Raw genomic sequence first — 141224 nt, forward strand, 5'->3', positions numbered from 1 at the left:
ACATCCTTGTCCGCAATAATCTTTGATAAGGGGGTCAGTTTCTAAAGAAACCGTGGTGCTGAGTCGGTGGGAGAGTGGAAAAATATTTGGTTTTATCAAACCCAAATATTGGCCTTTGCTGCCCATACCGGCGTCATTGATTTACTTAAAGAACCCTTGTCGGCCTCCGCCATTTTCGATGCCATCGAAAGTTATTGATATTGCATGGTGAAGCGAAATCTTATTGCTTAACTGTAACTTGTGTTCCTGAAAGTATGTTTCATTATGTTTAGTAGTTTCACAGTGATTTCTTTCATTTCGACATGCTCCGAATAAAACGTAAAAGCCAAACTCTCGCATATAAACAAAAACAAAGGTGTGGCTGACTAGGGCCCTTTAAACACCCGTTGGAAATACTATAACACGTAACTTAAAAGAACATTTCCAGGCCTAAATCGGCAAAAAATCAGTTATTATTCACTCCTGTCGAAGCATTGGTTTCAAACTTATAGGTTCTTGCTGGAAAGGAGTACATTATGCATTGGAAGTAACTTAGCGTGGATAAAATTCTTAATTGTGACCATTTACATGAAAGGTTTTAACAGGGTTCGTGCTACTCCTTGAAGTCCTTGAAAAGCTCTGGAATTTAATTTAAGATTTCAAGGGCGCTTAAAAAGCTCTTGAAAAGAAGAATTTTTGCTGAAAGTGCTTGAAAATAATGAAAACTCCTTGAGTTTTTGTTCGGATGGGAAATAATGTAGGATTGTATCAAAGTTATTCAGGGATTAAGCGCAGATTTCAAAATCGGGGACAGATTATATCCGGGGGTGCTGTTTTAAAGTTGCTATTGACCAAAGAAAACATTTCGAAACTTGCCTTGAATATTCCTTGAAAACTCAGTTTTTAGTGCTTGCCTACTCCTTGAATTTTTTGTCCAAAAACCAGCCCAACTATGTTTTAAAGGGGCACTGTCACGGATATTTTTCTGTATGTTGACCAAACTGCTCAAATATTTGACAAAGAACCAGGTATTACGTGAAATTGCTCTTTGATCACCAGGAGGAAAATATGAAATGATTTCTCCAATAAAGAATAAACTATAAGTGTCGCTTTTTATCGATTTCTCAAAATTCACAGGAGGAACTTGACAAAATTGGCCAATCTTTTCCAGTTGGAGTCCAATCCACAAACAAAACTGATTGATTCTAGTTTCTGCGTCCTAGTAGTGTTATTTAAAAAAAAATCGAACCATTATTTTAACGTTTCCATCAAAACAAATATGTTTTCCTCGCTATTAAACTAAAGTGACACTTAAATAGGTAACACCGCGCCTTAAAGCAATGTTTTCATTTGCTGTTGGTTTATATTGTGCACTATTTTGCAAAATGTTTTCCTTTATTAAAAAAAAAAAACAAACTTCGGAGTCTGGCTGAAGATGTCCTTCAGTGAGTTGAGTCAGAAAAGTCGAAAGCAATGACGCGTGTGATCACTCATTTAAAAAAAAATACTTTTGTTGCGGCTCGATTATCAGGCGCCGTGAGGAATACCGGCGGAACTGATTTTCCGTTAGATTCCCTTGATAGCTCCTAGGTAGAAAACAGCTTGTTTACATTTTCTGACCACAAACATGCAATAGTAAAGCTTGACCACTTGGTTATTGGCAGCGCCGGGTTCAACGAGCGAGATAGAAAGTGTTTAGTTTGCCGCAGAACTTGTTTTGTAGCGGTAAAACTCGTGTTGCAAGTCACGATTAGATTTGGTTTTGTCTTGACTGTCTTTGCCTCGCATTGGTTGACAAAGTACCGCGCGTAAAGCAAGCCAAAGCAGAAGCAATGCACGTTCGCTTTGCTTTTCTGCGCTCTGTGATTGCCTAGTTGGTTAGCAAAATTCGTGTCACTCTCAACCAATGAGAAGAAAAACCAAACCAATCCTGAGTTGCTTGCGCGCGTTTTCCCGCGCTTGGCGCCGGTGACATATATTTGCTTCGAATTAGGATCGGCTTATGGGCATCTGTTTTTGTGATTTTCTCAAGAAAAATTTGTTTTTGTTTGTTTAACGGAAGCGCAGTTAAAGAAGCCCCTTAAAACAAGAAAACAAATTAGTACTATTGGATACCGGAACACCAAACTGAACTGAGCCTTGGAGGTACAACGCGCGAAGTAAACAAGAGCTCGCAATCCCGATCGTAAAGAATAGAGCTCTACAAACTCTTTCAAACGCTTGCACTGTCAAATAACAACATATAATTTCTTTTTACACCAGGAGAAACGAATACCTCCCGCGCCTCCACCCCCTCCCCACTCCCACACTCACCAAACAAACCACCAAAATACATGAAGAAAACAATTCCCGAGCAAATTTTTGGCTAGAGAGTAAATTCCCTACAATCCTGGCACAAACTTAGACTTTCTCAAAGTCGCTCGCTCGCTTCTCATTGAATGGAGCTCTTGCTCGCTCGCTCGAGCTCTAACAATCGCGCTTCGCGCTCTCTCCCGACCGTTAAGCAAGTCTAGCACAAACTGTGTGATCCCGAAAACTAAACAAAATCTTATCAAAATAGTTCTTCGGATTTTTCGTGAAAATCTCACCCTGGGCGGCAAGCTGCACAACACAACAGTAATTTCACTACAGCGGAAGAAATATCTTTAAGAGATGACAAACAACATTTGTTTTGGCGACAGGAAGTCCGTTATATAACAGCTGCCTTTTGGCATGACTCAGTAATTGAAATTTTAATCTGGTCAAAACAAAACAAAAATTGAAAAAGATTTCATATCAGGAACTTCGCTAACTGATCAAATGTGGAAATGTTCTGCTTCAAATTGTATTAAAAATGCGCCATATCTTTGTCCTCTAAAGGATTTCAAAAGCATTAGTGACAGGCAAGTTTTGTGTATTGTCGTTGTGTTGAACCTTTCATAGTAAACGCAGGCCAATACCAACAGAACTAGAAATATTACTCTTGGGAAAATTGCGGGTGGCTAAGTGAGTTATTTTCTTATTGCTACATCATTGCAATATTCTCAACAGCTTTGACGCCCTCGGTACTTGTTAATACTTGTTGGAGATGTCATTACCAAACTTATAAGATGAACAAACACGTTGAAGCAAAAGTTCAGTTGAATGGGGATAGGAGCCGAATGCAATGTGTTCTTGAGATGACTTTGAAGCGTCAGTTGTTGTCGTTGAGGTATGATATTGCAGCATTTCTTGATTTCTTTTGAAATTTTTGGCTAGCTTTGGCAGTGTTCTTTCGTTTTCAGCGTCTCTTGGCATGCTGAATTAGGTCGTCTTCATTTTTGAAAGTGAGTGCAATCCTTTGGTGAAGTTAGAGATCGCGGATCGAGGCAAACGACATTATCCATACAAAGAGTTGTTGATGCAAATTTAATTAGCATCTTTTGGGAAGTAAATCAAATGAAATTTGTAGAAGCAAATAACAAAGCAAACCCGGTGATCAAATTAAAATAGGGTTGACTCAGTTCCCCGTTTTGTCGTTAGTTTATCTAAGTATTTCAGATTACCCGATCGAGACAAACTAACGGCTTCACAGAAAAGGAAGCACGCCATTTTAAAGTAGAAGGGACAAGAATTGAATTATTCTTGTTTTTAGTTCTCTTATCCATTTTTTCCGTTCCTGTCCTATTGTTTTAATGGCTTAATTCCGCAGAGATAGCAGAACAAGCTAGTTTGCATTCGGTAGTCAGATAAAATCTATAAGATTTGCTTCTCCCTTATAGATGTTAATTATTTAAAATTGTCGTTTACTGGCAGGTTTTTTCCGCATTGTGACAAGATTTTGTGTTATAACTCGAAATAACACTCACTCGAAGAAACAGCTCACATCCAGCAGAAGGCAATGGTAAATACAACAGCGAACAACAGCGAGGTCATCCTCGGTAATCAACCAGCAGGGAGAAAGAAACCTCTTAACTCAGAGCCAGTTCCTGATTGGATAGAAGCACAAGCTGTGTTCAAATGGGGCTGGGAGGTGCACTGGATCTCATTCGTGGTGCTGTTTTTGGGACTTGCAGCCTACTCTACCTTATGTCTCATTGCGGCTTCCAGAAAGCGACGGTTGCGGGAAAAGGTGTCCCGCAATGTATCGTACGCTGTTCACTCATTGATTATAGTCCTCGGGATTACCCGCGCGCTGGCGCTGGTACTCTTCCCATACGAGATGACAACCCATATCAACAATGCAGACATAGTTATCCCGCTTTACGTTCATCGAATTGTTTTTGGTCTCGGCTTCCCTTGTTTCATGGCTGCGTTTGCTCTGATTCAAATTACGTTCACGGCGAGCGTAAAACCCACGCCTTTGACATACTCCAAGCTACGCAAAGTCCGGTTCTTGGTGCTGGTAATCGTAGGACACTTTAGTGTCGTCATCATAGCGGACGTGGTGACAGCAGTGGTGGAGAATACCTCGGCTCTGTACATGGTGTGTACCGCATATCTGCTAGCCATGACCCTGTTCACAGCCATTCGGATCACAAGGACCGGTTGTAAAGTGGTTCGCGAAAACACGGAGCATAGGGCAGTAATTGGAAGATTGGACTCAAGTAACGTGCAAGCACCGTCTTGCATCCCACGCCGAATCAAGCGCTCGTCGTTCAGCTCCAAAGCCGTACGCAAAGTGTTCATTATTACCTCACTGACAATATTCTTCTGCATCGCGCTTTTCGCGTTGAAAATCTACGATCTAGTTGAAGTGATACAATTTACTTTTGTGTGGGAAAAAAATACGACACTGGCGCCTTGGCCTTGGTTCATTCATGAAACTTTATTTCGGTTAACGGAATTCGCGTTGGCTTGCACTGTACTGTACGCCGTTTCACCTTTAAAACCACTAGAAAAGAGCTTCTTCAGTTGTTGTCGCTGTTGTACAGGCAAAAATGAAGTAAGTGACCTCGCACCACCGCGGCCAAGAACGGGTACAAATGAAATGGTGCTCTCCACTCCCCCTCCTCTAAACCCTGCCGACAATACCCGTTTGTAAAATATACGTACACTCAAGGCTTCAGTGTCACCATTACTGTGACGTCTTATAAAGGGGAGCGGTGAAGATCAGTAAAGATAAAACAATTATAATACGTTACTCTGGGCTAGTTTTCTAGAAAAGTAATTGACGAAACAGCAGATTGTCATTCCAACATCGGTATGGCAGGGAGCATGCCAATATATCAAGAAGGTACTTCTTGTCTCCGGAAATGACTAAGAGAAGTACATGCAAATAACAATCAGCATAATTAAAAGATATAATAGAGATATTAGAATTACGTTTACGAGAAACGGAGAAAAGACCACTTGATCATGTTTATCTTACATTTGCCTCTCGCTGCTTTCAGTTTCTCAGTAAAATTGAGAAGTTTTGTGTTTGTGTCAAAAGCCATAATTATTTTACATTCATTTCTGTGCTCATTTTTTCAAGAAAACACAAACGTGAATCTCACGTTTGCCGTTTGCCGTAAACGCTATTCTAAATATCTCTATTAATTTGTTATTTCTTGAAACTTAAGCTAGCTTCTGCTCGATTCAGTTTTGAGTTCCGTCGAGGAAACTTTTCTTACACGTTTTAGTCTTGTAGTAAAAACCGCTTTTGATATTTACATGAACAATATTAATATCATCGTTATTTGTCAGCAATATCGCAATTGAGACTATCTTATTTATTTAGCATTCTTCACACATAATCTTGGGAGTTCGAATTGTTGGTACTTTTAGAAAAAAGTACATTTTTTATTGAGTGATGTACTAGTCAACCATCGGCGTTGGACTTGTGGTATGAGAACAACACCAGCTCCGATTTGCTGAAAGGCAAGAATTGCATTCAAATTAAACAATAAAATACTATGCCATTAAATTCCTGACACTAAATATTTCTTCAAGAGGCGCAAAAATAGTACAAGCAAAAGCATATTCTAATTAAGGTGGCTGAACACAGTTAGTAGAACCTACGTCTCATTTGATTTGACTTCCAAATCGAACATGCCAAAGTGTAACCTCAAACTAAGGGAATTGTTATTTTGTTAGTTCAGCTGAGCTTGATGTTGTATCCATGGTACATGACAATTTATGAACCAACATTAAAAATTGAGTATTGTTTATTTGCCGAAAATTCAGTGTCATTAAATCTCCTTCGTCATTTGTCTGTAACAAACTATACAATGGTCCAGTCATTAGAATTTCTCGAGAAAATGGCGCATTTCAGTTGAAAGTCACAAACACACTTTGTCACAGTCTTTTGGTCAACTGTGCGAGTGCGCATGTGCTGGTATCAACTCATTCTCGGCCCCAGACCCTTTGGCTTCACTGCACAAGTCCTAAAGGAAAAAAACATATTCTCCCCGCCTTCAGTCATGCGCAAAACGGAAGAGCTCTGGGGTCAAGAATATGTATCAACTGAATTTTAACAACATACATTAAAGCTGGATTTCTTTCGAAGTGAGACTGCAGACTGGCGAGTGATTTTAGTGAGAAAATAGTACTATTTATCCAAATGAAACGAAAAAAATATTCCTTTATCGAACCCACAACCTCCAGATTTGATCGTCCGTTGCTCTATCGACTGAGCTACGAGTAGCACAGTCTTGTAACACCATCTTCTGTCCAGCTTTCTCTAACATATTCCTCTTTTGTTAACTCACGGCTTATGCTACAAAAAAAGCCAGTCCTAATTAAATATCTCAAGAGTGTTTAGTAAAATCAGAATTCCTTGGCTTGTATCGTTTTGCCCTCCTCATCGTATATGGGTGGAAGAGGTTTTGCAAATATTTCGGACGTAGATGGTCGTTGGTTTTATCAAGAGAATTCTATATCTTGTAAACGTCTGTCGTAAAAAAAATGGAGATGAGGCCTGCTGCAGTAGATTCATATAGAGTACGATCTGTTAGTGTAGAAAAACATTTTTATTATCAGCTTGCATCACAGAATTTAAAATTACAATCAGATCGAGGCAAAAGCCAGGGGCTTATATGGTATGAAGCTGGTCAGAGGTACGAGAAATTACAAATCAAGATCTGCTAATCAAAAAGGTCAACCGAATAATGCCTGAATATTGTTTTGAAATACTATACTGCCATTTAACTGGTTTTTGAGAAATCTAAGGCCGCTTTCCATTTGTCAAATCTGGCTGGCCAGACTCGTGGTCAGTTCGGAATGTATCGATTTGAGGGATAAGTTTAATCCAAGTCCTTCGAATTTCATCAAAAGAGCGCGTACCATTTTCGGAGTGATTATCTTTCAAGATTTTGCAGCACCATCTCTTCAAAATGTCTCATTCAATTTACAGACTGGGAGGTCTGGAAAACGGAAAGTGCTCTAAGCTTAACCTAACTCGCTTCAAGAGTCAACACAACTGAGCATTCCGGCCATAGTGAGGTTTGTGCGCATGCTTACCATTGTCTGCCAACTTCGATTCGACCCAACGACAATTCGATTCGACGACAACACGCTCGATTAATTGCGGGATGCTTACTGTCACCTTACTGATTTAATTCCATTAACGCCTAATTACAACTAAAACACCCTTTTTTGAGCTAAATCACGAATTACCCAAACTCAAGTTTTCGTTTTGAAGAATTATTTTTTTTTTGGAACTGATAAACAAAAATATGGTCATTCAAGGGCCGTTTACACGACCGAAAAAATTGGAACGGCTCGGATAAAAAGACGAACGGCTCCGACAAAATTTGACGTGTAAACGGTACTTGACCTGTTCCAGTCTTATCCGTTCCGTTCCTAAAAAGGTCCATAGGCGGCTACGGACCCCTTTCGGAACGGAACCGATAAAAAACGGTTCCGTACCCACATTTTTGTTTTCTTTACAACATGTAAACGCTCGCCCTTTTTTCGGTACCGTTCTGTTACATTTTTTCTGAGCCCGTAGTACTCCACGTCAGTTGTTTAGCATACCATTGATCGTCAGAGTAAGTGCGGTAAGTGCTAAGATCAAACCAAGCGCTTGTTCTTGGAATTTGCCACAAGCTCCGTTCGACTGTGAAGTGCGATACAAGGGCTGTTAATAGGAGAACCGTAAGCCTTGTTTTTCTCCTAATTCGGTACATTTTTCTCAGAGGCATTTCTCTGAAGAATCACTCGCGCTGTCAAACGTGAATTTCGTGTTCTCTTCTTCAGAAGAAACCAGAAAAGTGCTTGTAAATCTATGATAGTCGGAGATACGCACAGTGTACTGTACGTGCAAGCGCATATGAACAACTAATCGAAGCAGTTTTGTTTAATTATTGCGGGCTCTATCGTTACCGGTCTCGAAGAAAACAACGTGTAAACGGTCTAGTACCCGTTCCAAGGGGCTCTCAAGTACCGTGCCTTTTTCTGTTAGGTACATTACAGAATTTCTACGTGTAAACGGGAGATTTCGTCTGGTACCGGTACTTGTTTCTAACCGAGCCGTTCCTTCTCTTTTAACGTGTAAACGGGCCTTCAGTTTAAAAGTTTTCCTTCTGTTGTACTTAATTATCCGTATTTAATTTCCATACAAATTAATTTAATCAAAACAACAAATAAAGCTATTTGTTATAATCAGGAAAATTAAGTTGATTTCACCCTCAACAGTTTCAGGCTTCTAGTAAAAAGCATTTAATGCGAGTCTTGATTTTTCCATTTAATTTTGTGCTTATTTTTTATGATAAGCCGGAGCCAAACCTTTAGGCAAATGACTCGCGAACAAATTGCTCTTCTATGCTGAACATGCCACAGATAATTGAAATTTTAATAAGAAGCACGTTCTCCAAGCATAGCTTTGTGCTAGTGCTTAGAAAGCAAAGGATATTCATCATTCATCGTTGCAATGCGTGGTTTTGCACAAAGACGGCAAAGGAAGGATGTGCAAGGAAGCGATACTGTGGGGTACGTATAAATATCGAAAGACATGACCTTCGCGCAATTCGCTGTGGTTAAGATAAATCGCTCGTTGATCAATAAATATGGATATTTGAGGACTTAAGAGATCAAGAGTTCCATTTCTGTAACCTATTTATTGGCCAATAGATTATACAACAAGAGCCTTAGAGCCGCATACATCTACTAAACAAAAGATTCACTGGTGTGAGACGAACAACGCCTTGGCGCGCTGAGTTCTGCATTCCGCTTGAAGCGAAAACAAAGCCTGCAACCGCCGTCGATAATTCCGAGCGGGAGATATTGTTAAACCTAATTAACAAGTCAAATTTATGGGCTGTGATTTCGTGCAGATATAATATATCAGTCTAATACGAGCGCGCTGTGTTTATTTGCTGACGATACGTCCTAACCTCTGTACGTGTCTGCTTGTGACAGTCTGATACTTTGGCCAGAGTTAGGTGCGAATTCTTATTGAAGGATTCGGAGCTTTTTAAGTCGCTTGCTAAGGAAATAAGGAGAGTGATAGAAACATTCCTTTGCAAGTTTACAACTGAACTTTTCGCTTGAGTGAAACAACAAACAGCATGTCTGAGAAAGAGAAGAAAAAATCTGTCTCAATCTTTTCGCTGTTTCATTGCTGCGTCAACGGCGGATCAAAGCCAAAAGTACAGAGGAAAAGTGGCGCGTACGGTGATACTAAGGATGCACCACCTGAAGAAGGCAAAGAAGCTTTAGAAAATGGTAATGCTGGCGACAAATCCGGCGACTTGGAATTAGAATACAAGCCCGCCCCAGCAGATCCTGTGGTCTCTCCGAGCGATGATTACAAACCGAACTACGAGGAAGCTAGCACCGCGTCTGTCGCACCATCCAGCGTAGGAAGCGAGGAGGATTCCAGTTTTAATGCGCCTGGTAGCATACAAGTCGTACAAGAGAATGGCACAGCTTCGGGACACCCGCGGGAAATTGGGACTGGCGGGCGGCTCAATTTGCAGTTCGTCTACGATTCTGAAACCTCGAAGCTGACGCTAACTATCCTAGGCGTGGAATTCCCGCCTTTCCAAAACTGGAAGATGGATGATTTGGAGATTAGCTGCATGCTGTTGCCCATTCGACAACACAGTTTTCGCGCTCGCCCCAAGAAGTTTAAAGAACCATTCAGCATGATCCTTACGCCAAAGGACAGAATAAACCAGATGTCACTGCGATTCCGCTTGTACGACCACCGCGCCATGTCCAAGCACATGATTGGCCAAGGAGTGGTGAGTCTCAACGATATCAAGTTGGGTCCGCAAGCAGTCACCATCGCACTGGATCTCAACATTCCCGAAACCTACGCCATCGATTCCCGCTACATTGCGACCATCACGGGTGAGAGCGGGCAAACACCCGCAGAGGATAGCAAGCCCGAGCTATTGTTGTCTCTGGAGTACCGCTCTCTGACGCGAAAACTCCTCGTTGAAGTTATCAAAACCCGCAATCTCGGCCTTCTAAACAACTCCAAGCCGCAGGATATTGCTGTTGAGATGAAGCTGATGGGCGAAAGCAACCAAATGCTGCGGGTCTGCCGCACCACGCTCAAGCGTCACGTTATCGACGCCGAATTCAACGAGATGTTCATGTTCCGCGTGACGTACGAGAAGCTGGCGAATGTGAGCGTGATTTTCACGCTGTTTCGCATTGGCGACAGGCGAGGAAAGAGAGAGAACATCGGGGAGGTGTGCTTTGGTAAGCAATCCAGCAGCCATTTGCAACAGGACCACTGGAATGAAGTGGTAAAGGGAAACGAAAGGGTCGTCACAAAATGGCATCCTTTGTTTAAATAAGGTTAGTTCTGATGGCTTGTTTCTGTAAACAATGCATCGTGCATGATGTTAAGTATAATAAACTCCTGCCAAACTCCTGCCAAAAAAAAAGGTTTGTGCTTGAATGCAACAAAAACACTTGGGAAAAGTGTTGGCCGCTAAATTATGGTCGAAAGTAACTGATCTTAATTCTTGCCAAATGTTTGTTTTGTACATTTTTGTATTTGCAAGCTCGTCTTGGCGAGAAATGGAACTGGGCGAGTTGTTCTCGTCAACTTTTTAAACAACTTTGCAGTATACCGAAACTAGCAGTTTAAGTAAGAGAGTCCATCGAAACGTGTTTCGTATACTTTTACACCCGAGCAAGAATAGAGCGTACACAAAATTGCCATTTAACCGGGACTGACGCAATAAATTGGCTGTTTAGGCAAGTTCGTCGTTGAAAAGTCAAATTTGACACAAATTTGTCTACTTAGTTTGCCATGTCTGTCTGTTGTGTTGTTGGTTTATCTTATCTTGTCATTCTTTGGAAGTTTTCTCAAGTTTGTAAGCACTTGGAACTGAATTTTCATGTTGTCTGAAATACTTTTGTTTCTTTATTCACCGTCTCGCTTTCAAGAAAGCTCAATTTTGAAATAATAAAAAAAACGTCCTAAATCTCATTTTTTGTCAAGTCAGTTACAAGCAAAGAGCACCATATTAAATATTTTTCAATAGCTTTCATTTGAATGTTAACACTTTAGGTTCCTCTACACACAAGTTAAAACCACGTCGTATAGCATAATAAACAGTACAGCACGAAAATACTGCTCGTGTAGCTTTCATTTACATGTAAATGGTCACACTTAATTAATACGATTTCACCCACAGACTTAAAAGTTAGAAACACTTTCTGACTAATTTGTACAACATAATAAACAGAATCAAAGGAAAATACTGCTTAGTAGCGTTCTTTTTCTTGGTCACAGTTCAAACGTTTTCATAACTTTGTTCTAATGCTGATGCGTTGTAAACAAATTACTAGACTCTTGTTTTCCTAATTTGTTTATCTTTATTCAACGCTTTCAGTTTCTGGCAATTTTTTTGTTTGTGTAACTCAAATCAACAGAAAAACTTGTTGCCCGAAGCCGGTTGGTCGGATTTGTCTCGGTTTGCGCTCTGCAGAGCGGTAAAAATCTTTAAAAAAAAAAAAAATGGCGACAGGGTCAATAACTCCCGTACGCAGTATTTAATAATGACGGATCGCTCAGAGCGAACGAGGATCGGTGGGGCAAGAGCTTGAAAACATCTTTCTTATTCTTGCTGTTATTGTAAGCCCGTCAAATTAGAATTAGAATATACGAGAGAAATACAAATTGCTCCGCAAAAAACAGCTCTCATGTGAACCTTCAACAGCGAACGGGAAATTGATCCACTGTGACAGAGGAAGGATCTTGGCGTTCCTTTGGAACAGGAGGGAAATTGGTCTTCCTTGTCACACAGGAAAAATTATTGGACTTCCTCTGACGTAAGAAGGCCAATTGAACTTCCTGCGGCAAGGGAAGGAAATTGAAATTCACTCTTACAACAGGAAGGAAACTGGTTGCATCACGAAAGTTAGGCACGAAGATGACAGGGAACAGTCTATTGACGTGTTCTTGTGCTAGCAAAAGTGAGTGAAAACTCTCCTCGAGCTCCTGAGAGCACATGAGAGTCAATAAGAACCCGTGAACCATTTATTCTGCAAGGGTCACACAACACACCTCCGTGGTATGACCAGTAATTTGGGCATGACAATTAGCACTTAAACTCGAGGGTGAATTCAGTTTGCAATCTCGTAAACTCTCCATTTTTCCCAACTTAAACGATGGGTGATGTGTTATGAAGACTGTACATGAAAATTATTTGCTTTTTCATCACAGATATTCTGTATTTTTCTTTTTCCAGTTTAATCCGCAAACGAGGAGACAGAATCTCCAATCAACTAAAGCAGCACAGCAGGAGTTTGGATTGAACAGCGGTAGAATTATGGTCTTGCTTTTACAAAATTTTGCGTATGGTTCAACTCAACTATAAAGGCTATATCAGTGAACTTGAGTTGAATAATTCTTCAAACTGAAGGGATTTTTACAGTTTTTGATAGGGTATTTATTACAGTAGTTCTTTATGTAGGACCTAGGCCCAGTTGTTCAAAGCCCGATTAAGCTACTCCAGTGTTAACATGAGCTTTGATTCAAGTTTAATGACTAATCAACAAAGATTTTTCCAAAAGATTTTTATCCTTTAATTTGACTTAGGCTTTCCTTTATAATTAGCTTAAAATTAGCTTTTGAAAACATTTTTAATGAGGGAGACGAAAACCTCGGTTAATGTTTGATCGAGGATTAGCGTTAATTATCTTTCGAACAACTGGGCCCCTGGAGTTTTCTGAAAGTTTGTCACTGATCTTCATTCAAGACTGGTCTTCGATTGCGAATCGTAGCACCAAGGAAATCACTCTTTCCACCAATCAAAACTGGAAGGCAAATGCATGTAACTAGCTGGCGATTGGCCAACCTCGTTACCAGGTTTCTTCGAAAAGAGGACCCTTAGAACAAGGTTGGTGACTTGCTTGGAGTTTTACCTAATTAGTTAATGTAAGCAAATTGTGGAAATTAGTCAAACTTATCATAAAGCTTTCGGTTGCTAAACATAATCGCTAAGTAACCGAGGTCAACTGCCTTAGACACTCAATTGAATGCAATCATTCCCAGAGGATCTATCATGAAAAACATTTCTAAATGATAGTTGAAAATCAGTTCTTATAATATGAGTACTGCTATACCCACTGATACTGGCAACGGGCCAGTTAAACTTTTGCAACTTTAAAATTTTTGAAGAAAACCTGGCACAATACCGAAAGTGATTTCAGAAAAATCAAAGGTCAGTTTATTTTTATAATAGTAAAACAATTGATAAGGGTTTGAGACTGATTACTTACAATATTTAACAATTTCACTTGGGGAATGTTTAATGAAAAAATGCGTTTTCAGCTGAATTTGAACAGCTGAATTATAATTAGAAATTTCTTTGCGAAATGATAGGGTAGAAAATGGAGTTGATTGATTAAGCTTCCTTGTGCACATCATTTACATTGTACATAACACCGCGGAAGAAATAGAACTAGCTTGTTATTGCCAACTTTTTTAAGTACGTGTTGTTGTTGTTGTTGTTGTTGTTGTTGTTGTTGTCGTTGTTGTTAGCAAGCTCGTATTTGACTTGTAAACGTGAAATTTTCAAAATGGGTTGTTCACTTAGGTTAGGAAAGGAGTTGTCATCAGACGTAGTGATTTTTTTGTTTGTTTGGATTTTTGTGGTGTGAAAAAGCGCATTTGCTTTTTGTTTTAAATTTGCCAATACTCCGCCGCATGTGAATGCCCGTTGAGGTGATAGTCGATTTTGCTTCAGGTACGAAAATGTTTAGAGTCGGTGTTCTCGTCAATTTTCAAAATTAGCCACTACTTGAAAAGGGTTGTTAAAAAAATAGCAACAAGCCGTAAAATGATTAAAGTGAAATATATGAAATTCATATATTTGGTCTTTCATTTATTAATTTGCTGTAAACCGTCGACCGACTACACATAATTGTCTACTTTTATTTCTAATATGTTTAGACGTTTTACCGATTTAGATACGTTTTCCAATAAAGTACTTTACTAACTGGTCAGAAAGAATCGTTTATCTGTGGAATCGTTTTACTGGGTGTATTTTTGTAGGGTATGTGCTAAAAAAAATAAACCACTTTATTTGAGTGTCAATGTATTTAGCGCAGAGCACTGATTGGGGACACTTTCCAGATCGAATTGGAATTTAGAAATGTTGGTATTGAGGAGAGGGGAAAACCAGAGTACGCAGAGAAAAACCTCTCGGAGCAAGGACGAGAACCAACAACAAACTCAACCCACATATGACGCCGAGTCCGGGAATCCAACCCCGACTACTTTGAAGGGAGGCGAGTGCTGTCACCACTGCACCATCCCTGCTCCCTTGTGTTTTCAACGAGATAGCGTATTCATTGAAAATGGAGCACAATTGCAAGCCCAGAGAACTGTTTCCATTTCGTCTCATAAACTACCCACTTGAAAAAGATATAAACACGATACAAGCTGTTTGAATTCTTTGAGACATTGAGACTACCTCCTTGCGGAGAACTTAACGCTCACGTGATCACGTGACACGCGCGCGATCTTTCAAATTTTTATAGCTCGCACGACTTGTTGACGCGTACAAGGTTTTTATTTTTTGCAAGAGTTTGCAGTTTTCTTTTCACACTTTGTTGTTTACCATTTTCCCGTGTATTTATTGGGATTAAATTTGGAATTTGAGCCTACCATTCAAGGAGAATGTTTTCTTAACACAAGCCTACAACATTTACATTGCGCATGCCTTGAACTAATCAAGTGGCCAATCAGTTTTCAAAATTTGAGTTCCTCCCTATTGCGCATGCGTCTTATACGAGAATGGTTTTCGTCATGCCCATGATTGGGTTTTCAAAAGATCCCGCGTTCCTCCCCTTCTTCAGGGAGACACTGACGCTAATAGTGAACCTCATTATGAAAGCGAGGCTAAGTGCAGAGTTTTTATTATGAAAATTAGTTTTCATTCATAAGCAAACAAAACTAATTTTCAAATGAAAAGCTTTTGCACTTAGCCTCGCTTTCATAATGAGGTTCACAGCAACTCGGAAATGGCCTATTGTTTTATCGTTCACCAATGCATTTTTTTTTTCGAACGAAAATCACTGAAACTGACATTTCAGCTCGTCATCAACCAGTTAAATAAATGGAAGAATAGAATACCGGTTATACGATACAATAAGAGCAAACTATTCATTGATTAATTAGAAATTGTATGCGAGGTTTTCTGCGCACCAGTTCTATCCATCCAGGTAGTTTTGGTCGGATGGACTCTCGATTGCCGGATAGTACCTCCTCGCGGTACACTCTATTACCTCACGTGATAAATTTAAACCAATGAGACTCTAAGAAAATTTATCGGTGAAGTATAATTGAAGGGTTGACAGCGTAACTGTCTTATGTCGAATTTTAGGCCGATTTTTCGTCTTGCTTAAAAGTGCCGGAATGTTTGCATAGAAAATTCAGTTTAATCAACAACATCGCTCTGTTTTATTTCTTTCTTATTGTTAATTCTTGTCAATTGCTCATACAAAACTGGAATTAGTAGTGTAACTGCAAAACAAAGAATTCTGAGTGAGTAAAAATAGTTGTAAAACGAAGAGAAACGTTTAATTCGTTGTCTGTCAGCCAATAGACAGAGAAATGAAGCTAAAATCAAATTGTCGCACATGTCTCCGCGGTGTGAATAGACTAAAAACCCGCTAAATTCAACTCTTACGTACTACAGCTGCATTGGAAAGACCCTCAACCTTCGATCCGTTTTAGACAGTGATTATAATAATTCCACAAAAGCACTGACCATATACCATATTTCAGGACCTGGCAATAATAATTAGTGGATTTTTTTCTAAACAACCTGCTCCTTCGTGTGCATTGAAGCAATTCCTTTGAATTCGTTACACGTCGCAAGGTTCTCGCGCCTTTTTCGTTTAGTCATGTGATTGACACCTGTTCGCTGTATCTTCAACGCGTTACCTTTCATCTTTGTCCGATTCTTATCTTTTCTACTTCAACTGGAGAATGCTACTTGTAGATCTTCTGTACCTTCAACCCGTTGGGGTAGGTACCGTACATTGCACATTTTTGCTGTATTGATGGTTTTACTGCAAGAATTGTTCTACTTGGAGTCTGGCTTGCATATATCAGATGCCGGCGATTAATTCGAACCTTCGGGAATACCTCGGCCACTGATGAAGCCGCTAGGCTAGAAACGTGTGAAATTTTTTCGAATATGTTGTCACTGTTCTTTCTATCACTGAATTAACCTTTGCTACCTGTTAAATGGACTGCGTTGAAGAACTCAGGACCGTTACTGGTCTCAGTTAGTTTCACCAAAGCCCTGGTTTCTTGTTGTTGTTGTTGTTGTTGTTGTTCTTGTTGTATTTTAAATCATACTTGTACATAAAAGTGAATAAGCACCATTGGGCGCAAGCTTACACTCTTGAATCACTATTTTCACTACCATTCTGAAAAGGATGTGCAAATAGTCGAGAAATGCCGACAAAGAGAATAGAATAGAATTCAAAATTGAGACCCTCTTAAATGACGCACTCGACTTCGTACAGTAGAAACCGCTGTGTAAAAAATAAGGGCTCGCGTGGAAATTTGACGAGTGTTTCTTAGCAGGAAGCACTGAGATTTGCATGTTCTTTGTTAGTTTGGTTTGTGAACATCCCCGGTGGGTTAATTAATTTTGGAATTATTTACTCCAGCGCCAGATGGCGTTATTTCACGGTGCTGCATTCGAAATGAATGCGGCTACACCTACTCGGCTAATGCCTTACAAGTTAAAACATGAAACAATTGGTTTTGTTTTTCGCAGTTTACAAAAACCTATCGCAAAGGAATAATCATGACTGAATGATATCAACAAAAATTTTTGGGGGGAGATTTGTAAAACCACAACGCCAAAAATTAGAAAAAGCAATTCTCATTTCAAGTTGTGACTTTTCAAGCTTTTATTTGCTAACTGTGATTACGAAATACTCAAAACTCGCCCACAACAGAATAAGCGAGGCCGTTTGCGCCGGACACTGGATGTTGGGTGAAAAGAAGCCATTTTATGACACGGCCGACGCTGAAAATTGCTACTGTTCCAATTTGGCTGTGATGCGTGTTTTGATTAATGATTTTGACCCGCTTTGGGCGCGAGATCAAAAAACATCGAATTTAAATCGTGTGTCAGAGCCATACGACGTGAAGAGTTTATGGCTAAAATATTTTATGTAAATATACAAATTGAAAAGCAGGTGCCTCAAAAACAGTATATAATTAATTGATTTTCTCGAAGCTTGTTGGCTAGTATTTTGGGTTGCCGTAATTTGTTGCCTTCGATAAGACCTCTGATTTCTTGGTTTCAAACAGAGCGAGCTGAGAATTTACCAAATTGTGTTTTCGAGCCGAACCGGCGACGCGTTCAAGGTATTATTTGGTCATTTCAGGTCAGAGCTGCATAATTTTGACTCCATTCACATTTTGCATTTAAATAATTCAATTACGTTCAACAGAGATCATCTGCGAAAAAGTATGAAAATTTCGCCTGTGTGGGCATTGTAACAATTCCAGGAGGTGTGGAGTAATATCGGCGTCTCGTGTTGGTAAAAAACCAATAATGAAAGGCAGAGGAAGAGAGGAATAACACAGTCTAAAGCTAAAAGAATTTAAGCTTTACTGTCTCAAGCCGTGAGTATAGTCAAAAGTTTGTGTTTAAAGCGGAAAAAGTTCTTAGTTTCGTTATGGAAAAACTTATTTTATTTGTACGTCGTGTTAGAAGAAGCAGTTTTTTCCGTTCTCGGCGAATTGCAATTTTGTTAATTTCTTTCGAGTTTTCAACCGACCAATCGAATCTTGTTTATGCTCGCGAAAAGTGAAAAGCCCGCTTGCTAATTGATCTTCTTTCTTATATTTTCAGCAGTTTCAGAAAAGACTCTTCATTTTCGATTTCGCTAGAACAGATGGACTACTAGCGTTGCAAAGACGCACGACTGTCAAAGCTTTCGACGCTTCATCAATGGATTTTACTGCCAAAATCGGCGGCTTCTTTCGAAGCATTATTAACCCAGAGGGTGAAACTCAAAACACCGACAAATCAACACAGGAAAATAGGTAGGAAATCCTAAATCTAGGGCATGAAATTATATCTTTATTGTCAGCTTATTTTTGTATTCAATTGCGTTCTTTATATCGACTGAAAAAGTTAGTGGGGTGGGGTTAGAAATTCCGCAGCAAACACTCTATTCATTTCGGTTTCACCTAGAGACAAAATGGATCCACGCCGAAAATCAAGAATAAGATGGCCAGAAAATCTAAATTAAATAATTACGATGCGAATAAAATTCTAGTGTCTTGCTTGTTTTGGTTTGATCGCGCGCGATCTCGAACTGGCTTCAAAGCACAGACCCTGCACCTGTTGTCGTAATTGTAAAGTCAAATTCACTGCTTAGAGTATTTTGGCTTTCGGTGAATAGAAAGCCACTATATGATAGAGTTCGACAATGGGAAGAAGTTAATACGCTTGAATGGAGCATTCTCAATTGAAAAAAAGGAGAAACAGTAAACGTGATTTACTAGAAAGTAAAACCTCATTCGTAATTCACGCGCGCGTGCAATGGCTTATCCGAAACATCATAACATGAGCGAATACAAGGAAGGGAAAACATACATAATTGAGCGAACAAATGTTTTAATTTTGAAGGTACATGAAAGCATCTTAAATGAGCCGAGAGCCAATGAGGGGAGCGAAATGGTGCTTGCGAATAAATAGCACAGAAGCATTAAAAGTTTAGCCGAGACAAAGATATAGCAACATATGTATTTATGTGGATTTATCGTCGTGGGGTCTGTTTTGTTAATGTCGCCTAATTGAGGCTTCGAACATGAATATAGGCTCCGTTAAATTTTTTATATCTTCTCAGTTGTCATTGTTTCGCTGTTGTCTGCATTTTAGGCCTGTAAGCAGTGACACCAGGCCTGGCGACGAGGAAGGTGAATATGATGAAAGAGATGTGGAATTTATAGACGACGAAGATGATGAAAACACAACCGGCTTCCTGCAAAGAAACAGCTCTCTACCCCTTCCCGGTAAATCCAAACAAGATACAAACACAGGCGCCTTGGCTTTGCAAGTCCCTAACACAGGAATACAATTCAAGAGGAGATACACCCTCGCTGGCGCAGCCCCAAGTTATGGACTAAGCGCGTTAACTAATGGGCGATCGGTGCCCAGCGTTGCTCGCAAGCACAACGTAGAAACTAGCAGCATTGTTTCCGACGACGAGACCGTCCGTGGGAGCGCGGCGCGAAGAGAATTCGGGGGCTTTCCGACGCGAAGTCGGAGCGAAACGCCGCGAGCGTTTGGTGGTACGTCTTCGAAGAGAGTTTCCAGCTCGAGTACTGTGTCGGACTGGACAATGGATTCAAGCGTTCGTGGAGTTGGTAGACTTCATATTGTACTGGACTTCACAATGCATACAGCTAAACTATCGGTAACTGTTACAAAAATAGAATTTCCACCTTATCATCAAAGAGACACTTCTTTGTTAGAAGTGAGTGTCATGCTGTTGCCAGGAAAACGGCAGAGCTTTCGAACGAGACCCCGGGACTTCAACGAACCCATGGCAATGTACCTTTTTCCTAAGGACAAAATCAAAGATATGTCATTGAGATTTCGCTTGTACGAGCAAGGAGCTATGGGATCTAAGCACTTGTTGGGCGAAGGGAATCTTCGGCTGAGGTCAGTGGATTTAGACTCGGAAATGATACCTGCATCAGTTGATTTGCAACCGCCAGGATCGTATGTTCCCGAGGCAGCCTCGGGAGCGATAATGTACGAGGGCGAACTGGCGATTTCCGAAGAGGACCGACCAGAGATCTTACTTTCTTTGGAGTATCGCCCTCTGACGGGAAAGCTCCTTCTTGAGGTGATCAAGACGAGAAATTTGGGAATGTTGACGGATTCGAAAGCACGTGAAACATACGTTGCTGTGAGAGTTATAAGAGACAACGGAGAGCTTATTAGCAAAAGTAAGACCACACCAAGACGGCATATGATAGACCCCGAGTACAACGAGATGTTTTTATTTCATGTTCCTGAACACGAGCTAAACGCTGTTACCGTTCTACTAACTGTTACAAGTATTTCTTCGAGAACTCTTGCATTGAGAAAACAAAGGGTTGGAAGAGTGTCTTTGGGACAGAACTACAGCAGTGAGGAAGAGCTGCGACACTGGTATGAAATGACTCGGCGGAAAGAGAAGGCAACTGTGGCTTGGCACAAAATAAACCAAGTGTAAACAATCGTAGAACAAAACCAAAACGTTTTATCGAACCGTTTTACAAGAAATAGATTTCCAAAAACATTACACTGTAATGTAAACTGAGATTAATGCCAGCAAGTTTCGCTTCTAGTGTTTAAAACTTTGTTCGTATTTTCCAAAGTGTGTATCAGTGATTCGTTTTAAAATGGAGTGCCCGCTTCCAGAAGCAGTATTAGTAGTTAACTATGGCTGAGTATTAGGCACAAGAAAAAATTTGATAATTATTTTTTAACCCTAAATGGGAATGTAGGATGTCCAATGTGTTAATAACTTGGCGAGTTACTGATTGTGTATGTTTTACAACTGATAAATTAAACTAGACACGAGTTAATTGACTTCTGTTTTTACACATAGATAATGATCTAATTTGTAGAAACATTTCTTCGTTTTTTAGAAATTTTTCAGTGAAACGATCACACGATTTTCGTTTATCGAACCCAGAATAGTAAACCACACCTAGATTTCACTGTTATATGTGAAAAACTTAAACTGTATGATTTACTTCAAGAAATTGAATAAGCACATTCGTATACTCGTTAGAAGGAGAAAAAGATATCTACAAAGTATTTATGACATCAAAAACATTTTGAAACGATCAACTTGAAATGTTTCTTTTGGAAGGAGTAAGATGGAGATCTCGAAGAATTGTGATAAAAGGCTAAAACGGAACGCTATTTAAATTTTAAAAACAAAATGTTTGACTTGTTAAACAATAGGTAAATTTGATGGGGTCTTAAAATATGCATGTCAGTTTTTCAACTTGTGTTAAAAAATATATGGTTACACAATATCATTTCTTTTACAGTGATACGAGTAAATGGAAACAAAGCCGAATTTAGAAATGTTATCTTGATAGAATATTACATTCTCGGACTAAACACTAAACGAGAATTGATTAATTTGACCGATTTATACAGCAAGCCATTTTAGGTCATTCTAGGCTTTTAAATATTCATTTTTGTAAAGAAATACAAACAAGTTGAAAGTTCAGGAATAATTTACAATTCAGATGTACGAGAAATGAAATTATTTTATACTTTTGTTAGCTTATGGGAAAATTTATCGCGCCACACTCAACAAATAAACCAAACTTTAGTCTTCCGTTTGCGATTAATTTTTGCAGGGGTTTTGGTCATCATTCACCTGTAGTGTAGACATCTACTCTTTACCAAATCTGCCCATTTTGCGATGAAATTCATAACGAGAAGTCTTTTGTAATTATATTATTTTACTTCATGCCTACAAGGTTAGCAAACCCAATCAGAGGCTCAAGAAAGCGGTATTTATGCGATGGTATCTCTCGAATGGTTACCACTGTGTTTTCCCGCCAAATTCTGTTGGGTGCGTCACGGCTGCGAATTATTTTCCGATTGGTAAAACACAGCATTAGAAAACATTACTATAACGTTGAATACTTTGGTACAAAAAACCTCGGACTTTACATTGTCGGAGACTTATTCGGCACATTTTGGACACGTTCTAGCGAACAATTTTGGACCATTGTGTTCTGAACTGATGAACTCCAATGAATCAAATTTGGCAAAAAAAGGTAGGTGGAAAATTATAAACACACTTTGTCCAACAATACTACAAACACAAGCAGCGCATAATCAAAGCTACTGTAGTGTTATTTAGCTTCTCCGAGTCAAAACTCTTACAGTTGAAGTGATAGCACGAAAGATGTAGGGCAATTGATGGCATTTATTGTGAGTTGTTGTAAGTGAGATCTTAATGCCACACCTCAAGACAGGGTCTTCCCTTGCTCTGCCTGGAAAGTCGTTTGAAAATTTTAACCTTGGGATGTTGCTTTTTATCAATGTTCCAACTGTTTGAGCATGAAATGTGCACGCCCAAATGTTTTCGACGTTAAAGTAGTGTAGATTGCCTACGGAAGTGCTAGCAGAAAAGTTGCCCAAGTATATTGTACAACAACAACAACTTTATTGAATAAATAATAAAATTGCCTGACAAAGACTTGAGAACCTGCAGGTAGCTATCAAGCTATTCAAGGCTGGATCAAGGAAAGGAAGAAAAAAAAAGAATAAATACAAAAGCATTGATCCTAAGACTCCAAGACACACTCTATAGTGTTTAGCATAGCCACAAATCTATATTTACATTTAAATGGAATACGGCGTAGTGGTGATATCTAGTTAATATTTTAACTTCAGAATGCATTGTTTAATTTGGGAGACTTTAATTTAATCATCTTTATGTTCTGTGTTCGTTGATTTTTTGCCTTAGAATATGAAGTAGGAAAGATCAAATAACGTACCATTTAATGCCATCAAACCAAACTTTGTTGTCATTTTTGTATTTTTTGTAACAGCCGCCTCGTTTATCGAAATATTTCCTCTTCATTTAACGTGGCGAAACGGAAAACCGTTTGTTTCTCTTCCGCTGCTCGGAGGTGAACAGTACTTGGCTAATCACCTCCGAGCTAGCTAATCAGCGCCCGCATAAAGCACTTTTCACTTGTGTGGTAGATACTAAAATATAATAATCATACAAGATCATTTACAACGAAACCTCTCATTGCTGCTCAATGGTTTTCATAGAAGTTCTCAAACGAGAGAGCACATAGAGCTACTGTATACTGGGCTGTCTGATACCGAATACAGGTGTGATGATTAAAAAGTTTGAGCGTTTTCTGCATTGTATTTGGAATTAACTCACTTTTTATATTTTTAATTTTAATTTCCTTTGGGGGATTTGGCCTTGCATTATCGATCGACCGGGCGAGTAGTGAGGTGATCCTGATTGTAGAAAATGTATTAAAATGTCTCCTCGGGGGTTACCAATACAAGGCCTATAACCAGCCATGTTGCCAGCGCCTTTGGTTCAATGACCGAGTGGTTAAGGCATCTGACACAGGTTAAAATCCTCGCTGAATCTCAGCTGAAGCACATTTTCACTCGTTTCCTTCGTTGTGTTGTGTTTATTACTGTTCCCAAATTGCTTGTTATATTTCTATGTTTTTAATTGATGTACCAATTCAGTTGCCAAGCACCCATTTTTTTTTCCCGTTTTCATGCTAGAGATTGCGGGAAAATCTTGAACAGATCAGTTAATCTTCGATGTTAGACATAACATTCTTAGGTATATAAATATGACTTTGAATCTGTTATTGTTTGATGAATCAAAATATTTAAGGCAGTTCACTTAAGTAAATTAGAAACTACTTTTTTACTACAGTGACGGTCAGATTTTACTAACAAAAACCTTTAAGGCTTTCCATAAAATTTCCCCAAGGAGTTTTTCGTTTGTTGAGTGCTAGTCTTTACTGTGCGACAATTTTTACTCAAAGCTCACTGTTGATCAGTTTCTCCTTAAAAATTTGACTGCTAAACTGCTACAGTGGTAAAGTTTCTTTCCTTCCCATGAAAACACTACACTGTTTCTACTCCAAACAATATCGTTTTGTCAGTAGACTGCAAAAGAGTGTATTTTTTGCATTGGTTCGATCGTACTAAGAGCGCGAGCTCTTCGAAAGGAAATGGCCGTGATGCACCACAAGGCTCGAGCGCGAGAATCCACGCCTCGCCCCACGCGAGTTCCCGCTTCCCCCTTCGTAAATTTCAAGAGAAAAAAGGTGGTTTTGCAGTTATTTTTCAGCGCAATAATTGTTCGCGTGCATATTATCCTGCTAAGTTAAATTAAGTTAGGATTGACAGATGGTATTCTCAAAAAGCTTAGACACTAAGACATAACAATTGTCAATCAGACAATCTTGCACTGATAAAACGTGATGTTTCTGCATGTGCCTTAAGGAAATTAAAACAACACAACCAGCTCCCCCCATTTTCATTGGATCGAAATTAATCAGGAAAAGCAGTAATTGCTTCTTGTTTTCGGTGAAGCCTCGATAAATTGAACCAAGTGCTGTAGCATGAACACATGAAGCTAAACCGAGACATAATTTTGGAGGCACCATGCGGTTCATTTCGATAAATACTTGACCGGAAGGCTTCAATCGCCTCCGGCCTCAAAATGGATGAAAAATGTCGCTAAGAGAGTGAACTAAGAACAGCTAGATTTTCTGAAAACCAACAGCAGCTGGTAAATTTGGCGGATGGGGTTCCGTTCCCTAAATTTTTTGCAATTTAAATATATTCAGGTAAAGAATCGAAACAGATCAGACCACATTAGCATACACAATTGCCCCCCTTTTAAAGGGAAGTATCACGCAAATTTGCTCTCATCTCAAAACCCAAAAATGTTTGTCTGTCAGCAGAAACAACGAAATAATTGTCAAGTTTGTTATAAGTTATCACCCCAGTGCAATAAAACTCTCAATTTGAGTAGGTCGGTATGGATTGAAACTTGAAAAATGTTAGGCTAATGTTTTTTCAAGTTCTCGTATTTTTGTTTCCAAAATACGCTAGAACAGATCACGAGTTGTTCCTTTCAAGAATTGAGTTGATTTCTTTAATTTCCTCTCGTCATTCTAGAATTATTAGGCAGCTGACTGAAGGTCTTATTTCATCATTTTTAACAAAAAATACAAAAAACCCCATGATACTCCCCCTTTAAGTCCCGGAAAAGATCTTCGGCAGAGAGTAGAAAAGCAGAAAACGACATTTTAAGAAGTATTTTACTTAAAAAGCCTTGTTGGGTGATTTATAAATGCGTAAAATACAGTCAAACATTTATTAACCCGACACTTTTCTGTGACTCACGCGACACGCTGTCATACAACGTTAACCTCGCTCTACGGACACTGGTTATCTGCGCACCGTATTAATTGTCAATATTCAGTCCGTCTGGCTGAAATAAATTGAAAATGTCAGTTGAGGGCAAAGTCACGGACTACATGTATTTTGAATGATTACAATGCAAGTTGCGTCTGAAGCACGGAGAGAAGATTAATTTTAAATAGTGCGCGATTTTAAATGAGTTTTTCGGTCAGTTTGAACTCATGCTACATTTAAGACATTATTTTTTCTTTGCATTGCTAAAACAAGTGTCCGTGACGTTTATTGTGAGAACCCTCTCAACTCGCAGACACCCGGATAATACATAAAGTTTTGCGAGTCCTTTTTTGGTGTCCATATCAATTCAGCTGCAGTTAGATATTGAGTCTGCACTCTGTTGGACCAGCTCAAAGTAAACTGTACTTCTTGTTGTTTTGTGGGTTATTGAGATGATTTGAGCGGGTGCTTGCCCCTTTTTTTCGGCGGTTTGACTTACATTCGTTGCCACTGAAGTCTGAACTATTTACATATAAACTGAGCATCGGCTTTTTTTACTTTCATCTTTCACAGCAGGCCCAACAGTGTAGGGGAAAATGTTCTAAAAAGAGGGGAAGCCCAGCTAAAACCAACGATTTTCAAGGTATTCGTACAAAGGACACGGCAAATGCGGATCTCGTGACGCTTTGGGTTCGCGCGAAGTGAGTTAGCTTTTAAAGTCTGGATAGCAGCGACAGCACACTTAATTGAACTGCGGAAAAGGAACCACCACGTTTCATGTTTATGACAACATATTCACATAATCCCTTTTAAGTGAGAAATGAATGTGTTGCGCAAAGACGTATTGGTTTTCAGTGTGTAATTTTTAAAGAATGTTTTAATATTTCGTATTCCTGTTAATTTGTGTCTATATTTATAAGTGAGAGGAAGAAAGGAAATGTCTCTTTCGTTTCCTAGCTTTTCTCCACCTGCTTCGTATATAAATAATCATTCTAAGTTTCATAGAACTTTTCGCTTTTTCTTAAAAATGATAGCCAAGGAGTATACTTGTTGAATAGAATTGTGATTGTCTGTTGAAGTCCAACATTGCCCGGCTTGAGTCTCGTTCGACCTTATTCGTGTCAACAGAACTCCAAGCTGTTATTAACGAATATTCTAGCTTTCCAGATTGCAGGCGGTCGACGTTTTGAAAGGAAAAAAAACTCAACCCATTTGCAGAGAAGATTAATGAAAGCCCACTTTATGAAGCTTTACCGCTCTCAAGCTGAATATCTTGTTTACTTTCATTCTGTGTCACGCAATTGTTTTCATTTTAAGAGTCTACTTTTAAAGAATTGCCAACCGGCACCGAGAGCACTATTTTTATTTATTATTTATTTATTTATTTTTTTATAATTTGTTTTCAATTTCTTCAGGGAATGGGAAACATTATGGATTTTTCTTGAGCCTGAGAAACAATATCAGAGTTATCGTGAAGTATTAATTTTGTTCCTACAGCGAAATTATCAAGCAGGTGCAAGTAAAACGGTTATACATCAATTTATGAAGTTCCCTTTAAAGACAAATGTATTCATAAAATACACCCAAGTAGATAATTTGTTATCAAAACCCGACTGTGCGTCTGATAACGCTATGAACAAGAAAGAATTTTCATAGCACTAAATTGACTGTGGCGTGTCTTTAAATCAAACGAGACTGTTTTGTCTGCATTCTGAATATATATTAAGTAGAATTGATAGACAAGCACTGCTCTAATTTCAAGGACGAAACAAGATTTTCTGTTTACCTGGAATAGCTCGTTTTGAATTTAGGCTTGCTTGGCTCAACATCCGGCAGAAAAAAAAACTTTATGGTTGTTTGGTAATTTTCAAGCAATGAAATGCGAAACCAAATCACGTTTTTCCCGAGGTTGAAAAGAGCGAGAAGCATTGAAGCTACCGGGTGCTATAAAAAGTAAACTTGCAACTTTCAAAAGCTCTATTTTTACTGGATCATAATAACCTGCAGCTCCATTATTTTTTCAGGGCTGGGAACATTGTTGTGTTGTTCGTTCTTATTGTTCTCTCCTCCAACTATGTAAGGCGTTGCAAACGGTGCAGGTCTCCCAGCTATGACAAAGGTTAATTACAAATTATATTTCCTACGTTGTTGAGTTTAGCCGACAAATTTCGACTCTAATTTTTCAGGGAATAACTAAATAATGTGTGGGGGATCGATGACTTGTTAAACATCGGAATCAAAGAAATCCGCTGTACAGTCCTAACAAGGGCTCTAGTAAATCAGAAGTAAAAAGGTTTGAAAGAACAGATATTACTGTGTGTTTACAGTGTGTTTCAGGTATGTAAAGAAATTATTCTTGAGCGGGTTTTCTCAGTCGCAGTTTATTTATCCTCCATGAATATCCAGGATATTACGAACTCAACGTACTGCACCAGCATCACAGAGGGCATGGGTTCGAATCCCGTTCAAGGCTGATTTTTTTTTTTTTTTTCAGGCTTTCTTTTCCTATAATACCTTGAGTCAACCCTTTCCCAATCTTGTCAGATTGCTCGTCTTTGATTGGGTATCTGAACTGTGGGCATTCCCTAGGGCCCCTGAACCTCGTTCTAAAAATAAATCTACTCGCTAAACGGTTGACTACGAGAGACAGAGGCTAGGGGTCAATGGGCTCCTTATACGCGTGAGGGATTGTGGGATCATTTGGGCGAGCACGGTACTGTTATAAATCTCAGCGGTATTCTGTTGTCAAGGAAAACTTGCTTTAGCTGAAACAGTTTTAACAAGAGCTCCACTATCGGCCGTGAACACACCGAAAAATGTAATGTGCGCCATCATGGCGTCCTTCCGCTTACCCAAACGATCTCATAATCTCACTCGAGTCAGTTCTTCTGGATTTCTGGAGTAGGGAATATATGGGAGCTTTCCATTTGTCAGGACTGGTCGGCCAGTTCAATCATTTCACTCACGGAATGTACTAATTTGAATGACAGTTTACACCATCATTCAACTTCAAAATGGCACGTACTGCTCCCAGAATGTGCCATTTCGAAGAATTCTAAGAATCAGTCCTTCAAATTGGTACACTCCATTTATGCACCAACCAGTCTGTCTACCGGGCCAGCCTGTTTCTCGAAAGTCCCGGTAACTTTTCGGACCCGAAATGAAATATTCAAATCAAAATCTAAAGAATAAAAGCGCGGGTCCTAGCTAACAAACCAAACCATTTTGTTTTGTTAAATGATAGTTTTATCATATTATCTGCAAAACTATTGAAGCCTCGATCTTGAATGTAAACAACAACAACTTTCCAGGGGCCCGTTTCTCGAAAGTCCCGGTAACTTATCGGGCCCGGTAAGTGGCCCGTTAAGTCCCCGATAAGTTTACGGGTGTTTCTTGAAACTCCCGTTATTTACGATCCCGGTAAATTTCCCGGTAACTTGCCCGGTAATTTACGGGAGGTCATGACCTCCCGTAAACTTACCGGGAAATCGCAAATGTTGCGACACTAAACAAAATGGCGGCCGGAGGCGGACTTTTTTGTTTAGTTAGGAGACCTCGGTCTTGTCAAAGACGACTAATTCTGGCCGACATGGCTGACTGTGAAGTCATAGAAAGATTCAGGCTTTTGCGAGCGAGAATCGAGTGGCTCGTGAATGAACTTGGAGACGAATTGCGGAGAAATAAAGCGAGAGGCTGCCCGCTGGCTCCGGAAGCAAACGTGAATACAGGCGTAGTACTTGTTGTTGTTGCTGTAAGTGTTGTTTTAAATGTTTGAAAAGCGCTTAGGGTGTTTGCATATGGGCGCTATATAAATTTGAAATTATTACTATTTTATTGTTATAAATTATCAACCAACGGCGGAAGAAAAAATAAATATTTTGTCATGTAAACACGGCTCACTCGCCGCACATTATTACTTCGAAATGGCTTCCTTTTTAGCATAAAATGGGTTCCTGTCATGCAAAACTAATCCTACCGTAAGCGATATTGTTTGCTTTCTTGTAATGTGCAGAATTTTCATAAGAAAGAGGAAGTTAGAAATCTGACATGCTGCACTGAGATAAATGTAAACATAACCATTGATATACTTATGAACAGAGCGATCGCGATGAGAGTCGAATTGTGCGCCGTCCTCGAAATACACAAATGCAGTGTTTGTTGCATTAGCTAGAGGGATAAAGAATAAGAAGCTTACACACGATAGATAAACGAGAATAAAGAACTTAAAAATCGTTCCACTTTTCGCAAAATAGTTTCAGTCGCATTTAAATTGATCGAGCCTTGTGGTAGTATACAAAAGCCGATTTCGGATCGGTAAAAATAGTAGTGCTTGATGTCTGCCGGAGAAGACGATCAAATCACGCCAGTTGAACTATAGCTATTCAATTTTAAAACTTGTATAAGGTCCTTCCTTATTCCCAATATTCTCTATACTGAGGCTGCTAAAAGTAAATTTGTATCAGTACGAACTGTTGAAATAGGCGTTGAAATAGGACATCACGCAGACACTGTTCCCCGGCGATCGCCATAGCTTGCTTAGCTTCATCTCTTCTACAACTTTGAAGGAATTACATACTGATCCTGACTATTAGTTTGATGCTCACAATAAGAATTTATGTTGATAACATTCATAATCCTTTTCGGGTTCTATCTCGCATCAGGGAGTTTCCTGAAAGTAATTGCCGATACCATGCATGATGCAAAATAGTGATCTCTCTTGGTTGCTCCCCTTTGATAAAACGAAGAAGTTAAACTTAGAACGTATTGTATTGTCCTTCAAAAAGCATGCAGACAATCCTGTCTCATCCATAACCGTGCTTTTCTCAAATGAATCGAATGGATTGGTGTAGTCCTAAGTCGTTCTCCTTCTCTTGCGAACGAGCGTGAAGCGCGCAAGAGCCTGGCAATGGCTTCTATTTTACCGGGCCCGGAAATTACCGGGAAAGTTTACGGGTGCTTCGAGAAACGCATTATCGGGCCCGGTAAAGTTTCCCGATAACGGGCCCGGAAGTTACCGGGACTTTCGAGAAACGGGCACCCCATTGGCCCGATAAGTGTCTTTGGTGAAAAATGTTACTCAACAGAAGTCAATTTTTGTTAGCTTTGAACACTAAATTTCAAAATCTGTAATCACAGCGTAATCGGCGAAAAACACATTTAAACATATACTTATCAGGGCCGGTAAGCTACGGGACTATAAAGAAACGGGCCCCAGTTCTGACAAATGGAACTGCCCTATGATATTTCATATAATTATTCAAACGTATACATTTACTTACACAAAGATGTCACCTTACAAAATAAGTCGACAATAAAGGCGTTCTTGCTTAATCTCAGCACCTTGCATGTTTAACATCTTAATAAAATTTTGACCTTTCTCAAGCTTAACGTTCTCATAAAAAAGCTTGTAATAGCAAAGCAACAAATCAATGAAAAGGCTCTTACAATTCTGCTCTCATTTTTAAATAGTTAGCAAACACAGAAAAAACTTTCGGTTTTTAGGATCAACTTTATTATCCTGTGTTGACAAGAAATGAAATGGACAGCTGAACCGGTTGCGTTCTGAACAATTTCGAAATGCGGACCGTCAGAAAATGAAGCATTCTGTCTAGAATATATTTGACACATATGTGTTTCTTGTAGCAAGTGGTAGGGAAAAGTGTGAAAGACCGGTATCAAGAGGTAAATATTTCACTTGTTATAAATATTCCTGCCTTTGAACAAGTGCCAACTGGTTTGTTTAGTAAACGACAATGTGAAATTCGATAATTGCTTAAAGTTAACTCGAAGAAAAATTAATCTGCCATATTTGTTGTTGTTATTTATTGAATTTCATTCCTTGTGTTTGCCTCTTGTGACAACTTTTTATGCTTAACAGCCGTAAACAATGAGAATGTCTTAATATATGACTTGTGACAGCTCGAGACCCGCAAACTGCCATGGTACCAGAAAAAACAAAGAAATATCGATTTTGCAAATATTACTTTGAAGTATGTTTTTAACATTTTTTTCACCAAGTATTTGTTGGCCAGAGGTACAAGCTGAAAAAGCAAATGAAATCGCTCAAAAATATTAACTAATAAGGACCGGAACGCGATAGTTTATCAAATATTAATTTCCTATTTGATCTAATTCGCGTTTTTGTTTAACAAGCAACAGGTGTTTCGCCTAACTGCGCATGTGTAAGACACGCTTACTGAAAAAAGGAAGCTTATGTTTTAGCATCCATGAGGCCATTCCGTTATGTTACTAAGTTTTTAAGCTCATTTAACTCGAAATAATAATCGGCCTGAATTGAAATACCGGATATTTGTCGAATCGGATAAGTGTCGAAGTCCAATACGGAGGAATCTTCTCGTCGAGAAGCAAAAAGTTCCCAACACAAACAAGGACTTCAAGATCGACAAATATCCAACGGATTAATTCGACCGTGGCGCGATACACATCTTAAATGGCCAGTTTGGTGGGATGTTTAACGAGGAGGAAAAGAGTTTGCCAGGAAGAGAAAACTAACACTGAATTGTCTAAGTGTCTTACAACATGGGACTTAACATCGCTCGGGATTGGCGCTACTCTGGGCGCGGGAATTTACGTTGTGTCCGGACAAGTTGCAGCGAGTATCGCGGGACCAGCAGTAATCATCTCGTTCGCTTTAGCGGCATTAACATCCATTCTCTCAGGTCTGTGTTACGCTGAGTTTGGCGCACGTGTTCCCAAGACAACTGGATCAGCATACGCTTACAGTTATGTCACAGTCGGGGAAATATGGGCTTTTATTATCGGATGGAACTTGATTCTAGAATACATGATAGGTACTGCAGCAGATGCTAGAGCGTTAAGCGCCTGCTTTGATTATGTCATTGGAAACGTGATCCGGAATTTAACCCTGACCTACATTGGGGAGATAAACACTCCAGGTCTGGGTACATACCCAGACATACTATCCTTCATCGTCACAATCATTGTTACTATTGTTCTAGCTATTGGTGTCAAGCAATCTTCAACGTTCAGTACGATTTTTAACGTTCTAAACTTCTTAGTCGTAATTTTCATTGTAGTAGCGGGGATGTTCTTTGTTGACACAAGGAACTGGACAGAAGGAAAAGGCTTTTTCCCGTACGGGGCATCTGGAGTCCTGAGTGGAGCAGCGACCTGCTTTTACGCTTATGTTGGTTTTGACATCATCGCTACAACAGGAGAAGAAACTAAAAACGCACCCAAATCTATTCCAATCGCAATTGTGGCATCCCTGGTTGTTATTTTTGTTTGCTATTTTGGAGTGTCTACGATAGTAACACTAATTGTTCCTTTCCATCAGTTGGACAAGCTTTCACCCATACCTAATGCGTTCGTCCAGAGAGGCTTTCCAATGGCTAAGTACATTATTGGCATGGGCGCTGTTTGTGGTCTATCGTCGAGCCTCTTAGGCTCCCAGTTTCCTTTACCTAGGATCATTTATGCCATGGCCTCAGACGGCTTGCTATTTAAGTTCCTGGCTAGTGTGAACCCAAGGACCGAGGTCCCTGTTGTGGCCACGGTGTTCCCTGGCATTCTAACAGCAGTTATTGCTTTGTTGTTTGATTTAAATGAGCTAGTTGAGATGATGTCCATAGGAACATTGTTGGCGTACACACTAGTGTCACTTTGTGTTTTGATCTTGCGATATCAACCAAATATTCCGGAAGATCCGTTTATTGACAAGTGGTATCTAAAGGAACCCGAGATATACGGACAACTTTCAATGTATGATCAATCACCAGACGAGCATGAATATGAAATTACCACAAATAAAAAACTACACTCTTCACATCTTACGAAAAGCAGTCGAGAACACGATTTCCATTCATCGCAGAAGGATTTCGCCAAATCATACAAAAGGACTCCGAGCCAGAATCTACAAAATAAACTCAAGAGGGGTCCCACGGCAGAAAGCGTCCGAATAGTGAACTGGGCTGTCGCGCTGCTCTTCGTGTCCTTCGTTGGATTCTGCAGTGCCACAGTTTACGGTCTAGAAGCCATACAGAGACACAGTCATGTCATTCTTGTGTTCCTGGCAATTTTTGGAGTCCTCAGCGTATTTGCTATTGTGGTAATTTGTCTTCAGCCGCAGAACACAAACGAGATATCATTCAAAGCACCATTTGTTCCAGCTTTGCCTATTCTCACCATTTTCTTCAATGTGTTTCTTATGCTGAAGTTGTCAAGATTGACATGGATTCGCTTTGGGGTCTGGATGGGTTTAGGTTTGTTCTTCATATTCAATTTATTGAATAGCCGACAGATCTTCGATATCAAATAATAATAATAATAATAATAATAATAATAATATTTATTAAAAACTGGGTCATTTTATATTGCAATTCCAGAGTTTTGGTTGGCTTAGCGGCCATGGTATGTGAGCTAATATATACTTCCCGAAAAAGAGCGACCAATGAGTTTGTCTTCTGGTCGTCCTTGCAAAATGAAATCAGTTACAACCAGCATTATTTAGTGGTTGTTGGATATGAGATGATTATAGCCAACTCCTCATTGGCTATCTATCATCTTATCCAATGAGCGCTTGTGGAATAATTGTTGACTATGGTTAACTTGCTAAACGCTACTGTTGAAGCTCATGTAGAAGTCAGATGAATTTTTTTTGAAATGGAAATAGACGAAATTGTCACGACTGACACACCTGGCCCCTGGATTTTGGGATCGTTGGTGTCGATATTCGTTCGCATAAATTAGCTTCCACTTCAAGTTAAAACAGGAAAAATTTAACCGTAGGAATGTAAATATCGTGTTAAAAATGTTTGCTTCGTTTAGAGGCGTCTCACTTTTCCTGGCCTTTTCATCCACCCTTCACACTCTTAGCAACATATTTTGAGGACGTCTGCTTATGGCGCAAAAAGAAAAAATGTGGTTAAGTTACTTTCTGGTCAAGGACAGTGAATGATAAGTGGTTGAAGTTGGGCATTTCAGTAATGAGGGAAATTTGAGCCAGGTTTACCAGGAAATCCTGAACATGGGCCAGGCTTACCTGCTTTTTTACCTGATTTTGACCAGAGGCTTTCACTTACCTATTTTCCTATCCTCTATAACATAACTTGTCATAAATATTGGTTCAAGAACTTATCATTTTATTCCTAATCTCGCCAACTGTGACATAAATAACCAACACAGAAAAGTGACACTGCCGACTGAAGGGAAAGCGCCTGGGTGAAAGGGTTAACACTACCTCTCCGAACTTGCAATTTCAATGCTCAACCATTCTCTCTTTCTTTTAGGTATGTTATTATACTTTGGATACAGCATCTGGAACAGCAGAGAAAGACTCCAAATGTCTCGCTTGGAGCAAAGGATATTTGACAGACAAGTTCTTCTGGCGGATGATCCAGATTATGTTGACATTGAGTATGAAATGAATACCATTCCAGCTCATAGGGAAGAAGAAGAAGAAGAAGAAGAAGATTTTCCACCAAGTCCATTTAAATGGGATAGTCTATAAACTGAAATGTCTCTCTCCGCCAAAGGGGGCAAAAAAAAATATATATAAAATTTGCAAAATTTTAAAAACACACTGGGCAGGGAAGTATTGTTTAATAGCTTTTATCGGATATCGTTGCTGATCATTACACGGGAAGGAAAAGTCGATGCAGCATGACTAAGGGAGGGATTTGTGGTCTACTCTAGAATGACAATGAACAGAATAGGAATAATCACAAGGATTGAAATATAAACCAATAAGTGAAAAACAACCATTTGAAATAAGAATGAAACCTTGTTCATTCTGTTGTAAACAATAGAATGACTGGAATTTCATAGAGTAGCTCAGATCATTTCATTCACACTTCGATATTTTGTTAAATTTACAAAGTATATGCTTAAGTAATGAAACAATAAAAAAGAAAGACGGAAATAAATGGCTTTGGGGGAAAGTGGTTAAAAAAAAACCGCCAAACGCTATTCCAAGTATTCTCATTCTAGAATGGTTCCCAAACAACGTGCCTTGAGAGAACTTCTTTGGACATTTATGACCCGTTGTGTAGGTGAAAGCACTGCGAAGACAGCTATGTTACAATTCCATTCAACATCAACAGTTTGTTAAAAATATATCTAACACAACGAAAGGCTACGGTGATGAGAACGCAGACAGGAAAATGGTTTATACTACGGTATAGTAGCCCCTGGATGTTGCTTTCAAGGCCAAGACCCTCTGCCCTTCTTGTTATCCATTTGGTGAACTGTACTATTTGTATGTAAATTGTGATTGTGTCTATTGTACGTTGTATGGAGTAAATCAAATAAAAAAATCAAATGTAATAATTCAGCGGCTATAACTTATGTTATCGCTTAAAAGGAGGTTTGAAGACTAAAGGTACGGTCCATAAACTTCCCCACCACTCTCCCCGTGGAACGTTGTACCAAGACTAACGAAAGTTACGTTAAAGACGGATTATCTTGTAACCTTTGCACTGAACTGCCGAATTGGCTTCTTTCGGAATATTAAAATTCAGCTTGAATACAAGGGCTAGAGGACGCCAAACATTGTGAAGCCGAATTTTAATATATCGAAAACGCCTATTGGGACAGGGTGTGAGCCGTAGAAACGAACACTCGAGAATTCCAGCTGGTTAGTGGCTAACACCCCTATGGGCATACAAACGTCGATAGCAGCTTTCGGTTTTGGGTGCTGTTTTCATCGGAGCACCTGCTACTGATGTTTGCGCCATCGGAGAAAGAGGATCCAAGAAACCACGCCCAGAAATTACTTAGGCGCCGGAAAAAGTGTGAGCTCACGCACGAGTTGACACTCGCGCGTCTTGCTTGTCATTTCCTCTGTCACTCCAGACTTGTGTTTGAAGACGACGGACAAAATAAACAATACGAACAGTTTTGCAGTCTAGTGCGTTAGCCGTTATAGAACCACCCATAAACAAGTACCACAGAAATTTATTTTTAAGGGCAGTAATTTTCAGCACCTTTCGTTTTAACGGTCACGCTTAATGATTCTATCCAAGGCTCAACTAAACGTATAGAGCCACCTTGTACAGCGTAATAAACAGCACCACAGGAAAGTACTGCTCAGTAGCTTTCATTTGAATGATCACACTTTAGGATTTCATCCACAGAGTCAATACTTAGAATCACCTTGCGCAGCGTAATAAGCAGCATCACAGGAAAGTGCTGCTCAGTAGCTTTTATTTTAATATTTAAAAACGGTCATACTTTAGGATTTCATCCACAGACTCAAACCTGAAAACAACCTTGCGCAGCATAACAAACAGCATCACAGGAAAGATACTGCTCAGTAGCTTTCACTTGGATGGTCACACTTTAGAATTTTTCCACAGACTCAAAACTTAGAACCCTCTTGTACAGCACAACAAACAGACCACAGGAAAGCATTACTCAGTAGCTTTCATTTGATTAGTCACACTTTAGGATTTCATCCACTGACTCAACACTAGAGCCACCTTGTAAGTCTTGTACAGCACAATCAACAGCACCACGCGAAAAGTACTTATCAGTAGTTTTCATGTGACGCTGAGTACAGATGTATTTCATCTCCATGTATATTATAGTTATGTCTCTTAATTTAATAGTCTCAAAAGCTAACTAGTGCGTGGGAGGGAAACGGTTAATTTTCTAAAGAATGCCGTGCCAATTTGCTGCAATTAACAAATTTACTCAAGGCATTGTACTAATGACTCCCTTGCCTGATTATTGGCGCCATCAAGGCTGATCGTAAATCCAGCCATTCTCAACAATAAAGAACAGTGCAGAAGATTATTTGTCGTCAATATGTCTCAAGCATTATCGCTAAATTGCGCCAATAGATTACACACAAAAGGAACATTTTAGACAGTTACTATTGGCACAGGAAGCGTTTAGCGAAAGTAGCACGTTTTTTAGTTGTCAGACATCATAATGACAATCGATAAACTACCCAACAAGAATTGGTTGAAAATTTGAGCCTACGCTGAGAAAAATTGTTTTCAGTCTCGAAAGTAACCGCGGTTTGTTTCTTAGGTTCGCTCGCTTTCTGGTTTGGAATCTCCTTGTAAGGCAAGAAATGCAATTAGAAACGTTGTTTGATAGGTCATTTTTCAAACTGCCCACGCTTTTTAGTAAATCCATCGACAGTGCTTACATGTACAAACTCAGCGTATGAAGTTTGCCAACTTATGAAACAATTTTAAATCTCCTACAAATCTCTCATGTTTCTAAGAGGGTTTGATTCACTAAAAGCTTTCCTCTCTATTCAATACACAGGGAAAAAAATCAGTACATCTTGAAATAAATATAATGAAAGATCCATATTGAAAACTATCAATTAACGCAAAGTATTCAGTCTACTTGGCTTTCCTTCTGTTCATAAAGCTGTGAAAAAATAGTAAATTGAAGTCTGTAAGCGTCTCTCGTTGTATATCGCAAACGTTCAACCCGCGAGTATTTGTACAGCCAATCCTACACAATATTTGAGCGTTCTTAACCCCAATAAATAAAGAGCGGGAAGGTTAACGTTCCTAAACCGACGGGAATGAAAATTTTAAGAGTCCTTCCATTTTATTTTACATTGAATTGGACGTTTTTATCTGACATAACAACTGTACAATCTAATTGCTTATTTTTATGTTTTAAGTATAGAATAAGTATTTGATAAATCACAAATATTGAAATCCACATGAATCCATTGCATTCTCCTTCCATAACTTAAGGTTCGGTTTCTGGCCTTAGGCCGCATTTCCTTGATGTACTTTTACGACAGCTTCGCTCGTGTCTATCGAGCGAGCCAAACTTCGGAGGCTTGGGACTGAACTCGATAGCGCAACTGATAGCCTAATGGGTGAGGTAAGATTCGACAACGCAGCAAGGATGACTGGGGATGCTTACCATTTACGCAAACCACCCGGATGGAAATTTTCGGCATAAATACGAAATGAGTTAGCTTGTCTTAACAGAAGATGGATAAATTTATGGACACCAGCTGTAAATCCCAAAAGGAGCAATAAAATGCATCGCTTTGACCAGAAGCCCATAATTTCAGAAGTACTCCAAATGGAATGATGCGTACCATTTGATTTTCCAACTAAACTGGAATCCAGGTAAATGGGAAGCACCTACTGACTGGCTGCCAGTTTAGCGACGATCTGAATGAAAGGCGTTCGCTAGTGATTTATAAACCTAGGAGATTGCAGGGTGTGAAATGTTTATAGATTGAACTTTACAGGACTTTAATATTTACAGCATTTACAACAATATTTACAGTACTAATATATACATCAATAAAGCGAACACACGACTCAAGTCACTTTGCACTAAGTCAAAGAAGGATTGAAATGAAATTTTGAATAACGCGGCTGATTTTTGGCGGAATGACAAAGCTTTACTGGGCGGAGCCAGGAGCCCATTAATCGGAACTTACAGCTCCCAAACTAAGCCTTGGCCACGGCGTTTTTACAGATCGGTCGATTTTTAGATACGCCTGGGAATACTATTTCCCGCGTAAATTTAAATTCCGGCTCACATGAGAATTACGCCGTCAAAGTTTGAGACTGGTTAGTAAGGCTCTAGTGGGAGACAGAATTTGTGGAAACTTCAATCTTAAAATAATTTTAAATAGGTCTGTACAAACGCCGCTACACGGATGTATAGGAGTTGTACGTTCCGGGTAATTGGCTTCTGGCGAAGGCTATTCAGGACTTTTTTTTCCTTTAAAGATATTTTTATGACGCTTTTATCACTTTCCATTTAATCTTGCTTTAAAATTACAAAGACGATACTGGTGTATACGCAAAACAATCCATTAAGTGATGAAGATGACACCTTCATCTTTAATGTTACTTTTTGTCAAACACCCAAGTTGCGAAATCGTGTTGTTGGCTGTCATCTTCATTTGAAGGCAGTCGTAGGTATCTACAATGCTTCAGGTCTTCATACAATTTTTCCAAAGCAGCTTGTTTCTGCTCCAAAGCCAGCTTGTCAAGTTCTCTTTGTTTCTGGAGAGCAACCATTCCATTTAAAAACATGTTAACGTTGAAAACTTTCTTCATCGCTTTCAGCCATTTTGCCCTCGTATCCTCAGAGAGCTCTTGTTCCTTAGTTGCAAGACTCCCCTGTGTTTTCCTACGTCGAATAGATTCGTTTCTCTTCGTGTTTTCCACTCTGAGCAAGTCCTCTTCAGAACATTGTGCAAGCCGCTGAGAAGACAACGAGCGTGAACCTGCAGTTAGCTTTTCTCCTCTTCCTGAGGCATTCTTAGAAGTTTTTATTTCCTGACCTTGCTCCATCCCATTTAGGCCAAGAGACGCCTTACATTTACCAGACACCTTTCTGGTAGCACCTGTTGAACTGTCATCATCCCTTGGTAATTCACGTCGGACGCAAGCAGCGTTATTGCTTGAACCATCTTCCAAAACACGTTCTTGCTTGATCGGAGGTGGACGTCGACGCTTTAACAAACAAACGGGACCTGAGTGACAGACGGAGCCTTGCTGGCGAATGTTTGCTCTGCTGCTGCCAAGTAGCTGAAATGAGCCAGACATTCCTTCAGTCTGGTTTGCCGCCTCGGTGTTTTGGTTTGCTGTTGGGGACTTCTGATCCTGGAAAACTGGAGGAAGAACATCCAACGATTGCAAGGAATTCAACGAGTTTGATTTTCGGAGTGGAAAGTATGACGGCGGGAAAAGAAGGTTCGTACATTGTACATCTTCTGCTGTTGGGAACGCCATCTTGGTTAGTCCACTGTGCTTTTTACCTGTAGTTTTCAAGTCACTCACGAAAGTATCCTCGTATTGTTCTTCATGTGAAGTTCCTGTTATTAAATCACACAAATTATTAGTTCTCTTGTCCTCTTCAGAATAACTTCTGTTGCGTGGGGTGTCTCGCCCAGATAATAACTCTCCCTCTGGCAACGGTTTGCCATTCCATGTTTTGCACCTTATACGGGGAATGACACTCTTCTTTCTTTGTACGTGGGTCACAAAGGTCGTTGTAGCTTCATCATTCTCGCGCCCCTCCTTCGCAAGATTAGATTGGCTGTCTGGTGACTTGACATCGTCTTCTACGAAAACAGGTGGAATCCATTCAAATTTGCGATTGATAGGAGATTGGCAGGTGCCAGCTGACGTGCGATTGACAGGAGATTGGCAGGTGAGAGGTGACGTTGGAGACAGAGGTTCTTGTGTTTTCATGTTGCCTCTTGAAGGTAATCTTGGGAGCCTAGAAGAGAGTGAATACAAAATAATAACTTAGTGAGAATTTCCAGTGTAGAAAAATCCTGGATCTTTGCATTTTGTTTAAGGACTTTGCCTGCTACTGAATACAAACGTATATTTGCACAGTTTATCACTTTGCGGGAAAAGTAGATTTTAGTAGACTTTTTTAACAGGTAATTAGAGGCAACAACAATTCAATGTATGCCATTTTTAACAAAATCGAAACATGCGTGTCTATCCCTTATTTTTGTTTGGATTAGAACAACCTATACTAAGATCTGCTTTCCCGCCGACCATCCCTAGATGCGCAGAACGTATGCTCAGTAGCAAAGAGAAGCACCGCCCTTGAATTAATCTGAGATAAGTACGCTTACTTCGAATTCATTTTCACAGTTCTTTGACTGAGAGGATTACAGCGGTTACCAATAACACGCGACCTAACCGTCTTCAAAAGAGTCGGATAAAGTTACGTTTTGGTGGATGTCAATCAAACAAAAGCCGTTGAAATTATTTTGAATTCTGACAAGATTCCGGGGTAACCCGGCAAGAAACTAAGAATTTTACCTCGCTAAGATAAGGTAAACTTTATTTAAATTGATTTCCGAGCCAGATCAAGCGAAAATAAAAGATAATTTTTGATTTAAAAAATTTAATTTTCACTGCACGTGATAATTTGCTCACTTGCGTGCATCGCTGATTTTGCACAATTATTACGGGTACGTAGCGATTTAAAATGTTTCAAAAACATACGGCTTCATCTAAACAATGCCCCTTCTTTTAGCTAAACTGGCTTGGAAATCAACTTTCATAAAGTTTACCATCTGTCCGCGGATAAAACTGCCAATTTCTTGGTTCTGTTGCCTTGAAATGTTCTCAGAATTCAAAATAATTTCAACGGCTTTTCTATGATTGACGTCCGCCAAAACGCAACTTTATCGGAGTCTTTTGAAGACGATAGGTCGCGTGTTATTGGTAACCTCCGTAAAGTTTCGACTTTTTTCTGTTTTTGCTTCAACAAAACAAAGCCGAAACTACTCCAAATGTAAATTTGCCCAGCCCAATCAGACAAATTTAAAAATTTGGGAATGTGACTTCTCTCACCTCCTCATATGTTGGCTCCATTCTTCATCCGTTGAAAACACGTTGTCGCCTTCTGACAGTGAGTCGCACACGTGGATGTACTTTAAACTCTGTGAACTTGTCAACCACGGTTTACCCTGTAAAACAAAAAACACAGATCATAACTCTAAACTCTCCTACAAAATTCTCTAGTTTTGCATCTTCATAAAGTTCATTGCTCCATACGTTTCTATTCTGTTTGACCCGCCGTCCTTTTTATTCCATTGTCTGCCTCGACATCAAGCACCAATGCATATGGCAAAAAGGGAGCGTGGCGCTTGATGGGAAGAAGTTGTCCCACAACTCCTAGCGCACTGCACTCCTTACAAAAAACCATTCCAAATTTATATTCTATCCAAAATGTGTCACCCTCGTTAAACAAGGTCGATTAATTTACTATGTTTTAGCTGCACTGAAATAGTTTGAACCCAGGAGTCATTTCATATCAGATGACTTCTGCTCAGGTTGTTGAAACGTTCGTCAATGTCGGTCACCTCAAACAGTCATTCTTAGGACTACACTCACCCGGAAGATCATAGTTTGCCAACGTACACTTAATTTTATTTAACAAAATCGATAAAACCATTAACTGAATTTCCTACTGTCCACAAGTCTAAACCATTGAATATATACAGCGCGCGTGTGTTTTCTTAGTACTGTTTCATCTAAAGTTTTTCCTACAGACAAATTGCAGATGTACAAAGGTTTATGAAATAAAAAGTAACTCTCAACAAACGCAGTTAAACAAAGCGATGTTTTGAAGCACACGTACTCATACAGACGATGCACCAGTTGTACAACAGAACAAGACGCTGTGAGAGCGGATACTTGGGCGTCGTTGTATTAGGCGTATTTGAGCATGCACGTTAGTTCAGTTTTTGATGACGAGTGAACGATAAACGACTCGCTGATAGTCCAAGGCATCACTTTGTAAGTGAGATAAATTAGATGTAGTTCCCGGGTGTAGTTCAACCGAAAATGTTACGCAAAGGATGAAAAAAAAAAGTAATACATTACTAAGATGTCGGGTTTTGTAACCATGAGTGCATCTAAGATGATGAATTTTGGCGACAGAGGAGTATTCGTATGAATACCTTTCCACCCAAATACCCTAATTTTCTGGGCTTTCTGTGACAGACGTTTCAGCTTTTCCACTGGTATTCCATATTGGGCGCACAATCGCGTCAAAACACACCCGTGAAATCAATTGCCAATTAAAACTAGCTTGAGGAGATCTCAATTCAATCACATTTATTTTCACTGTAACACCATTTTCCTTTGGTAGACTAGGTATAGTTACCTTCATAGTTTTCTCCGACACATCACTACGATCATCAAACACAATTTCAACAGATTTTGCTGATAATGCACAGAAAAGTATTGCTCAAGAGCCTTCATTTGAATGGTCACACTTTAGGATTTCATCCACTGACTCAAAAGTTAGAACCGCCCGGCTTGTACAACATAACAAACAGCACTTAAGGATTTCATCCACAGACTCAAACGTTAGAACCACCTTGTACAGAATAATAAACAGCACCACAGGAGGTATTACTCAGTAGCTTTCATTTGAATGGTCACACTTTAGCCATTATTTAATCCACAAGTTTAAAAGTTGGAACATACTACAGTACACCAATAAACGTTTGACAATGGGAAAGCGTTAAAATCTAAAGACATCATTGATAGGCCGTCGCCAAAAGGTTAAACAGCCTTTACGTCTTAATCTTAAGTTTTGAAAACACATAAATCACTTGCACAGGTCTCGAGAAGAACAAATGTTAAAAGATAACCTACAAACCTCCGACTGAGGGTTTAAGCTTCCTTTGTTCAACTGAACCCCATTTGAGTCGACTCTCTTGAGAACCAAATTTCCAAGCCGTTGTTCCTGCTTCATTTTCAACAGCCTCGTCTCTGAACGATATCTTCTCAACAGTCTTTTCTCCTCAAGCTCTATAGAGCCAAGTTTGTTTTTAAGGACGCGCTCCTCCATTCTGTTTCTTAGTATGGCAAAGAAGTCTTGAACTGACAGGGTTCCATAAATGCCGTAACTCATGTCACATTTAAACGATTCTTTTGTGCAAATTATTCTAAATGGTCCGCAAAATTAAAGGGGCTAACTTTTTTTCTTTATGCCGTTCGTTCGAAATTGACCGACAACTTTGACAGTTTATTAACCTGGTTAATGGCGCTCTCATTCAATTAGATTCCACAACCTTTGTGTTTGGTGAATCGTCAAGAGAGTAAAGATTTAAGGCAGACTTAACTAGTCAATTAAGCAGCTTTTGTGGATTATTGAGTCAATATTTTTTTATATTTCCGGTTAAAAGCTGCAAACAAGAATCCAAATTACCTTTTCAGTTAATATCAAGGTAGTCGAACTTCAAAACTGGAAGGCAATACCAAATTTTAGTCAAAGAACGTTTGAAAATTGAACAACATCGTAGGAAAATCCTTTTCAATTGCCTTAATGTGAATGGCCATATTTAACGATTTCATCCTCAGACTCAACAGGCCAACTAAATTGAACAGCAACGCATAGCAAAAAGCACTGTACAGGAAAGATCTGTTTAATCGCTTTCGTTTGAGAAATTACACTTTATAATTTCAACTACAGACTTGAATGTAAACGTTGTATCAGTGTATGAATCACGGATTGAATCTGGGAGAGGGTTAGCAAGGACAAAATTAAACCCTACACTTTGAAGTCTTGAATGCGAGTTACGAATGAACCTTCATCCATCCTTTGCTCTCACTCACTGCTTTGCCTTGTAAATGCTGATGAATTAAAGTTCATTCAAATGAAAAAAAAAAAACGAAAATGTTACACCAAAGATGACATTTAGAGGTTAGTATTCCAGCTTATACTTTGAAGCTTAAAAGCGTAGTTGAATGATTTGGTTGTGCAGTGCTCATTCGAAGAGTATTTAGGCTAATGTTTTACCCCAATTAGTCTAAGAAAATTAAGCCTATTCAGATTAAAAAAGTGCGCAACCTATTTGAAAAGATCTTTCTGTCTTATTGTTTTCAAGGGCGTCATTTACTTAATCAATTTGCACTTAACATAAAACAAAATGGATTCGAAAATAATTTAATTCAGCTCCTCCCTCGTCGGCCACTGAAGAAAACAAGCTACGTAAAAAGCTAGCATTCCAACTGTACAATAGCTAGAAAACCGAACCGAACTGAACTGAAGCTTGACTTTGGCTATTAGAGGACCAAAGTTTCCTTGTGCTTTGTTGTTGTTAAGGTGAATTTTCAAGCATCATCTAACATGGGTTACCAAGGCAAACCTTGTTCTCTGGTCTAGTTTGTCCATGAAATTATAAACAGGAAACCTAACATATTACCAATTACTTATAAGTTGTTTCTTGTCTCGTAGTGACAGTTGCCATGCCAACAAAGCGTACAAAGAGAAGTGGATTTTTTTTTTTTTTCAACGTTTCATCTTAATTCTTTCCTATCTCGAGTTTCCTTCAGTGAAATTTTACAACTTTCCTGTCTTGTTTAAACACTTTAAACTAATGTTTTGGAGGAAAAATGTTCAGATGTTTTTTTTTTTTTTCAAATGAAGTGAAGTAATCTTTTCATATGAAAATCATGTTCACATGTAAACACTCAGTACAGACAAAAACAACCTCGCGTCCACAGGATCCTCAGAGGACCCCGGGAACGAGGTTGAAGTGACAGCGCAATGAACCAATCATAACTCGAACAATACATGCAGCCGGTGCCAAGCGCTGGAAAACGAGTGCGAGCAAGGCATGATTGGTAAATTTATTTATACACGGTTAGATTTAACCTGGAAACTTGTGAGACCGTGTAATCAAAAAAATATTTTAAACAGAACAGAAACTCTTTAAAAATCCCAACTGGCAAGGAGGCTTACCAGCTGGTTATTTACAAAGCGTGGGCGAGGATTTCAACAGGGGACTACCCCAAAACGAATCCAAGCCAGTGGACAGAGTAGGGACTTGAACCTGGGGCCTCCAGATTATGAGCCCGCGCCTGAGTCTAACCACTCGACCACACCGCCTCCTTGTTTGATTCCCACTGATTGAGAACGTGGCGCGAGTCACAGAACAGTTATGTAAACTTAGAGTAAGCCTCAGTGAATTACTCTCAACACTCAATTGAAGAACACTCTGATAAACGTTTGTATCAAAACAATTAGCTCTCGTTCTCTATCACGTGAAAGTTGATAAGCGTACAGCCTGAATCAACTGTCACTCGGTAGAAATGTCGAGCTCACTCTCATTGTCAAATAGAAACGAGGACAAATTACAGTTCGTCTTTCCATACGGTGCGAGTAGCCTTTCTACTTCTCTCAGATTCTATGCTTGTGGAAATGAAACAAGGAGGGATTAGGGAGAGAGAGCTTCCTCTTTTCTGTGCCTCGATTTGGAAAAAAACAGGGACTGATCGCAGTCTAGTCACTCCACATTGTTCAGTTTCTCGTTCGATCAAGCTTATGCTCGTGTTAACGTTTTTATTAATTCTATACAAACAGACAAAATCTTCCCAATCTCCTATGACAGACTATGAGTTTCCATAGAGTTACAGAAATGGGGCTTTCAACCCGGCATTCAGAGTGTTCGCTCAGAACAGGTAATAAGAAGGGCAACAAGATATGTGTTTCACATTTGAGAATGCTAGGTAGTAACAATGGCGTGTAATACATAAATAAACAAAAGAAATAAATCACTTCATTTAAGGGTCGAGCGCAAATGGAACATGAATACATGTATACTGAGACACATCAACCGCAAGATAACAGCTTCGTTTTATTTACATGAAGCACTAGTACACCTGTGACAATATCATTTGTATAGTTATAGATTGTCGTACATAAATATTATCTTTATACTTCAAGGCCAATTTATACCTAAAGTGTCATAAACGTCTTAATCAGAAAATACCAGGCAGAATTTTGCGTACATTCGGATTAATCCAAAATACAGTCCATTAACAGAACGAGAAATGGCATCCAACAGGCAAAACAGGATCAAAAAACTCCAGTAAAACACAACTAGTTATAAGTTATTTTCGAATAAAAAACGGGTCCACATTGCGACAAGGGAAAAATAAAATTGGGCGTGCGCATGTCATTACACTTCCCCTCTGACGTGAAGGAGATGATCGAAATTTGGGTTCGAGCTACCATTGCAAACGTGAACCGATTCTAGGTTTAAACTCAACCGTTTCACGTATTCGCATAAAATGCTACCTATTACTTTTTTACTTATTATACTACTAAATAAATATAATATGACTAATTTCGAGCGCTCAGCGCCAATTTAAAATAATTATTATTATCATGAACAAATCCACAAAATAACCAGTTGCTGAATTTTTTATTCTTTACGTAAAGGAATGAAAGGGAATATTTGAATTAAAAATCAACATAAGTGACCTTTATAACAAGGTAAAAAAATACATGTTTTGAAAGAATCTGAATGGTCCCTATAATATATTCTCTCGGTATCACTGCTATCGGGTGAACCAATTGTAAGCCTATTAGGCTAATTTTATACCCCGGCATTAGGGCGCGTAGATTTTAATTCAGGCCACAGAAAAACCGAGAAAAATTGCAGTAAATCGACTCAATAACACAGTTTTCAATCAAGTTTTTAAAAGCAACTTCGCCTTTGCTTTACCACGCTTTGTGACTGGTAAGAAAAACTTGAGACACTTCCTTTCCCAAAGAAAAGAAAAACCAAAACCAATCGCGCCTCGCTCGCACGCGTTTTCCCGCGCTTGGGGCTGGTTACACGTATTTGCTTCGAATTGTGATTGGTTCATTGAGCTGCTTTCGTCTGCCCCTGATTGGCTAAAGTAATTACTTTGACACTCAGCTGAAAACTGCTCCAAGCACTCAAACAACAAATAATACGCTTCAAAGTTTAGAGGCGCATGGCGAAATTTTATTGGACGTAGAAGAGATGTGACTAATTAATCCTTAATTTTAACTATCTCGTAGCTCTTCTTGATTATTTTGTCCGTCCATTTGCTCTAAAGGCACATAACCTTCTTGCTCTTGTTGCCTCTTGCCTTCCACACTGTGACGTAGACCATAAAATAAATAAATTGATAAACCTGTGGAAAAACAGAACAAGAAATTGTAAGATACCCTAATTAGAAACAACTGGCTGTTTACTGGTTGAATTAATTAAGTGTCTCTATTAAGACGAAGCCTGATAAAGAAACATTAATGTAAAATGATTTTTGTTTAAAAGTAAATGAAAACTTCATGCATGCGGCCAAGTATTACTCAAAATCGCGCGAAACAATTATCCCAGAGGCAACGAACGATGGCATCAATTCCGAATGGACTATTTTACGCAACCGATCCCGAGTCTCGTAAAAGATACTACACAAAATAAAGATTGCCAAAAATACGAACCGAATTAGGAGCAAGTGTGTTCTCGACTAAGGCTATATGGAGAAAAGTTGTCCCGGGAAAGAGGGTCACCCTCCCAGCCGAGTCAACTTCAGCGAGTGTTTATATGAGAAAAAAGTTGACCCCTTTGCCCAACAGCCCTCGCGCATGCTCTGATTGTCTCGCCTTGACGGAGTTGACCCGGCGAGGCAAGCCAAAGTGTATATATGGAAAAAAGTTGGCCCGGCTAGGAGGGTGACCCTACCATCGAAAAAGGGTGACCCGGCTAGGCGAGTGACCCTTCTACCCGGGACAACTTTTTTCCATACAAACAGACTACTGTTGAAACGAAACATTTATTACGTTAAAGCGAAATTATTTCTGAAGCTGGTACAACGACAGGTCTGGAGAGCAAAAAACTATTTCATTTCGAATAACAAAATCTTAGCGGGAGTTTTTATCCCAGTTATAAGCTATATCGGACACAATACCCCTCAAAACCCATTAACTTAATTTATTTTGCTAATCGGTTTTGCGGTTATCCGTGTGCACAAATTGCGAACCTATGATTTTGGCAAAGGCCGAGAATCTCACCTATCGCCATCCAAACTGCAAACCGCATCCACGTGGCCGGGTTAAGTTCCATCATAAGATAAATATTGATAAACATGGACGCGAGAGGCAGACAAGGAACGAGCGGAACCTTGAACGGTAATGGCGTTAGACTTTTGGGTTGCATACTCAACACAATAATGGCAGCTACGAAAACTATGACCAACAACACTGCGAGTAAAATGGCCCACGCCTCGCCTTGATACATGGGAATAAGGCCATTGATCAGAAACGCGCTAAAACAGAAAAAGTAAAAGAATAAAAACCAAATCACGCGTTTTGAAATCATCCCTGTTCGTTCCGTTGGCTCTCGTGCCGGTTTCGTCGACTCGGAACTCGAATTTACGTCTTCCTCGGTGCTTTTCACAAAGCCGATGGTACCGGGTTGATATCGTAAAATAAGCACTGAGGTGGATACGATTGTGTACGCTTGAAGTGTCCCTATGGACATCATTTCTACAAGGGCCTGCAGCTCGAAGATCATTGCGAGAAATCCGGCCAGAACCCCTGAGAAAAGTGTTCCAACAAAAGGGACCTCGGTGGTCTTACTGACGCAAGCGAAACTTTTGAAAATAAGTCCGTCCGAGGCCATGGCATAGAGCAGGCGCGGCAGAGGGAAAAGCCCGCCGTTTATAGCTGCTGTCATTCCACAAAGCGCGCCGACCGCAATAATATACTTAGCAAAGTACGCTCCTCGGTGTTCAAAGGCTTTCGGCAACGCCGCCCCATAATCCAACTTGTTATAAGGCCAGATCAAAGTGACGGCAGCAGAAACGCCAAAATACGCCAAGAAACAAATCGTTAATGCTATCAAAATAGACAACGGAATGGTTCTGCTTGGGTTTTTCGCTTCTTCACCCGCTGTTGCAATGACGTCAAAGCCAACGAAAGCAAAGAATGCCGTGGCGGAGCCCGCGAGGACGCCCGAAGGTCCGTACGGCATGAAATTGGACCAGTACTGCGGTCTGGCCAGGATAACACCCATGACAATGATAAAGACAATGACAACGATGTTTATACAAGTCACGCCGAATATGAACACAGTAGATTTTTTAACACCAAACAATTGAATAATCATAAGGATGCTTATGATCCCGACTGCTAAGAAATCAGGATAACTGCCTAGTCCATCGATCTGTATGGATCCAACATGTTCAAGAACCCAAAATCTAACTTTATCGTGTATCATGGAATCGAAATAGGCACTCCACGCTCGTCCAATTGCTGCAGCCCCTATCATATACTCCATTACAAGATTCCAACCAATGATAAAAGCGACTAACTCCCCAACAGTCACATAACTATAAACGTAGGCTGAACCAGCTTTGGGCACGCGTGCGCCGAATTCAGCGTAACAAAGTCCAGACAACACCGACGCGATTCCAGCGATTAGAAATGAGATCACTGTAGAAGGGCCAGCAACATCGCGAGCAATTTCACAAGCAATGACGTACACGCCAGCACCAAGAGTACAACCAACGCCTAGAGCGGTTAAATCGAGTAGAGACAAACAACGAGCGAGTTTTGTTTCCGATAAGCTCGCTAAATCAATGCACTTGCGTCTTGAAAATTTTCGAAAGCAGCCCATGCCTCCTTGACAATGAACAAAAGTCTGCCTGTGAAAGCTGTACTTAGCGGCTTAAACTGGCTAAATTTTAAAGAAACTGTGTCTTTCCTTTCTTGTTTGTTTGCTCACGATAGTTGAAGACCCATATTTACAAAAGCTCGGTTTTCCTTCCGTGAAAAAATCCAAATCTCTGATTAAAAACCACGGTGAATTTCTTGATGATTACAAGATGCGCCACGTACATTCACCCTGTTACGTACCACACTGATGACGTATCAGTTCTCCTTACTTGTTTTCACCCGCTGAGAGAACCTAGTTATGAGAATCTAGCTTAAAATCAAAAAAACTTGTATATTCTTCGTATTTTTCGTCACGTTCATGGCCTACCAGTTCCATTTGTAAATCTAAGGAGAACTGAGATTGTGATCATGTATGTGAAAAAGACCTGTAGTTTATAAATAGACCGGTTTCAACCGGTAGTTTTACAGGTAAAAAAATATTGAAAAAGAGTTGAATGAAATACCAAATACTTTTTAGTTCTAACAGCCGTCGTAGCTAAAAAATTGTAACAGTTGTAACAGTCTGAAAGACAAATGATCAAAGACGAACAAATGGGGGACGGGGATATTTAATTTTTTTTTTTTTTTGTCTTACATTTGAGCAACTGTTATTTATTTGTTCTGTTTGTTTATATTTGGGATTAACTAGTTTACTTTTTGAGTTCAGCGAATGGTGTCACACTAGTTCATCTTTAGGAACAGGTTTCTTAAATAAGATTAAAAGCAGCCAGTCTTTAAATCAAGACAGTACGTTACGCAAGTTCATAGTGGCTGGTTCGATCAAGAATCTAACGTCCCGTCAGTGTAATTAAAAGCAATCGGCAAAGAACGGCTTAAAATAACTTGAATTTGCTCTATTTGATTTCTTAAATTAAATAACTGTTTACATGTTTTGTTTTGTTTTGTTTTTTTTTTCTTTCCTAGTAGAATTATTAAGTGGTTGTCGCCTAAAAAGGAGCTTAAAACAGTTTTGCAACTCGTCACCATTGAAGAAAGTTTCAATTTCCGAGTTAATAATTATTATCTTGGTTAACTGGTATCAGTGTCAATTTTTTTTTACCGTTACCCGGTCAGCAATGTAATTTCTTTAAGGTCATCTGTGCAAAGCGCCAGAATTTAATTGAGTGAAAATTAAACAAATGAATTTAACTTTTATCCTCACTCCTGACTGCGCATGCGCGGACGATGAATTGGGACATTTATAAAGAAAAAGAACAAAATATTTAAGATAACATAAACATGCCGTTAAAATTTTTCAAAGTTTCTTTCCCAAGAATCGTTCTTTCTCAAGAAAAACATTAACCATCTACTAACAAGACAAATTGCAGGAAACCGTAGTACCACAAGTGAAGGAAGAACCAAACCTTGTCATATAAGTAGACGAAAAGCACTCATAAATTGTCGTGTTGTATGAGCCGAGAGAAGGTTAGCATCTCCCTCGATAAGGACGAGAAAAGTCTTCGGACTTTCAACCTACAACACATGGTTAAGGCTATGCCACTTACTTTGTGGCATCTAACCAATTTTTTAAGATCTCGAGGTCCTTAGCAGCGCTCAGTTCCGCTGTTTCTGGAATTCTCTTATTTGGCCATTATTTCCTCCTCTGCACGATGGACTCGAATTTAGAAAATGCGAAACAAACTTGGAAAGTTCACCGCATATATAATGACATATGGTTCGTTATCAATAAATTTACCAACTCAGCAATGACTCTCCCAAACAGAAAATAAATAGCAGAGGCAAATGTTTGGTATTTTCACCCATCCTATGGCACTGACAACAAGGAAATTACAGCCGAGTTACAAAAGATTAACAGCTACCTGTGCTACGTTTTGATTTTGTCGCGTAACGTCGACGTTTAAAAGTCCGACGTTAATTGAAATAGCTGTGCACATGGCGAGCAAAGCACCTCTGATTTATTTAGAAAACGTAGCAACAACTATTTCAGTTTCGTCCTGTTAGCAAGCGTAATGAGAAAACCTGAATTCTCATCGGTAGAACACTGACGAAGCAGTTTTTTGCTACAATATTTCAACTACAACAACAACGCAAAAACGCGCTTTAGGAACCATCTGAACTATATAGTTCTAGCAATATTTCTTGATTGTTTTTTTTTTTTTTACAATTATTCCGCTCGCGCTTGATGGATATGAAATGATTATAGCCAGCGAGGCGCGTATATCATCTCATATCCAACGCACACTCGTAGAATAATTGTTATGAAATAACCTGCAATACGTGTAAGGATATTATACATTTTTTTCTCTAGAACTCACCTATAACCATCCAAACGGCAAATCGTATCCACGTCATATAAGAAAGCTTCAGAATAAGGAAGACATTGATAAATATGGAGAGCAGTGGTATGGCCGGTACACAAGGCGCTTTAAACGGCAGGGGCGTCTTGTTCTGGGGCTGACGTACAAGGAGCACTATACAGGCGATCAGGAGAACACCTAATACAACAGCCAGGCAGATGGCCCATGATCGAGCCTTCAAAAGGGCCTCACCTCCCCAGATTAGAAAGATACTTAAGAAGAAGAACATTAACACGCTGCAGTAGATTCCAATGGCCGCACGACGCGCCGTTTGCAGAGTGGGGCCGTTATTGCCCTCGGTCAGTCGGGTGTCCTCTTCAGCTGTTTCTTCTTTGAGCAGGTTTTCCTGGCTGGTTGAAAATATACTTTCTCCTCCCTTAACAATGCCTACAGTGCCGGGCTGATAGCGGAGCAACAGCACACACAGGGCCACGATTGTGTAAGCTAGCAGAGTACCAATGGACATCATTTCTACTAGGGCTTCAAGGTCAAATATCAGGGCAAGAAACGCCGCAAGAGCGCCTGACAGGACAGTGGCAATAACTGGGATCTCTGTCTTAGGATGTACCTTAGCTAGAAACCTAAAAGGAGAGGGAATGAACGAGAAATTAAAACTGTTCGCTTTAAAGCGTTTTCCTTTTTATGATTGTCATGAGCAATTCACGTGTGCGTTGGTATTGCTTTTCTATGTTCTGTCACTGACTGAGATAAAAATGGTACATGAAACGGATTACATGCAGCAAATGACAAAAGCTCTAAGAAAACAATTAGTTTTCCCTTACTTGAAAATGAGGCCATCGCTCGCCATAGCGTACAGCATTCTGGGTAAAGGGAACAAGGCCCCTATTAGCGAGGCACTCAATCCACATAGGGCACCCACAGCGATGATGTATTTGGCCCACGCGGCTCCTCGCATCGCGAACACTTCTGGAAGTGCGCTTCTTTCAGCCAACTGGTTATAGGGCCACATGAGTGTTAACACGGCAGAGACACCAAAGTACGCTACGAAACAAATACCTACGAAAGAAACAACAAATAAAAAAACATAAGCGAGTTCACAATATAAAAAGGTTGTAACACGCACGTTTCAGGGTCAATCTTTCGGGAAATTAATATTTTTTTTGGCGAATACAAAACCATGTCGCACGACAAATTAAAAACTCAATTCACGTTTCACGGATAATTATTATGAAAAACCACGGATGCTTGGCTCTTGTCACTTCGGAAGGGAAACAAAACAGTCATTACTTATTAAGCCAAAAAAATGGTAATTCGCAAGTTACGAAAATGCTCCTTACCACCAGTACAAAACCACTAAATTATACACCGTTCGCTACATAGCAGTTAGTGTGTGATATGTTTTTCTTAGCGTCGTGAGCTCAGTGTTAGAATTTAATTTTGCCATGTTAGAAAATTCTCACTTTCTGATGAAGTCCTTTTGCCTTTTTTTAATTACCAATTTGAACTGGAACTGACGGCATGTGACGCTTTTTACGTCACCGTTTTCACCTGTCCACATTAGAAACGGTGCGTTTTCGAAAGTCTGCACTTTTGAAATCGTTTTCGAAAGTCTCCGTTTTTATCGGCGTTTTTGGGCATTTTAGTGTGGACGATAGGCGAAAACGCATCAAAAAGTATGCGATTTCAAGCGAAACGCATTAGAGTGGATGAGGCCTTAGAATGTCTCCAGTAAAACGCAGTTGGCAAACAGCCGCAGGAACATGGCGGTTTAATGACGGATGAAAGTCATGGAGTTTGAACGCAAAAAAGACCCACTTTCCGTCATCGCATGAGGATATACCTTAGAAATCATGTACTTTAGGACATTAACAACCAATCAAAGGAAAATAAAAGGTGACCGACAATTTGATCGTAGTAGCACTTTAAGTAAACAGGCTCTTTTTTATGAATAGACGGCCTAAACTAAACGTTGCTAATTTGGACCACAAATTAAATCGAAGCGATTGCTTTTATTCGGTTTCTCTCAGTAAAAGAAAAATCCAAAACAAAAACCAAAATATGTTTCCGACCCTGTGAGGAATTTTTCGGTGACGTGTTTGAAGACTTCTCGCCAAAATGTATGGCAAAACTTAGCTCATGACAGAAATTTTGTCTTTTTGCTTTGCGGAGTAGACGCATCTGGTCTTATCTGCCCATAAAAGCGCATGCGTTACCATTTCCGAGCACAGTTGGCTTTTTCAGTCGAGTGCGTCCATCATGGAAGATAGCTCAAGTAGAGATGACCCCTGAAGAAAACAATTTTCTTCCCAAACGACATCCTTTAACATGACGCACTACCCTTAACATATTTCTCCTCTACCCTCTCTCTCGCCACGACTTTGCCAACTTCCTTTTTTCTTTCTTTTAATTTTTAATTTTTTTTTCATCCGTATTTTTCCATCCGATTTTTGTCATCCGCCATCCGCACGCATCCCGTCCTCCGGTTTTTTCAGACACTCCTGAGAAAGAACAAATCCAATGAACGAAGTACGAACGCCAGCATTGAAGAGTTCGATCACGTTCTCGCTCCAAATTCTAAAGACGAACTCGCAACCGGAGAAGTACTGATTTAACATCTGCACTGTTTGGAAACAAGTAAATTTTGTAAGCGCCCGATATCAGTTACAATAAACCTCCAGATTATAAAATTGAAGAGCAAACACGGATAAAAAGTCAATCAATAGTCTGAAATGTCATCCAACTCCCACCCCCCCCCCCCCCAACCCACAAGGGGCGTTAGGGGGAGGAGATGGCTGCCATTTCAGACTAAACAATCAAAAGAAACAAGAATTTAACGGCTGGTTTAACTGACTACGCTATCCGCAATAATAATTTGTTATCTGACGTTCCTGACGCAGGTTTGGACGGTTTTACCGGTGGAAACAGGTGTTGAACTCTACAGCTGGTAAAAATCAATTCAACAGAGCACGCAGTACACACGTTCTATAAAATGTTGTATAAATTTGCAAATGAAATCGGAGTGTTATCATTTACAACAAAGTTTGCTAAGCAACAACCAACCAGTGGTCGCCCTCAAAACAGTGAAAAATCAGGCATTTACACCGAAAGGATTTTTTAAGATGACCAGTACTGGAAAGAACTGCTCCCGGTAACTTTCAGTTAAATGGCCACACTTGACTTAGGACTTAACACAGAGCCATATCAAATGAGAACTACGTGATTTGACTGCACCGAGTTACTCTGAGACTAAAAATTTGATAAACTTGAGGGTCAACATTGACCACAGATTAAAATTGCCTTTCTAAATAAATATTAGCCATTGAATTTCTGTTCTATCACAGTCTCGTTCATGACTTGTTGTTGTTGACTGAATAGCAAGTAAAATTTGAATTTCTTACCCAAAGCCAAAACTATAGAGATCGGGATAGCTCTACTTGGATTTCTAGCCTCCTCGCCGGTCGTTGCAATCACATCAAAACCAACAAACGCGTAAAAACACGTCGCCGCTCCTGCAAACACGCCAGAGACGCCGTACGGAGCGAAATCTCTCGTCCAATTCTCGCCCTTCGCGAAGTAAATCCCCACGCATATTATAAACAGGATCACAGTCAGGTTTATTCCCGTAAATATAATATTGAATCTAGAAGAATTTTTCACTCCAATGGCGAGAATGAAAGTCACCAAGAGTACAAGAAACAGCGCAAAAAAATCTGGATACGCTGAAATTCCCGGCACGTGGATTTCCCCCATATGCGACAGTGTGAAGTTGCGAATTCTGTCGTTGAGAATAGAGTCAAAATAATCGCTCCATGCTCGCGCAACAGACGAGCCACCGATCACATATTCTAGAAACAAATTCCAACCGATGATAAAAGCGCATAGCTCTCCCACCGTCACATAACTGTAGATGTAAGCAGAACCAGCTTTTGGGACCCGCGCACCAAACTCAGCGTAACAGAGCCCAGAGAGAACCGAAGCGATCGCGGCGATAAAGAAAGAGATCACGATGCTAGGTCCGGCGATAGATCGAGCCACTTCTCCCGCCAACACGTAAATTCCTGCACCGAGTGTACTGCCAATCCCCAAGGAAGTCAAGTCGAATATCGATAAACAGCGAGACAGTTCAGATTGCGATAGAGCCTTCGAATCGACGATTTTCTTCTGGGTAAATCTTTTCACCAGAAAGGCCATTTTCGGATGCGATATTCCTTGAACCATTAAATCGCTTCAATTAACCTCAAAAGGAAAGCCGGCGTTTGACGACCGAACGGCCGCTGTGAAATGAACAGTGCTGTTCAGTTGGCCGGCGAAATCATCGAGCAGAGACGAAGAAGTTTCACTCTCCACCTAAATGTTGATACTGCGCGCGCTTGAATGTCATTTTGTCTCTTTACGTCACTGAAATTTTAGGTTTACTTCCTTTCTGTTTCGTGACAGCCTAATCAACGCCATCAATTATTCCATTTCACAGAGAGCTAGAGACTGTGTTGGTTTGTGGGAAATCAAGCGAAATATTTTTGGCATTCATTAACCCACAATTAACCAAGCCTAAGTGATTTCTTCCACTAATGGTCAAATACAAACAGGAAGACAAGATAAGCGATAGCTTTTAGCCGCATGAACAGCTGACTATTTCGATCAAGGAACTATTATTTTAGTCAATACACCAGGGCCGTACCTAGGATTTTTTGTCTGTGGGGGCAAACTCCGCACACCCCTCACAGGGGTCTACCGTATGTAGACAGGGTTTCTAGTTGAACATTAATTTTGTTTTCACTCCTACACAGAAAGTTGCCTCTACGACGTTTAGAGAAAAAAAACACACCGAAGCTTTTTTTTTATAATTGCCATGACTTCTTATGGAGTTAACATCTTGTTTAGCTTGAAGTAAATATTGTTTCTCATTTTAAAACACAGTCGATACACTGCTGTAAACAAAGGGAGAAAATCACTGAGCTTCCACAATGCAAACGCACTATATCAGTGGAGCGAAGCATTTGCAAAAACACAGTCGTTATTTAAATACAATTCAAGCCTTTTCAGTATTACTGTGACACGTTGCATAGCTCTATAACACGCTACAACGATTACTAGAGAACCTAAAAACCAAATAGCCGTGCCAAGAAACACAACTCCTTGTGAAAAACACTAATAGTCGGGCCCGGCATTCCAACAATTACAGAATGAAGCTCATTGCATGATACAGGCAATGATTAATTTCTGTCCTAACATTACACAAATCTCAACAAGAAAGGCAGTTAAAACTATCAAGCACTTAAAAGATCCAAGCCAAACCCAGCTGAAATGCCCTATGTGGCATAAAAACACCGTCGTCGAACACGCGGAATAAGAGATCATATTCAAAAGGAAGAGAATTTGTTACAGCGAGTTATAGCTTTTTCTGCGCGCCTAATTTACACCTACTTTTGTTGTATTTGTTTGTGCTACATCTTTCATACCTTTCGCCCCCACACCTTTAAAGATGATTATGTATGTAAAGAGCCTTTCTGACACTCCTTTTACCCTTTTTAAGCCAGTTTTCTTTGCATAAGTTTTTAGTGTGCGCGTCATTTTCAGTGTTGTAAAGTTGTGTTTCGCCGTTTTTATGTTAGTCGTTCGTTTTCTATTGTTTCTCAGTTGCTTATTCCATGTCGTTACTTGTAGTATTTTTTAACATCTTTTATTTAATCTTTGTATTTCAAGAACCGTTCTGGTACGGATTTGTTTACCGTCGGGATGTGTTTGGAATGGTGAAGTTTTCGAATAAAGTGATAAAGTAGAGAGCTGAGTGTAATTAGCAGCGGCTACAGAATTCAAAAGAGGAAACTCAAAAATCATTAGGCGCAAATGAGCTGTCGGATGATGAACATGTGATGGTTAAATCCAAACCCGCTACAAATACTTGCGAGCAGGGCAGGCTTTTAAAACCAATTTATCTCTGAAAAAAAAATATACTTGTATAACCTAGATTTAAAAAGACTAAAACACGCGCCAGAAAGTGGCGTAGGCTTGTCAGTCTTTATTTACACACCAAATTCTAAACCATAGGCAGCACAAACTGACAAAATCATTATTTTCATAAGAAAACCGGTACTGGCTTTTGCCTCAAAAGATTTTCCAAAATAATTATTTGGAATTCACATTGAAGGAATATTTTTTCAGTCAATTAGTCGATTTTCTTGTGATCAGTGTGATGTTAGAAACAAATTGAGTTTTCCTGGCGGGGGCAGCTGCCCCCTCTGCCCCCGCGCTAGGTACGGCCCTGTACACGCCAAGAGTTGCTGTCATTTTGGGAGCTAACATCTGCACATTCTAGAAGTCGAACATAAATACATGCAAATTTTCATAATCAGTTCTATGTCTTTTTACCAGCGTAATTCAATGTGTTCTTGTTGTCAACAAAAAAAAAAAAAAAAACCGAATAAACCGTCTTTTTTAACCAAGCCAACTCCGAACTAGAATTATTATTATTATTTAGTTTATTTAGTTTATTTTATTATTATATTATTATTATTATTATTATTATTATTATTATTATTATTATTATATTTTATTTTATTTTAATTTTTTTCTGTTAATTACATTCAATTATTCAGTGCTACAAATTATTCAAGAAATTTATTAGCTGACCCTTTCAAAGGATCTTATAATTGATCCCTTTTTGTCTACAAGACCACTCTAGTGTTTCGCAATAGTCGACGTGTTGTCACCGCAGCACATCCTCGAGACCCATCCTTGAAAGTTTCTTCCCTTAAATTCATAACGTAATTATCCTCCTAATCCTATCTTTCTCTTGCTTCTCACTGGTCATTTGTTATAAATTTGACTGCTGCTCGTATGTTGTGGCTGTTAAGTACTGTGTTTAGAAGAGCTAAGAAAGTCCACGGAGCTAGTCAAAAATAGGCTAGGCTAGGAAAATGGGACGATTTGATTCGCAGTTGACAGGGGCAACCCTAGATGCCTGGTAGACTGCTAGACAAAAGAAACGCCGTGAGACCGCAAGAGTGTCGGCCCTCCTAACCAGGCTGGTGAAAGAAGAAGGGGTTTCGGCTACGAAGAGCTCTGGAGGAGAGGGAAAAGGACATCCTGTCCCTCTCCGCCTCTTCGCGTTCCAAACTTGCGAGTTATGTTCAGGAAATGTTATCATAGGATGATATCGACTAAGCTGTGCTAACTTTTGTTTATTATATAAATACCAATTAAATACCAGGTGAGCTTTCGCGCGAAAACATGATAATCTTCACACGTGACAATAACATGTTATAACCTTTGCAATGGTTACATAGTAAATCGCACCTTTCGCAGCAGCGACGCCTTTGCCAAAGTAGTCTCGATACAGTTTCAGAATACCGTTCAGAATGGCGGATAAACCGAACTGGAACTAAATATTCTCGATATCGACGACAATTTTTAATGCAGAATATCCTCTATATATCATTTTCCTGTCTGTTTTTCATTCATTCATTCATTCATTCATTCATTCATTCATTCATTCATTCATTCATTCATTCATTCATTCATTCATTCATTCATTCATTCATTCCTTCCTTCCTTCCTTCCTTCCTTCCTTCCTTCCTTCATTCGTTCGTTCGTTCATTCATTCATTCATTCATTCATTCACTCATTCACTCATTCATTCATTCATTCATTCATTCATTCATTCATTCATTCATTCATCCATCCATCCATCTGGCATCCATCCATCTATCCGTTCGTTCGTTCGTTATTCATTCATTTGTTCATTTATGAAATGAAATGAAATGAAGAAATAAATAAATAAAGTTTATTTATTCATTCATTCATTCATATATTTATTTACCTATTTATATTTTTTGTATGTTTTTAGCTCTCAGCAAATATGGTCCAACCAGCCCTATCGTTGAGGACTGCTATGCAATCACAGTCCTAGGTAAACTATTCTCTACACACAAATAAAAAAAATATGCTCACCAATGGTAAGAACTGTAGCTACAGGTACATCCTTAGACGGATTGTTCGATTCTTCAACTGTAGTAGCGATAACATCGAACCCAACAAAAGCATAGAAAGCTGATGCAGCTGCGGCGAGTACCCCGGAGAAGCCGTACGGCAAAAAATCGTTTCTCCAGTTCTTTCCTTCAGCATAAGTTCCTCCAAGGATAATGATAAATGTTATGACAACTAGGTTGAGTGCTGTTATGATAGTGGTTGCTAAACATGTTAACTTTACGTTGAAACACAACAGTCCTGTAACAACAAGCGTTAGAAGAAACGCAAGGAAGTCAGGATAAGTCGCGAAGACTCCGGTCGCGCCGAGTTTGCCGATTCCAGACAGCGTTAAATTCCTTATAGCGTCGTTCAGCAACGCAGAGTCTAAGTACGAGCTCCATGCTCGGGCGAGCGAAGAAGTTCCTATGATGTATTCCAATACCAAGTTCCAACCGATTACAAAAGCGCATAATTCACCAATGGCCACATAACTAAAAGTGAACGCGGAGCCAACGCGAGGAACACGCGCTCCGAACTCGGCATAGCACAGTCCAGCTAGCAAGCTTGCTACGGCAGCGATGAAAAACGACAGCACCAGTCCTGGACCGGCCACATTTCGGGCTAAAATCCCAGCGAGAACGTAAACTCCAGCTCCTAATGTTGAAGCGACGCCGAGAGAGGTCATGTCTAACTTGGTCAAACATCGTGATAGCTCCGTTCTATGGATCGTGCTCGGGTCGACAAACTTCTTCCTACCAAAGATTTTCAAGAGGCCCTCCATGCTTGGCTAAGACTGGGAATTACTTCTTATTAATTTCTTCGTTGTTTAGTTTTGTGAGTTCACTTCAAGGTTGAGCCGACAGATGCTTTCATGCGAATCTTGTTTAGTTGAAAACACATTGATTTTGCTGCACTGTTTGAAAGCAGGTGTTTCATCTAGGGTGATACCGACAAAAACTCTACGCCGTAATAACAATAACAAAAATTAATCTTATGGCAAGAAGGTTCCTTCAATTAAGGTGAAAGTGCTTTTACCCAGTAATTATAATTTCTCATTCTATTTAAAATGCAAATACCATTGTACAAATGCAAATTTAGCAGCGGAGTTTTCCCGCCTGATTCACTGAAAATAATTTTCTTGATTACGAAATTTTTTTTTACGCCTCTGTTCCTCTAACTGCTGTTATATGGATTTAAACAGCTCTTTAATTGCAAGAATATATGACTTTTGACCCTCAATGTTCTGAATTCTAACAATGTTTTAATCATCCTCAATTAATTTTTAATAATCTTTCCAACCGCCGACTTGAAAAGTGCATGCATGTCATTAATGACCGCATTAGTGAAGTTTCACGACGAGTCAAAATCCCTGAGTTTAGTTAGTAACCGGACTGATTGCCATTGAATCTGCTCTAAAGATTTACTAAACAAACTTCTCTTACCAAGAGCGAAAGACCTTTGAATTAACCTTTCCTGGCACTGTAAAAACTAATAATGAATAACAGATAATCGCACTTGCGAAAAGAATCGGCCTGAAAAAAATCCAGGCTTGAACGGGATTCGAACCCATGCCATGACCTCTGCGAGCTCTACCAACTGAGCTATCAAGCCAACTGGGAGCTGGTAGTAAAATATCAGTAGAGGTGAAGACATGGGAGTGAAATATATGAAATTCATATATTTGAACTGCAGGTGATCAAGAGTAAAATATGAGCGCAAGCTTTGTTTCCTTCTCTTCTTAATATCCTTGATTTTTTGGTGTTATTATTGTTGTTATTTACGTATTTCAGTGGCGAATTCAATAAAATTAAATATAATTAAATAACTCAGCTCCTTGAAAATTCCCTGAAAGTGGCTCAACACACAGAAACAAGTCAGAAATAAACAGACACACGAATTTAAATCCAGACATTTGCTTACTTACTACTACTACTTACTAACAGCTAGAGCTACTCGCCGGGAATGGGGGTAGCCAAGCTAAGAGCTCACGCCAAGAGATACTTACTCTAACACCAAATTTTAAAAACAAGCTATGGAATGGAAGTACTGATTGCAACTAGATCGAGCAAACGCCAGCAGATGAAGGCTACCAGTAACATTACGAGAGTTGCGACCACTCCAGTGAAAGAGAAACATTACTGTTTTCTAAAAAAAATGCTTTCAATAATTCGTGAATCGCGAAAGAACAATCATTAGTTAACTATCATTCAAAATTTATTTGAAAAGAGGATGAAATGAAAGAAAACGAAGGAATGGCCGTGAAGAACACGGAGAGTGGGGACTGGAACACAAGCTTTTTATTGGCTCTTTCAGCCGTTCGAAAAAAGGCGGCCATTTTTACCGACAAGAGTGCATCGCTTGTGTTTGGAATGAAACGTCGATATCATATTGTTTTGCGATTTTATACAAGTTTTAATTTGATTTTTAACCCCCAAAATATAAATTTCTAAAGCTATGGATGTGGACTTCGCGATACCATTGTCTAAAGATGATTTATTAAGCGGCGAAGCGGGTTCGTACGTCGTGGACGAAATTCTCTCTGCGCGGATTCTCCCAAACAAACTTCGAGGTAAGAATATTTAAGCTTAATATGAAGTTTATTATTATTATTTTTCGTCGTATTTACAGATATTAACAGCCACTGATGTTAGTGCAAAACTGTTTATTGACAGGGAAGCGTACCTTTTTGAATGGCAGGCCTCCCCTAGACTTGCCTGGATCTGGTTATCGTTTTATACTTTTCTACATTTCAGACTGCTTAGCCGATCTCCGTTCTGGTGGACCAAACGTTATTCTTGAGAGTTTCGATTGTTTTTTCAGTGTTTTAAGGTCAGTGTTAAACTCGAAAATTATATAAGCTTAGTTTCTTCATACTGAGTTTTACCTTTGGAAAGATTTCCGCACAGCTTCATTCGTCAATATTGAATATTATACACACTAACACACACTACTCTCATACTGTACCCATAAACATTTACAGACATTGAGTTTGACTCTGAAAATGTATTTGCATTATTAACATGTGGGGCTCTGCGGAAATCTTGCCGACTTTACATATATACAGGACATAGAAACTTCGAAATATTGTTTAAAATTAATAAACACATATTATTGTTGTACAAAACACAACTTTCCTATTTGCCCCATCACTGTTTTGACTAAATTACCTACTACTAGGAAATAATGTGCTCAGTTTAACCATAAAGACGGTTTTACACTATGCAGTGTTTTTTTGTACAACATTTCTTTCCCGTGGTTTTGCAAGACAATTTGCATGAAATCTTTCACAGGATGTTATAGTATCCTCCAGGATGCTTGTCAGGCTCCTCAGTGGCCATAGTCTGATAGGATCCTATATAAAGATTTTGTACGGTCTCGCAAAACTTTGTGTTAGAATAGGCCTTATCACGGTTTTCGACGCCAATTTCTAACAAAAATTATTCGACATCAGATTTCCATACAAACACTGTTATTTCAAGCGTGTTTGCCTACTCGTCAAAATGGCGTCGAAAACCGTGATAAGGCCTATCTTGTAAGATCCTATTCAGGATCCCAGGGGGTACTCCTCTGAATTGCTGGTGACCCTATTTCAAACCAAAATGTGTCTACTCACTGACTTCAAGTTCCTATTTTGCATCTGGCCTCTAAAATTCATACTCATTTTCAGACCTGCTTTGTAGAATCCATTTCTTGAAACCCTTATGCAATACTGCAAAATTCCTTCCAGTTCCCACCATTTTCATAATCTGGTCCTTATCCTCTTCAGTTCCAGGTTCCTCCCTCCCTACCCCCACCCATTCTTCATCACAACGTAACATGCCTTGCTATAGGCATAATAGACCAATTTCAATATGTTAAAATTCTAGCTTGGCTATGAGGCTTTGGGGAATGAAACAAAAGGCAATTCAAGTGTAGAAACTATTGCTGCAATTTGACTCACAACAGCTTTATCTGTCACAGTGGATGTTACAGATAGTCATGTACAGTTAAACCTGTATTGAGTAGTGACCCTTTGGAAATGGATTGATAATCACATAATACAGGTTTATAGTGTAACAGTCCAAAAGCAGAGATTCCAACCATTGGAGGTGAAAAAGGGAGGCTTGATCAAGTTGCCAGAGGCTCAAGCTTCCTCGGGTGATCTCTGCAATGTTCCCCCACAAACCTTTTGAAATATAGGTTCTCTTAAATGGCATTTCCTTCACTTTGAAATCACTTCTCCCACAGTTTCTTAACTACCCTTACATTGTATGACTTCCAAGAATATTGCTGGTGTAACAACATCTGAACACTAGATGTATTCCTGTAATGATAATAATAATTTATTATTGTATGTTGTAAACAGCTGTTGGTAGTGCAGACTACCTTGGCTCTTTCCAACTGCCATGCCTTTAAATATTACTCAATTCGGTTTACATTTTCAAATTTTCAACAGACTGTACATATGTACAACAACGTCCTTAACAGTGTGCCAGAAAACAGAGGCCATCAGTCTAGCACTGTACTTAGGTCTTCCTGACCCTCATTGACATGAGAACTTTGCCTCTTACTTTTCTATGTCAACGCCATCTGTGCTACCTTGGGTCTTGTCAAAGATAAAAAATTATAGGATAGCCACAGCAGTCCACATAGGAGAACTCATAAAGTTCAACTTGAAGAAAATGATAACACTTTGGTGGAATAAGATATTATTAAGTTAGGCGTCTTCAACATGTCACATACTAAACTGTTAGGTTGAAAATTTCATAACTTAATCTTGCATTTTGGGTTTACAGACATTTTAATGAATTGGAGACTTCACTGAGAGAAGGAACATGGGATGCTTTGTTACAAGGTACCAAGTTTTATTGATAGTTTAAACACACTGTGTTTGTCTACTCTGATTCTACCGAAAGAAAGTAAATTTTTGGGCCACTATACAGAGTGGAAAGGCCTTAACATCTTCAAAGGGAGCATAGCTTTTCACTAACCCACTGTTTGTTTCCTTTGCATTATCACAGTCCTTTCCCAGTTCACAAATATGCTTCCCTCGATATTGGAAGATGGAGACATTGATTTCCAAGTCAGGCGAACACATCTCAATACTCTCAAGGTAGAGATGCTATTAAATTTATGATTGCTGAGGCAGAGAAGTCAGTTTCTTGAGTGTATTATTTATTTGTGGTTACTCTACTAGTCTATTGGGGAAAGGGGTGAGCTGGCAGCCCGCTGTTGTTTAGTTGGTAGTTTAATTTTAATTCATTTGCTTTGTTCGGAGTATTTTCCTTTGTCCATGTATAATGTGGTTTTGTCAGCCTTTTGACATTTTCCTTTTCTGCCGAAAAAGCTCTTAAGTTTATTATTATGCATGTATGGAACCGCTAAGGAAATTTAATTTTTGTCACAGAAAGCAACAACTTGTGGGTGCAGTGGAACCTCAATTTAACGAACCAATTTCCCTAGTCTCTTGGCACTTCATAAATCAAGGTGTCACTTTCCATGAGAGGGCCAATGTAACTGTGTTAAATTATTAATTTTCAGGCTGCATAATACAGTGTTTGTCACATGTTGGTAAAGAATACATGTATGTTAATCCAGAGGATATTTAGCGTACCTCTCCAGAATTGGTGAGTGTATGCATACTAGGAGGAAAAGGGGTGTGCACACCCCACACCCCCTCCCTCTTCACATTCCTATGATTTTCTGTGGGGGAGGGGTGGATTTTTTTTTTTTCGGAAACCCACACAATATCCTTGTCTGTATTTTTATACTAAAGTTTTTTTTTTTTTTTTTTTGCTGTAGATGTTGTGTTATCTCCTGACGCAATTTGCAGATGCATTTGAAATTGAAGCTACCAAGCCATCAACTGAGGTTATTGTTGCTGGAAAGGTACAGTATCAGACTCAGAATAAGGAAGTTGAATCAAGTTCAGTAAGGTGACCCAGTGTGTTGTTCACCTTTTTAGAAAAAAGGCAAGTCAGCTAATTCAAAGAAAAAGACTTCTGGTTGCTGGGAGTGGGATGAACAGCGTGATGCAGTGATTCAGACCCTTGGCCAACTCTTGCAACTGGACATCAACAGACTGTGGGACCCACCTATTGTGGAGGAAGAATTTGTCAAGTAAGTCTAACTTATAATTAAATTGTTGGGAGAAACACGTGTTTTCCACACAGCTTACACAAAAGCTAATAGTAATGTTACAATGTACAAAACATTATTGCAATTAAATTTTGCTAATGTTGAAAGAGTGAAAGAAAAAGGAGGGCAGATTAATTAATTAATTTTTTTTTTTTTTTGTGGGCCAGCAACTAGAAAATTTCCCATTTACAGGCTACGTAAGAACATTAATTTTATTTTTGTTAAGACCTAAAATATATCAGCCAATATTACTTTTCAGTTCTCCTATTGACATCAAATTTTATTTCAAGATTGTAGTCATGCAGTTGTTGTAATTTTTGCACTTTGTGGTTGGGATTTGAAGATTCCAAGACATTCGTTTTAGACACTTTATATGCAGTGCAGATCAGAAATAAGCAATTCCAAAAAAAAAAAGTGCATGTAACACATGCCTGCTGAAAATGCACACACTCATCTGAGTGTTTGACATGACCGGCTTGTTACACTGTATGTCTTAGGCAAGGTTAAAGTGAACACAATGCCGGTCAGCGGTCACCTCTTGTCACGGCTCAGGGGCAACCTTTGAGCTCTCTACAGGGGGACGCATCATGGTTTGCTTTCCATTTGCTTGCTTGCTGGCCTGTGAAAAAGGTCATTTTGCTTGCTTTATTTTCAAGCCTTTTTTCCCTCTCTACTCCCTTTTGGTTAGTATCGGGTCTGCAGGGGCGGATCCAGGGGAGGTGAAATGGGTGAATTTTCACCCCCCTTTTTTTGAGCCCCCTTCCTTTTTTTTTTTCCTTATCCGTCAAATATTGAAATAATATTTGATTTCTCTAATTGAGGTGGAGAATGTGCATTAGCGATGACTGGTTCTACCAATCAATTTATTCATTTTGAGCCTGTTGAAATGGGGTTGACAGACCTACACGACTCCCGCTGTGTGCCCATTGTGTTGATAAAAGCCTTTATAATTTTTCTTTAATAAGCATGTCTTTAAGCGATTTCCCTTTTCTATAATAGATTAAGGGAGGTTCCTTGTATATCTCTCTTAGTAGCGGCTGGTTTTGTATTAAATGCCATTCAGTGTCCATTAGAATATTTTTCAAACATGGCAGTGATGGTTGAAATTGTGTCACGAAGGGTAGAATTTTCTTGTGCACTTTCTGTTTTTGTGTAAGAGCGTTCTTCCTTTCTGCGAAGTTAACTTCGGAGAGGATTTTGTCCACCAGGTTACTAGGATAAGCTCTCGATACCAGGCGTGTTTTAAAGTTTTTAATGTTTTCGTCAAACACTACTTTAGAAGCGTTTGTCCTCAGAAGTGCCTGCTGGGTGGCAGCTGTTGTAGTTTGTGTACTGAAATGTTTTAGTAGGTTTGTAATGTGTGCGCACGTCGAGAATCGATTCTTTCTCGAATCTCTGTCCCTTATAGACTGTTGTATCCAAGAATGTTGTTTCTTATTGTGAGACTTCAGCGGTAAACTTTATGGTAGGGTGGTACGAATTTGCTTGCTCAATGAATTTTCTATTTCTTCTTTGTTTGTATCCCACAAGTAAAATACATCGTCAATGAATCTTCTCCACATTAGTGGTTTGTGAACGCTCTGCCTTAAGATCTCCTTTTCTATAGATGCCATAAAGATGTTGGCAAAAGCTACTGCCATTTTAGTGCCCATGGCAGTTCCGTGTGTTTGGAAGGAGTTCTCCTTCAGTATAAGGCTGAGCATTTCTTTGAGGAAATTTGTAGCTATAGGAGGGTTATTGGCATGAAAGTTCTCGTATGCGTTGCATACTATAGTGATTGTTTCAGTCCTCCTGTGGGATATTCGTGTAAAGGCTAGTGACATCCATTGAGACTAGAAAAGCGTTTCTAGGCACCCTAGTGCTTTCAATAAAACTTATGAAATGTGTCGTATCTTTTAGAAACGAGTCCTGTATTTGTGCTATTGGCTGAAGTAGTTTGTCTACGAATGATGATAGGCGTTCTGTTGGGCCATCACACCCAGATATGATAGGTCTTGACTTCCGACTAATGTCGGTTTGTGAATTTTTGTGAGGGTACAAAACACTGGGCTTCGAGGCGGATTTGGTGTTAGGTTAAACCATTTAACCGTCATTTCGTCTATGCACCCTGCTTGATGAAGGGCATTAATGAGGTGTTTAACTCTCTGGGATGTGTCTCTAACCATTGGTTCGTCTAGTGGCTGACAGTTATTTCTATCATCCAATTGTTTCTGTCCGTCATTGATTTTGTTTTCTCCGTTCATAACGACGGTTGTTCTGCCTTTATCTGCTTTTTTGAGAATAATTTCTTTGTTGTTAACGTTAATAAGCTCCTTGAGAGCTCTTCGCTGCACAGACCTCAAACACCTCAACCAGGCTTTGGCTCTATAAAAAATTACATTATTACAAAAATTCACCCCCCATTTCAAAATCCTGGATCCGCGCCTGGTCTGGTAAGTATTCCACTGATTGGGTTCAGTGTGACGCTTTGGTAATGGCTGCTCACAGGGTTGCTATGGATACCTCCTTCCCGATGCCTGGTTGCTGCCCGGCTCCACCAACCTTTTAGGCACCAGCTCCCAAGCTCATCTATTGTTGATGAGTATAATATCAAAGATGCGTATACGTCGAAGTTACTTACAATGTAGTATGTATGAGCTAACTTATTGATTGATAGTTGTTGCCTATAAAATATTATTATTATATTGTTATTTTCAATCACGTTTTTTTAGCACAACCACCGCTATAAACTGTTAAATTAGTCTGATGAATTCAAAGTTGTAAGATTAATAATTATTAATCTTATGTCATTCTGAAAGACCTGAAACAGTGTGTAGTAATGTGCACTGTCTTAGAGGACTTAAATGATCACTGTTACCTTTTATCCATGTCACAGTTTAATCACAGGATGTTGCTACAAGTTCCTTGAAAATCCAACCACAGTAAAGAATGGAACGACTAAGGAACTGATTTTCAATCTTCTGGGAGTAATGGTCAAGAAATATAATTATGGCCTAGGTAAGAGATCTCTCCTTTTGTTCCTTACAGCTATGCCGTGTCAATATGGATGTACTGTAATTAATATGCAAACAGTCTGATACAAAGTGCTTCCTGGTTTGCAGAGTGCACCAAAGTTTAAATTGGGACAAAACAAATTTACAGAAATCGACCTTATCTTAAAGTTCAAAAATCAAATTCAAACTACATGGATGCACCTGGCAAGCACAGATGACAGACTTCCAGAGTGACCCAGCGCCCCGCCCCACCCCCCCTAAAAAAAATAAATTAATAAATACTAACATTACACTAAAACTGAAACCAAAGGGGATAAAAAAAATACTATACTAGATTTAATAAGAGTCTTACAAATATTCTGCTAAAAATACAAATATGCTAAACACAAAGTGGCTAAAAAAGATACTTTACTAAAATGTTATAACAAAAAGAAATGTTTTGCTAGGCGACAGAAAGTCTGGATGTTAATGGCATTTACAATATTTGACAGGAGTTCATTGAAACGTTTTGTACCCCTGAAATAGAAGGGTTTTTTTTCCCCAGAATTTAAGGGTAGCTTAATGTTTTGCCTTGTAATACAGTATAACTAAGACTAACTTTGTTATTTTAAACTGTTGTTTAATAGGTGTGAGTCTGAAGATTGTTCAGCTTCTCCAGCACTTTGAACACCTTGTTCAACCACTGGCACAGGCTGTTGAAACATTTGTGAATGAGTTTGCTGTCAAAAGTATTGTCTCAGAGGTTATAAGGTCAGCCACATAACAAAATGTAATAGGCGAGAATAAATATTGACTTAGGGTTGCAATAATTTCCAAAATTTTGCCTAAATTTTTTCTTCCTCCAAAAGTCCCTTTTCATTCCTTTCACAGCCAATAATTTTCAATTGTTCCAGCTTTGATGGCAACACCAAATAGTCCAAATACACTGTAGATCATATAGGATCCGATGTAGATCTAATACATAGAGTTGTGTCTATTTTATACCACTTGCTATCTTTGACAATATTTGTAACTCAGTAGAAAAGTTTTTGTTGTTTGGTTCAAAATAAGCACAACCAACAGAAGGCAATATCATGTCCAACGTAGACCAACCTAAAGCACTGATTTCAGTATTTTTAGTATGGACGGTTAGTTCTAACCTCACAAAAGAATAGTTTGTTCAATTGATAATCTGATTTCTTGTGGACATTGCAGGGAGATTGGTAGGATGGATCCAAGAGATCTAGCAAGGGACACCAGTGGAACACGAGCGTATGCTGACTTCTTAGTAGACCTTGCTGGCAGGGTTCCAATGCAAATCATTCCTAACATCAGTGTACTGTTGTGCCACTTGAATGGAGAGGTACAATAGAAGATGTGCTTTGATTCTTCCTTGTGGAATTCAGCAATCTGGCTTGTGTTTATTTGTTGGTGCCAGCATGATTTTAAATACAGTTACAAAATGCATCCGTATTACATGTAGGTTCATGTGACAAACGTCCTGCATACTGCTAGGATTAAAACATAATATTGTCACCACATCTCGTTCATACTTACTGACGTTCAAATCCTATGCAGTATGCAGGATGTGTGTCACAATTTGAACCTAATTTAATGGCCTTAGCTCCCACAACTCTCCTGTAGCTCAGTGGTAGAGCTTCCGAACTAGAAATCGGAAGGTCATGGGTTTGACTTCTGATAGGAGCACTCAGATTTCCTTTTTCCAAGTATGCCTGTGTTACTGTCACTGACTGAATCAATACATCTATCATTTATTATTAACCAGGCTGAAAACACAATGTCACATCTCTTTCACATTCATCCATATTATATTGCGACCAAATGTATTGCTGCTTTGCATGTGATGTCATGGCAGCCATGTTGGTGGACAGGAACAATGAGATCTTTCTCCTCTGGGAGTTAACTTCCATTTTTATACAAACTTTGTGAACAAATTTTCTTTTGTTTTGTCCACCAACATGGCGGCAGTGCAAACCACCTATACAATGTAAATTACATATTTTTGTGTTGAGCATAAATTTTGATTGTTGCCTCTGTTAGCCAATCAGAATGCATAAATAAAAATGGTTTGGATTTACTCAACTTACACTTGGCTAATGACACACCTGGAAGTTCTGCAAGCAACTCATTAATGTACAGTTGTTTATTAATCCCATAAGTAACCACCTGTTGAAACAGTAAAGATCACACACAACCTCAAAACCAAAAAATGTTTTCATTGGCCTTGATACTTACTTGGCTTTCCATGTACCAGTAAAACACCTTTGAATACTTTTTATTAAAAGAATGTTGAATGTCTCATTTTATATTTTTTGACTATGTGAGGGTTGTTACTTATTTAATACACAATTTTATGTTGTACATATTCTTTATGCTCAGTGTGTTATTCCTTTGCAGTGTTATTCCATGAGGAATGGTATCCTTGGTCTGATGGGAGAGATTGTTGTCAAGGTTCTTTGTAAAGAAGATCTAGATGATACGGCAAAGAAACTCAGGGATCAACTGCTTGACAAAATGGAGGTTATTATCTGCAAAAGAGAAATTTATCATCTGAAACAAAACTGTTCTGTTTAAAGTGCAACTAACCCACCCCCCCCCCCCAATTATTTTAGATTTAAACATGCTCTCCTAACAATATTGCCCTGATCATTTGTGCAAAAAACTTTTGAGATTGATAAAATCCTCGCGTTTCTACGGCCTTTTTGAAGTTTTACTTTCTTGACCTGTCGCCACATATTTAGGGACCTGCGTCAAGTTAAGTTGTGACATCATTGAATGAAAAAACACGAATTATTTTGCAAGCATTTCCTCAATGATGTCACGGCTGAACTAGGCCCATTCCCCCTTTACAAGTAGACACCAGTCAAACAAGCACAAAATTTTCCAAATTTGAAAATTCTTGAAAAAAAAAAAGAGAAAAAAGCTACATCAACAATTCTTTGGCACAAATGATCAGGCCAATAGGGGGATTATGTTAGGCGAAAAAAAAAATTGGCTGGGGAGGGGGGGTTAGTTCCACTTTAAAAAAACCAACTCTTACTGACATTACCTACTCTAATAATATTATAATTGTTATTTATCAAAACTAACTGTTGTCACTTTTCTCTTTGTTAATCAGGAACACATCCATGATGTAAATGCTTATGTTCGAAGCAAAGCTCTCCATATTTGGCTTGAACTTTGCAAAGAGAAGGTAAAATTTCGATACATCATAGCCTTTTGCTTTCCCCATTCACCCTTGGTGCCCGGAAAGAAACACAGGTAATGTTTTTAAAATTCATGCATCCATGATATGGGCACTTAAAGTACTTCACACACACTTTTAGCAATTCCCAAATTTTATCAATAGCTTTAACTCCGTTCTATCAAAATGGCAAATTAGACAGCACATAACAAACCCACATATACAGCAAATCAGTGACCTGAAGGAATAACATTAAACAGAGAATCTTACAGCTCTCTAATTCGGATTCTTAAAGGGGAAGTATCACACGAATTTGATGTCATTTCAAAAAATCAAAAATGTTTGTCTGTCAACAGAAACAAAACAATTAAATTGTCTAGTTTTGTTATAAATTATCACCCAAGTGCTGCCAATAAAACTGTCGATTAGTGCCTCTGGCCAGACACAGAATAAGTCAGAATGGATTGAAACTTAGGCTAATGTTTTTCAAGTTCTCGCATTATTGTTTCCAAAATGTACTAGAACAGATCATGAGTTGTTCCTTTCACGAAATGAGTTGATTTCTTTCCTCTTGATGTTCTACAATTATTTTGAAGCTAAGTGAATGTATTATTTCACCATATTTAACAAAAGAGGTCAAAAGCCCCATGACACTTCCCCTTTAAGACCAAATTGCCTCTTGTGCACTTTACACCGTGCCCTTTATTTTATAAGGCTAGCTGTAATTGTTATTGTTGGTAAGCAGTTTGCTGCCTAACATTTTGCACTGAAAAGAAATTTAACTCCAGAAAGAGGAATTTTGTAAGGTTGTTACGTTTATATGATAAGCAGACTTGTTATATAAATGCTATTGTTTTGTTTGATTTTTGCCAGGCAATTCCCCTTTCTCGACAGCCTCATCTCCTGGAACTGGTGATAAGTCGTCTTCAAGATAAATCCAGCATTGTGCGTAAAAATGCCATTCAGCTACTGAAGACTTGTCTTATTTGCAATCCTTTTGGCGCACAGGTCAGTAATTTTCATTATCATATAGCTGAACTGGTCCGCGCTGAAAAGGAGCATTCTGATTGGCTCCCTGAACGTATTGGTAAATTTGGACCACTATGATGGTCCGCTTTCATTAATTAAAATGTACATTTGAAGGGAAAGTGTTTCAATTCTGACAAAAAAAGAAAGCAAAACTGTTTTAACCCTTTCCTGCCCGAGGGAAATGCCAAATTTTTATACATCGCTAACTATGAACTGGGAGACTACATGTGATATACCATTTAAAAGGTATTTTCTGGAGTGTGCTATAAATCACACCAACAGAGATGGAGCAGGTCACATATTAGAGTGAGAAAAGTCCAAAACGAAAGAAAAAAAACATTGAAAATTTGCCTATTCGTTATACATATTGGGTATATCCCTAAACTATAGCTTAATGTACAGCTCTCAGTGCATTGTTTGTTGTAAGAATTAGCAACTGGACCCTTAACGTACAAAAGAAAAAAATTCCAAAAGTTTGAGGGGTGGTAAATCAAGTCTCATATAGGAGGGGGGCATGATTTTATGTCTTCAATTTGTAGATCTTTCCAAGATCTTTTGGTTGTGCAAATTTCACACAAATTGACCAAATACTGAGCTCATAATTGCATCTTGTGCCGCATGGCACTCTTGGGCAGGAAAGGGTTAAATTAAGCTTACGAAGTAGAAACTGTTCAAACCATCATGTCAGAGTTTTTACTTTCTTGCATTTTTTCTTGTACTTCTTGAACATTAACAAGTTTTATGTGAACTAGGAAGCAACAAGCGGGAAAGTCTATATAATAGAAACCTTATTGAACTACATGTAGCTTGTTCATGCAGTCTGTATTCTGAAGAAAATAGTGGTCTGGTACTTTTTTGCAAGAAAAACTGGCAGAAAAAATCAAGCAATATTTTCCCAATATAGACCTCACACTAGTTCAAAAACATATATCAACTGCATATACTCTATGGTCATAACACGTTTCTTCCCAATGTGTTGGTCAACATGAGTATGACATTGGGTATTCAGGAAAATCCAGTTGACTGGTCTGATTTAATTTTGTTGTTGTAATAGCTACCACTGGATCATCTGCAAGAGAATCTATCTAAGGAGATGGCTAAACTGAAAGAGATGGCTCCACATCTCTGTGAGGATCAAGATGGACAAGGTACACTTTCTTGAGCCATGAAATGATTCATCTGATGACATGGTGTTTCAGCACAACCATTGATATTAATTAACATTAATGACCGAAGCGGCAAGCCTCAATTAATTTCAAGATATTGCTGTGGGATGCATTAGTATGTCTAACCAAACAGTTTTTTACAAAGTAAAGTTTCTAGAGCTAGTTAAGTGAAGTATAAATACTAGATAAACAAACTTTACAAATTTTTAATTATTATAACAAGATTTAAAATGGTGAGAGGTAGAACTGTTGGCTTTCAGAAGCTTGGCCAGCCAAGGGGTCAAACTCTGTAACAAACAGTCAGAAGTCTACTTGAAAAACTTAACTCCCTACTAGGTAATCCCCCAATCTGAACGGCGAGGTGAAGCCAGTAGCTTTCGAGGTCCTCAGCATTTGTCCCAAATAATCAGTTAACCATATATGCCACTGGTGATACATGGTTCTCTACCACCAGACTAAAGGAAGAAAGTCATAAGCTAGTAACATGACTTAGTGACCTACACTGTAGGAGTGGAAGCACATGGTCATGTTTGAACATCCCCAGCATTAGTTTGAAATAGTCAGAGGTAACTAAACAAGAACTGACTAATCTAAGCTCACATGACTTGAGTTACAGGTAGTGAATGAGTCCCAGCCTACTATTTTGACCATCCAAACTACAGTTGATGGAGTGTGAACCAATTCTGCTTAGTAGTGGTCAAAACGCAAAGTTCTTGAGTCTGAAACCTTGAAATTTCAAAACTCAATTGGAAGCCACTTGGCCTTGTTGCCTTCTTGCAATATTAGAGAAAATCTTGTCCAAATTTTTTTTTTATTTATTTATTTATTTTTCTTTAACCAGACTGCAGTCTTGTGTTTTAGAGATGATCCTCGTGTTACATTGATAAAAATGTGTTGTTATATTTTAGTTCCTGTTGTACCTGCAAGTGAGAATGCTCAGGAGATCTGGGAAGCCATTAAACCTGAGGTGCAGGCCACTATTGTGGAATACCTTGATTGTGAAGACATTGTTGATGAGGATGATGGGCCAGTGGAGTTCCAAGGTGATGTGGATACTGCTCTAGAATGGTAAGAACACTAATCACACTCTGATTGTGTTTTTGGAATCTTTCTCTAAAAGGGAACCTCCACTCCGAAAACAAATGGACGGTAAATTCTTTGAAATAGTGTCTAAGTTCTAAATTTTAGTTTAGAAAGTAGAAGTGACATTCAAGTGTGCTAAAAATTAGATATGATTATGGCCTATTTTTTATTTTGAATTTCCTGGGCGCTGCCATTTTGAATTTTATGACGTCACACAGTTGCCACTAATTATTAGTAAGTACATGTAGAAGTTCTTTGTGTGAAACAATAGAGCAACCGTATTACATCATGAAATCCAAGCTGGCTGCGCCCAGGAAGTTTAAAAGCCAAAATAGGCGACAATCATATCTAATTTTAAGCACACTTTCAAAGAATGTTATTTCTACTTCTTAAACTAAAATTTAGAATTTAGACACTATTTTCAACAATTTACCATCCATTTGTTTTCGGAGTGGAGCTCCCTTTAAGAAAGACTTAACATGTAGTTCTCCTCAGTGTGTGGTCCCAGAAAATTTCCATAACCCAACCCCTCACCCCACCCTCATGGAAGGTCACTGAAAAGTTTTTGATGTAGGTTTTTTTAAGAATAGTACAGAGTTAAATTCATTTGGTATTTCCAAAGTTTTGAAATTAAGAGGTGGAGTGCAAACTGAAAAACCTTCTGTGAGAGGGGGATGGTTATTTTCTGGAAAAACACAATTTTAAGGGGTAATTTTCATTATCACTTTGAAATTGCATGAGACACATTTCCTTCAGTGGAACTGCCCAGCCATCACTATACATTATTTTGTATATCATGATTTCCTTTTAATAATATCAAAAGAAACCTTAATTTACTAATAGCTTGTGGTTTGATTATACATTTATATATTATGAGTATTAGCAATAATTATTAAGTAAAGAAAATTCAAAAAGCTTCTTCTGAAGTTAAAGATAGAAATCTAAAGGATGAATAAAAGAAAAAGTCCAATGTACATGTAGACTAGACATTAGCCTGTGATTGCACCACTCTCTCTCTTTCCTTTACTTTACTCAGATAGACTAAGAGAGCTGGACCTGATACAGTTCTTTCTCAGATCTTATGATCTTTGACTGCTTAATAGAAAGTACTTCTTGGCATTCATCAGAGGGTAAATAAGCCTTGTGTACATTGCAGTCAGTTGCAAATGATGGTTCTGACATCACCACTGATGCATATACATTGTACACTTGAATCTCTTTTCATGACTGACCAGGATTATGTACAGTCGGACCTCTATTAAGCGGCCAGTCCCTCAATTAAGCGGCCACTTTCCTAAGTCCTGAATTATTTGTCAGTAAAGTGCTGTATTCGATACCTCTATTCAACGGCCACCTCTATTAAGCGGCCGCGGTCACTTTTTTGCTGTTGCAAGTTTAGTTGTTGTTGTTGTTTTTTTTTTTACCTCTATTAACCCATCAGCAAATTACCTTTTCAAGTGAAATGGTGACAGATAGTATGAAGGTGATAACTGATAACAACAAGAACTACAATTTAATCTCGACCACTATAATGACACCGATCAACTCCGACACTTTGCCCAGTTTCATGGTTACCAGGACCTTACCCTATCTATCGAAAAGGCAAATGACTTTATTAAGCGGCCAGTTTTCAAAGTCCCCAGGGTGGCTGCTTAATAGAGGTCCGACTGTATTAACTGAGCAGTAACTTGTTTGAGTAATGTCTTAGTATATTATGGACTCATATAAACATTTCCCCATCCAGTGCACTGAAGCAGATCAGGAATCACTTGAACCAAGGTCATCATAAAAAAGCCCTTGCAGTGCTGAAGGCTGCCATGGTAACATGGCCAGAACATAGCATTTTTGTTACTGCTGACAAGAGTGAAGAACCTGCTGAGGACAATGAACAAAGGTATCATGATTGAAAACTACTATGAATCTTGGACAAAACTGTTGAGAGACTTTTTGTCAATTTACAAATTCCACCGCTATACAGTGATGAATCAACAACTCAGCCCCTCCCTCCCCCTAATCAGTGTTGGACGTCCCCTGCTGAAAAAAGGCTAGGTAATCATCCAACCTTTAAAGAAACATTGAGGGAGGGGAAAGGGGGGGAGTAAAGGTTTACTACTCTCTAGATGGTGTTTTCCTTAATGGAGATGGAAATCTATGCGCACAATTCCCATTTTTCTCAACTAGTTTTGTCCAAGATTGTATCGACCTTTGAGAAATTGAGCGCAAGGAAAACAATAAGAGACCATCTCCATCAAATGAGGAAACATCTCCACAACAATAAAGAAAGAAGAAGTACAAAGAATCTCATGTTCATAAATTCAACCAAGTCTGGAAGAAAGAATTTCCATGGGTTGATTTTTGATAAAGCCAAAAATGAAATGTTTTGTAGAGTTTGTCGTAAATATTCCTCCGTTTGTGACAAAAGTAGCCGCCTTTTTCTGGGTATTGACGGTTCATCGTGGACTGGTTTTCGTCGTGAAAGCCAGATTAGTCACAATATCCCGATACCACTACTTCTGTTTTGAAAGAGCGAAAAACGAGACTAGACCAGAGCAGGCACCATTGGTAAGAATGAACAGGACGATCAACGAAGAATCTCAGGAGAGACTTGAAAAACTGTTTAACACAGTGCATTTCATAGCGAAGGAAAAACTCGCCATAACAAAATTTTCAAATTTGTGCATTCTTCAGGAGAAAAATGACTTAAACATTGGCCAACACTACAGAAATCCTACGGCATGCAAGGCTTTCATTTCCACGATTGCAGATCATGAGAGAAACAAATTTCAGAATGACGTGCGTGATTCCAGCAACTCTTTGTAAGAAGTAGGAAACTGATCACAAGTTGTTAGGTCTATTTCATTGTTACGTTTATAGCTTTGATTAGTTTGATATTTCTTCTTGGTCCGTAAAGCCACATACAAACGTTTACCGGTTAGGCGAGCTTAGTACATATCCTAAATTCCCAACTCATGATGTACAGAGTTATTTACCACGGTAAACTAAACACATGTCTAAAGGATAGCAATCTCAATCAGTAATCATAGTACTAACACTTTTATTGAACTTGTAAATGAAGTGACAGAATTCTTAGTACGTGTAACTTTCCTTTTTAATTATGGTTTTGGTAGTAAATTTGGATCATTTTTTGGACAAGTGGATTTTGTGTTCGGACAACCAAAATCTGGAAAGTACTTGTCCGATGGACGAGTGAAATGAAAGAAAAGTTTTTTGCCCTGACTTATTACTTTTTCACCTAACAAGGGAATTTTGGAAATTGGATTTGTTTTATGTACATGCAGTTAATTAAACTATCAGACATGTTCAGAAAGAGTAGTTGAGCAATCAAGATTGCTTTGCATTTCAGTAATGATGAAATTGAAAGTGACAATTCAGCAAAGTCTGTTGAAGAGCAGCTGTCAATCATGAAGGCAATATTCCTTGGTAAGTAAAATTTCAATAACAATAGTTGATGTATTGTACACAATCATCAAGATTAAATATCACATCACTTTAATTTATAAAAGGTCTTTTTTATAATAATAATAATCATCATCATCATCATCATAATTATAGTAAAGCAGAATAATTTTATATATAAGTGTCATTTCCATTAGCTCAATGGCACTCTAATTGTTAAAATAAAATTAAAAAATTGTCATAATTAATAAATTATTAGATTACATTTTGCATTTTGACTTAAAAGTCTAAAATATGAGATAAAGTTCCATTTAACTAATAAAAAGTCTGTTTAAAAAAATGTTTTTTATCTGACTTGCTCTTAAAATTAAGAGAATGGATAGATTTTGTGGTATTAGGTAACAGTCCCAAACCATTATTCCATATTCTTGGAGCAGCAACTTGAAAACAGCTGTCTCTGCAAAACTTGAGATTATATTTTGGGTATTACAAGTAGATTCTTTAATCCTTTAACCCCTAATATCAAAAACAAATTTTTCTATCTTGTCCCCATACTTTTCTTATAAAAGTATTGGGGAGAAGTTATTAGAATATCAAGAAAATTCACCTTGGGTAATCATGTCCTTAATTCTCATGTCCTCAGGGTTTGAATAAGTATTGATATTACAAGGAGAAATTTGATGCTGATCACTGTTAGGGCTTAAGGGCGAAATGGGATCTTAGGTTACTAGTCGGGGTATAGCACTGAAGGAGATCAGCTAGTTATTTTGGTGCCATGTCAGTCAGCACCTTGCATGTAAGGAGCGGTATTTTGTACATAATTCATTGTAGGACTTGAGTAGCCAATGTAATCAACAAAGTACCGTTTTTGCCAACTTTCATATCCAAACTTAACTTGAGCTTTGTTTCTTCTCAGGCAAGTAAAATGAACCGTTATACCATGTAAATTAAGATTGAGCTCTTGTAAACATTAATTGTCATCCATGGATACAAACTAATTAATATTACAACAGTTGTTAATTTGTTTTTGTTCTGTTTTTTTTTTTTTTTTTTTTTTTGTCTCTAAGTAGCTACTGATGATGAAGATGTGTTCCCACCAGTTGAAGACAATGACATTGATCCTAATGAGCTGCTTCAAGTTTCCACAGAGCATGAGAATCAGGATTCATCATCAAACCAGCCCGAAAATGGGCTTGTTAACGAGATCACTAAACAACAAATGATTGTTCAGTTTTTGAAGGTAGGGTTCTAACCATGACAGTAGACAGCTGAAAATAATTTCTGCTCAAGTTGTCGAAATGTCAGTCACGAACAACAATCCATTAAGGGCTATTCTCCCTCTGGTGCTCACACTAAACAAACTACTGAAACTTTAGAGCGGTTTTCAATTGAGTGTTGACAGTAATTAGCGTTTGCTTTGGCTTTGCTTTACTTCGCTCTCTGATTGTTTGGCAAAACTCGTGCCACTTTCTTAACCAATGAAAATAAAAATAAAAATCAGTAATTATTGTGACTTGCTCGCACTCGTTTTCCCGGGCTTGGTGAGGGTTGCATGTATTTGCTTCAAGTGCTGATTGGTTCATTATGCTGTTAACGTCTCTGGCGATTGGCCAGAGTAATTACTTTGGTGTTGGTTTTACGACTCTCAATTCAAAACCGCTCTAAACAACTGATTTTTTTTTTCATCTGTAGGATTATGTTCATTTTCAAACCCAAATGGAGAAAGCTGTCCCCACTGTGTGTCAGCTTCTTGGCTCTAAGACCATCTCAGATGTGAATGAGTCCATTGAGTTCTTTGTTGTTGCTTCTGAGTTTGGTCTGCAGTCAGCCATCATCGGTGTGCGCCGGATGCTGGTTTTGATCTGGTCACGTGACAGTGCTGTCAGGGATGCAGTGGTGGAGGCATATAAAGGGCTGTACCTGGACCCAGACGCTCCGAATGCAAGGTACATTAATTCAAGTCATAAAACTCAAAAAAGGTGTTCATATTCCTGAATGATCCTATAAAATGTACAGCAAGTTATTTTAACACTTTCATCAATAGTTTGGACCACCTTGTACAGTATAATAAACAGCACCACAGGAAAGTACTGCTCAGTAGCTTTCATTTGAATGGTCACACTTTAGGATCCACAGACTCAAAAAAAGTTACAGCGTGAAATGTCAATTTTTTAAGTTTTGACTCTTGGAGCGCAAGGGAACGCTGTTATTCCTCACTGTGTAGTTCCGATCTTTTTGAAAAGTAAACACTATTTACCATTCTCTGTTCTGATCTTTTATAGAGCTAAAACAGCATTGATTGTGAAAAATCTGATAGCGCTCACACAGGGAGCCTCAATTGGAGATCTTACTTCATTAGAGGAGCTGGTAGGTTTCATTCTTTTTATCTTTGTCTCTGGTATTTAAACTTGAGACACTTTGTGGGACCCAGAAACAGCATCAGATTTGTAACGATCATCTGTCAATAATTCTTGTGGAAGCTTCAAGTGAATGATTGTTCAGACTGCTTTTTGGATGATGTGAGAGTTAACTTTTGTAAGAGAAGAGAGGGATGTGTTGATCCAGTGGTGAGTGTATTGTTATTTGAATCTCAGGGTTAATGGTTCAAGCGTGATCGAAAGTGCCGTGTTGTTTGGTTGTCAAAAAGAGGCTTTTTGCACAAAGCGTCTCTCCACCCAGGTGTATCGGGGCTGGTAAACTGTTTGGGAAAGATTTCAAGATTCTACGGACATCCATATATTTCTTGAAGCAGCGGCTCCCACACCGTGGAATGCTTTACCTCTTGCAATACGGAAATCTAGATCACTTTAGCATTTTAAATCCACACTGAAAACGTGTCTTTTTGAATTAGCTTTTGATGCCTAACTTTAACTTATCGTACTTTAGTTTTCACGCAGTAATGCGCCTTTGATCATTCTATGTTAAAAGAGACAATATAACTTATTTATTATTATTATTATTATTATTATTATTATTATTATTATTATTATTATTATTATTATTATTATTATTATTATTATTATTATTATTATTATTATTATTATTATTATTATGGAATTCACTAGCATCCTATCTAGCGGAAGGGAAGTGATACGTGATGTTGCTTCATTCTAGGCTACAGAATCCATATGCAACATTTCTCGGGAAAAGAGGGAAACCTCTGAAGCAAACAAAGCAGATGAAGATTTTTTATTTATGTTAATATTAGTTTGAAAATACAGGTTTGTAAATATGTTATACGCTGAAGTTTGGTTCAAGTCCTTTTCTTTGTGTTCATAGATGAGTGAATTGATGAAAGGAAAGCTGATTCCTGTCGCTGTCATAAAGTTACTGTGGGAAAAATTCACCATGAAGGTACTGCTCATGATAAGCATTCAGGAATAGAGCGGTTTTCAATTGAGTGTCAACAGTAATTAGCGTTTGCCTCGATTTTGCTTTACTTCTCTTTCTGATTGGTTGGCAAACTGACGCGCGTCACTTTCTCAACCAATAAAAATCAACATCAAAACCAATCGTGACTTGCTCGCACGCGTTTTCCCGCGCTTGGTGACGGTCACATGAATTTGCTCGAGTACTGATTGGTTCATTGCGCTGTTAACGTCTGTTGTGATTGGTCAGAGTAATTTCATTGGTTTTGGTTTTACGACACTCAATTGAAAACCGCTCTAAACAATTTTCCCCAGTTGTGTGGATGGACAATGTACATTACACGTGCGTCTCTCCACAGAGGCCAAAAAATGCAGGAGTAACCTCGTAATGCACTAGAATTTTATCCAAAGGAAAATGGGGGGTTTGTTTCCAATGAAACTGCGGTGCTGCGTTGGTGGGAAGTAGAAACTTGAACGAATGTTTGGTTTATCAACAGAGTTGATAACTGAAGGTAAATTGGCCAATTTACTTTTAGTTCCTATCAACTAAATTTACCTTTAGTTATCAACTCTGTTGATAAACCAAATATTCGTTTCATATAGAGGGTGTTGCAATGCTTACAATCATGCCACATGACTTGTTGGCAAAACGTCATCTCATTAGTCAAAAAAGAAAAACTACGCCATTACGCTATTATGTCATTTTTTGCAGGCTCCGCAGACTACACCAGAAGAGAGTAGAGCTGCATTAGTGCTTCTGGGGATGTTGGCTGGGTAAGGGTTATGGGTCAGACATGGTTTGTAAAATCCGACTGGAAAAATGAAAACAAAAAACGTAAGGTACAGCAGGAATCTGCTGCTGTTGGAGATGATCGTGATAGCAATTTATTGATCATAAGAACTAAAGATCAGAAGAGTAAAACCTGGTTTTCACTAGTGACGCAAGTGCAAGCATAAGAATGCTTATTTCACCGTGAAAACGGCCTCGACGCAAGCATAAGCGAAAGCACAAGCACAAGGATCAAATTTTTTCCTTTTCTTGTGCTTGTGCTTGCGGTTGTGCTTGCGTCGCTAGTGAAAACCAGGCTTAATAGACAACCTGGAAACAACTTGCAACAAAATCGGGAAACTAGATTTAACGAACTAAACCACAAAACTCTCAATTGAACTTCACAGTGATCGAAGTGGAATATATGAAATACATATATTTGAACTGCGAAGGAAAGAATGAATACGTCAATGACCATCGAAGTTCTGTACGCAAATTAAGCAGTTGCGAAAAGAAAACCCTGAAAAAAAATTCAATTTTGAACGGGGTTCGAACCCATGACCTCTCCGATGCCGGTGCAGTGATCTACCAATAGGACATTTTCACTATGGTGTCATTTTACCACAACTACCAGAATCCCTCAGGTTTTTGTTTTCTCATGCTAATTAAGGCTATTGTTCTTTGCTCTCCACTGCGATTACAAAATTTGCATTTGAAAGGGAAAACGAAATGAATACTGGGAGCTACTCAGCAATAGCTTTCATTTTAATGTTTGCCGTTTAGACGTTTTAGTTTAGCTTTTAAAACCACATTGAGATTAGAAATACATTGAAACAAACTACTAACTGCATTTGTTTGCCTCGTCAAACCTCTCCTTTTGGTTTCTTTATTTTAGTGCGGAGACGGACATAGTGCGCAGTAACATTGACGTGTTGGTATCCACAGGCCTGGGACCGAGAGCTCAAGATGACTTTCTGTTGGCACGTGTCACATGCGTGGCTCTGCTAAAACTTGCTAAAACACATAAGGTAACGCAGTGCAAACCATTTGACTTCCTTGAAAATACCGACTTTGATGGGTAAAGTGACAGTAGAGACAAGGTACAGAGAAGAAAAGAATGTTTGTACCATCCCCTGATTAGCACTTTGCTATTTCAATGAGGTAACATCAGTTTACGAAAGCTAAACTGGGTTTGAGAGGATTTTTTTGCCAGCTTTCTTCTTCCCTATTAGAATTCAAAAGGCTGGGGATCCTTATTTCTACATTATTCTCACATTTGACGCCAGCTCCCGCAGTTTTGGATTCGCGTTACGTTAACCGAGTTTTTCTCAAAGGGGATAGAGTTCAGCCTCTCGGTAACAATTCAACAAATCGTTCAGTTGTTTTTCGGTGTGTTTCTCTTCGTCATTTTCGTTTTGTTTTGTCTAGAAACCAGGCTGCAGTGCTGAGGAGCCATTCAGGCTTGCTTCCAGTCATGCCATTTTTGAGCGGCTTACTGACATAGTCGTTGCAGGTCAGTCACATTACAGTCGCCTGGTTTTCCTGAATTTTTGTTGCCGTTTATAATATTGCGTGCCCACGTCAACCAGCTGCGATGAACAGGCTTGTCTTGATCCAAATTCATGTTTTAAAGAGAGATTTTACGATTTTTTACTCTGGCTTGAGTAGTCCATTTAAGTTAAATTTTCTTCATTTTTCCATCCCCTATTCCCCCCAGAAATGTTGTCCTTAAGTAGCAACATTGTAACCCTTTAAGCTCTAACCGACAGTGATCAGCATCAAATTTCTTCTTGTAATATCAATGGTTATCCAACCCCTGAGGTCATGAGAATTAAGGATATGATTCCCCAAGGCGAATTTTCTTGATATTTTAATAACTTCTCCACAGTACGTTTGTAACAAAAGTACGGGGACAAGATAGGAGAATTTGTTCTTTGATATTAGAGGTTGAGGGGACGTAGCCTGCAAGCGTCGTTTTCTGTTTTCTTCTTATATTTCTGTCGTTTCTGGTTACTTTCAAAAATATCGTGAAAAGGAAACTTGTGCTAGCAGGTGGAGGGACGTTAGACTAGAATATAAACTTTTTTCAATTCAACTAGGTTGCATTTTTTTCAACGTGGGTGTCTCAACAATTATGCACGCAGTTGTCGAACGCTGGGACTTTTCTCCTTCTCGTGGTTTTCCCTGTATTCATACAAGTGTATTTGTGAACACTTCACAGGTGTCAGTAAGCTCGATAAACCGGACTGGACTCCTATGATGGAACAAGCGTTAAATGTGATTTACTTTCTGGCGGAACATCCTGAGACAATCGCCGAGAACATCATCAAGAAACTGGCGGCGAGTCTACTGGACAAATCACGCAACCACGGGGACACAGAGGAGAGATCGGAATCGCAAGACCAAGAAAATGGTAAGAACGCAACAATTGACTTAGCTGGTACAAACCCTGGAAGTCTGCGGCGCTCTTAGCCCAAATTTTCGTTTGGAAATTTCGGACATATTCTGTGTCAAATGGAAAGGTTTTTTTTCTCCAGTACAGTGGAACCCCGCCTTACCACCACCTCGTTGTTACGACCACTTTTTTGTGCCCCGAACCAATTGAAAGTCCGGTCATTTCCTTAGTTTTACAACCTCGTTAATCCGACCACCCGTTAATACGACCACATTTTCACGGCCCCAAGGTGGTCGTCATTAACGGGGCTCTACTGTACATGATGGCGCCAATAGACAACAAAATGGAAATGGAAATTTTCTGCAAATCAAACGGTAATTTCCGTTTCATCTGACTGGAACGGAAAAACTGGTCGTGCGTTTGATCCGTGCATCCCACTAGCATTTCAACTGGTTGAAGTGAAAATTTTGGCTATATGGAAAGCGCCGCAGGAATTTAAATTCAAGAAATCCTCAGTGAAAGGGGTGTCAACTGTACTAAATCAGCAGAGAACTATGGAGAAACACGGCAAGATGAAAATGGATTGAGTTATTTCATGCCAAACCTAGAGGAAATCAATTTAATGAAATTTGATTTGTTGTTGACAGAAATTTTGTGTTTATTGATAAATATTGACAAACTGCGACTGTAAGGTTGCGTTTTCAAGTTTGCCATCAATTGGTTTGAGTCTAGATTGTCACAAGTGTTTATCAAATTTCACGTTATAGAAAAAACTCACAATGAATCTTTGGGATTTATCTTAATGTTTATTATCAGTTGAATTACTTTTATATTTCCCTATGTTCTTCTTTCAGTTTCTGAAGAAAGCGCCGAAGACAGAGATGGCCGGTCCAGTGATTCACAAACCACGTGCCACCCTGGCATTTTGGCTCGGTTCCTCAGCGTTTCAGGTCACGTGGCCCTACGTCATATGGTTCACTTGGACGTTGGTGTACTGGGAGAAATTAAACGGCGACAGGCGATTGAGGAAAATGATAAGGAGAAAGAGAAACATGCCAACAAGAGAAAAGGGACTGGGAGCGAGTCTGCAGCCAATGCTACAAAGGTACTGACTACAGTAGTGCGAATAAAGAAACAACATGCCCCTGGGTTTTCGAGGATGAGTTCTGTTCCAATACAATCAAAAGGTTTTGAAAGAGACAGAACAAGTGAATTAATAAACGAAATCGAAGATTTATAACACAATAGTGGTATACGTTTCATTTTTCCTCCTGCGTAAGCGTGAAGCCGGTGGAAGACTCTAGAAACTTCTTTTGTATAAATATTTTAGGACACAGGCGCATCTGAGACGATTGAGGAGGAACTGGGACTGACTGGGGCGACGGCGGATGACGTGGAGACGGAATACGTGAGAAAGATTTGTGAACACGAGATTGTCACTGGTGAGTATGAGGGCTTGGCTAAGATAATAACTACCTGCGCTCATACACTTCTAGGTCACCAACAGGAGTTTTATTTATAAGCTGCATCAATTCTCGAAGGAGGAAAATTTTGTAACAAATTATTTATGATACGACACACAAAGGCTGTTGTGAAGGGACTATTTTACTTTTTTTAGTATCACTTTGCAAAGCAAAAGTACGCATTTGCATTTATTTTTAAATTACTTTATTTGTGCTTGGTAATCAGCGATCAGGCCAAAGTTTTGCATCCGTCTTTCGTTCTGTTATGTCATTCGCTTGCCAAACTTGAGCTTAAAACTAGAGCATGGAATAAAACCGTCAGAGAATGTAGGAACAAGTTTTCTCGTTCTCATCTTCAAACTTTGACCTGGACAATGCCCATTGCCGAATAAAGTTTGGAATGTCTGACCGGTTAGTTGACTGAAGTTAAAATTTTGTAACTAATAAGTTCACGGCAAACTCCTCTACACGAAGCGTTTAAGCGCTGTAAAGAAGTCTGTAAAACCCATCCCTCGTTTGGCTTCCTCAGGTAATACTTTGCTGTCCAAGCTGCGCCCGCTATTAGTGTGTGTCTGCAGTAACCCCGTGAAGTACAGTGATCCGAACTTGCGAGCATCTGCCTCACTAGCTTTGGCCAAGTTCATGTTGGTCAGGTATGTCGAGTGACTATTCAGTTAACAATAGACATTTAAGTAAGTAAGTGATCGGTTTATTAACAGGGTTTCCACGTGGTGGCTCTTCATCTGTTACTAACTAAAAGAGAAAATATTTACAATGTTCTTATGAATAAAACTTAAAATACAATCAAGATAAGCTGGCCTGTGCCCGATTCTTTAAAAATTTAAAAACGCGCGAAGAAAACAGATTAAAATCATCACACCTTTTAAGATTAACGGGAAGGTTATTAAAAAGGGCAGCCGCAGTGTCCTGAAATGTTCCTTTTTCCAGAGAAACTTGTAATCTTATAGGGTCCGAAGAGCGCAGACTTCTACATATAGAGACTTTCTGTAAGTTTAAATCATTATATGTTTTAGACATGTTATTCCATGAGCATCGTGGCTAGGCATTTTCTTGAAACTGGGATTCGTGTAGCCAATGTTTCCTGTACATGTACCTCCGGCCTCTTCATCTTTCGTGAGAAGAAACTTGTCAATTTATAAAAATCCAAGGAAAAATTGAAAAAAGAAGAGTTCCACAGGAAAGAACAGCTCAATGAATCACACTTGAGCATTACACCAATACATAGACTTTAAGGCTGGAACCACTTTATACCGCCTGTAAACATTCTTAGCTTTTCTATACCACGGTTTAGAGCAGTTCCCAGTTGAGTATCGCAAAACCAAAGTAATTACACTGGCCAATCACAACAAACGTAAACAGAGCAATGAACCAATCAGAATTTAAAACAAATACACGAAACTTGCGCTAAGCGCGGGAAAACGCGTGCGAGCAAGTCGCGTTAGTTCTTGGCTGAGAAAGTGGCGCGAGTTTTGCTAACCAATCACAGAATGCAGTGAAGCAAAATCAAAGCAAACGCGATTTACTTTCAACGCTCAATTGAAAACGCTCTATTTAAGGAAGAGTAGAACAATTTAACTGTGAGAAAAGAGAAACACAAGCTTAGATTGTAGAATATGAGTTTACTGGCCAAATCGTTTTTACTGTATTATTTTATTCTTTGTTGTTTTAGTTCTGAGTTTTGTGAAGCGCACCTGCAGCTTCTTTTCACGATTCTCGAAAAGGCTCCACAAGCGACCATCCGAGCCAACACGATTGTAGCAGTTGGCGACCTGACTTTCAGATTCCCTAACTTGATCGAGCCATGGACATCTCACCTGTATGCAAGGTACGATGGCTCATAGTTTTACACAACGCACCACCAAGAATGATAAAAAATGGAGCTCGGTCGAGTGATAATTGAAGTTATTTAGGGTGCGTTTCATTGGGAAAATCCAAATCCGGGTTTTTGAATCTTAAATGAGCCAAGATCACTCGGATCATGGTGCATTAAAGGAACCGACGGATCCGCTCTGGGTAAGGATTCGTCGGTTCCTTTGATGCGCCATGATCCGAGTGATCTTGGATCATTGATCTTAATAAAGAAACGCAAAATCCGTTTTAGGATTCAAAAATCCGGATTCGGATTTTCCCAAAGAAACGCACCCTTAGTTTGTTACTGCTCACGAGTAAAGGGATTCATGGAAAACTTTCCCTCCCCCCTCCCCCCCCCCCCTTCCCCCTTCTACTGTGATTAGAGCATATGACCGATATGTGGAAGGTCACTGGATGGAGTGCTGTAAGTTTTATGATGATTATGAATCCCTTGCTTGTAACAAGTGACCATAGTTTAGCTTACTACTCAAAAGAACGATTATTTGCCCAATCCGAGTAAGATTAAATAAGTAAATTGCTTTATTTAACTCTCGGAGAGTTCGTTATCCACGATTTTTGGCCGGCAATGAAACAGTAATAAAGTGTTGTGTTATTGCTCACAATGTTCCGTTACTCTGCAGATTGCGTGACGAATCAAGTCACGTACGTAAGAACACTCTGATGGTACTCACGCACTTGATTCTGAATGACATGGTGAAGGTCAAAGGTCAGATCAGCGAGATGGCCACGTGCTTAGAGGATAAGGACAGTAGGATATCCGACCTGGCTAAGCTGTTCTTTTTAGAGTTATCTAAGAAGGTAAGAATATCAGAATCAACCTTAGGTCTGTCGTGTCGCGGTGGTACGAGTAAGATACAGATTTTGATGGCCGACGTTACTGCTGAAGTTGCTTACAATAGGACCTTTATCTTGTGTTTGGTGAAATAAAGTTTGCCGGAATTGCAATGATCTGATTGCTGCTCAAAACGTGTCTTATCCGCTCGGTCAACTAAAGTGAGACATGTGGATCATGCTCACAAAGAAAGCTAAAGAAACTAAGAAAAGTTGTTTTTCTCTTAGTAACGCTGGGTGGAACTGATTGTCGGACATTAAAATAGTGATTTTGAAAAAGAAACTGCACTAGACTATTTAAGACCAGCATTAACTCTCATACAACTTTAAACCCCAGGGCCCGGTTGTTCGAAAGCCGATTCATCTCGCTCTTCAAAAATATTTTCGGGCTTATTTTAAGCTAATGGTATCAGAAAGTTTAAGTCAAAGCTAAGGGCAGAAATCTTTTATCAGCATCTTTATTGATTAGTAATTAAACTCGAATCAAACCTCACGTTAACTTAGGATTAACTTAATCGGGCTTTGAACAACTGGGCCCTGATCGCTAAACAGGCCATTTTCGAGTTGCTTTGAAACTCATTATGAAAGCGAGGCTAAGTGCAAAGTTTTGATTATGAAAATTAGTTTTCATTTACCATTAGCCTCGCTTTCATGAAGAGGTTTACAGCAACTCGGAAATGGTATGCCTTATTGCTTAGCGGACTTTTTGAGCGATGCTATTCACACTTGGACTACCAGTTCTTTCCACGGAACAACCATTTTTCGCAGTTCTTTTAGTTTTTCCAAGGTGTTTTACTTGCATGTGATCCTTAAATGTTCTCGTTGTTGTATCCTTTCCTTCAACCAAAGAGGTAATATAGTGGTTCTTTTGGTATTTTTAGGGCAATGCAATCTACAACATTCTTCCGGACGTGATAAGTCGCTTGTCAGACCCTGACTGCGGTATTGAAGAAGAACCTTTCCGAAATATCATGAGGTATTGACCTACACTGCCTGTCTGCTGTGAATTTTGTTGTTGTTGTTGTGGTTGTTGAGTTATATCGCTATATATAAAAGACTTCAATCAAACGTTTTCTTCCTTTTGTGTTTGCATTACAGGTACTTGTTGTCATTTATCCAGAAAGATCGCCAGTCTGAGAGTCTTGTGGAGAAGCTGTGCCACAGATTCAGGGCCACCAAGTAAGTAGACTGTAGAGTTGGAAAACATGAAATACATACATTTGAACTGCGGATGAAAGAAAGAACGAGTGAATGACCATCCCAGTTATGTATGCAACTTAGCAGTTGAGAAAAGAAAGCCTGAAACAAAAAATTCAGGCTTGAACGGGATTCGAACCCATGACCTCTGCGATGCCGGTACTGAGCTATCAAGTCAACTGGAAGCTGATCATATTGTGAGTTCGCCAATATACCCGTGAAGGATGAAAAAATGAATGTAAATATATGAAACATGTATTTTGAACTGCGTATGATAGGATGAATAGGTGACCTTCGCAGTCATGTACTCCACTTGGCTAGTTACAAAAAGAAAACCTGAAACAAAATTCGGCCAAGGGAAAATGACATCAGGTCTTGGGAACTGATGAGGCAACGAACAAATACTAACTCAAAAGGCCCCAGAGCCCGTCCTATGGAGTCTGTTTGAGGTCGCTTTTGATTGATAGACCGTATACCGGAATAAAGAATGAATGGAATAGCCTCTAGGAACCAAATTGGTAAGAGTGGCGTACAAGTTAGCAAAGAAAATAAAAACTTCACCGTCGTACGTTCACGTTCTCCATAAAACCTTAAATGTGGTCATTTCACGTTGTTGTTTTGTAGAGGACGGCAAAGAAATGTACCAAAATGTAAAACGCACGTGCGGAGCGATTGTTTTTGCTATTGTATTGTTTGGCGGCGTTGTCGTTGCCGTCGCCGTCGTCCTTGCTTAAGCTCCCTATTTGTGTCCTCCTCCATCCTCATTCCAGTATTTCTATTTTCCTGTAGAACCGAGCGGCAGTGGCGCGATCTTGCCTTCTGTTTGGCCATGCTGTCGTACAACGAGCGAGGAATCAGGAAACTGCAGGAGAACTTCGCCTGCTTCCATGACAAGCTGGCTGAGGAAGATGTGTACCAATCTTTCATGACAATTGTAGGCAAGAGTAAGAAATTCGCCAAACCAGAAGTCAAGGTAAACTTTTACTTGTCTTTGCCAAAGCTAGAGGCGCGAACGTGTGTGGTGACAACAGCGTTTGCAGGCGACGGATTTTTTACGGCGGTAGCAAGCTGTGATCGGGGAGGGAGGGGGTGGAGGGTAGGGGGCTGCGCGTATTTGGGTAAGGGTTATTATCACAAGGCTAGTTATGTCTAATAACAGTTTACAGTAAAGAAATAAACTTACAAACCTACCGGATAAAAAGCCTCCATTTATAAAGGTGAATTCGCGAACCATTTCGAATGTTGTTATCCGGATTCATCGTTTGAAGGCAAAACTGATAACCAAAAGTAACTGGTCTCACACACGACAGTTATTTGTGTTATTATTCGATGCATAGGCTGAAACGTTATTGTATCGAACAGTTTTTCGCTACTAAAAACAGTGTAAGATGGTGAAGGGAACTTGTATGAGTCATTTTGTATCTGTGTTTTCCTAACAGGCTTTGGTGGATGAATTAGAGCAGCGCATCAATCAGTGTCACACTAAAGGCATGGAGGACGAGGAGGACTATGAACGAGCGTCCAAGGCTTCAGGAGCGGCGGCCAACAAGGCCAGAAAGAGCGTCACCACCCCTGCAGGTAAGATTGTGACTCTACACTGACGATCATTGATAGTGGTGTTAGTTATCGGGTGTCGTAAGTATGCTGTCCTGAAGGCAGATTATCGTTGATAGAAAAGTTGTTTTGTCGAATACACCTGTTAGTGCGTCCATTGTGTAAGCAACACACGACCCGTATTATAAAAGAAAGGTTATGAGATCAGCGTGCACTGAAACTTCATAATACGACCCCCTATTGGTCATTAAAATTCAGAGAAACGGGTCTTCAGACCAGACAATGACTTAATGAGAGAAAAGAGGGCTGTAATAACGGGCAGGGAGCGTTTTGGAAAAAAACGATACGAAGACGTTAGTGTAGACGGAATACATGCGTTTTGGGGATCAAAACGCCGGTTCAAATTGATCCTGATTAGTGTGAACGGGGACTTTTAAAAACTCTTTCGCTATTATTGCAACTCGTTCACTTTTCTTGTAAAAAGCAACGTTTTTACTCTTTAGGCAAAACAAACCGAGCTCAAAAAGGTCGAACGCCAGCGACAAAAAAGAAACGGCAAAAGAAAACAGTCGACGACAGCGATGAAGAAGACAGTCCCTTGCCTGCTAGAACGCCGCGCAACGCGCCGAGACCGCCCAAACCTAGGAACGCGAAATCCACCAATCAAAAGCGACAAATGATGGCTGTGTTTGAAAGCGATGACGAGGACAGTGTTGAGTTATTTGACTTGGATGGGGAGGACGGAAAGGATGCTGGACTGGACTCGGAAGATGAGGAGAACGTTAATCCAAATGTGTCGAATAAAAGGAAAGGGAAGGGAAATAAGACACAAATGGGAGGAGAAACTCAAGCACAAAGCACAAGAAAATCTGGCAGACGACGAGTAAGCAGCACGTGACATATTGTAATGTTACGTTTTATTAACTCTGTAAATATAGAATCAATTTTTACTCTAGCATGTGTAATCTATATTTTTTATTGTTTAGGTTGTTTTCTATGTATCAATCTTACGGGGAATAAAGCTTTTTTTACAGATCCATTTTATCAATTCATAGTTTTGTTTGTAACAGCAGTGGGAGATGCAAAAGAAACATGTTCTTCACCTTTAGTCATAGATATCAATTTGTAAAGCGGGGGTAGTTCTGGGACACTTCAATTTTTGATGAATTCAGTTTTCACGGAACACTGAGAATTATCAAAACCTCTGGAGCTTTTAAAATTTTTTGTATTGTTACCCGAGGAAGAGGGCCAAGGTTGAAAACACAAACCTCGCTCTTGTTATTTACTGTATGCGAAAACCGGTGACTGAAATCCCAGGCATTGCTTACTGTTTGTGATTATGCGAGTTATATGCCCTATTTTACTGTGCTCTCAAAATCTCAGACTCTTGTGTCCAACGTTGTACGTTGTATCGATGTGAAATAAAGACGTGACCTCAGAGCTGGTTTATTGGCTGACTTGCAGTGATCTGAATGCATCTATAAATGCTAAAGCTCGTTCACGCGTGATAAGACGTACGTAAGATGCACAAGCATAAGAACCCGATCTGAGTAGCTTGTTTAGTTTGATTACAAGACCTGTTAGTGAACGAAACTTAGCAACCTGAGTGGTTCTCTCAAGGGTTATCACAAGCTAGTGGTATTTTAGCGAAAAACAATCGCATGTTATTTGCCTGATTGGTCATGAAAGTTTATTAGTTAGACGGTTTCGATCTGTTAATTGCAAGGTACATCGTCGCACTCTGCACTACCGGCAGTCTCTGTGTCTCTCCCACACAAAGTAAAACGCCACAAAAATTAATTCCCTGCAGTCAAATTAAAAACTCCGCTTTTGATAGACTTGTGCCACTGGGGCAATATACATTGGACTTAAACAAGAACATTAAGATGATTTTCCATTGGAAAAAGCAACCAGGGCTTAGATACATATGGTGGTCTGTATTATTAAACCGCATCAATGACAGTGTTTTCTTGTTCATGGCAGGGGTACGTTTTTTGCTTTGTTTTGTTGTTCAGTCCCTTTGTGCAGTAAGGTATTACAGTGATATGGTATGACTCAACATACCGTACGCTAAAAGTTGAAAATACTAAAGTTTCTTCCACTTAAATGTTCTGCTGCTTAAACGGAGAATTGCACAAATTAGTCCCCAGCAGAAATTTCAGTTATCTCGAACAGCAAAAATTTGTTTCCGTAAACAAAAAAAAATTGCCAATGCGCAAAATTTTCGTGCTGCAGGGTGGCTATATCCTTCCTATTTTCAGGAAAATATACTGAGGGTGAATCTCAAATGGTTATTTGAATGAAAGATAACGCAATACCAACTGTAGATCCTAACACTTGTGACAGCCAAAGAAACTGCGAAACAATAGGACAAGAGTCCTTTCTTCGTCCCATGATAAATGATTGACAGCTTGATGCCATGGCAACGGAAAGAGAACCATTTGTCAACGCCAACATGAAGTAGATACCGATCGTGAACAAGTTGTGATAAACCAAGAATGGCGTGCGCGTGAACAGTACAGTAACGAAAACAAACCCCAAGCGAAGAACCGAAGCTGACAAATAACAAAAAGTTGCTACGTTTATATTCAGTCTTTGTTCACTGCAGCAAACACGAGAAAGCAATCCTCCGAAAAAATCACCAAGTCTAAAAACACCCACAAAAATTGTGACAAGATAGACTTTCCAAAATGTGGCGGAGCTTGAACGCGAGCTTTGAAAGGTTGCCTCGTGAATGAAGGCTGCTATCGACAGTACAAAGTAACTAACAAGTGAGAGAATGAACTCTGCGAACAGACACCATTTTATAGCGTGGTAGCGCCTTTTGGCGGTTTCTGGAACCGATCCTAAAGTTATGTTCTTTGGGCTGTGCGCCGCGCAGTCTTTCCCAGCAAATAACTCGTATATCCCACTTCTACTCAGTTTTATCAGGGAAATAAGTCCGAGTACGATTCCTAGAAACACCGCACCAAACAATACGTAGAGGCAGAGTTTGCTGTGTTGTGATCCGCCAGAGTTCAGCCCTGTTGATAGAGTGAGGACGGTTTGAAGTACAACTGGGAAAAGGGTACCCACATCTGGAAAAGAAAATGGTAAGCAGTTAGTAAATGATTTTTATAGCAGTTTGTTTCTTATGCGCCTGTTGGCATTCACAAACTGATTCTAAGCAGTCTCCAGTCAAAGGAAGGTAAAACAGGTAAGCACGGGCAAAACACCTAGTGGCGAACTCGTTCCCAGGGTTCCCTTGTGAATTAGCCAAAAGTCCTGGGAATGAGGTTGTCCGCGTAGGTACAAGACTTTATTGTAAACGGGGAGCAGGGGTGGCGCAGTGATGAGAACACTCGCCTCCAACCAATGTGGCCCGGGTTCGACTCCCAGACTCGGTGTCATATGTGGGTTGAGTTTGTTGTTGGTTCTCGTCCTTGCTCCGAGAGTTTTTCTCCAGGTACTCCGGTTTTCCCCTCTCCTCAAAAACCAACATTTCTAAATTCCAATTCGATCTGGATTATTGTCAGGCACTTTATCATGAGCCTCTTGCTCGGGAGATTGCGCAAGCAGTCCTCGTGTTATTCACGTTAAATAAATTACTTCACTTTGCTTTGCTTTACTTTTGCGACTGAAAATTGGCTTACGCTTTGAGCTCACAAGTGTCTCTACTGACCTAGGTGCCCAAATTGACAAAGGACCAACAACATGAGAAAACTAATTCTGTTGCTAGAAGTTGTCAAGCCCCATCCTGTTATAGGGGGGCAAGAGTAAAACCCCTGGCTCAATAAACCAAGCAAGGGCCTTGCCCCTTTACAGGGTGGAGCTCTGGGAACACGAATGTTAAAAGTTAGCTTGTAACTGAAATATTGTATCAAGGGAAAAAAATTAAAAGATAACACACGCCTCTTCCTTTCATTGTATTTTCATCCGTATCCCGCAAAACGGTCCCCGTTTCATATCCCATACCACAGCTAGCCAAACCTTTGGCCAGCTTTAAAGTATGTTACTTACTTTCACCATAGCGTATTAGTGAGGTGCTTTTGCCGCCTGGAAACAGCACGATCATACGACTGAGCAGTGATTGGCTAAGACCTGCGCAGAAACCATTTACTGTTACCACACCATATATGGTATAGTCTGACGGGGTGAGACCAGCTGCCACAAAGGACGGAATCACGGCTACACAAACTGTCATCAAACCGAGGCAGACGGGGACCGTGGGGAAGAATGGGATCCAGTGTTTCTTTCCGCAAAATATTAGCAACACGGCGGCCAGAAATGGAATATGATGGCACATTCCTGTCGAAATAAAATGTTTGTTAAACGTTTCTTGAAATTATTGGCACACATCTGTAAAACTGGCATGTTAATGTTTCCTTTACTATCTCAAGAATAGGGGAAAATGGGAACAAGTCATCATATGGTTCAGTGATTTTTTTTTCTTTTTGTTACCAAGGACGACGCTTACCTTAGGATTGGTGAAATAGTTCTATTAACAATATACGAAAAAAAAACCAGTCGTTTTATACCTTGTTGCTGTATCCGCTCAATGGAAACGACATATTAGTCATACTTAAAAATAATTCTGAAAGTTTGTTTCGAAACTGCTGCAAAACAACAGCGGCTGTCAAAATTAAGATTAATAGCAGTGCTCAGTACGTCATTGATTTTTTATGGTTCATATTTATTAAAACGCGGCTTAGCAAGACTTTAGTTAATGACCGATCTTAAATATACCGTGAAAATTGTTTTGACAAGGGAAATCCCTCGGCGAGGAAAGCTAAGGAAAAACACTGGGATTAAGTCAAGAAAAATTGGTGAACCACCAGTTTGTAAACTGGATTAATTTATAAAAGTAACAAAAACAAACTATTTTGTTGATATTGGGCGTGAAAGAGTATCACAAACAACATATTATTTCGACCTACTGTCGTTTATCATCTAAGTGAACTCGTTTCTTGACGTGTTTTCGTCCGTTTTTGCGCGTCAATCTTTTAAAACCCTTCATCGAAAAACTCGACAATCAATTGTATAAATTTTTATTTTAATCTTTCTTTGTCCAATAAAGCAATGAAGAAAAAAATGGAGGATTTCTCGAAGCACAGTGTGTTTTAGTTAGTAAAATTCATATTGTCGTTTTCTGAATAACCTCAATTTTCAGGGTTGAATAATGCGGTCTCTTTTCCTGTAGTTATTACAAGACCACCAACGAAGCCATACAATTGTAGCTTAACGCTTAACAAGCAACCCGCTGATTTTAAATTATGCCTGCACTCAGATATGAACTAAGAAGGAAAATAACTAAATGAAGACAAACACCGCCAAAAAAAATTATATATGCAAATATGACTTTCAACGAGAAATGCTGAGTAACTGTCAGATCGAACGTAACACGCTTTAAAATGCAAAACCGTCATTTTAGCAACTGTCAAAATAAAGACGGCTATCAAAGGACATTGATATTTTTCAGTGAAATTTTTTATTTACACGAGCTATGTAAGAGGTTCTTAATGGCCAACTGCCAGCACCGTGTCAAAAAAATTTGACAAATAAGCCATTTAGTGATAGGTAAAAGGAAAAGAAAATCGTTTTGCATGTTGGTTTTAATGCTGATATCATCATCACAAATTAATTATGCTGGTTTTTGGGATGAACAGGTGTTAAACCTCTGTTCACCAAAATCCTCTATAATTTGTCGTTAGAAAAACAAGACCAGTTAAACTATGGCGTGTTCTTAGGGTAACTTTTATGCAATTGATGTTCAAAGTGCTTGTTGGACTTCAAAGTGACTTAAGGACATTCATTAACTTAACTCATTGTGGAAGATGCGTTAATTCAGCTGACTTTTGTTTTCAACGGCAAGGGGCTCAAGCTAGATTAAAACACGAAACAAAATATTCTGTGCTTTTCAACTGTGTGTTTACCGGGAGATTAGAAATAAATCAAGATAAATTTAAGCGGGGCATATTAACATTAACAACCGCTAATAGCTATTTACCCACCTATTTCAGACAAGACCTGGTTTCCGAGAACTGGCAGAAAAAACGCCACACTAAGATAGAAAGCGTTCCACGCTAAGACTGGCGAAGCACCAATGGCGAGCAAGTAGAATTTCTGCAGCGTAGAAAAGTGAACATACGTCGGTAGCCTTTTGTACGGCGTAAGAGAAAGTCGCGAAATTGTGTCCTTATACGAGTCGCTCATGAGTAAATCATCCGAGCTTAAAGTCAGTTGCGAAGGAAGTTCGGAAACGTGTGTTGAACTTTCGGAAGTCCTGCTTCGAAAACTTCCATCAATGCAGATTTTCTCCGGATGGTTCGGTACTATCTGCTCTTCTGCTTTGCCAGTGGAAATATATTTTATTTCAGATCCATCGAAGAGAATATAACCAGTGTTCAGTTTTTGAGGTTGGCTCTCTCTTGCATGATTAACAGTGTGTTTTGGCGATGTTTGGAACAAGTCGTTTCGCTCCGAAAGCTCAACTTTAGTGTCAGATTTGTTGTTAAATCGAAGATCTTCCCCCGCCTTCGTTTCATGACATCTTATGCTCTCTTCCAAGCAGTTCAGTGCGTCTAACTCTAGTGAGGTGAACGACAATTTCTCGAAAGCTTCGCCGTAAGTTGGCAAGTCGAACTCTTGGTTCTCAAAAGCCATTGTAGACCGGGCGAGAGCCGAATGACTGATTTAGCTGCAACAAAACCACAACGCTGACTTTTGTGCCATTAATGAAAAGCGATATCGCTGGTAAATGCAGTTTGCTTTGTGGTTGCCAGCGGGGGCAAATGTACTGAAAAGAACTCAAAAATATCACTAGGAAGATAAAAAGGCCTGACTTTACATGACAATATGACCTTTTGTATAACGCTTGACTGACAACAACATTGAAGTCAAATGGAAATTAGAATACTCAAAAAATTTGTTTGACGGCTTCGTATGAATTATTCAGCTTCTTGAAATAAAACGCAGTTCTTTCTTTCGGGTCTAGTTGCGTTTCCGTGTCTCGCTATTGGAGATCAGTTGTTGTTTATAACGCAGAGTTAGTCAAGCGTTTTTAGATGTATTTTTTTAAACTGCATTGAAAAAAGTGTTAAGCATATTACGTAAACATACCGTTTAATAAAGTAAATTGTGTCCAATCGCTTACTTAACAATTAAAAGGTTATTGTTTTGCATTGAATTCCTCAGTTACAGAACATCTAAGAGCCAAAATCTACTTACTGCGCTCAAATTTGACACCAGTTAGCTCAACCAATGAGAGAATCTGTTAAACCAAACTTTTTGATTTATCTATCGCCTAATTTTTTAATCCTCTCCTATTATGTTAGGCAGATTAGATTCGGAATAAAACAAACCTAACGTCATTTGTGTGATTGACAAGCGCAAAAGCTGATAAGAAAATGTCATCTATACGGAGCTATTTTTATCATAACGTAATTTTTCCGTGATGTAATCCATGACACATTTACCAACCTTGTTCCCAGGATCCTCTCTCCCTCCCTCAAAAGAGAGGACCCTGGGAATGTGGTTGTATATTAACTTGTAAGGTAGTCACATGATTTGCTTTCATCTACAAGTTGATTGGTTACCTATTGTATCATGGCAATGTCCTTATTTGGCGTGAAAATAGTCAGGGACGTTTTTCCCGGGGCATGATCTCTTCCAAGAAGCGAAGAGTTTTCGGAGAACGCTAAGCAAGTATCCCTGGATATTTTTGAAACCAACCAATGGTTATGGCGTTTATTATCCTTCTTCGTTTTTTTAGCTGAAAGCATCGAAATCACATTGGATTGAAACTTGGGGTTATCTCTTGAGGAATATCATCGAATATAGCTTGGGTATGTTGTATCAGGCCATCTATTTTGACCAATCACAGGCAAGTGACAATGCCGAATGTAGATGATAATCTATGATATTTTCAACCTCTTTTTCATAGTCTGTACGTGGAGTAGTCAGAAAAGTAGGGCTATTTTCTACCAATTCAACTCGATATTCATTTTCTAAACGTTTCGTATAAACCAATAAAATCTTCAACGCATTATCGTATTCTACAAGAGGTTTTCCCTTCTCTGCACCAGCAATGCAAAGTTTAAGGACAGTATGCTTGTGTTTTTTGTTAAAAGTTGTCCCTGTGCGCAACTATTTTTAACGAAACAACTTCTGACGGTAACAATTTAAATTGCAAGCTTTTTTACTATTCTTCAAAAACTTGCAGCACGTTACTTCAACAAATTGTGGCGCTATAAGCCGTCCGCGCCATGTTGCACGTCACGATTTTAACGCAAATTGTCGTTTAAAAGTGCGCCCTGTAACATCTGAGACGTTTGGCAGAAAACGTTGTTTGTTTTAAAAATTTTGCTATGGGACAAATGTCCTATAGTAGCAGCCCGTTAACTTTGCACCCAAATGCTGTTTGAAGGGATTTGAATGCATAACAACTGAAAGCCTCAAACTAAGGAATTAAAAGCAAGGCGTTTTGGCTCACACCGCAACCTAAGGCTGAAATGAGACCTTACCTTTAAAAACTTTTAGCGACAAATTCCAAAAAAAAACTGTGCTTTTTCTTCTGTCACTGAATATACAAAGCTATGAAACGAAGAGGGTGCACTGATCCTAAATCATTCAGGGCCCCCACACATTTCCGCGTGTTTAAGACAAACAAATAAAACGAATGACAAACCAATCATCACACAGCAAGAACGGTTTTACAACGGGTGGCTTTAGATGAGGGTCTGCAAGGGGTTAACTGAATTGGCCAAAATTTTAACCGTCAGCTGAGAAATGTTAAAAAAACTGTCAGCAGAGATTCTAAACCTTGCCTGAGTATAGTTTGAATTTTCCAAATAACTGTATAGTTAATTTTCGGAGAATAATTTGCTAACGGAAAAGGCTCAGAGCTCCTCACAATTTGTTTCTAGGAGTCGTGATGTCGTCAGAAGGTAGTAAGCAATGTTCGTAAAGTCTCGAAAGAGATTGGAATCACTCGAAAGTTCTTCGCAAATCTTCGGATGATACTCGACGCTGTTCGGCTAACGGGAGGGATACAGTTGATACGATACAAAATCACAAACACAAGTGAGAAGTAAAAGTTAACTGAGACACGTCATAATTAACTGTTAGAAAAGAAATGACCGAAATTTTAGTTAATAGTTGAGAAATGGCTTAAAGCCGAGCAGTGTCCCCTATTCCTTTATGTTACTTTGAATAGCAAAAAACATACTTGAATCGATGAAATCGTCAAAATAATGGTTCAGTTTTGTTAACAATAACCCTCAGTACTAATGCACAAAAATTGGTATTAATTATGTTTCTTTGCGGATGGCTGGGATGGAAATAGATTGTAACTTGAAAAAAATTGGGCAATTTTTTCATGTTCTTCCTGTGTATTTTAAAGAAGTCGCTAAAAGTTGATTATAGTCAGTTCTTCCTCGCAGAAATTCCTTAATATTTTCTTCCCGGTGCTCTAAGAACAATTTCTTGTTAGGAAAAGGCTCTTTGTCAAATATCTGAGCGGTTTTGGCCAAAATAGTGCCAAATCGCCGCGACAGTGCCTCTTTAAACTTTAACTGATACCTGAGAATCCAGTACCCGGACAGATTTCTTTGTTCATATATACATTGTTTATTGGATTTATCCTGATCAAAAGCTGAAAAGGTTTGAACTCTTTCGGAGCAACTCATCAACAGACGCTGTCAAGTCATTAGAACCAAAGTGTGCGAACGTAACACAGGGAGTGCAGGGTTGGCGCGGTGGTGAGAGCACTCGCCTCCCACCAATGTGGCCCAGGTTTGATTCCCGGACTCGGCATGATTTGTGTGCTGAGTTTGTTGTTGGTCCTTGTCCTTGATCTGAGACGTTTTTCTCCGGGTACTCCAGTTTTCCCCTCACCTCAAAAACCAACATTATAAATTCTAATTCGATCTGGATAATGTCCCCAATTAGTGCTCTGCGCTAAATACATTAACACTTAAATAAAGTGATTTATTATTTTTTTTATTTATTTTATTTACCGTTCCGGCAATTCCACCCCACCCGGGACCGACGTTCTCACCTATCAGGCATGAAGAAAGCAAGTTTCTTAAACACAACAGAAACAAACAAAGAGCGCGAGTCACTAACACGAGTGTAAAACACAAAACAACGAGGGGGTAGTCACTAACGTAAGAAACACGAAACATGTTACTAACTTAAAAGCCATCAAATACAAAACTGAAAGTGCGAGGTCACCAACGTAACAGTGTTAAAACAAAAAGAGTACGCGAGTCACTAATTTAATTATTATATCGTCCTTCCTTATAATTAGCTCGTATCGTAAATTTTCCCTCTTGTTCTTTCTGTTTTTGTCATATCCTAAGTTAATACAATGTTAGGAGAGTATGGACCTTATAAGCCCCTGGTTTCAAATTCTGGCTTCCCCGTCACCTCCTTTGTATGTGTGGTGTGTAATATTTAGTTATGTGCGACGAAACAAATATAATCTTTTGACTATTTAAACAAAGAGCGTGAATGCACATACAGTGACATTCGGGACTTTAAGAAACCACTACGGCAACGTCAACGAAAACGTCGCTTGAAAATTTAAGTTCGCGTTACTTGTACTACTTCGCCATTATTCCAACTCGTTCAACTTGTACAATGCGGCCGAACTAACCAGTAACAGAGCAGGTGGGAACGGAGTTCAAGTTGAGACAGAGAATGAAAAATTTATCGTCATGTGCTCACGTTCTGGACAAAACCTTGAATTTGGTAATTTACGTTGAGGACGGCGAAGAAATGTACCAAAATTTATAACGCATGTGAGGGCCTTTGTTTTTCTCATTAAATCCTATTGTTTTGTGAGGTTTTCGTTGCAGTCGGCGCAGTAGTTTCTTAAACTTCCTAATAAAAAAACAGAAGACCGTGCAACTCACCATAATATTAACCAGACTCGAACTAAGGAGTGCGCAAGAAAAAAAGTAAAAGAAACGCAAGTCACCTGTGTCATAAGAGTACTAGTAAAAAGCACAACAATCAAACAAGCAGAAATCTCTATTTACTGATATAAACAAATATCAATCTCAAAACAATTTTATTGTCGTCCGATGTACAAGAGAATTTTAGTTTAATTCTTTGTATTCTTCTTAAGAGCAGCCAGCCCTGCTTTCTTGAGAAAAGTTTTATTCCCTTCCAAACTGCGCACAAAGTAGTCCAGGTGCTGGGAAACCTGTTGACCATATGACTTGATGACAGCTAACAACATCTTAGCATACTTTAGAGACTTGGACAGATGACGTGACTGTTGTTCCAACACACTTGCAAATGTTCCAAACAAATCGTTTCTTAGCTCTGGTTTTAAATCAACCAGTGTCTGTACAACAGAAACAGTGTCCTCTGTCCATAAGAATGAACAGCCTTGGGTTTCTGATTTGATTGATATAATATGATGCAACAAATATACTCTTGTTTCTTCGCTAAGACATTCTTTGACTATCTTATTGACAAGAGCTACCTGTGGACTGTCTAAATTTGATTGCTGGATCAGGCTTACAACAACACCGTCACAAAATGCCCTTGAATATTTCTTTGCAAACTGACTAACTGCAGAGAACAGGTCTCTTGAGGCTGTTTGCTTCAGTCCTTGCACTTTTGGTAAGATACAGTGAATTGCAAAAACAGACGCATTCCCAAAACTTGGTTCAGTGGGTAAAGTAACAAATTGCTGGCACAAAGAAATTGCTGAGGATTCTTGAATATCTTTAAGGTTCAACTGAGTACAGATAGATTCCATTTCAAGACTACTACAGGAAGAAAATACTTCAAGTGACCTGGAAAAATTATTCTCATAAGTGTCCAAACTCTGTAACAACTCTTTCAAAGCAGAAACTTTCTGTTGAAGAGTATCACTTAGTTTGCAATGAGCAGTTACCTCCTCTTCTGTGATGAGATGTTCTGGAACATCTTTTGTGTTGATGACTGAGTGTTCTAGAACATCTTCATTGTCAATGATCAAATGATCTGGTGGTTGTGGTACCGTCAACCCTTTCGTTATGTCTATGTTATGTTCAAGTCTTATTTCTCTTGCTGGATATTCAACAACTTCCATAATTTCAATATCACTGTCATCAAGAACCTCAGGAGATCCTGGTTGAATTACCTGCAAAGTTTTTTCAGATTGTACAGGGGCATCCTGAATGCATGTATCTATCCAGTCAACCATTTCAATGTCATCTTGGCCGCCATCTTTACCTCCAAAGCCTTCAGATGGTGCACATTGTTCTGAGCTATTCCTATTAAAATTGTCACCCTGCATTTCACTGATAAAAACACTGCTAAACCAAGAAATTTTTCTTGAAGATTCTCCGTGTTTTGCCTTTTCGACGAGGCCTTCAAACCTCGCTTTTGATGCTCCAGTTATGAGACCAGTATAATGCAAGTCATGCCCTTTGTTTTTACTTCGTTCCTTATCTTGTGAGCCTACACTTGCATCTGCTTTTAAATCTCTTGTTTTTGACTCTATTGTCTTCAAATGAGTCAATCTCCAGCCATCCAACTCTAAGGAAGGTTTACTCAAACAGAGAACCAACTTTTCCAAACATTCCGTTGGTACAGAACAACTGTGGTAAGAAATAAGTGCCAGAATATTCCTTTGCATATTTAAAGGTAGAAGAAGAATCTTCGGTTTGAAAAACAGTTTTTCATTCAATACAACAGGAAAATTGCTCACAAGATGATCGATTAAATCAGTAAAGTTTGGAGGAATGTCTAACAACCTGTCCTTTGCAGACTTTTCCTGAAGCCAAAAAGATGCCACTTGAACAGCAAGGTGTTCAGAATTGAGAGCTGCAAAAACCCCACGCCATTCTTTTGGAAATGAGGAAATAACTACATCTAGGACGTCGCGAGGAGGAAAATCACCTAGGTTATCCTTGTGTGTTGAACAGCGATCTTCGTTCGCCATCTTGGAAATTTGCAGTAGCGGTAGTCTGGATCGAGCGTAGAGTCGAGACTGTGTTCCAGCTTCCTGTGGGGGGCGGCGAGCTGATCACTTCCTGATAGCAAGCGTTTGTTTGCGGACACCGTATAAATTCTTCTGCTTGCTTTATTCACCGCTTTCAAGATGTCATCGCGAAGGTAATTAGCTTCTACTCCTTTAGCTAGAGATTCACTTGTCCACTCTCCTTATTGATCACGGTATTCGGCTTTGCGATTCCAGGTGGTTTCACTCGTACATCTCCGGTTACGATGCAGAGCGGTTGTTGTTGGAGAGAGGTTTCGATGGAAGCTATCTTGTTCGGCCAAGCAAGAGTAATCCCGGAGACTTTACGCTATCAGTGAGGTAATTAGCAGTATTTACTTTGAAAAGGAGATATTACACAGAGACTAGGTGTGTTTTGGGGTTCGCTTGTCCTTCTTCTGCAGCGCTTGAAGTTCCGTTTAAGCGGCTTGCATTAACACTTTATAACAGCAGTCAAGTAAGCTTTATAATTCAGGTGTTACAAACTTTGATCTCCTATCTAGCCCTCTAGCTAGCTGCTCAGATGAAAAGTGGCATTAGGCTGGTGTATTGCCTTTCTTTCATCCATTTAAGCTCTAGACTTCAGCCTAATCTCTAATGAAAAGCGAGTCAACAAAAAGGCCATTTAGCTTTTACGAAAATAAAATGTCATTTGCAAATATATGCTAATTTAGCTTAAAGCTTCTAGATGTGGACAAGAGGTTACAAACAGATGTTGATCAAGCCAACTTGCAACTTTCCCCACGGTTTTAAGTCGACCGTTTATGGCTCAGTCACGGGTGCAAATTTAAGTTTTCTGTTCTTGAGGTAAGCTCTACATTTATCACTTCGGAATGACAATTTTCCATGAAAGTCGAATTGAAACTTTCCATCGGTTAAATTCTGACGTCTAACACGTACGTATTTAAATGTGTGATGTCAATCTATGAAAATTTCCCGCTGTCGCAAACAAGACATTCGTTTTTCAATTAAAAATATTGCCATGTTCGGCCTGCACTTCAGTTTTAAAACTGAAACAGACGTTGCAGCGAATTAGCCTTTTGTAGTGATGCAGTCATGTGAGAAAGCGAATAATGTTTAAGTTCTCCCCTTGTCAACAATCCCTTCTTTTTAGCAAAAGATAGGAAAAATACATGTGGCTATATTTGGAAATTAAACATCACCTGGTGATTAATAATTATTTAGATGGACTTGATATAGAAAGTAAAATGTACCTAATAATTTGGTAATAATAAAGGATTTAATAAGAAGTGCTTTATGTGCGAGTTTGAAAAAGCAAAATATTTTTCTAGATAGATGGGGCAAAGAGAATGAAGACCAAAGATGGTTAACATTAACTTTATTTTGCAACATTAATAAATAGTGCTTTACAATGTGATACTGATACGATCTGCTATTACCATCAGTTTTCCTTGTTTTTTTTTGCATTTTCAACATGACGGCAGAGGCTAGGCCACAAACCCCCAACCTTTTGTGTTAAGGGAAGTATTGTTACTTTCTTCTACAGACGAGAAGGAGAAGTCACACACATTAAAATCCAAAACACAGGAGACTTTTATGACTTGTATGGAGGAGAAAAGTTTGCGACGCTGTCAGAACTGATACTGTTTTATACCGAAAATCCTGGACAGCTAAGAGAAAAAAATGGTCAGATTATTGAGATGAAATTTCCGCTGAATTCCACAGATCCTACAACTGAAAGGTTAGTATACAATTGTCATATAACAAGGCCTCAAAAGTCCTTAAATTAAGAGAGTCATTGAAAGTTCTTGAATGCTAAACATTCTTGCAAAAACTCTTAAATTCCTCTAGAGGTGCCTTGAAAAGTTCTTGAGTTCCCTTATGCAAAAGGAAAGGACTTAGGTTTGCCTTCAATGTTATTTTCTAGTGCTGGTCAGCTTGCAAATTGTATAAACCATCAAGAATGTATACATATTTGTGTGTTTTCCTGATGTTACATTTGTAAGTGCATTGATGAACAGTCCACCTGCAGCTCGTGGTTCCACTTGAGTTAAGAACATTTTATGACATCATTTTATGGTCTATAAGAGTATCTATAGACCATAGAAGACTGCCATCTATTTGTTAATTATTGCATGAAATGAAAATACGGCAAGCAGAAACTGAATGGTCATTCTCAATTTAGCTTAGATGTCAAAATTTATTTGCATCTTTTTATCAGGTGGTTCCACGGCCACATGTCTGGTAAAGAAGCAGAGACTATGATGTTGGACAAAGGGAAGAATGGTAGCTTTCTTGTGCGAGAAAGTCAAAGCAAGCCAGGAGACTTTGTTCTTACTGTCAGGTCAGTTTGAATCTTGTACCCTAATGAAAGTACATTGTATAGTGGAAATATCATTGTCTAAATTACTACTTTTCAGAAAATGCTTTGCTACCTACATATTAGGGCCATTTATACAGGAGAAAATCAGATGAGACGTGAACTGTACTGTTTATACGATCGCGTCCTGCATAAGACGCGAAAATCACGTATAAACAACCAGCGTCTTATTTTTGATACAGCCTCGTTTACATGCGACGTTACCATAAGTTTAACAGTTACCACCTTTCCACTTTTCATCTGTACCAATTGCGAAAGGATAAACGTTGAATGTAAATAAAAGTGACGATAGAAGTAACTTACACCAGTGCCTGTAACACAATTGTCCAGCTCCTCGGCAATTGCCCTCTCTTTGCAAATAAGCAGAAACTCTTTCTCTTCCGTGGTAGTCCACGTATTTCTTTTTGCTGTCGGTGTTTTTTAACACTGCGAAGCGGACTGTGAACACTGCAAAGCCATTTTGCAGAGCTGAGAGCAGTCAGTGACGCGTGTCGTGACGCGTCACTTGCTCTTACGCATGCACATTTGTAGTTCACGTCTTATTTAAGACGCGTGTACCATTTATACAAGGAAGTTCTCGTCTTATTTAAGACGCGACAAAGACAAGAACAGCTTCAGCTTCTGTTCCAGAGTTAGACGCGTCTTATTTTAGTTGTGTCTAAAATAAGACATGAACGTTTATTTTGTGCCGTTTATACGATCAGCTGGCGTCTTATTTAAGACGTGTCTTATTTTCTCCCGTATAAATGGCCCTATTGCTGTCAATTATTTCAAAGGTAATTCTCGATGTTGTATTTATGAATAAACAAGAAAATCACCAGAATTACAAAATGATGATTTCATTCTAATATAGAAGAGCAACTAACATCTAATTTTTCCTTCCTTGCAAATAAAGCAAGTTGGACAATAATTTTTTTTATTCCTTAAAAAGGACCAAGAATTTCCTTTAATCTCTGTGTACATGTATCTCAATTCAGGTTGGAAGACAAGATCACCCATGTTATGATACGTCACCATACTGACGGCAAATACGATGTGGGTGGGGGAGAGAAGTTTGATGACTTGACAGATCTGGTGGAACATTACAAGAAAAATCCAATGGTGGAAAAATCCGGCACTGTTGTACAGCTCAAAACAGTGAGTTACATGCAATCCTTCCGTTTGTTTTGTGGCTTATACAATTAAATTAAAGCAATTTATGGACCAGATTTTTAGTCCACTGAACTTGTTGTTATATTGTTAGATAGAATGTGGCAGCAGTATATAGGAAGAAAATCTATGAAATATTATGTCTATGAATTGGATATTTCTTTCATCCCTCTTCAAATGGGTAACATTCATATATTTCCCTTTCAAATATGATCTTTATCCTCTACAGTTATACAACGTTATGACTCACAAAATTACCAGATGCCAGTTGGTTTGTTAGCTTAGTTACATTGCATTGGTATTGTAGAACTCATGTGTTTGAATCCCATTGAAGCCGTACAGTACAGTCGAATCTCAATTATCTGGACCTTGATTATCTGGACTTGCTTCTCTGGTCCCGGTTTTTTTTTTTTTTTTTTTTTTTCATCTTGTGCTGTAAATGTTGTGTATATGGCAAAATAAATATTGTATTGTAATGTGTTGTATTTTATTTTATTTTTGCGAATATTAATAAGATGTGATCTTAAAACATTGAAGCGACGAAAAGTTCATAAATCCTTCCAAATGCGTGTTTAAACTCTGGGTTTTAATCTGTTTTGCTTTAACCAGTGCGAGCGGCACAAGATAAACAATGTATTCTGATGCATTCAGCTGAATTTTGATTGGCTTATGTATAATGCTATATATGCTGTACATATGTGCAATTCTGATCTATTCACAATTAAATTCTGTTTTCTTTATTTCTGATTACTAGTTTGGATGCTCTACCACTGAGCTACAGGAGACTCGTGGGAGCTAAGGCCATTAAACTAGGTTCATGGGACAAACAAAAAAACGTTATCAATTTTTCTTCCCTGCATTTGATGTGTATAAACGTGTCAAATTTCACTTCCAGTTGGGTTCAATACTGCCTAAGATAGAAGGGTTGTGACGTCAATACAGGAATGCTTAGCTTCACGGTTTCTCTATTCCTCAGTTGTTTCATTCTGAGTATTCAACAATCCCATTCATTCATGTTTTTGTCACACATTTTTCCTCCTCTGCACACAAGAAACAACTCTTTCCATGTAGTTTTGGTGAAAGGTCATCAACCAATGAGAGCATGTTTATTACGCGGGATGCCCTGAGGGGGCATACCGTGTCTATAAACGGGTCGATTTCTTTTTTTTTTTTTTCTTCGTCGTAGGCACAAATCGGTACATTAATTTATCCATTAAACTCTCCCCTCTCCTACTCGGGATGTATTGTTCTGATTGTCTTCAACAACAGCAGGCCAATCAACATCCATTCTTGTCGCTTTAATCGCGAGGGAGGGGACCCACTCACCCCTACCTGTGTGACGTCAACGCATCATTTGATATATTTATTAAAGACGGATTAAATTGTCGAGCCATATTGTTAACATGTTGTGGACTCAACTGTGCCGTTTTCAAACGGAAATTTCACCATGTTGAAGCGGTGAATCGAAAGAATAACTTCTAAGAAGCACCCCACATTTAAAACGGTGGAAATTGGTGAGTTCCTGGCGAAGGAATCGTGCTTTGTTTGACAGTCTTAGACCAGGACGCGAGACTAAAAAGAGGTCATTGAGAAGCTTACGTTATCGCAATGGCATTTCACAAATTTCCGCTGATAGTATGAGTCGCGTAACACAAGGGAAACAACGTAACGCGACTGTCGTGACTCAAACTATTCCATTAGCAAGGATAGTTTTATCAATCGGCGAAGCATACAGTTGGAATAAATGAATCAGCCCCAGCATCACGCGTAATGCCAGTATAGCAGGCATCTTGTTTCATAAGTAAATAATAAACTAATATTTTTAAATATTAAAGATAATTTCACATCAATGTTATCTTCCAGCCATTCAATGCTACAAGAATCAATGCTGCAGCTATTGAAGACAGAGTCAAAGTGCTGCAAAAGGAAAACAACAGTGTGTCAGGAAAAGCAGGCTTTTATGAAGAGTTTGAGGTGTGAACTTACAACAAACTTCAAACAGATGTACAGTTCCTAACATAAATTGTTCAGTGTGTTAGTCTAGGCACCATTAAATATCTGTGGAGAGTATTTTCTAAACAAAAAATGCAGCTGAATAGACTGTTGTTTTCTCAAGCACTCAGTGCAGGAAAAAATGTTTTAGAAAGCCAGAGTCGATGAGAGTTTGCCTCAAGGTAGCAAGAGGTTATTTGAGCTGGATTGAGCCTTACAAATGTGTTTTCAACTTCACAGCAACTTTTTTTTCCTTCCAAGCTGCTGTTTATTGTTGTCAAATATCCAATCACTGCTGCTTTGGAATTTAATCTGACACCTGCCTTGAGTGTAGTTTCTATACAAAATCTGGCAAACAGATAGGTCAGTCTGAGTCAAGGGGAACAATGACATACGTCCATTTAACAAATAATATTAAATAGATTCCATGTTGCCGTGCATCTGTTCAGTAACAAAAAAGTGGCACACAAGGCGCATCCGAGTGTGTCACTAATGTTCTTACCACATTTTGACGTCTTCTGTGATCTATTTAACAATTAGGTTATGAGCTCGAGATTTCTATCGTGCGTGATAGCTGATGAGGGCGCAGCCTGAATCAGCTATCACGCAATAGAAATCGAGAGCGAATAATCTAATTGTTTTAGTATAAATCTACTAGTCGTGCAAAACTAAACAAGTAAATTAACTATATCCTTATCGCAGACACTTCGAAAACGCGATGAAGTGGCCGCCATTTTGTTGAAAACCGCTACTCACTATCTATCACCGAATAGATAGCGAGTAGCTAGCCAATCAGAGAACAGCATTGTGCAGTTCCAGAAAATATCCATACCCCCCCACGGAAGGTTTTTTATTTTAACCCCCCACCCCCTCGGAATTTCCGTTCCAGAGGGTTTATGATGACCCCCCCCCCCCCACCCCTCCGGAATTTCCGGGTTTTTAAAACCCTTCTCTCTGAACCCCTCAGAAGTTCAAATTCCATTTAGGCTGAGAAAATTGACGACGCACACTACAACGGTCATTTTTTTTTTTTATTATTGAAGCAACGTCGACTACTCTTAAACTAGTTAAGCTATTTACAACGTCACTTCGCTATTTTACTTGTTTATCCTTTTGCTAAAATTATATCCGGAAAAATTGGAGAAAACTCTAAAATGGTCGATTTTTTAGGTCAATAAAGCACGGCTTAATTCTTTGTTGTTGCGTAGTTTACGTTTATAACTTTCTCGAGCACTTAAGAAGTTTAATATGTCTATCACATTACAACTTTTCTTTTTCACCTAAAAACGACCGGCCTTTGCAAATTCCATTTTCGTTATGACCTCCGCAGAAAAACGTTTGCTATTACCGCGAAGAAACCGCTATGAATATAAGTTGCACATTGAATATGCGATGCTGGATTTTAATTTATCAAGTAGAATTTTGAAGAACTTTGAAAACCCCGTCGAAAACTGGCTGCATGCACAAGAATTGAAAGCCGCTATTGTGAACAGTTTCAAAAGGTTCTCCTTTCAAAACTTCAAAATTAATTAGTCCGTGGATTCACGTCTCGGCACTGAGATCGTGAATGAAATGAATTCGAGAAAGAAACGAAGTTTGTGTTTTCAACGTTTTATGTCACGTTTTGATAAAAAAAACGTCGCTGTCTCACGTCCAACGTAATTCAATCTTGAGCAAAATTTGCATACATCAGGAAAGTTTCGCATTTGGTGCCACAGGATCAAATTTCAACTCCAATGTTCATCATTCACTGGATGGAAATATCTCTGCAGAATCTTTTCCCTTTCTTCCAGAAATCTTTTTTGCGAAAGATTGCATTGGAGAAATTACACGTTTTGTGGCTGCAGTAAAATAATTTTATGTGGGAAATAAATTCATCGAACACGACAGCGCTGACAGCACGCGTGTTGTACATTTCGTCGTGTCAGAATAGATTTCAACCGCAAACTAGCCTGTGGAACTACGAGAAGGCCATGCTCATCAAAATAGTTGCTTTGTTCAGAAACCTTTTAATCTCTTCGTTTGATGTTACAATATGAGTAAAGAGGGCTTTTATTTAATTCAAAACTCGAACTTCAAACGATTGTGACGTCGCAGCCATGCACGGCATGATACAAGGCTGGTTGATCGCGCCGCGAAGTAGAACTTCGAAGAAAAATACCTGTCACGCGTTACTTTCGCTTATCAGAAGGATTTTAATAACCAGACGACACTTCTACCAAAATGTCTTTTTCCAGAATGATTCTTTGTTTGCGCTGCTTTTGTGCTGGATTATAATTATTTTTCCGCAGTGGCGACTGAAAATTCTTGTCAGCCAACTTTGTGCCTCGCTTACGAGTTTTTCATGAATCTCCTTACCCTCCGGAGAAATTCTTCATAGGAACACCCCCCAATCCCTCGGAAATTTCCGTCTATTAACCCCCCTCCCCCTCGGAATTTCCATTGACCTTCCGTTGGGGGGGGGGGGGGGGGTATGGATATTTTCTGGAACTGCACATTCGTGATAGAACACTAGTAGATTTATACTAATACTGAACAGATGCAAGGCAACACAGAATCTATTTATTTTATATAATAAAGAAGCAAAAGTTGTTAATGGTGACATCATCTATGCGTCTGTCCTCCAATAGATCATAAGTACTTAAGAACCAATCAAAATGCGTGTAGAATTCAGCTTATTGTATAAAACATATATAAAGGTCTGCTTGTCATCAAAATGAACTGTGAGAAAGGACTCAATACCTCTACACAGGGAAGAAGGCTTCAAATTCAACAACATGCTGTGTTAGTCCTTCATGGAAGAGACCCTTCTCCAAAATGGCAGCTGAAAATTCAAATAAGTTAAAATTAAAAACGTATACCAGCACTAGAAAGAGCACTTTTACTTTAGTAACCCTGCAAAGTTTCGGCATATCAGGAGTAATATCAGCTGAGAAAATGTAAGTTGAAAAATAAAAAATTTACAGACGTTTGTATGACTGGGGGTATGACGTATACCCCCAGTCATAAAAACATCTGTAAATTTGTCAAATTTCATCTTACATTTCCTAAGCTGATATAACACCTAATATCAGGGTCCGAAATTGTGCTTTCCTGGTCGCCAATGCGACTAAAAATTTTGCACTGATGACCAGAATTTCACAACTGGTCGCCAGTGGGCGGTTAACTATTTCATGCCACGATCATTATACAAACAATAACTTTGATTTTCAGCCAAATCGATTAAAATAAAATTCAAAGCCGCCCGCCAATTGGTCACTTACTTTTTACCTTTCCGCTGATTTTGAAGTATAAAACCGATTTTCCTGTTCTTATAAATCTACCATAATGTTTCACAGCTACGATCAGCGTGTTTGTATTTAATCTTATTCGTTAGCGGAAAAATCGCCATTGGGGCCCCAAACGCGTTCTCTTCGTTCTGATTCTTAAAAGAAAAATTGGCAACCAAAAAGTTTGGTTTGTGTTTTGCTGCGAAGGACAAATGTTATTGACACTTTTTGGCGACCACATTGTTCCATATGGCGACCAAAAAAAAAAATTCAGTCGCCAGTTGGTGCCTGCCTAAAAAAGTTAATTTCAGATCCTGAATATGCTGAAACTTTGCAAGGTTACTAAAGTAAAGGTGCTCTTTCCAGTGCTGGTATCAGTTTTTCATTCAGTTCAATTTTAACTCATTCAAATCTGTTGCCACCATTTTGGAGAAGGATCCATTGACCTGGTTTTGTCTCAGTCCATTGCTTCTGATAATTCTCAAACAGGTTCTTCAAAAGCAGGAGTGTAAACATCTTTACAGCAGGAAGGAAGGGGAGAGACCTGAAAACAAGACCAAGAACAGATTCAAGAACATCCTGCCATGTATGAAGAAGCCATGTGTTTGTTTGTTTGTTTGTTAAATATTATTCCATTGTTAGGGAAACGCCAGGAACAAAACAGATTATTTTCAAGGTCAATTAAAATTGTGGGAATTCAGTGAAAATTCAGGGGATGATGGCAAGCCAAACAGATTATTTATTTAGTTTGTTGCATGGCTAGGTAATTGAACTAATCAATAACTTATTTCTGTTGCTTTACTACCAAAAGAGTAGGGACATGTGTGGTCATTCAAAATTGTGTTGGCAGTGTAGCTTACAGGTTTTTGCTTGTAATTGATCCAATACTTCTGACTAAGATTATTTGTTTGATTTATACTATGCAGTTGATCACAGTCGAGTGATTTTACAAGGCTCTGATCCAAACGTGATTGGGTCAGACTATGTCAATGCAAACTTTGTCGGGGTAAGTGCATCCTTTTATTTAGAATTTCATGTCTTGTTTAAATTATAATTTTACAGTTCCGGTGAATTGATATTTTTATTAGTATTCCCATCTTGGTTACCGTTGTTTTGCCATGTTGTGGTATTTGTTGAGTTCTTTGATGGCAAGCTTTTCCCTCGCAAGTGTCTAAGTTGAAATCTCATTGTATTAAAACAACACAACAGTTTCATATTTTATTGTGCAAAATGCTTAAAAACAACTGCCATTGTTAACAATGAATAGAACAATGATATTTTCTTTTGTTTGTTTGTTGTTGTTGTTGTTGTTTGAGGCAAACATTTTTTTAAACATTTTTTATTTTGGTAAATTCCACATATATACACATAATTACATACATACTTACACTTAGGGGCACCATTGAAGACATAAATTGAATACACCAAGAAAAAATAGAAAAAATAATAAATGAATAGGAAGAAAAAAGAAAAATGAAAAATCTTACAACAATAAGGTGATAAGAATAGCCCATTTAATGTATTGTAAACTGGTTAAGAAAAAATGGTAAGTAGCTTTTCCCACTTTTTTTAAGTGCAAAGTTAATTTACCTCTCTCCCTCGCAATATGGAGCTCTATAGTATAGACACATCAAACATGCCATATCTCCCCTTACTCATCATCATCATTATCATTATCATCTTATCATCACCATCATAATCAGTATCATCATTAACAACATCACGGCCACTACGGCCATCATTGCTGTGATCCTCATGATGATCATCATCATCATCACTTGCTACACTATTGGTCCTTCACGTGTAAGGCTAAGATGAAAGATAAGTCCTTACCCATACTCCAACCTGTAGGGGCTAGATTGCCTTCCCCATGTCCTCCAGTTTTTACAGGTGATTAATAACCTTCCAGCAAAATACATCTTCAACAGCATAGCTCATACAGTACCGGACAGATGAAACCTAACAGAGAACACTGCGCTGAACGCGTTCTTAAAGCGTTCTGTTTCACGTTCCATTTACGTTCCCCTAGCATTCCCTAAGCGTTCCAGTAATGCGTTCCTTCTTAGGTTACTTCTGACTGGTACTGCATGCTCATTGACTTTAACCTTGACAAGGTAGTAGTTGTAAATGCAGGCAAGTTGAGTTAATATACTACACTTTTCTACAGCCTAGTGACTCAGAAGAAACTGCCAAGCGATACATAGCTACTCAAGGATGCCTGCCAAGTACTGTTGAAGATTTCTGGAGGATGGTTTTCCAGGAGAACAGCAGAATCATTGTCATGACAACAAAAGAAGTCGAGAGGGGAAGAGTAAGCGCTACTCAGTCCGTGACTATTGTAGAGTGATTTATTATGTCTTTTTATGACAGTGTTTTATATTTTTCCTTCTCGTAAGTGCTTCTTATTAAAGATTTAACGTTGAAGTTGACTTTCAAAAAAATTACAAACATGTATGTTCAGTGACCATTTTCACAATATTTTTAGCAACTCCACTCACTGACAAATTACAAACTTGCAATTGGCTTATATTATATGCAGTCTGCTCCAATGTTAATCAGTAAATAAACCACCACAGTCCTGGTTAAAAGGATTACAGTATGCCAACTCTTGGGTGATTCCAGAAAATATATGTACTATCGTGGAACTTGAAGGCAAATTGCAGGGGGAGGGGGGTAAGGCAAGGGGGGTATAATTATTGATCCCACCTATAGTAGGGTATGCATATTTTCTGGAATTACCCCTTAACAAACAGTGGCCTTACTACAGCTTTTACTAATCTGATCAAATGGTTGATGTCTCTGGTTTCTGTTAGCTAGATGATTTCAGCTATAAGGCAGCCTATACATATTGCTTTGTAAATAATCTCGGCAAAGAGCAAGAATTTTTAGTCGCTGTGACATTATAATTATATTGTTAACCTGTTAACCCCTAATATCAAAGAACAATTTTTCATTCCATGTCCCCATACTATTGTTATTAAAGTAGTGGGGAGAATTAAGCTATTAAATTATCAAGAAAATTCACCTTCCAGGGTGATTATATCCTTAATTCTCATGACCTCAGAGGTTGAATAAGCATTGATATTACAAGGAGAAATTTGATGCTGATCACTGTTAGGGCTTAATGGGTTAATGTAGCATTATAAGAGATAGCTTTTAGTGCACTACAATTCTCCAGCATACTCAAGTGCTTTGAAAAAGCTATTAAAAGCTCAGATTTGAAGAAAGAAGAATGTTTTATAGCAAACAAAGTTGTCAGGTGAAGGTTGTGCAATGTAATGGTTTTACAAATCAGCAATATTTTTAGTCTTTTGATTGAAAAGACAAAATTGGCCTGTAAAAATACTGATCTCTCTTGTACTACTTTCTGCTGAATAACCTCCATTTATTTTACAGAACAAGTGCACTCGTTATTGGCCTGACCCAGACACCACAAAAAACATTGGTATTTATCATGTCAGATACATGCTAGAGTCTGAGTACAGTGACTACACACTAAGGGAGTTTGAGTTGACATCGGAAACCAATGTGAGTGGTACATGTAGCTTACAGACAGTGTTTGTACCCTTTTTGGTTTAAGGACGGTGCCTACTAATACAGAAGTATTTTTGTGCGGTTTATGACTATGCAGGAAAAGCAGATCTTAGCAAGGGCTATTGAAATCCAAAAAGAAAATTGGGGGTAACCACGCATTTTTCAGAGATAATCCAGCAACAGTATTTCCAAAATGCGCCAAAATATAAAGCAATGTATGGCAGTTTTTCCTAAATAGAAGCTTAATTGTCTCTGAAAAATGCATGGTTACCCCAAATTTTCTTTTTGGATACCAATAGCACTTACTAAGTTCTGCTTTCTCCGCATAGTTTTAAACCGCGCAAAAATATCCCTGTATTGGTGAGCACTACCCATAGTAAACCTGAGTATCTTGAGATGCGCAGAATGTATGCGCAGTAACAATAGTAGGCACCGTCCTTAAGTTCCCACTGATTGTTGTTGGAATGATGTATTATTTTCAGTTACTGATTCAGACACAGGCATACTTGGAAAAAGAAAATGCGAGCTCTCCCAACAATAGTTGAACCTATGACTTTGCAATTACTTGTTCGGATGCTCTACCACTGAGCTACAGGAGACTCATGGGAGCTTAGGCCATTAAACTAGGTTCATAGGACAAACATCCTGTATACTGCAAGCATGGTGTAAGTTAAAGAAATGAGATGTTTTGTTTTAGGCCCTGTGAATAAATGACACAGGCTTAATCAGGTAAAGAATTTCAGAGTTCTCCCAGCAGGAGTCAAACCTATGTTAATAGGCAAAAAAGAGCCAAGTCCAAAGGAAAAATTATAGTCAACTAAGTTGCAAATCATTGTTTCTAAGTAACAAATTCGCTTGCTACCAAGCAGTACAATTTGAAAGGGCTGATATAGCAAACTGAAGACCACTAAGGGGATTAGTTAGATTATGGTACTCATTTCCATCTTGCACAAGTTCAGTCATGGATCTAATAATGTGTGTTTATATTGTTCAACAGCCAATCCCTCGGACAATATATCAGTTTCATTACACTGGTTGGCCAGATCATGGTGTTCCAAAGGATACAAGTCCAGTGTTAAACATTCTCCATGAAGTGAATGCAAGACAACAGTCCATCCCCATGGCTGGGCCTATTGTTGTGCACTGCAGGTAAAATCCCACATACTGACATTGATGTACTACAACTGCCTCTATTTCTAAAGGCTGATTTAGATGGCAGGATTTTGTTGTGTGGGGGGTGCTGACGGCAAGCTGCCTATGATATGAATTAGTGTTAAGTGTGTAAATTAAACCTATACTTGTCATGCACAACAAGCAAAATGTTGTAGGATTTTAAAACATGTTTAAATCCTGCGACAATTTACATGCAGGCAATGTTGAGTAATGAGAGAACTTTGTTGTCATCTTTTTGTATGATGTGAGCAGTATTTAATACAAAAGTTGCAAACCATAGTTGTAAGCAAAAGTAGTACTGTCTAAATCAGCTTTAAGGCAGACCCCCTTGGGATTAGCACTCTATCAGTAGAGGCAACAGTCTCCGTTGAAATTTAAGCTTTTGTTTTTCTTGTTGTTACTGTGGCAATCTGAAGCCTTGAACTCTAAATATACATGTATTAAAATTTGAAGAAGAAAATGTTAGTTAGATTATTTCCAAAGCATAGCTGAGTGGGTCTATTTGATTGCTAGCTATAAAATGTAGCATGTCAAAAGTGGTCAAGAGAAAAACTCCTTTGTAATTCTCAGAATGCAGAGGTATAACAACTGATAAGAGTTGAGCAACTCATAGCTTTCCATCTCCTGTTGGTTTGTTCTAACCACTGAGCCGCAGGAGAACTCAAAGTGAGCTGTGTAGTTTACAACCAGTCTTCTTGTATCCAACCTGTGTGCATTCCAGACAGTCAGGGTTGTCTCACTGTGTTCCAAATGGTTCTTAAGTTTTCATCATCATCATCATCTTTATTTCTCTTTATTTAGTCCCCTATTCATCCAAACCTTGATGCAATTTACTTGTTTGTTTATGTGTTGTGTTGTTGTTGTTGTTTTTAGTGCTGGAATAGGCCGGACTGGCACTTTCATTGTAATAGACACCCTGGTCAACATGATCAAAGAACAAGGTAACATGCGCTTCACAAAATTGACTAAGTGGTCAGCAAGCCAAATACATAGATATGTACATATCTTTTTGTTTATTTTTAACTCATGAATTGCGCATACACAATAAACGAGTTGTAGCATTTGGGTGGAGAATTTACTCGCTCAGTCATTCCATAGTCTCACAGAATATGCCCTCCTCCGAGAGTCAATCCCAAGACATAAAGGACTTACCGCAACATCAGCTGAACAACACTGTCCAAAGATCGGGGGGAAAGCATATAAGTGATGATGCAGATGAAGAAATAAAAAGAAGCAAACAAGTTTAGACATAATCCAAAATATCATTTCATTCACCTGTTCAATGGCAGCATGAGTTCACTCACAGAGCTCCTTTTGATTACAGCTAATAAGGCTTTTTAAACAAATGGCAAAACTGATAATCTCTTCTTCAGAACAATAAGCTTGCTTATAACCTGGAAAAAAGCTTATTGTAGGATTAAAAGATACTAGATACTTCCCAGAATTCTTATGAGAATAGATGGATGTCTGCCAGAAACATCTTTGTCCTGTTTTGTTTTTGTTTATCTTATTGGAAGTCCTCAGGTATCCCTTCCTTTCTTTTAGTGCCATAAAATGAATTCAGTTTACTTCACTGATCAACACAGCATACGATTACTTATATAACAAAAACTACATTCCACTGCAGGTCTTGACTGTGAAATTGATATTTGCAAGAGTATCCAGAATGTGAGAGCCCAGAGATCTGGTATGGTACAAACAGAGGTAGGTTTTGCTAGATGAAATGCTTTGCCTTACTTGACAGTATACTCAGTTACAATGGAATTATAATTCTGAAAACAATCTTTTGTTCTTCAGCCTGAGAGTTGTCTGATGTGCTAATTCTTAGATCACTTTCCCATCATAGTAATCACCAATATGCCATTTCGTTTGAATGTAGAATTATTTCTTTTTGTGTTGCTTTTTATTTAACAGTTCATGTACAGTTCCACGTGTATTTGCTATTTTTGTTTTCTTCCTTTTAGGCACAGTATGAGTTTATTTACAAAGCCATTCAGCATTACATTAGCACAGAGACTGCAAGGTTAAGCAGCGACAATGTAAGAGAACTCTTTGTTGTTTCTGTGTATTCTTTGACCGACCTTTTGCCTTGGTACTTTTGTTTGAGAAAAGATAACAACAAATGTCTCACATTTTATTTTTTGTTTTATTTTTCAGCCTAATCTAGCAGTGTATGGCAATTTGGCAAATGTGAGGAAGGGAGGAGATACAGAAGTTCCTCCCCCTATCCCTGGTTATAAACCAGTTGATAAACCTCCTGCAAGGTCAGTGGTCTGTTACAGCTGTCCCCTCCCCCCATAAACTATCTGTTATTCAGTGGTCTGTTAAAGCTTTCCCCTCCCCCTCCCCCATAAACTATCTTTTATTCAGTGGTCAGTTACAGCTGTCCCCTCCCCCTCCCCCTCCCCCATAAACTATCTTTTATTCAGTGGTCTGTTACAGCTGTCCCCTCCCCCTCCCCCTCCCAATCTCCCATAAACTATCTGTTATTCAGTAGTGTGTTAAACTGGCCATATTCAGGAATAAGAACAATGGTCTTCAGTTTGGAGACATGCTGGTGTCAAAGTTAGCACACTGGACATCAGATCTGAACATTGAGGAACAAGACTTCACCTCTGTCATCATGATTTTTCTTGAGACAAAAAAACCTTCCTTCAAATTGCCGCTTTTCACCCACGCCCCGGTTGTTCAAAGGACTTGGAGAACCTTTTCTAGTGGATAAGTCGCTGTCTGGTGGATAAAATGTACTGCTGGGAGTAATTCTGGTATGGACTAGCATCCCATCCATTGGGAGAGTAATATCTGTTATTGCTTCATGCTACAGAAACTGGGTAAAGCTGTGACCATGTGGGTGACCTGTGGCTCACCTGGCCAATCAAAAATATAAACAAAAGTACCTTTGACAGTTACCTTGGCTCTTTACTTTGTTACAATAACCAGTCAGGACGCAGGCTATGTGTAACTAATTTTAATGCGAGATTTAAAAATAGTCACCCATGTATACATTGTCTTGTTGCTGACAGTGTCTGTTTTGTTCCAGGCCTCCAGACCAAAATGATTCAAATTCTCCACTGCTTCCACCCCGCGTAAGTAACATATGCATACCTATAAAACTCATGCTGTTTTTTGTTTGTTTGTGCGCTAAGTCTATTTGTTTTTGTTTTTGTTTACTTTGCCTGAAAACAACCTAGTGTTACATGCTTACTGTTATCGCTAGTTTACTTTGCATCATTATGAAAAAGTTGCTGCCCTTTTGTTAAGAACGGTGCCTACTACTACCGAAGTATTTTTGCGCGGTTTATGACTATGCGGGAAAAGCAGATCTTAGCAAGGGCTATTGGAATCCAAAAAGAAGATTGGGGGTAACCACGCATTTTTAAGAGATAATTAAGCAACAACAATTCTAAAAAGCGCCAAAATACAAAATAATTGGAATTTTTTTTCCAAATTGAAGCTTTATTATCTCTGAAAAATGCGTGGTTACCACTCATTTTCTATTTGGATTCCAATAATCCTACGCTTTTCCCGCGTAGTTATATTGGTCAAAATTTTGCATGAAAGCTCTTGGACAGCACTCTTTCTCTGCACTGTCTGTTTTTAAACAGTTTCCAAAGTGATATTAAAAACTTGAAATTTTGTACATGTGTAATTGAAGTTGAATCTGTTTTATTAAATTGCAATTGACCTTTCGCAACTCATAAAGGTGATAAATTTGGTTTTCCGCTTACTGATCAAGCGCCATTTTCTCCCTAGCTTGGTGAAGGACCACCTCCACCACTGGCTCCAAGGAAAACTGGAAAAATATGACGTGAATATTATTATTAATATTATAATTATTATAGTCAGAGCTTTTCACACGAGAACAGAGAATTATAATAATTTATATAGCACCATGCCCGCTTACTCCAAATTCATGACCCCGATACCCGTATCCTGGTTGGTTCTCCTTAATGCTTCACGTGCCGTCTTGTTACTTATTGTTCGGATAATTTTGCAACATTTCATGACAGTTGCCGGGTTTAACGATAAATTGCCCGAGTAACATGCACTTATAATCTGTACTTTCGGTATTTCTTCCGTTGCTGCGAGAAGTAAATCTTAAAGGAGATTAAATCGTGTGATGTAGAAATTAGCGAATATATAAAGATGTAGAGATGTAAGGAATAATTAAATACTCCTGCCAATGAAACTGTTGAACAGTGCAATTGTACTCTACGGTGATTTCTTTTATTTTACATCGTATGTTTTTCTCCATTTTCATTTTAACGTAGATACATTTACAACATGATAAAGATTTCAGGGTTTAATGTCGTGAGTTATTTCGTATAAGATTTAGGTGTAAACAGCTAATGATTGACGATTGAGAAATGTTCAACTTTTCAAAGCGTTGATATAAATACATGTTAAAGGGCATTTGTACAGTTTGTAAACTGCACTAGAGCAGTTTCTTGTTATGACCACGTCTTTGGTTCGATTCTGATTGGTTAAAAACACCACGGAGCTTAATCTAACCAATCAGAGCTAACATGCTGTCGTCCTGGCCAATCATATACAATTCCCAAGCAAACATTGGTTAGGCGTTTTTTTCCTGAGTGTGTGCTTCATTGACAGCGTTCACCCTCGTTTCGCGCGCTTTCCGGTCACCTTTCCCGTCTTTTCCGCGATTGGTGCCGGAACATTTCCCGCGCTTAGTACGGTCGGTTTACTGTTCCACATTCCACGTGCTTGTTTTTTGCTCGGAAATTTTTTAGTTCTGTTGGTTCATTTTGTGGGTGGTCACTTTAGAATCGCCTCCAGTAGTCTTCACTTTTTCAACAGTGCTATAACACGTTTTATACAGCGAAAAGAAAGACGAAGCGACGTTGGCCTTTGATGATAAACTAGCTTTAAGGTGCTTTGTTTACTTTAAATACTGCAACCAAGATGTGACTTTTGAATGTGTGAAAAAAAAAAGAGTTTGTTATTCCACTTAAGCGTTATTTTCACCAACTAAACAAACTTAAAACGGTACACAAAAGCTGAATCATTCATCTGTTAACACAAGTTTACTGATATGGTTTGCTCTTGGATCTCGATTTTTAAGTTTTAACTTTGGTCTGGTGAGAAATCTGAGTTACTTGCTTCCTTTAAAGAAAAACAAAATTGTTCAGTAATTATATATAGTTAGACAAGAAATTGTGATATTTAATATCAAATGAACTGTAGAAAAATGAAACTTTTAGAATGTGAATTAGAAAAACAAAATGAAAATGCTTTGCCTTGCCTAGAATTGTAATCGTAAACACAGACTGTAATTTTGTTAATGTATGATAGATTTTTAGTGAATGACAATACAATAAACTTGTAGATCAACAGTCTTGTCTCTCTGGAAGAGGTTTTTCTAAACAAATAAAATTGTAAAATAACACTGAGTGCTCTATGTTATTCAGCGTTTCCTCCACAATCCTGGCCAATTGGTTTAGGGAAACTTGACATCTTTTGAAAGCTTTTGAAAATCACCAAAAGGATCTTGGAATATCCTTTCCCCCACAACCCCTAAACAATATGTTGAATCCATAAACTTTACAAGAATATTGAGACCTGACTCTCAATATTGTTTAGGGTCGTGGGAGGATGTTTTGACGTAAAAAAGTCAGTGTCGCGAACGTTTTGGCCTGGATTGTACAGTCAAACCAGTATTAAGCGGACCGCTGGCACCGTACTATTAATTAAGCGGAAAGTTTCGTACGTGTCGACCTTATCATTTTCGTTTTTCTTTTATCTCGAGTATCTTTAGACCACGAGAAGTACTTTTTTTTCTCCGATCATTCGCGCGGATCATTAAAGCATAAAGCGAAAGGGACTGTATAATTATGCATATTGGAAAATAACAATTTGGTGGCTCCTAAAGGAGCCGTTTGTTTTGGAGTTTAACTCGGCATTATTTACTTGCTGCTGGTGCACTTGGTCACAGCCTTGGTTCCTTCACTGACGGCGTGTTTGGCCAGTTCACCGGGCAGAAGCAGCCTAATGGCGGTCTGGATCTCGCGGGAGCTGATGGTTGATTTCTTGTAGTGCGCAAGGCTGGAAGCGTCATTGGCGATGGGCTCAAGATGTCGTTAATGAACGAATTCATGATGCCCATGGCTTTGCTGGAGATACCAGTGTCAGCGTGAACTCGCTGCAACAGCTTGCAGATGTAGATCGCATAGCTTTCCTTTCTCTTTCTTTCCTTCAGCTCCAGCCTTTGCCTTGCCGGTTCTCTTCTCGCCTTTCTTTCCTCATCTATGTCTGTGTCTGTAGAGTAGCGGTATAGAACAGGATGGGTTGATAAAGCATCGTGACGAATGTTGCATTTATAAGAAAATCACTAGGGGATCAATTGATATACGCATTGAAATCTTCGATTATTCATCAGTTAACAACTCCACTTACTTTTTCACATGGAAGCATGTGGCAGCATATACCGTCATATATCAATAAGGATTTCTAAAGTTTGTTTGGTGTGTTTTGATCCTACGCTATATCCTTGGTGTATATAAATTTTGATGTCCGCTAACTTTCATATATTCATTCGTACGACTACGCGCGCAAATCCATCCTTGAAAACATGTCTGGTCGAGGAAAAGGAAAGGCGTACGGCACCAAATCAAATAGCCGCTCATCCCGAGCAGGGGTTCAGTTCCCTCTCGGTCATATCCATCGTCTCCTGCGAAAAGGAAACTACGCGGGGCGTGTTGGGGCCGGTGCTCCAGTGTACTTGGCTGCTGTGCTAGAATATTTGAATGCTGAGATTTTCGAGTTGGCGGGCAACGCTGCTCGTGACTACGAGGTGACAAGAATCGTGCGCCGTCATCTTCAGCTGGCTGTGCGCAATGACGAGGAGTTAAACAAACTTCTCGCCGGTGTCACCATCGCACAGGGAGGTGTTCTTCCCAACATTCAGGCTCTGCTTCTGCCCAAGAAGACTGAGAAGAAGCCAAAAGTTTAAGCAAGCTGTAAACTTCAAGACAAAACGGTTCCTTTAGGAGCCACCAAATAGGAAATGAAGCCATGCCTAACATGCTGCTATGAATTTCTACTAAGGTCATATTCAGACAACCCTAATTCCCGTTTTTATAACGTAGAACGGAAGATAAGTTTTAACTGACACAAAAGTCCCTTAAAAGAATTTAATTGAAACATAAGTCCCTTATATCATTGCTTTTATGGACTTGAGTAGATTGTTTCACTTTGAAAATACACTGCATTCATTTGCATTATTATGAAAGGAACAATTTTAAATCAAAATTGTGCGGCTCCAGTCGCTCTTCGTAAACTTCAAAAGAAAAACGACTGTTTTGTTCGATAAACGCACTCTTCTTTCAAATGCAAATTTTGATCGCTTAAAAACTTTTGAATTTGCGCACGAATTAATGACAAGGTCTTCTTGTTTTACCGCAAGCTAAGTCGTTCTGCTGTTTTTCGTGTGCCAGTTGGCTTACTTCACTTAGCTTACCCTCATGGTTAACGAGAACGATCTCACTTGCTTTAAACTTTTGAAAACCGCATGCAAATCAGGGTTTTCATTCAAAATGCGCCAAAGTTTAGGCTTTTGTCTATGATGTTGGTCCTCGTCAGCGAAAATTTTGCCGCTCATAGTAAAATATGCTATCGCCTTGCAAATACAGGTCATACAGTTATCCCTCCCAACAGGTGGATGCAGCCGTTTTTTGATGCTTCCTTGCCTCGGCTGGTCCCGAAGGTTTTCTTTACCTCAAACAGCAGCGACCACAGCTCGCGTTGCGTGCTTTCGGTTCCTAACCTGAAAACCCCCAGCTCGGGTTAATGGAGTCAGTGCGGGCATGTTAATTTCCATGAGGAAGTAAAGGTTGTTGTTGTTGCTGCTGTAATACTTTACTGGTCACGACTTTCATATTATTTGGTGGCTCCTAAAGGAGCCGTTGTTGTTGCTAGCGGAATCTAACCCGCTCGATTGCCAGCAACTGTTCGGGAAATGAGACCACCCTCACCCCCTGAAGGCAAGAACACGACGCGTCTCTTCGTAGATCACGCCAGAGATTCGGATGACACCGCCACGGCGAGCAAGACGACGGATGGCTGGCTTGGTGATGCCTTGGATGTTGTCCCGAAGGATCCTTCGGTTACGCTTGGCGCCTCCTTTTCGTAAACCCTTGCCTCCTTTTCCGTGACCAGACATGTTGATTCTAACTGAATTACACCTGAAATGCACAGTTTCATTGTTTTATATATAGGCTAGTCTGACCTCTCAGAAAACACACCCAGGTGATTCGTTATTGGTTGGTAAAAGACAAAAGAGAGTCAAGGGTCAAATTAGACATTGGTCGTTTTTATACTGGAGGACGCATTATCCACGCCCACGAAAATCCCTTCCACCCGACTAACTGCCCCTGGGGACGAACTTGGGAAACTTGTGCCCGTCTTTATACTACAGACGCTTAACCAGACAAACAACAAATGTTTGCCCAAGTTCGTCCAGGCGGATAATGTGTCTCTAGTATAAAAACGGCCAATTACATATCTTTGTTTTGTTACATGCAAGTCTGGTGTGAAGGAAAAGTCTTTCATATTACACCCGTACAGCATATACATAAGCCAATCAAAATTCAGCTGAATGCATCAGAATACATTGTTTATCTTGTGCCGCTCGCACTTGTGTTTTTTTTTTTTTTTTTTTTTTACAGAGAACGTTCGACATTAAAATGCTCAATTCAAACTTTTTTCAAAGCCTTCTAGCTTTTTTCAGTGCTCTGATCATGCAACAGACCTTCACATTATTTTCGGATCGAAAAAAAGGCAAAGACCCGTGAAATTATATTCACAGTGTCAATCAACCAATAAAATCCCTCAATTCATAACCAATAAGAAAGAAGCTCGCCAGTTATAAAACGATTGCTTGTTATCAAATTCAGTCTTACAGTGTATCACAAGAGATGACCCATACAAAACAAACTGCCCGTATCCACCGAGCTGCTGATCCGCAAGCTGCCCTTCCAGCAATGGCCAACTTATAAACTATCACAAATTTCTCACAAACTACAAAATGCTTCAGACAACGATATCTTTGATTTCGCTTTGTCATTAAATTTTCAACATCTTTAACACCTAAGGACCGATCCGAGATACATTTCTTGGACGAGGCATTTCCCGTTTCACGAACGCTCTCTTGATTCCGTGTGAACCTCTTTTCAGAGGCGCTCGCCATTTTGCTTTGCCCTCTCGTAGTTTGAACGCAGAGTTAATGGTCGCATGAAATGTAGCGAGGTTTTGAGCCTTGTTGGATTTCTAATGAGAGACTGAGGGGATTTACAAACTCGTTTAACAAAACACGATGGTGCACGAGCGAGTTTGAATTCTCTGCAAAATCTCGTCGTTTCTTAGGGAAGTTTGTAACCCCTACTATCAGGCGTTTTATTTTTCTCTCTGAAAATTTTGAGACAAGTCTTGTTTACTGAGAACGCGCGTGAAGGAGAAGGTTCCAGAAAGTCACTAGAAGCTGAGAAGATTTAAAACTCAGGGCTCGCGACAGTTGTAGAGATTAAGCCGCTCGCGCAGTGGTTGATTCACATCTGCCAATCTCTTCATGTCCTGATTCCTTCCGAACCCATGGATAAATGATTTATTGTTTTACAACACCTGTGCTACTGGAATGGGGTCTGCCATTAAAAATAGAACTGAGCGTTTCAAGCTACAGGCACCTGCCAGTCTTCCTTGTTATGGTGTGTTTAGTGTGTCTGAGCATATTCAAAGTAAATAGCCCAGCGTGGATCCAACCCGGTTTCCACCGTTTTACAGAAAATGGTGAGATATTTGACAATACTAAAAAAGATAGTTTTAGAATAAAAAAAACACCAATGCCTGTCAGGATGACTTGAAAATCCAGGGATGACACTTTCAAACATTTGCAAAATCAGTCAGTCATGACACATACCTTGCTTCTAAGGTGTATTGCCTGGGAAACCTATAGGTAGTGATAACTCAGAAAATGGTGTCAAATCAGCTCAAAATAACAAACAGACAGTAGGCAATACACCTCAGAAGCAAGGTATGTCATGTCATCCAATATTTGTACCTCCTAAACCCGATCGTAATTTTTCCCATTGGTTGGCCTGTGCAGTAACAGAAATTTTCCCAACCTGCGTGGTTCCCGGTCAGCGGCTGCTCGCAATAAGGGTGACCGAGGGCGACCCTGGAACCGAGTTAGGAAAAACATCATTGCGCAAAGAAGACCGATTGAAGTAGTTTTACGTTCAGCTTGTTGCAGAAATACCTTCCTATCGTTTCTACAATAGTATTTTCGTCTGTCTTTGTTATGGATGATCCTGCACTCCTTGGTGAGTAATTTAGATTTTGGTTTTTAATCGTAAATTCGTCCCTTTCTTGAAAAAAACCATATAATATACGTAAGACTTAAACTGGTATGAGAAAATTATGTAAGTTAATTAGAAAGTGTTTTAATTTTAAATTTGTTGTCAGTTAATTTTTTTCTTAAGTTGATTCAAACTTCCACGGAGTACTTTGATAACGGCAAAGTTATTTTGTGTCAATCTATTTAAATACACCTTAGCTGTACACTATTTGCTGTTAACATCTTAATGCATGTGAACCGGCCTATGACGTAATTGACGTAGTGTAGATTACAGTAGAATGTTACATTTGCTCAAAACTTTCATGTAATCATATCAGTTCTTAGCCTCCAGGTGATGTTTGCAAGCATCAATACCCCCAAAAATACAAACAGTACTAAAAAGTTTTGTCCAAGACTAGAGTAATGTTCATACTCCCCTAGACACTACATGTGATTTGCAGTGTATGATGTAATTAGGTCCCAAATCTCCTTGTGTAAAACTTGTGTGATGGGAGGAAACATTAATAACATTAACACTCAACTAATTCTTTTGCATGGTATTGCATGATTTTGATCTCTCTGACATCGTGTTGTGGCCACAAATGACATCATTTGCCCATCTACCTGTGTACCTATAAGTACTATCTTCAGTTAGTATTAGTTAACCCTTTAACCCCTAATGTCAAAGAACAAATTCTCCTATCTTGTTCCTTTACTTTTTTACAAAAGAACTGTGGAGAAGTTATTTAAAGATCAAGACAATTCACCTTGGGTGACCATATCCTTAATTCTTGTGACCTCAGGGGTTGAATAAGCATTGGTATTACAAGGAGAAATTTGATGCTGATCACTGTTAGGGATTAAAGGTTTAAAGTACATGCAAAGCAAAATTTATTTTTGTGCAGTCATTCAAGTATAACATTTGAAATGTAAGATTCCAAAGTTTGAGATGTCTAGGCTGAAACTTGATGATTTTACAAGCACAGATAGTTGGACTATTTTGACCCCAAAAGTGGTTGTTCAAATCGTGCAGTCAAAATACAAAAAAAAATAAATAAATTTTAAGATGGCAGATTTCTACTAAGTGTCTTACCCTGTGGTTTTTGTTTTCCCAGCACTTACACCACGCACGGTGGATGATCCAGAATCAGCAGCCACACGGCAGCTTGTAAACCCAGAGCGCGTCCATAGGCATGAAGATCCTTATGACCTGGTGGTGTTGGCACAAGAAGTACAGAAGGCTGATCAGTTTGTAAGATGTGCAGCTAGTAATAAACTTATCTTGATTGCTGAACAGATTCGACATCTTCAAGAACAGGTAAGGTTGCAGTAATATGATCTGTTAATTACTCTACTTCTGCATCATTTTGGTTGTGTTTTTACTTGGACAATTTTAGCTAGATAAAGCTGGAATAGTCCGGAAATACAGTGAAAACAGTTCGTCTTTTGTTTAGCGAGTTAACAATGCAAGCTGTTTTCATGAGAGAAAACAAGAGATTATCTTGCCTTTAAGACCGGAAAATCACCCAGAGTTATACTACCTCACGAGATGGTATAACTTGTCCTGGTAAATACTGCAGCCAATCACATTGCACGTAGTGACAGCCGCCTGTCAAGTAATTTGGCAATGTTATTTACTAGACGCTAGTTTCGTGTTTCAGTTCGCCTCGTGGTTTACTTTGCGAAACAGAAAAACAACAGATGACTTCAACAATAACTCAAAACCAAAATTGTGGTCTTGCTGGATAAGCCCACACGGCCTTACCCTTACGGCGATGAATGTTGTTTTGCCGTTGGACAACATTTCGTTGCATCCTCCTCATCTGTAGAGACGTTAACCGCATCCTCTGAGAGAAACTCCTTCTTTTTGGCATAAATATAGTGAGAATCAACATGAAAGAAGTTATTAAAAGGGGTTCGTCTGCTGCCATTTTTGAAAGTTGTGCGCTTTTGTAATTTGAATATTTAATTTAGGGGCTCAAATTCCGGGTTAAATTGCACAATGAAAACAGATACCATGTTTAACTAGTTAATGTCAGTCTGTAAACAACCACCAAGAAAGAATGTTCAGCTAGTAAATTGGCCTTGTGAAAACACAACCTTTATTGGCAAACATATACCACTCTGTGGAGGCACAATAGTTTAGTGACTTTTGATCAGAGGGTCAATGGTTTGAGGCCAGGTTTGTTTCTGCATCGCTCTGTTGTTTTATTGGACAAGACACTTTGTAAAAAAATCTGCGAGGTGTACAATGGGAATGAATGAGGCCACTTATTAAGCCTTTATGGCTTTGTTGTTCAGTTAAGGATCATGACTTTTTTCATTTTTTTTCAACTTTTTAGGCCAGAAAAGTCTTAGAGGAAACCAAGCGAGATGCTGAACTCCATCATGCTGCTTGCAACTTTAAGAAAAGGCCAGGTCAAATGTATTACCTGTACAGAAGAGCTAATGGAACAACATACTTCTCTATGCTGGCACCAAAGGTAAGAAGTTAAACGTGTCATTTCTATGTTTAACCCTCCATTCTTCTCTCGTCAGGGTGTACAGTTGTTTAGCTAGAGCTATTGTCAATGATGATACCTTTTAACCCTTTAAGCCCTAACAATGATCCACATCAAATTTCTCCTTGTAATATTAATGCTTATTAAACCCCTGAGGTCATGAGGAATTAAGGATATGATCACCCAAGGTGAATTTTCTGGATGTTTTAAAAACTTCACCCTGGTACTTTTATAAGAAAAGTATGGGGACAAGATAGGAGAATTTGTTCTTTGATATTAGGGGTTAAAGGGTTAAGATTCAGAAATCCAGGCCTTCAAATGTCATGTTGGCAAATATGATGGTGGCTCCTTTTGCTACCTTGTATACATCGTGCACATCTCCGGATGGGCTGAGAAACTTGGGTTTTTTAAGGATGGTCTCTAGTATTACAAAATAAAGTATTTTTGCTCAGTTTATGACTATGCTGGAAAAGCAGATCTTATCAAGTGCTATAAGAATCCAAAAAGAAAATTAGGGGTAACCATGCCTTTTTCAAAAATATGTCAGCTTCCGATATAGACAACAATAAACATTTTTGGTAAAATTTTTAATTAAAAGCTGTTTAAATTATTGTTGCTAAATTTTCTTTCTTTCACGTTCTTACTTTAATATTTTTTGCAAAGTTAACACTGTTAGTTTCTTCATTATATCTAAGTTGTTTTTTGTAATTATTAGGCAATGAAGTTGGATTAAATTTAACTTGATTTGATTTTGTCTGATTTTCAATGTAATTATAACAATTACTGTAAGGAGAAATGTCATGTTGATCCATCTTGGTGTTTTCGCAGGAGTGGGGTCCAGGTTGTCCCCATGAGTTCCTGGGAGCTTATCGCCTTGAAGCTGACATGTCTTGGACTAAAGCTGAAGATGTAGAACGACGTAGCAAGGACATTGCCTTGGTTGATCAGTTGTTATCAGCAGAGGTACCAGCCATTGAATATGTTTTACCATCAAGTAAAGGCAATGGCTTCTCTGCAAAGGCTGCTCTTAAACACAAGATTGTGATTGAAGATGTCAGTGACAAAACAGAGCCAATTGTGGAAGAACCAGCACAGTAAAGGAGAAAACGTACCGCAAGCTTTTCAATCAACATTGAGCTGCTAGATATCACAGACACATCATCACCATCATCATCATCGTCGTCATTGTCATCATCATCATTACCATAAAGTTACTAGTGCAGTATCAATAACTGAAATTAATTTTTAGTAGAGAATTAGTTGCTCAAGTGTAATGTCCAGTGAATTTGTACTTCATTGGATGAATGAAGTCATAATTTAATAGGTGAAAAACTTGTACCCTTGGATATCCATAGGACTATATATACCAATAGTTTTGCTGCTTATAGTATTGCAATACAGAAATTGAAAATGCTTTCTGGATTAGAAGGTGAAGCCAGGTTTCATCTGTATTATACCTGCTGATGGTGCATCCTGCATAACTATCATGAATAGAAATTGAGAGCAAAATTAATAATCTAATGATTGTTTTAGTACAGCGCAGCTTTATGATGTTTTTACGTGTTCGGGGTTAATGAAAATTGAGGTGACCAGTAAAAACACGAAGAACAAAACAACTAACTAACTAATAATAATAATAATAATAAACTAAAAAAGGAACAACTTTGATTTTAAGGCTAAATCTACATCTGTGATAAAATATAAAACCCTTAATTTATTTTTCAAATTCAGTGATAATTACCAAAACAGTTTAAACAAAGAGAAGTAGGCCGGGTAAGGCATTTGTGGGGGTGGATTGGTTTTCCACTGAACTAAGTAACCTTCAAATGGGACGTTTGTAAACTAACTTTAGAAAAGATTAACAACTATCCTGTGAAACTGCGTGGAATATCGCCTTTTACTTAGCCATACAGCCTTGTTGGCTAAAATCAGGGGATACTCCGCAAGACTTATTGTTTTATTATTCAACACATTAATAACAAAGCACAATTTTATTGCAGAAGAGAGGATCTTTATTTTGTCATTTTTCTCCCGACACACAAAATTACGTATATTGCAGGATATCTGTTGACTGCGGACAACGACCATGACCATATATTTTGGACAGTGTTACAATATGTTGAACAGTAATTAACAACAATTATTATTCCAAGAGCGAGAGTTGGATAGCACAGCACCAAGTTGGCCATAATCATCTTGTACCCAACAAGTTCAAGTGAAAATTATATATGGTTTCTTAAAAACAACCACAAGAAATAAAATTAAATGCTAAATCTTGCTGATTTAGTAACATTTTCTTTTCCCTCTGACGCATACTATTACCATATTTGTGGGGCATGGTATAATGGCTCATATGCCATGGCTGCCAAACCAATCAGAACTCTGGAACTGTGTTATTTAATGAAAATTTTTTTAATACTTTTTAGTATAATACTCTTTTTTTCGGGTGATGCCAAAAGCACAGTACTGTCAGTTCTCAATTTTGAGTACATGTTATATCCAGCCCTGATGGCATCACTTGAATCCATACACAGTCATGATATACTTTTCAAGTGGTCACTCTGATTAGAATATTTTACCCAATGTGTTACCTTTATTAACAAGAAGTTAATTGTTATATCAGTAAGTCTGTTTAGATAAAAAGTATTTATTTCATTTATGTCTGGTGTGTTGTGGTGATGTAGAGAAGGTTTCTCATAATTCAAATGAAAACGTTTTTCACCAATGCCCGGTAACTCTTATTTCAAAGCTGTGTTATATTGTTAATCTGTGTTTCTCCTTTTTGAAAAGCACTTTCTTTGCTGGTATCAATTTACAGCCCGAAACCCCAAGAGAATTCAATGCTAGGTTAAAGCTTTACCCCTCCCCTGAACCATTAGGCCCAGTTTATATATTAAGTCCCAGAGATATAATGTCATCGGAGGCGATAAGGTGGGGTGCCCCAATGAACGTTTCTTTGGGACGACGCAATAAATGAGTGAGATTGCAAAGCGTCAAATTAACAGATTAAAACAGCAACAAAGTTCAACATAGCGTTCTTATTCGTGAGTAATATTATCGCCGTGGTAGATAGGCCTGTCGTGGCACATATGGTGAACCCGTGCCCCATCACCTGTACAAGTGTGTGGGATTTTCCCCGCAAGACGGCCACGCGTCTTTTTCGAAAAATCGCGTTGCCTGGTCAAGCCAAAAAAAAAAAGGCTCCGTTTGAGTATTGGCAAAAAACCTCTGGGAACGTTCCTGTTACCTGCCCTATAAGGTCTTCTTTTCATCCCTTTCTCCCTAAAAGCTTATAAAATCAGTCGACTTTCGCAAGCTTATTTTGCCGTTTTCAACTGTTACAATTACAATTTCAACTTTTGATCGCGTCATCACTACAGTTGCCCCAACAAATGCTGAAAGTCAATTATTTGTAAACTGGACTATTTTTGTTGTTACTGTTGTTTTGTTTTTTTTTTTTAATTTTTATTGAAATGGGTGGTGTAATTGCAACTAGCGTAGAGTACATACAAATGTAGTAAAGAGTTCATTAACCATATTATCCTTGAGTTTTCCAACGATAGCTCGCTTCTCCCTTAATATTCAGGCAAAGTGCAACCAAATCGTCAAAAACTCGTTTGCTACATAGAAAAAAAATGACATTTTCTTGAAAATTGAAAATTAAGGAAAATAATATTTTTAACATTTTGCTTGGGTTTTGAGACGAAAAAGAGTTTTTGAACGAAAAAATAAATAACATGGAAAAAATCCTGGCTTTGATGTTTTCGCCTCCTTTTTCTTTTTTTCTCTTATTTTCTGTTGTGCTTCTGTTGACCTTTTAGATGCCTTTGTTCACTTCGAAAAACTATAAAAGCTATCGACCCAAATATTTCGGGGAAGATCTGAGATGGAATTTCAGGGGTAACCAACGAGAACATTTAAGCAAAATACTTTAAATGTTCATTTTCTCATCAGTTCGGATGCCTTTAGCTGAAAATCTAAGTTGCAGAAAGAGAGAAACGGTTACAGAAACGGAATTTTATTCCACGAATTTATTGGTTGTTGGTGGTGTTACGAAAATGTTGGCTGATCGTTTTGTTTGTTTTTTTTTTTGTTTTGTTTTTTTTTTGTTTTTTTTATGTACTTTTTACAACGACGCTTTTTAACCCTTCAAAACAAAAGGACAGAAACAGTATTATATACGAAATTTGCTTAAGAAAACTACAGAATTTCCTTAATCGCGACAGAAATTCGGCCTTACGTAAGGCAAGCCGAACAGAGCCCTTGGAATATGGGAACAAATTTGTGAGGATCGCGTGGATACCTTTGATTCTGGTAATGAAACAAAGCTATTAAAAAGAGAAAACCCTCCTCAAAATCGCCATTGTCAGGACTGACGTCTCCTCCTAGTCTCTCAACTTAAACCAAGAAATGAAGAACCGTCCTTGATACAGATTTCTACAGGTCTGTGAAATTTGAGGTCATAAAGTCAGAAGTCCATTGCAAAATTTCCATTTCCCGCCTGATTGCACAGATCATGTGATTGGTGCAAACCGCTGGGTGAATATTCATTATGTAACGCCTATATTTCGCCATATTTCTCAGTCTGAAAACCCTGCTGGTAGACACTGGAGAACACCATGGCGGAGGGAAAGTGAGTTCATTTTTCCTAGTTTTTTTTTAACATAAAACTGCGACGCAGTTTCGCAGTTGCGATTTTCACTAGTTTACGAGCCCGTGATATGTTGTGACTGACATATGAAGTCGTTCTAGAATGGCGGCAGCGAAGTCTCTGATCTTCGGAGAGCATGCAAAAATGCCTCCGGACAGGCAGAATTCTAGATATCGTCAAAATGTTGATCGTCTTTCTATCATTTCTTCTCATTTACATCGCAGAGCGGACATTGCATTGATCGGTTTAGCCGTAATGGTAAGTCGTGACTTGTTTGTAGTTGTTGCATGGTGGGTCAATATAAAGTCTTGCACATAGTTTTTGCTTGGTATAAATCTGAATAATTTCCATAAAATATCATGCCGTACATATGCATCATTTTACAACTTTACACATTTCAACTTTTTGATTACAGGGCCAAAACCTGATCCTAAATATGAACGATCATGGATTTGTGGTAAGATTTTAAGCTTAATATTATTCTCTAGTTCAATTCCATCTTGTCGATGCAAAGTCAATACTCTTTCTTGTATAGCTATTTAGATTGTCTTTTCTTGTTTATATATTAGGAGGTATTTAAAGGTAGGCTTCAAATTCCTCAGTAACGGTTGAAAATTTAAGATTTTAGGTAGCATTCAATGTAAAAATCTCATATTTTCATTATAGTGTGTCATTTAAATTCTTGAAATCTCACTGTATGTGATAATCTTAGATATAGTGCCCCGTTTGAAAACCCTTGCATGCACATGTAAATGAGTTGGACCACAGTACACGTATTCTTTTTATCACTTTGTGGTCCAAGTTGTAAAATCATGATGACTGAGGTAAATTATATGCTGACCAATCAGACCCTAGTATTTGATGGCTTGCTTTTAAGCCATTGTTTTCAATTTACAAAGTCCAATATTTTTTCCTGTTATGTGTCAATGATTGCTGCACTATTGTTGTCTTGATCAAAGGCATGTTTTTAGAAAGCTTACTTCAAGTAGAAGTAAAGTAGAAAAAAATATATGTAGTACGGTATTTTCTGAAGGGAGGGGGTGGAGTAAAACTATATAACAAGCATATAATATATATAAACAGTGAATAAAATTCCTTGCTGGGTGGAACAGAGTTCTCACCTTTACCTTCTTAAGGTCCTTTTAAACAGTTTCAACATTTGCTTCAACATGCATTCAACACCGTTATAATTTGAACCAAATGTTGGGGGGGTGGGGGTTGAACAGGTTGTTCAACGTTGTTGAAAGCTAAAAAAGAATGATGAAAACTTGTTGAAAGTGTGTTGAATCAAATTTTAATTGGTTTAAACTTTCATTGAACATCGATTCAACATTTCCTTTGTTTTTGAAAATGTTGAATGGGGTTGATAGCATTTGAACACTTCATTCATTTAACATTTGCCCAACATCTGTTCAACTTTTGTTGAATGAGTTTTGGACAAATATTGAAACCATTTAAACGGGCCTTAATTTACACAGCTTTTCACTGACAGGCAATCACTGAGTTTCAAAAGCCAACTCAGTTACGATAAATTATTGTGTTTTTACTGTTGTCAACCATAATTAACAAAACAACTAGCAGACTGTAAAACTATAGAAATTGACAAAGTGATTTGAAATACACATAACACATGGTGTTTTGACCCCAGCGAGCTAAACTTCTCTGTGTTTTGAGATGTACATGACTACCATGATTGATAGCAGTGAGAGACATAACTGTTTCAATCTGTTTGTTGATTTATGGCCATTTTTGAACAAGTTCCTAGAGGGCTCTTTGGTGTTCCATGGGTAAACAAATTACATTTTACATTTTTTACTTTACAGGTGCAACTGCAATAGGCAGATCTTCCCGGTGCTATGGGATGAAACAATAATTATTAAGCAACAAGGAAAACAATAATGATTCCTCGCGAAGCGAGGGCCGAAGGCCCGAGCGTAGCGAGGTTAATAAATTTGTCGGGCCGAGCCGGCCCGAGCGGAGCTAAGCCGCGCGAATTCGAGCGAAAAATATATTTATATATGTTGATATATGTTTATATCTTTGAAGGTGTCCGCACAATGACGTCAGACTGTCTGGCGTTGTCTGGAGCAAAATTTGCATACACCGAAAAACATATGCGTGCATGATCAAATTTCAACTGCAATGTTCATCAATATTCACTGGATACAGAACTATCTCTCCAGAATCTTTTCCCTTTCTTTTAGAAATCTTTTTTTGTGAAATAGTGCATTAAAGAAATTACACGCTTTGTGGCCGCGGTAAATAATTTTCCGTGGGAAATAAATTCATCGAACACGACAGCGCTGCACGCCCGTTGTACATTACGTCGCGACAGAAATAGATTTTCAACCACAAACTAGCCCGTGGAACTACGAAAACACTATGCTCATAAAAAAAAATTCTTATGCGCCTTTTAATCTCCTCGTTTGATGCTACAATACGTGTAAAGAGGGCTTTCCACCCAGCCCCAGCTTCGCGAGGTTTTGCGAGTCACGTATTTCTAGTAGTAATTATAATAACATAGGTGTTCGTTATGTGTCCTAATAGTAGATTTGCTTCTGCCACATTCTGCCATATAGTAATCATTACTACAGTATATGTTTTCTGCATAGTAGGCCCCTCTGCCTGCCATGTAAACAAATACTGTATACTCTTGTGTACTGAAGGAATTGAGGATCCTTAGGAGCTTAATTGCATGCAGTGTCGCAGAAGAAGATCCAAGTTGCTGGTGATGTAACATGATATATCTCTTAACACATCTTGTAATGCTTTCGTAGGTGTGTGCATACAACAGGACTGTAGAGAAGGTGGACAGATTTTTAGCCAATGAAGCCAAAGGTATTTCATCAGATTTTTCTTTCCAGCATGTTGATAATTTTTGTATGCGGTACAATTATTTGGTTAAGGACACTTGAGTTGTCTTGAAATGTGAAATTATAAACGCCAAGCCTTCCTGATTAGAGTTTTAGCATGCAGTCTCAGAGAATGCATAGCAACAAGCGAGGACAGAAGTTGTCAAAGTATTTTCATTGATTATTACGGTAACTTTCCAAATTTCAAAGTAGTTTATCAAGCTTGATGTTGAAGGTGCACCATGTATTACAGTACTTCAATTTTTTCATCAGCTTGTTATTTTTTTACGAACAGGGGTAAGAAAGGTCAAGGTGAAAATGTAGAAAGTTACAATATCTTTCCCTGGAATTGTCACATTTCAGGATTGCATTCACAGACTTGATTGGCAGATCCCAATTCATTGGGGTCTGGGAGGGAGGAGGGGCAGGGGAGGGGTAATTAGAATGCAGATTCTGCAAGAGCTCTTGTGCATGTTTAAACTTGTTCAATTGCTCTTATATTTTACCAAATCTCTTTTCAGGAGATGAATGCAATACCTGCTCTCATTATTAAATGGAAATTTGTATGACATGCTTTTGATATTCCAAGGCGAAAGGGTTTCTTGAGGCAAATAAAGAAAAACTTGAAATTTTCTCTCAGTAAATAAATATAGAATTTTGTTTTGGTCAGGCACAAAAATTATAGGTGCTCACTCTTTGAAAGAAATGGTAGCCACTTTGAAAAAGCCTCGCAGAGTTATGATGTTGGTGAAGGCTGGCTCAGCTGTGGATGCTTTCATTGAACAGTTGGTAAGTTTTGGACAGCATAATCCTCAACATTAATCCACACAATTGATAAATTATGGAAGTCTGGAATCACTCCCTTGACAGAAGGGAGAGGAGATAGCATGGCCTGACCTGTAATCCAGAGCTCCTGGATTCAAGTCTTCTCTTTGACCCCTTATTAGATTTGTTTGACAGTAGTTCTGTGTTGAATGTGGAGGCAGTCGGTGGTGTAGTGATTAGTGTGTTGGAATTTCAATCAGAAGATCAGAGGGTTGGTGTTTGCATTACTTTGTTGTTTCCTTATACAAGAAACTTTGCTTGAGGTTCTCTCTCTTCACCCAGGTGAATAAATGGGTTCCAGCGACATACATGCAGGGGGTAACCCTGCAATGGACCAGCATGCCAACCAGGGGGGAGGGGTAATACTCCTACTTGCTTCAATCTTCATGCTAGAGAAACTGAATTTAGCTCTTCTATGTGAACCACTTAGCATTGTAACATTCCTTCTCTCTTTTACAGCATTTCCGATTAATTATGCTAAGCTACAGTGTAATTAACTCGTCTGACACTTTTAAATAAAGTGATAGTTATTTTATTTTTTAACCTCTTATGAGGCCACAGAGTAATGTTAACATCCAGTACCCAAATGATCAACTTAAAGATTGCTATATATACGCTACAACTACTCCATTAAATTTGTATAAATATCTTCACT

The 141224-nt window shown here is 38.9% G+C and overlaps 13 protein-coding genes, 1 non-coding gene and 1 pseudogene across 24 annotated transcripts in view; 10 read left to right on the plus strand and 5 right to left on the minus strand.

Moving 5' to 3' along the window:
* Positions 1–3087: 3087 nt before the first annotated feature.
* LOC146477221 (uncharacterized) lies at positions 3088–6037 on the plus strand. Its single transcript, XM_085113500.1, has 2 exons — positions 3088–3169; positions 3754–6037. The coding sequence occupies exon 2, from the start codon at positions 3839–3841 to the stop codon at positions 4979–4981; it is 1143 nt and encodes a 380-aa protein (XP_084969626.1). The 5' UTR covers positions 3088–3169; positions 3754–3838; the 3' UTR covers positions 4982–6037.
* Positions 6038–9192: 3155 nt separating this feature from the next.
* Positions 9193–14429, plus strand: LOC146477222 (synaptotagmin-14-like). 3 transcript variants are annotated; one of them, XR_014865407.1, is made up of 3 exons: positions 9193–10671; positions 12576–13841; positions 13875–14429. XR_014865407.1 is itself a non-coding variant. In XM_085113671.1 (2 exons), the coding sequence occupies exon 1, from the start codon at positions 9429–9431 to the stop codon at positions 10668–10670; it is 1242 nt and encodes a 413-aa protein (XP_084969797.1). In that variant the 5' UTR covers positions 9193–9428; the 3' UTR covers position 10671; positions 12576–14429. The 3 variants fall into 3 exon arrangements, 1 of the variants encoding a protein (XP_084969797.1); XR_014865408.1 differs by having other exon boundaries at positions 12576–13838; XM_085113671.1 differs by having other exon boundaries at positions 12576–14429.
* Positions 14430–17294: 2865 nt separating this feature from the next.
* Positions 17295–21720, plus strand: LOC146477223 (synaptotagmin-14-like). 8 transcript variants are annotated; one of them, XM_085113676.1, is made up of 4 exons: positions 17295–17725; positions 17812–17986; positions 18216–18409; positions 19251–21720. In XM_085113676.1, exons 3-4 carry the CDS (start codon positions 18315–18317, stop codon positions 20593–20595), a joined length of 1440 nt encoding a protein of 479 aa, XP_084969802.1. In that variant the 5' UTR covers positions 17295–17725; positions 17812–17986; positions 18216–18314; the 3' UTR covers positions 20596–21720. The 8 variants fall into 8 exon arrangements, with proteins under 8 accessions (XP_084969802.1, XP_084969800.1, XP_084969801.1 ...); XM_085113674.1 differs by having other exon boundaries at positions 17295–17986; XM_085113675.1 differs by having other exon boundaries at positions 17295–17986; positions 18219–18409.
* Positions 21721–31521: 9801 nt separating this feature from the next.
* On the plus strand, positions 31522–35587 carry LOC146477224 (high affinity cationic amino acid transporter 1-like). Its single transcript, XM_085113501.1, has 2 exons — positions 31522–33553; positions 34580–35587. Exons 1-2 carry the CDS (start codon positions 31762–31764, stop codon positions 34798–34800), a joined length of 2013 nt encoding a protein of 670 aa, XP_084969627.1. The 5' UTR covers positions 31522–31761; the 3' UTR covers positions 34801–35587.
* A 3549-nt stretch (positions 35588–39136) lies between these two features.
* LOC146477225 (uncharacterized) lies at positions 39137–43688 on the minus strand. The gene is made up of 3 exons (XM_085113535.1): positions 43434–43688; positions 41615–41730; positions 39137–40517 (listed from the first exon to the last, which is right to left on the minus strand). The coding sequence occupies exons 1-3, from the start codon at positions 43686–43688 to the stop codon at positions 39137–39139; spliced, it is 1752 nt and encodes a 583-aa protein (XP_084969661.1).
* A 2705-nt stretch (positions 43689–46393) lies between these two features.
* Positions 46394–52502, minus strand: LOC146477226 (cationic amino acid transporter 2-like). Its single transcript, XM_085113681.1, has 2 exons — positions 48606–52502; positions 46394–47728 (listed from the first exon to the last, which is right to left on the minus strand). The coding sequence occupies exons 1-2, from the start codon at positions 50209–50211 to the stop codon at positions 47598–47600; spliced, it is 1737 nt and encodes a 578-aa protein (XP_084969807.1). The 5' UTR covers positions 50212–52502; the 3' UTR covers positions 46394–47597.
* Positions 51653–51780, plus strand: LOC146477227 (U6atac minor spliceosomal RNA). Its single transcript, XR_014865443.1, has one exon. It is a non-coding gene; the product is annotated as a U6atac minor spliceosomal RNA (small nuclear RNA).
* Positions 52503–52514: 12 nt separating the features above from the next.
* On the minus strand, positions 52515–61784 carry LOC146477228 (cationic amino acid transporter 3-like). Its single transcript, XM_085113537.1, has 3 exons — positions 60479–61784; positions 53350–53584; positions 52515–53148 (listed from the first exon to the last, which is right to left on the minus strand). The coding sequence occupies exons 1-3, from the start codon at positions 61275–61277 to the stop codon at positions 52515–52517; spliced, it is 1668 nt and encodes a 555-aa protein (XP_084969663.1). The 5' UTR covers positions 61278–61784.
* A 1030-nt stretch (positions 61785–62814) lies between these two features.
* LOC146477229 (condensin complex subunit 1-like) lies at positions 62815–94395 on the plus strand. 2 transcript variants are annotated; one of them, XM_085113682.1, is made up of 34 exons: positions 62815–63065; positions 63250–63325; positions 65272–65330; positions 65497–65588; positions 66278–66364; positions 66441–66595; positions 69489–69610; positions 70233–70356; positions 70801–70948; positions 72004–72126; positions 72725–72799; positions 73664–73798; positions 74874–74967; positions 75894–76053; positions 77813–77962; positions 79433–79509; positions 80553–80725; positions 81178–81431; positions 81768–81852; positions 82765–82839; positions 83566–83627; positions 84518–84650; positions 85051–85135; positions 85844–86035; positions 86872–87122; positions 87348–87459; positions 88010–88133; positions 89171–89326; positions 89994–90171; positions 91086–91180; positions 91303–91383; positions 92191–92374; positions 92841–92979; positions 93459–94395. In XM_085113682.1, the coding sequence occupies exons 1-34, from the start codon at positions 62951–62953 to the stop codon at positions 93851–93853; spliced, it is 4566 nt and encodes a 1521-aa protein (XP_084969808.1). In that variant the 5' UTR covers positions 62815–62950; the 3' UTR covers positions 93854–94395. The 2 variants fall into 2 exon arrangements, with proteins under 2 accessions (XP_084969808.1, XP_084969809.1); XM_085113683.1 differs by having other exon boundaries at positions 80556–80725.
* A 713-nt stretch (positions 94396–95108) lies between these two features.
* LOC146477230 (uncharacterized) lies at positions 95109–99726 on the minus strand. Its single transcript, XM_085113684.1, has 3 exons — positions 98946–99726; positions 96955–97242; positions 95109–96032 (listed from the first exon to the last, which is right to left on the minus strand). The coding sequence occupies exons 1-3, from the start codon at positions 99595–99597 to the stop codon at positions 95239–95241; spliced, it is 1734 nt and encodes a 577-aa protein (XP_084969810.1). The 5' UTR covers positions 99598–99726; the 3' UTR covers positions 95109–95238.
* Positions 99727–103962: 4236 nt separating this feature from the next.
* LOC146477231 (uncharacterized) lies at positions 103963–105957 on the minus strand. The gene has a single exon (XM_085113689.1). It carries the CDS (start codon positions 105875–105877, stop codon positions 104042–104044), a length of 1836 nt encoding a protein of 611 aa, XP_084969815.1. The 5' UTR covers positions 105878–105957; the 3' UTR covers positions 103963–104041.
* LOC146477232 (tyrosine-protein phosphatase non-receptor type 11-like) lies at positions 105936–124746 on the plus strand. The gene is made up of 17 exons (XM_085113690.1): positions 105936–106050; positions 106133–106255; positions 107442–107636; positions 108117–108239; positions 109253–109412; positions 111288–111398; positions 115175–115271; positions 115612–115691; positions 116853–116996; positions 118082–118213; positions 119217–119368; positions 120266–120333; positions 121020–121096; positions 121357–121431; positions 121550–121656; positions 122433–122478; positions 123146–124746. Exons 1-17 carry the CDS (start codon positions 106037–106039, stop codon positions 123197–123199), a joined length of 1758 nt encoding a protein of 585 aa, XP_084969816.1. The 5' UTR covers positions 105936–106036; the 3' UTR covers positions 123200–124746.
* A 1183-nt stretch (positions 124747–125929) lies between these two features.
* Positions 125930–126403, plus strand: LOC146477233 (histone H2A pseudogene; annotated as a pseudogene).
* A 3182-nt stretch (positions 126404–129585) lies between these two features.
* On the plus strand, positions 129586–134516 carry LOC146477234 (uncharacterized protein C1orf50 homolog). The gene is made up of 4 exons (XM_085113685.1): positions 129586–129726; positions 130856–131058; positions 132083–132223; positions 133070–134516. The coding sequence occupies exons 1-4, from the start codon at positions 129705–129707 to the stop codon at positions 133337–133339; spliced, it is 636 nt and encodes a 211-aa protein (XP_084969811.1). The 5' UTR covers positions 129586–129704; the 3' UTR covers positions 133340–134516.
* Positions 134517–136791: 2275 nt separating this feature from the next.
* LOC146477235 (6-phosphogluconate dehydrogenase, decarboxylating-like) overlaps positions 136792–141224 on the plus strand; it is a 16090-nt gene continuing 11657 nt past the window's right edge. Inside the window, exons 1-5 of the mRNA XM_085113687.1 lie at positions 136792–136874; positions 137117–137150; positions 137308–137349; positions 139670–139730; positions 140415–140533. Coding sequence (XP_084969813.1) covers positions 136861–136874; positions 137117–137150; positions 137308–137349; positions 139670–139730; positions 140415–140533 — 270 coding nt within the window. The 5' untranslated portion in view covers positions 136792–136860. The remainder of the gene's footprint in view (positions 136875–137116; positions 137151–137307; positions 137350–139669; positions 139731–140414; positions 140534–141224) is intronic.

Source organism: Pavona decussata, unplaced genomic scaffold (genome assembly GCF_977016875.1).
Source record: "Pavona decussata unplaced genomic scaffold, jaPavDecu1.1 SCAFFOLD_71, whole genome shotgun sequence".
Lineage (NCBI taxonomy): Eukaryota > Metazoa > Cnidaria > Anthozoa > Scleractinia > Agariciidae > Pavona > Pavona decussata.

Excerpts from the sequence above, each read along its gene's own strand:
- LOC146477231 (XM_085113689.1), bottom strand. The coding sequence starts at position 105,877 with ATGGCGAACGAAGATCGCTGTTCAACACACAAGGATAACCTAGGTGAT.
- LOC146477234 (XM_085113685.1), top strand. The coding sequence starts at position 129,705 with ATGGATGATCCTGCACTCCTTG. Across the intron at positions 129,727-130,855 it reads GGATGATCCTGCACTCCTTG|CACTTACACCACGCACGGTG; the intron begins GTGAGTAATTTA and ends TTGTTTTCCCAG. Across the intron at positions 131,059-132,082 it reads TTCGACATCTTCAAGAACAG|GCCAGAAAAGTCTTAGAGGA; the intron begins GTAAGGTTGCAG and ends TCAACTTTTTAG.
- LOC146477228 (XM_085113537.1), bottom strand. The coding sequence starts at position 61,277 with ATGGAGGGCCTCTTGAAAATCTTTGGTAGGAAGAAGTTTGTCGACCCG. Across the intron at positions 53,585-60,478 it reads AGCTACAGTTCTTACCATTG|GTATTTGTTTCGTAGCGTAC; the intron begins GTGAGCATATTT and ends TTTCTTTCGTAG. Across the intron at positions 53,149-53,349 it reads AGCGATGGCCTCATTTTCAA|GTTTCTAGCTAAGGTACATC; the intron begins GTAAGGGAAAAC and ends CTCTCCTTTTAG.
- LOC146477221 (XM_085113500.1), top strand. The coding sequence starts at position 3,839 with ATGGTAAATACAACAGCGAACAACAGCGAGGTCATCCTCGGTAATCAA.
- LOC146477222 (XM_085113671.1), top strand. The coding sequence starts at position 9,429 with ATGTCTGAGAAAGAGAAGAAAAAATCTGTCTCAATCTTTTCGCTGTTT.
- LOC146477230 (XM_085113684.1), bottom strand. The coding sequence starts at position 99,597 with ATGGCTTTTGAGAACCAAGAGTTCGACTTGCCAACTTACGGCGAAGCT. Across the intron at positions 97,243-98,945 it reads CCAGGTCTTGTCTGAAATAG|GAATGTGCCATCATATTCCA; the intron begins GTGGGTAAATAG and ends TTATTTCGACAG. Across the intron at positions 96,033-96,954 it reads ACTAATACGCTATGGTGAAA|ATGTGGGTACCCTTTTCCCA; the intron begins GTAAGTAACATA and ends TTTCTTTTCCAG.
- LOC146477223 (XM_085113674.1), top strand. The coding sequence starts at position 18,315 with ATGGATTTTACTGCCAAAATCGGCGGCTTCTTTCGAAGCATTATTAAC. Across the intron at positions 18,410-19,250 it reads AAATCAACACAGGAAAATAG|GCCTGTAAGCAGTGACACCA; the intron begins GTAGGAAATCCT and ends TCTGCATTTTAG.
- LOC146477232 (XM_085113690.1), top strand. Across the intron at positions 120,334-121,019 it reads CAACATGATCAAAGAACAAG|GTCTTGACTGTGAAATTGAT; the intron begins GTAACATGCGCT and ends ATTCCACTGCAG. Across the intron at positions 121,432-121,549 it reads CAAGGTTAAGCAGCGACAAT|CCTAATCTAGCAGTGTATGG; the intron begins GTAAGAGAACTC and ends TTTATTTTTCAG.
- LOC146477229 (XM_085113682.1), top strand. The coding sequence starts at position 62,951 with ATGGATGTGGACTTCGCGATACCATTGTCTAAAGATGATTTATTAAGC. Across the intron at positions 72,127-72,724 it reads AACTGCTTGACAAAATGGAG|GAACACATCCATGATGTAAA; the intron begins GTTATTATCTGC and ends TTTGTTAATCAG. Across the intron at positions 81,853-82,764 it reads TTACTTCATTAGAGGAGCTG|ATGAGTGAATTGATGAAAGG; the intron begins GTAGGTTTCATT and ends TTGTGTTCATAG.
- LOC146477225 (XM_085113535.1), bottom strand. The coding sequence starts at position 43,688 with ATGAGTTACGGCATTTATGGAACCCTGTCAGTTCAAGACTTCTTTGCC. Across the intron at positions 41,731-43,433 it reads GCTTAAACCCTCAGTCGGAG|GGTAAACCGTGGTTGACAAG; the intron begins GTTTGTAGGTTA and ends TTTGTTTTACAG. Across the intron at positions 40,518-41,614 it reads TGGAGCCAACATATGAGGAG|GCTCCCAAGATTACCTTCAA; the intron begins GTGAGAGAAGTC and ends ACTCTCTTCTAG.
- LOC146477226 (XM_085113681.1), bottom strand. The coding sequence starts at position 50,211 with ATGGGCTGCTTTCGAAAATTTTCAAGACGCAAGTGCATTGATTTAGCG. Across the intron at positions 47,729-48,605 it reads TGCAGTTTGGATGGCGATAG|GTTTATCAATTTATTTATTT; the intron begins GTGAGATTCTCG and ends GTTTTTCCACAG.
- LOC146477224 (XM_085113501.1), top strand. The coding sequence starts at position 31,762 with ATGGCCAGTTTGGTGGGATGTTTAACGAGGAGGAAAAGAGTTTGCCAG. Across the intron at positions 33,554-34,579 it reads TGGGGTCTGGATGGGTTTAG|GTATGTTATTATACTTTGGA; the intron begins GTTTGTTCTTCA and ends TCTTTCTTTTAG.